At 38.3% G+C, this 144,179-nt stretch overlaps 3 protein-coding genes across 17 annotated transcripts; 2 read left to right on the top strand and 1 right to left on the bottom strand.

Annotated features, from left to right (window-relative positions):
• Window positions 1–34,297: 34,297 nt before the first annotated feature.
• CCNC (cyclin C) lies at window positions 34,298–59,581 on the top strand. Of its 2 annotated transcripts, none has more exons than XM_019929487.3 (12): window positions 34,298–34,563; window positions 39,651–39,757; window positions 40,608–40,692; window positions 40,894–40,963; window positions 43,609–43,660; window positions 50,415–50,470; window positions 51,366–51,401; window positions 52,077–52,168; window positions 52,936–53,003; window positions 55,814–55,893; window positions 56,728–56,846; window positions 57,701–58,330. In XM_019929487.3, exons 1-12 carry the CDS (start codon window positions 34,532–34,534, stop codon window positions 57,750–57,752), a joined length of 849 nt encoding a protein of 282 aa, XP_019785046.1. In that variant the 5' UTR covers window positions 34,298–34,531; the 3' UTR covers window positions 57,753–58,330. The 2 variants fall into 2 exon arrangements, with proteins under 2 accessions (XP_019785046.1, XP_019785045.1); XM_019929486.3 differs by lacking the exon at window positions 57,701–58,330 and adding an exon at window positions 58,337–59,581 and having other exon boundaries at window positions 34,322–34,563.
• An 804-nt stretch (window positions 59,582–60,385) lies between these two features.
• LOC101319263 (thiosulfate sulfurtransferase like domain containing 3) lies at window positions 60,386–67,399 on the bottom strand. The gene is made up of 4 exons (XM_004313625.4): window positions 67,269–67,399; window positions 63,776–63,949; window positions 63,520–63,679; window positions 60,386–63,217 (listed from the first exon to the last, which is right to left on the bottom strand). The coding sequence occupies exons 1-4, from the start codon at window positions 67,339–67,341 to the stop codon at window positions 63,145–63,147; spliced, it is 480 nt and encodes a 159-aa protein (XP_004313673.1). The 5' UTR covers window positions 67,342–67,399; the 3' UTR covers window positions 60,386–63,144.
• A 3,878-nt stretch (window positions 67,400–71,277) lies between these two features.
• USP45 (ubiquitin specific peptidase 45) lies at window positions 71,278–139,986 on the top strand. Of its 14 annotated transcripts, none has more exons than XM_019929474.3 (19): window positions 71,347–71,405; window positions 73,126–73,169; window positions 76,232–76,341; window positions 79,761–79,930; window positions 81,183–81,286; window positions 83,967–84,067; window positions 96,754–96,893; window positions 97,321–97,416; window positions 103,265–103,395; window positions 110,815–110,902; window positions 120,606–120,687; window positions 122,605–122,696; window positions 124,587–124,643; window positions 125,351–125,494; window positions 126,797–127,469; window positions 129,094–129,191; window positions 132,495–132,581; window positions 135,414–135,567; window positions 136,156–139,986. In XM_019929474.3, exons 3-19 carry the CDS (start codon window positions 76,242–76,244, stop codon window positions 136,284–136,286), a joined length of 2,448 nt encoding a protein of 815 aa, XP_019785033.2. In that variant the 5' UTR covers window positions 71,347–71,405; window positions 73,126–73,169; window positions 76,232–76,241; the 3' UTR covers window positions 136,287–139,986. The 14 variants fall into 14 exon arrangements, with proteins under 14 accessions (XP_073645560.1, XP_073645559.1, XP_019785032.2 ...); XM_019929472.3 differs by having other exon boundaries at window positions 71,349–71,405; window positions 79,758–79,930; XM_073789458.1 differs by lacking the exon at window positions 73,126–73,169 and having other exon boundaries at window positions 71,279–71,405.
• The last annotated feature ends 4,193 nt before the right edge of the window (window positions 139,987–144,179 follow it).

Genomic DNA, 144,179 nt, shown 5'->3' with positions numbered 1-144,179 from the left:
AAGAGAATGGGGGTCATTCAGTCTGTGCTCCGTCACTCAAGCCTCGAGGAATTACTTCAGAGCCTCAGTCTCCTAATCCGTAAAATGGGAACGATGATGCAGACTCCTGGCTTCCATTCTGCGATTCACTAGCGTTTGTGCGAAGGTCAACAGCAATGATCTGTAGAGTGAATGAATTTAGGGCGCTCCAAAACTCGCGGTTTGCCTAATAGGGGAATCCAAGCCAGGTCAAGGGTCTCAAGTCTAAGCATCACAAGTCAGGCGGGGTGGTGACACATGGATGGCCGCTAGGTGGTAACTCCAAGGCCTGTGTAGGCGCGGCAGCTGGAGCAGAAAAGAGCCGCTCGGCGGGTCTGGGCGATCATACGCTGCGGTCCCTCTATCCGTGCATCCACACCGTGCCCAGGGCCACTTTCTGAGTGAGCTACCACTGATTTTTTTCCTTCTTAACCCTCCAATTGCCTCTCTTCGGGCCGCGAAGGCTGCCTGATACGGAGAGGAGGGAGCCTTTGATCCAGCTGCCCATGAATGGCAAAAGCCGGGGGAGGGGAGGAGAGGAAGCCGCTCCGAAGAGTTGGAGGGCAATAAATTTAAGCCATGAACATGTCCCTCTAACCTCTGGCCTGGCGACTCCAGGATGACACCCAGTTTAAATTACCAGCACTGCGAGCGGGAAGGGGCGAGTGCGGGGCCTGGGTTCGGGGCTCCTCCCCGGCCCTCCTTAATGAGTGAAAAAGCGTGAACGACACGCGAACAATTTTATCAATAGGACCATGTAAAGGCCGACTGTGAGGAAAGTTATTTATTAATATAGCCAATTGTGGCTGGTTCCCAGCCCCACCAGAAGAAAGGGACTGCGCCAGAGGCATTCACACCAGCTCGCCCAGTTTTATTCTGTCCTGTGGCTCAGAGTTGAAGTTCCCCAAGTGAAATAAATTGTCCACAAAGGAGGAAAGGAACACATTTTCTTTTATTTTTCCTCCCCTAAAAAGCAAGGGTGAAACCAATCTAATGTGCCCAGTGGAGCAAGATGGGCCGTGAAAGGCTGGGTGTTAAAAGTAAAAGCGGACTGTGCAGCAAATGGGATGGAAAATTAAATGAAATTAAATAGCTTGAACGGCCGTATTGTCCCTTATTAAAAAGACACATTAATTACATGGTCTCAGCCTTATTCAAAGACAATGTTGAGACTCAATCAAAACATTCCACTTGGCTTTTTTATGGACTGAAAATGGACGTCCAGAGGCCCCGTTAAAGCGAAATCCCTTCTGCGCCGAGGTGCGGGGCCAGGAGGGTTTGGGGGCGGCCCACCGCGGAACCGCGCGGCCAATGCCGCCGCGCGGGTAACAGGTTGCCCCTAAACAGGCGTGGGCGCGGGAGAGCAGCGGCCCTTCCGCCACAGGGGGAGCCTGCCTGGAGTCCAGTCCCACCGCGCCGCTGCGCTCAGCGGGCCTGCGCCAGGGGGCGGCCCCCGCCCGCGCCTGCTGGCGCCGAAGCGCCGGGCTGGAAACGCTGCCGCGCCGCGCACGTGTGACCCTGCTGGGCTCCGCCTAGAGGGAAAGAGCCCCAGCAGGACTTCTCGCTGAACTGCGGGTCTCCCGGGCTCAAAGTCCTTGGGCTTCGGATCCCCAGGGCGGCGGAGCTGGCTGCTCACCCCCCTCCGTGGCGCTTGGCCTTGAGGACTCGGTTGTTGGGCAGTCACCAACCCCACCCCACTCCTTGGCCCACGCGCAGAGTCCCGAACCCCGGGTTGGAGGGAGCGGTGCGGGGTCAAGGACAGCAGGCGAGACCCGGGCGGAGGCAGAGGCCTGGGTCTCCACCGAGTTTGGGCCGGAGGTGGCCTGGCCGCGCCCCCCGATGGTGTCCGCGCCGGCCGGGCGGGCGGGTCAACGCGGACCAGCTGCGCGGCCCCCGAGGCGCGGGTGGGACATTAAGGCCGAGTCTGAATAGGGCGGCGGCGACGACGGGCTCTGGGAACGCCACCAGATGACACGCCGGCGACGGGGCCGTTTTCCCCTTAATTGCGAGGCCGGTGGGTGCGCCGCGGCCGGGAGGCTCCAAACGCGCGCCCAGGACTCAACCGGGACGCCGCTGGTGGGTTTTGTGGTGCCTTTTTTGTTGTTTTTTAAGTCCTTCATTGGAAGCGGCTCAATAAAAGTATTCAGAGTCCCTCTCAAGTTGCCTTTTAACCGGAGTTCCCCAACTTATTTCTTGGTTCTTTCGGTTGACATGGTGCAAAGAAAAGTCAGCGAGCTGTGTTGCTGAATTGCAATGTCTCGGGGCACCTTCACATTCAACGCTCCTCTGCCTGCCGCTGCCGAATGAGCCCGCACTCAATTCGATTTTCCTTGCTGTTGGGCACATTTAGGAGCGCCTCTATTTGTGAAGTTCATTTCTAGGCAAATGTATTCAAGAGCTGATGGGAATGAATAGGACCGTGTGTCAGCCGCCCCTAATTGGGATTAAAGCACTTAGGAGCATATGCAGAGAGTGACAGAAATTCTCAGGTTGCATTGTGTTCAGACTTCCACCCGCTTGGACACTCCTCCTCCAAAGGAGATTTATAAAGCTTGCAGGGAGAAACTGAGGAAAGCAAAGCGAAATGGAAAAGAACCGGGCTAATGGCTCAGGATGGGGCTGTGGTTCAGCAAGTGGTGGTGACAGCTTCTGAGAAAAGATGCTGGGGGATAATTGAACGCGGGCGGGGGAGCGGGTCTGAACTCTTTAATCAGAAAGGCGGAGAGTTAAAAGGCAAAATAAAGATGTTCTTGAGATTCCCAGACGGTTTTCCCCCCTTCCCCCCGCCCTTGAAGAGCTCTGCTTTCTTTCTCTTTATCTCTGCCTCCCATCCCCATCCCCAAAGAACATACCCTCTCTTGGGGCAATAATAAGAACAATTTGGTATTTGAATGGGGGGGAAGAGTCAAAAGAAACAAAAGTATCTTCTTTTGTATGTTAAAGAGAACTTCACACCCAAATAAGTCAATGAAAATATTTGCTGATGTATGTGTAAAATATACACACACTATGTTAAAACACAGGCATAATGATAAGTATTCTTGTACATTCAGATGTGTATACAGATGTATATTCTCTTGTAAATCTCCACTCCAAGGTGGCCGCTGGGTTTCTGAGCTGAAGGAGACAAGGTCTTTTAAACGCTGAAAATCAGCCTGAGTTGAGGCTGGGACAGTTGTCTAAGAAGAGAGCAGTGACAGCCTCTTTTAGCCCCTGAGGAGCAGGGAAGCCAGAAATGACAGATGAACACTACACAAAAGAATAGTGAAGGGGAATACAGATTATCTGAATTTCCTTGTTTCTAAGCTCAGGGACAGATGGGGACCTCTCACTTTAGGTGTCATTTTGGTACCATAAGAATGTATCTCCCACCCCACCCCACCCCCAAAAAGAATGTGTTTCCAATTAAAAATTATTTTGAGATTTAATTTTTTAAAAATCTGCATGGGGCAAGAGAAAAAAGAGGGAGAAAAGAAAAACAGTTGATGTGTGGACCTCAAGAAGGAATAATAACCAGTGGTTTCTGTAATAAATTTCTACTCAAAATTATGTTCCCAAACTCAATATCTCTAGGAACACTTCCCCCTCCCTGCCTCCTGCCTGGTGGGAACGTGAGTTCTCCAGTTACAAGGAGGCTGTCTGGGCCGAGAAGATGACCATGTGACAGATGAACAATCCCCATTGGTGAGCCGTAAGTCAAACATTTTTTCTCTCTTCAGTTCCTCCACAGGCCTAAAACCCCTTCTCCCCAGGCGAGCCCACCTCCTGAAGAAAGAACACGTAAATCTATGTTCAGGAGACACAGAATTTTCCTTTAACCCATGACCCAGTGGTGCGTAATGGGAGGAAACTATCCTAGCAGATACCTGTGTAATCCCTAGGACAACCTGTGAGTGATGGAAGTTCATCAAATGGTCATTATGATAGCAATAGGAACAGAACAATAAAAATACCCAGCTCAATGTCACAACTGAAAATCAAACTCAGGTTCATAACCAGCATCTCTGAATAACAATTAGTAGGTTCACTAGTAGGATCCTGTGTACTATCCTAATGTCACCACGAATTATGTGTTTGATTGAAAATGCGACGCCATCGCTTGTGTTATTCGTGCTCACATTATTGTGTCCATGACCAAATGGTGATACATTTTAGTTTCCTGAAAGCATGTTTGAATTTTATAGTAGGGACTTCATTTTATGGTAGGGATTCACATTCAGAAAAGCTTTCAAATATATATATGATCACAACATAAAAATTAAGTAAGGTTATGAAAGGTACGTTTTTATACATATATACAAAACATTTTTCTTAAACAGTTTTATTGAGATATAATTCACTTACCGTACAATTAACCAAATTAATTCAATTGTACAATTCAATGTTGGTGGGTTTTTCTTTTTTTAGTATATACACAGCATTGTGCAACTATCACCACAATCTGATTTTCGAACATTCTCATCTCCCCTCCCCAAAAGAAAGCCCATACCCATTTCCTATCACTCCCCATACGTTCCCAAATTTCCTAGGTATAGGCAACCACCAGTGCATTTTCCATCTCCAAAGGTTTGCTTATGCTGTAAGCATAAGCATTTTATATAGATGGAACCATATGACATGTGGTCTTTTGCAACTGAATTCTTTCACTTAGCATAATTTATCAAGGTTCATCTATGTTGTAGCATGCATCAGTATGTCATTCCTTATGTATGGATAATATTTTATTGTATAGATATATATTTTATTTATCTATTTATCAGCTGATAGACCTTAGGATTGTTTCTAATTTGCTATTATGTATAATGCCACTATGAACATTTGCACACAGCTTTCTGTGCGCATATATGTTTTCATTTCTTTTGGATATGTACCTATGAGTGAAATTGCTGGGTCTATGTTAAACTCTTTGAACAACAGTTTAACTGTTTTCCAAAGTGCTGCACCATTTTACATTCCTACCAGTGGTGTATGAGGGTTCAAGTTTCTTCATATCCTCCAACATTTCCTATTATCTACCTTTTTTTACTATACCCATCTTAGCGGGGGTGAAGTGAAATCTCATTGTAGTTTTGGTTTGCATTTCCCTAGTGACTAATGCCCAATCATCTTTTCATGTCCTTCTTGCAATTTGTTTATCTTCTTTGGAGAAATGTTTATGCAAATCCTTTTCCCATTTTACCTGTGTTGTCTTTTTATTATTGAGCACACATACATTTTTATAACTTTTAAAATGCCCAACACAAAACAGGCTGTTAGGTTTAACCATCATAACAACACTATGAGATAGATATTCTTGTGAGGTAGATTTTTTTTTTTTTTGCGGTACGCAGGCCTCTCACTGTTGTGGCCTCTCCCTTGCGGAGCACAGGCTCCGGATGCGCAGGCTCAGCGGCCATGGCTCACGGGCCCAGCCGCTCCCCTGCATGTGGGATCTTCCCGGACGGGGCCACCGGCAGGCGGACTCTCAACCACTGCGCCACCAAGGAAGCCCTGTGAGGTAGATTTTATTATTTATCTTTTACCAATGAGAAAAGTTCAGGCGTTAAGCAGCTTGCTTAGAGTCACATAACAAATAATAGACAGAACTCCTCCCACACCTTCTGAGTTCAAAGCCCAGTCTATTTTCACTTGACCACATTATATTCAGAAGTTTTAACTGACTTCACATATCTGCTCTTCTCCATGAGGATCATTAAATTATCATGGGATGTCCTAGTGATTGAGAGAGTGGGCTCTAGAGTCAGACTGCCTGGATTCAAATCCTGCCTCTGACACTTACTAACCGTGTGACCTTTAGCAAAAGGAAACTTTCTATTCTTCAGTTTCTTCATCTGTATAATATGAGTAATAAGGAGACCTACTTCACAGCGTTGTTGAGAAGATTATGAGATGTTGATGGAAAGTGCTTAGCATAGAGCTCAGGACAGAGGATGTACTCAAGAATGTTAGTTAGTAATATTTTTTAATGATACTTATGGTACTGTACTGCTAGGCTGGGAATTGTACATGATAAATTAAATGGAGCAGGACTTCTGACACCAGAGGCCACTTAGGCAGGCAGTCACATAAGATATAGATATGCATATCTCAGAGCAACAAATAATGCTTGAGGGGAAACCTCACTTTATAGACATATTCCAGCTAATAAATGAAGAGTTCAGGAACTCAAATATAATTGTTCTGCAACCCTTCATGGAATAATGGATGCAGGCAATGATCTCCAATGATGACTAGCATCGCAAAGAGCAAGGCTCCAAATGGAAATATGCAACACTGCCTATGAAACAGACTTGTCAGTACAAGCAAGCAAGCAAACGAAATGAAACCTGTATCTGATTTCTCTGATAATAGGAAATAGAGAAGACAGATGAACTTGATCAACAAATCCTCGGGGATACGGTCAGAAAAACAGGCTGTGGAACGCTCTACTGGACAAATGACCTGTTTTTATTTTTCACAAATAGGTTGCAAGGGGAAATAAGAAAGAGAGGGGGAATAAAAAGATTTAAAGAGACTCAAAGGATATAATGGTTTTAAAATATGTCCACAGATTCTTTGACAGTCCTCCCTTCTAAAGGTGGAGCCTCGAATGTGAGTCAGATTTAGTAACTCGTTTGTAATGAAGTGACAGTGTGTGATTTTCAAGACTAGGCCATAAAAGGCATTGCAGATTCCACCCTGATAATCCTAGAACTGACTAAATATTTAATGATATGAGAGAGTAATGTTAATTACAAGTGGAGTAATTATAGTATGTTTAATTTTTTAGTCCTTATTTTTCAGAAATACACACTGAAATATTTAAAGATTAAATATGATGTCTAGGATTTGCTTCAGGTAATTCTAAGGTTGGGGGCAGCGGGTACAGGTATAGATAAGGATTTTTCAATCTCAGCACTCTTGACATTCTGGACTGATAATTCTTTGTTGTGGCAGCTGTCCTGTGCATTGTAGGATGTTTAGCAGCGTCCCTGGCCTCTACCTACTAGATGACAATAGAATCCTTCCCCTAATTATGACACCAGACATTGCCAAAATGTCTGGCAATGTCTGAGGGTCAAAATTACCCCAGGGAGAACCACTGGGTATGGATGAAACAAAATTGGCCTTAAATTGATAACTGTTGGATTTGAGTGATGGTAACGTGGGGTTCATTACCCTATTCTCTCTACTTTTGTATGTGCTGGAAATATTCCAAAATAAAATGTTATTTTAAAGTAAGATTTAATTAAAAGAAAAAACAGTAAGGCAGAAGAGATCAGAGGCAAGCAATGGGTACGTATATGTTGCTAATAGCCCACTGAAATCCGTGGGGAAAAAAATAGGTTCTTTGGTTCTATGATCTTTTAAGAAGCTGTACGAGGGATGAGCCAGAGGGAATGTGTTGAGTTGCAGAGTCTGTGATCTAAATGGCCATCTGGAATCTTCACAGCTACAGTGGTGCCCCACCAGGCTTAAGGAACCCACAGGCACAGTGTCCAAAGCTCTCACAGTCAAAAATGTTAATCCCGTGGCACTAAATAAAACTCTTACTCCTACTCTCAGTTGAAACAGAAACCACCAAATGTGTTCCGCACTTAAGACAATTATAAATGGCCTACATTCATTCTATTGGTACAAATACCTTCTCTTAAAAGAAATCAGGGGCTTCCCTGGTGGTGCAGTGGTTAAGAATCCGCCTGCCAATGCAGAGCACACAGGTTCAAGCTCTGGTCCAGGAAGATCCCACATGCCACGGAGCAACTAAGCCCATGTGCCACAACTACTGAGCCTGCGCTCTAGAGCCCACGAGCCACAGCTACCGAAGCCCACGTGCCTAGAGCCTGTGCTCTGCAACAAGAGAAACCACCGCAATGAGAAGCCTGCGCACCGCAACAAAGACACACACAGCCAGAAAAAATTTTAAAATATAAAATAAATCAGTGACGTTATTTTACATCCATCCTTGACCTTTGAAGTCTTGCAGTTCTGTTTTGGAGAGCAGTAGAAGGAAAGAAGGCAGCGGGGAGGAGGAGAGTCTTCTGTATTACTACTGAGTTTGGGGGTACTGTGCCCCTAACGTGATGTCCTAAGGCATACCTTCATCAGTGAGGGTTATGTATTGTCATGGGTTGAATTGCTCCCGTCAAAATTCATACGTACCACAGAATGTGACATTATTTGGAGATAGGGAATTCACAGAAGTAATCGAGTTAAAATGAGGCCATCAGTGTGGGCCCTAACACAGTATGACTGGTGTCCTTATAAGACAGGGAAATTTGCACAGAGACATGAATATAGGGAGAACATCATATGAACAACCATCTACAAGCCAAAGTGTAAGGCCTGAAACAGATCCTTCCCTCACGCCCAGGGTTGTTCAGAAGAAACCAACTCTGCCAACGCTTTGATTTTGGCCTTCTGGTCTCCAGAACTGTGAGACAATAAAGTTCTGTCGCTTAAGCCACCCTGCTTATGGCGCTTTGTTACAACCACTCTAGCAAACCAATCCAGGTACAAACATCAGAAAGCGTGTCTTAGTGGTTGAAGCAGAAAAGGATATGTGGTGGTTTCATTTCTAAGCAATACCAGAAGTCTAGCTTGGAGGCTACTTCCCCAGGAAAACTACCCAAATTAGGCCACTGGATGGCTCCATTGGAGATACAACAGCCCATACACAGGACACAGGCCCCACAAACTGTGCTGTCAGCTCTTGGTGTGAACCTCTGCCACCGCTGCCTCAGGAAGTGTGCTCTCTGCTGCTACCCTCACAAATGGATTCCACATAGGCATTGGCTTTTACACATTATTTACTTCCAAATTAAAGTCCTGGGTGGTGGTGTCTGACTTAGATTCTAAGCTGCATTGCTATGCCCTATAGATTCTAAGCTGCATTGCTATGCCCTAGATGCAAAAAGAAGGCTGAGAAAGTGAGTTTTGACTTACAAACAGGGAAAGGATGGAGCCACAAAGTAGGATATTCCTGGTCACAGTTTCTCGTAGAAAAAATAATGGTAATAATAATAATATGCAATTTCACTACATTGCCTTATTCATTGTAGCAAAGTCTTCTATTTGTCTCCCAAGTATTCATTCTCCCCATCTTCTAAGAGAACTCTGATTACATTACATTCCAGCTGGTTACAGTGCTGTGGCACAAAGGCTGTGTGTCCCAGCCTCTTTGTAGCTAGATGTGGTTATGTAAAGTTCTGGTTAATGTGATGTAAGCAGAGTGTTATCTGAGACTAAGAAGACAACTCAGCCCCCTTTTTCCTTTCCTCATGCCTGAATGCAGATGCAATGGCTGGCACTACAGCAGCCATTCTTGTTTATGAAATGACCTTGTGTATGGAAGCCATGTGCTGAGCGAGCCCAAACAAAACATAGAAGAAGCAGGATCCCAGATGACTTAATGGAACCACCACACCAAACCTGGATTACCTATGTCTGGACTTCATTTAGGTGAAAATTAACACTGATGTCTTTAAACCATTACTTTGGATGTGTGTGGAGGAGGAGGAGAAGGGAAGAGGGTCTTATTACTCACAGCTGAAAGCAATTCCTCAGTGGTACTACGGACAACTGGAAGATGTTGGTTTGTCTCCTTTGGGGTTTTGGCTGTGTGTGTGTGTGTGTGTGTGTGTGTGTGTGTGTGTGCTATCAATGAATTGCCTTTTTAGATTTACTTGTAATTTGGGTCAATTTTTTTTTTGCAGAGGGACTGCCTTTTTAAAATTTATTTATTTATTTTTGCTGTGTTGGGTCTTTGTTTCTGTGCGAGGGCTTTCTCTAGTTGTGGCAAGTGGGGGCCACTCTTCATCACGGTGCGCAGGCCTCTCACTATCGCAGCCTCTCTTGTTGCGAGCACAGGCTCCAGATGCACAGGCTCAGTAGTTGTGGCTCACGGGCCCAGTTGCTCCGCGGCATGTGGGATCCTCCCAGACCAGGGCTCGAACCCGTGTCCCCTGCATTAGCAGGCAGATTCTCAACCACTGCGCCACCAGGGAAGCCCCTGGCTCAATTTTTATATTCAAGAGATATATAAATAAATAACCCTTTTAAACTGAAACACCATTGATTTTATTTTACTCAAAATACCTGGACAATAAAAACAAAACTTCGAATTATTTTAAAACAGGAACCATTCTCCTGAAAACTGCCACTTAATAGTTTTAAATTAAGACATCCTTTGAATCCAGTACCACACTGCCATGCATTCATGGATTTGTGGTCTGTGGTATAAATTATGCACATTGTCAGCTGAGCCAAAGTTTAAATATATTTTAGTAGCTGTTTAATAAAAGACATCTGACTATTTGCACAGCATCTATCTTCCTCGGTTTCTTATTTTTCAAATTTTACTTATTTATTCCTAACATCAAACAGTTGTGTGACAAATTTTAGGCTTCTCAGGGAAAAGCAACAAATGCAAAACTGTGTTAAGTGCAGGACGTAAAAACAGGTTCCCATCAATGAACAATGAAGGAGATACTCTTACTGGTTTCCAAGATCAACCCAAAGGACATAACAGTATAATTTACCACTGATGGTGACAACAGAGGACTTTATTTAATTTCAGCTGCTTCACTTTAAATCATGTGAAGAATTGAGTTGATTTGAGAGAGAGGAATAATAACAAAGAGAAACTAGGAGAGAGAAGTAGATGATAAAGGGGCAGGAGAAAGGAAAAGGAAGAGAAGGGAGGGAGGGATGGAGAGAGAAATGCTGTTAGAAAGAATTCTTTACATTTGAACAACAGAGACAGATGAAATGATGTGCTGATTACCAGGACTGAAAACATGGGGAGAGATGGATTCTGCCAAGACAGCATCTGGATTTAGTACTTCATAAGGAAAATATAATTCAGCAAATATTTTTCTCTTCTGTGGTGACTTAGACATTTCAGTGGCCACAAAAAGAGTGGTTTAACAAAAGAACAGCAATCAGAAGCTACTTACTCCCTCATAATTATACCAGAGCAGAAAGGACATGTCTTTTCAGGAAATGTAGCCAGGTTATTAATGAAGTTGACAAATTGAAGACAACTTTCTGGTTCTTGTTTTAATAATGACTTGACTTTCGTTTTCACAACCCAATGATTCTGGGTAAAATAAAACGAATAGACAGAGAATAAATTAGGACAAAGCTTGGTTGCTTTTGTACATGTAAAAGATCTAGGAAGATGCTTCATTTTTATCCTGTCCCTGATTCTATTGCCTTCATCCATATTTGAATTCAGTTTTAGATAATTAAATCTTATTAATTTAAAAAATATATAATAAAGCATACATAGCAAAAGTTTTATTCTGCAGACTTGGCCCTCTCATTTCACTCAGTCAGAGCTGAGAGAAGTTGTATAGCAGACCCAAAAGTATGGCTCTTGGATTTTCACAATTCCTCCAGTGATGTTTCTTTTCTCTTCAGTGGTTCATCTCCTGTGCTAAACTGTTACATCATCATCCCCAATGAACCAAACCTCCTGGTATCCATACTCCTGAATAGCGTCCTCTCACAAAAACTCTGGGTTTGCCCATGTGACTTGCCCTGCTCAATGGGACATCAGCAAATGTGACACGATCAGAAACTTGGTAAGTATTTGCACACTGGAGCTTGCCCTTTTGGTGCACTGTTGATTACCATGTGAAGAAGCTGATCTAGTCTCCTTAAAAATGAAAGATCACGTGGAGAGAGAGACCCAGCCCCTAGCTGCCCACCAACGATTACAGCCACTTGAATAAGCCTAGGTGACACCAGCAAAGGATCCATTCAGATAAGTCCAGCTCAAATTCTGCAGAACTGAGAGCAAAAAAACAGTTGTTCTATGCCACTAAGTTTCAAGGTTGTTAGCTATTCAGCAACAGATAATAGACAAACATCCTGTAAGTGAATACAATTAAATACAACAGAGACAAATGGGGGGAACTGCCTTGAGTCAAATGGTCAGCTGCCTAGAAATGTGAGAGCACAACCTATAAGAGATGGCCAAGAAAACGGGAGTTTCGGTGGATCACAAGGGTGGAAAACACTATTAAGACGTCCACCCGACAGCCGTTGTCTCTACTTCTTTTTTGCTAATAGAAAAAAGTGGTCAAATACTTTTGAGTATAAAAATGGTCAAGTACTTTTTTTTAATGTATTCTTTCAGTCTTTTTTTTTAAATTGAAGTATAGTTGATTTACAATGTTGTGTTAGTTTCTGGTGTACAGCAAAGTGATTCAGTTATACATATATGTGTGTGTGTGTGTGTGTGTGTGTATATTATATATTCTTTTCCATTATGGTTTACTCCAGGATATTGAGTATAGTTCCCGGTGCTATACAGTAGGATCTTGTTGTTTGTCTATTATATATATATATTAGTTTGTATCTGCTAATCTCAAACTCCTAATTTATCCCTCCCCCACCCCCTTTTCCCTTTGGTGACCATAAGTTTGTTTTGTATGTCCGTGAATCTGTTTCTGTTTCATAAATAAGTTCATTTGTGTCATATTTTAGATTCCACATATAAGTGATATCATATGGTATTTGTCTTTCTCTTTCTGACTTACTTCACTTGGTATGATCATCTCTAGGTCCATCCATGTTGCTGCAAATGACATTATTTCATTCTTTTTTATGGCTGAGTAGTATTCCATTTTATATATATACCACATCTTCTTTATGCATTTATCTGTCGATGAACATTTACAATGCTCCCATGTCTTGGCTATTGTAAATAGTACTATGTTCAATTATGAACATAGGGTTCATGTATCTTTTCAAATTATAGTTTTGTCTGGATATATGCCCAGGAGTGGGATTGCTGGATCATATGTCAATTCTATTTTTAGTTTTTTGAGGAACCTCCATACTGTTCTCCACAGCGGCTGCACCAATTTACATTTCCTCCAGCACTGTAGGAGGGTTCCTTTTTCTCCACACCCTCTCCAGCCCTTGTTATTTGTAGACTTTTTAATGATGGTCATTCTGATCAGTGTAAGGTGGTACCTCACTGTAGTTTTGCATTTCTCTAACAATTAGCTATGTTTGTCTCCCAGTCCATAGACTGTTTTCTTGTTTTGTTTACAGTTTCCTTTGCTGTGCAAATGCTTATAAATTTGATTAGGTCCCATTTGTTTATTTTTGCTTTTATTTCTAATGCCTTGGGAGACTGAGTGGTCAAGTTCTTTAGAGAATGCTAAGTCCCTCCAAATCCCAGGAACTAGGATTAGTTTACGTCAGATCTTGGAGTGAGTCAAGATTAGTTTACATCAAATATGGCAGTTCCTTTTCTCTTGCTTGTGATTGGTTTAGAAATGTGCATGTGAAACAATTCTGGCCAAAAGGACATGAGGGTAAGTTTTCTAGAGATACATAGGAAAGGTGTATCTTGATCTTTAAAAGGGTGTTCAAAAGGTAAGGGCCCCATTAGTTCTGTCTTTGAATGTGTGAGAATGAGATTCCTAGAATAGTTACAATCAATCATGAGGGAACAAACCTGAGGACAGAAACCAACATGGTAAGGAGGCCAGAGACTTATCATTAAGCCATTCTGAGACACTGAGTTAACCAATCTTAGAGCAGTTCTGCCTTTAGATAAATAAATAATATCTGAGATGATAAGTGCTATAAAAAAAATAAAGCAAAGCAAATGGTGAAAGACTAATGGAGGAAGGTGTTATTTTATATGGGATGGCTAGGAAAGGTCTGTCTGATAAGATGAAGTTTGAGACTCAAAGGAAGTGAGGGAGAAGGCTATGTGAGGTATCTGGGGGATATGCAAAGGCCCCAAGGTAGAGGTGTACCTAGTAACCTCCAGGTATAGCAAGGCCGGTGTGACTGGAACAGAGTGTGTGAGGGGAAGAGTGGTAAGAGATGAGATTAGAGAGAAAATAATGGGGCCAATTCATATAGGGCCTTTTGAGTCATGTTAGGGACTGTGGATTTTTCTCTGGTGATATGGGGAATCATTATAGGATTTTGAACAGGGGTGTGACACAACTGGAATTTTACTTTAGAAGTATCACACTGGCTGCAATATGGACAATAAGCTAAAGGGGACAAAGGTGGAAGCAGAGACCAATTATGAGACTCTAACAATATCCAGGGGAGATGATGGTGACTTGGACCAGGGTGGTGGTGATGATGAGAAGAGGCAAACTTCTGGAGATGTTTCTAAGGCGGAACCACCAAGATTGGGTTAGGATGTGAAAGAAGGGTATGTCCTAGGTTTTTGGCATAAGCAAATGGTTAGGATGGATTTGCCATTTACTAAGATGAAAAAGACTGAAGGAGCAGAAACTTGGGGAGAAACATGAGTTTTTATCAAATTTGAGATGTCCAGTAGCATCCAAGTGGAGGAGAAGTTAAGAAGAAAGTTGGAATATACAAATTTAGAAAAGCAGTCAGGCTAGAGATGTCGTCAGTGTAGATACTGGGAAGTCAATGGGGAAGTCATCAGTGTACAGTATGCATTTAAAGTCATGATAATGATAATGGATGAGCTTGTTAAAGGAATGAGTACATATAGAGATGAAAAATCCAAGGACTGGGCAATGGGGCACTTCAACTTTTAGAAGTCAGAGAGGTGAGCACCGAAGACAGAAGGAACAACTAGTGAAGTAGGAGAACTAAAAGAGTAGTGTCCTGGAAGGCAAGTGAAGTTTCTAGAAAAAAGAATTATGATCTCTTCCAAATGCTGCTGAGAGATCAGGTAAGTTAAGGATTTAAGAGTTGACCATTAGATGTGGCAACATGGTGGTCACTACTGACTTTGGCAGAAGTTTCCATTGGACTGGTGGGGGTGAAAGTCTGATAGAGTGGGGTTCAAAAAAGAATGGGAGAAGAGGAAGCAGGGACAGTGACTATAAACTACTCTTAGAATGATTTTTGCTATAAAGGGAATCAGAAATACGGTAGTAACTGGAGGAGGATATGGGATCAAAGACTTTTTAACAGTTGGAACAGTTGGTAGATACTACAGTAGGCTTGTACAATGATGGTGATAATTCACAAAAGAGGAAAATATTAATGGTGCAAGAAAAAGGAGAGGACAACTGCTGAGTTAATTAAGAGCTAGATCAGGATGGTTGACAATATATCCCTGAAAACTTGTAGCATACTGGGAGACAGGCTCAACAATTCAATCCCTAATACTATTCCTCCTCATCTCTCATCAAATCACAAAACTGGAGGCTTTAACCATCATCTAGTCCAACCTCTTTTATTTTATAAAGGGAAACCGCGGCATAGGAGGTAGCCACACTTGCTCAAAGCCATATAACCAGTGAGAGGTGCAGTCTGCCCTTTCCATCTCACCAAGCTTCTTCTAGTGTAATTTAAAAGGGAGGAGATGAGAGAAGCAACGTCCCCTTTTCATCTTGGTCCTCTCATGCCTCCTCTTGGAAGTCAGAGGGATTGACCCTATCCCTTGCAGTCCCCTGCTGCAGGGACGGAGGCTGACTGCATGGCCCATCAGCTCTCCTGCAAGCAGCACTGGGGCCCCAGTCAATTTGGGTGACCAGGATCTAAATGAGCTTTTAGATGCATTCATATAAAAACTTTTGATTCTGGGGTCTGAAACCAAGATAGTTTATGGTCTAGTTTGAACTGATCATTTCTTCTGAGCAATCATTAATTTTTCTCCCAAGACTTGCTGAACTCGCAACCATTAACACAGCCTTACCAAAACACTGACAAAACGTAGTTACTAGGCAACTCCTAAAAGCCATTTGTATTGTGTTTCATGAAGCCAAGGATCTCCGAACCTTGGGAGATCTAGAGATTCCAGGTCCCAACCTTCATATACTTTTATGAAATAAAACATATATATATAGAAACAAATACATCTCTTCTAGGTTTTAGGTTGCTGAATTAAATAAAAGTCCACAGGACGTCTTGAATTTATACTTACTGATACTGGAACAGGTGACCATCTCAGAGATACAGGTTCTTACTTCTGTTCCCCTCTTCATTCCTCTTCTCTAGGCACATTTGATCTTCCTTGATCTCGATATTTTATGGTCCAAGAAAAGAGAGATACTTCCTTTCTCAGTACAACATATAAGTTATACCAAAAATGGGGGGAATCCCATGCAAAATCACTTTAAAGGCATCAAAGCACAGGCATAAATTCAGGACAGGTTATTATTTCCAATAATATCCCTCTATACAAACACCTCAAGATCCTGGTGTGTTTTAGAGAAAAACAATTTAAAGGCTTAACTTGAAAACAACTGAAATATTTAAAGAGTTATAAAATGTGACAAAATGTTTACAAATGAGAATACTGAAGATATAAGGTACATTTTCTTGAATTTTATTCAATTTTAAGGAACCATAGCTACTCAGTCAAGGCTAAATTGACCAGCTATCCAAAAAAATTTTTTTAATTATTGATATTGTTTAAATGTTGGATAGCATTACCCTCAAAATTCTAATTTTGATTATTTTACATGATGTAGATGATGAGAGTAAATAAAGTAAATTCAGTATGTGTGTTGACCACTGAAACCATTCCTACTTCTTTCATACTGTCTATATAATGGAGAATGAATTTTCAAGGCTTCCCATTATTACAATGGAAGGCCAAGGAGATAACATATGGAAAAGAAGAGTAAATATTGCTTAATCTCAGGAAGAAAGTTACACCCTCTTCCAAGTTGGAAAGAATCTGTGAACTAAAGATGGTTGTGATTTATTCAAAGCCCTAACCTATTCTCGGCACCCAAGACAATAAACATGGGAGAAAATGAAAAATAAGAATATACAAAATTGGGACTTCCCTGGTGGTCCAGTGGTTAAGACTCTGAGCTCCCAATGCAGGGCGCCTGGTTAGATCCCCGGTCAGGGAACTAGATCCGCATGCTGCAACTAAAATATCCTGCCTGCTGTAACTAAGACCTGGTGCAGCCAAATAAATAAATATTTTTTAAAAGAATATAATCAAATTTATTAATAAATTTACTTATTACCAAATAAAGACTAAAGATATTTAGATCTGACCAACTGAAATATTCATTTTAAAAGAAGATATTTGCATAAAATGGTGTTACCTTGAAGAGGAAAGAACACCTTTTGCTCTCAGCATCATAAACTTATTCCTTCCAAAACATATTCCGAATTAGGCTTGGTAGATTTGTTTTATTTTGCTTGGTATATTTGTTCCATCTGAGAAAATCAAGGAAGGTTTAGCTTAGATATATAAATTTTAACGAACCGGGGTTTCTACTGTTGAAAAGTCCTGTCCTAAGGAAGGTTTCTGCCAAACTATTTAAGCCTAGGCAATTAGACCTCCACATCAAAGAAAAAAGAAATGGGTGTTTGAGTAACTTGGCAACAATATCTGTAATCTATCGAAAAAAATTTAAATTAATTAATTTATTTTTGGCTGCGTTGGGTCGAGCAGGCTTTCTCTAGTTGCAGAGAGCAGGGGCTACTCTTCTTGCCGTGCCCGGACTTCTCATTGCGGTGGCTTTTCTTGTTACGCAGCATGGGCTCAAGGCATGCGGGGTTCGGTAGTTGTGGTTCGTGGGCCCTAGAGGGCAGGCTCAGTAGTTGTGGCGCACGGGCTTAGTTGCCTCCGCGACCAGGACTCGAGCCCATGTCCCCTGTATCGGCAGGCGGATTCTTAACCACTGCGCCACCAGGGAAGTCCCAATATCTGTAATCTAAGTGTGAGATGTGGGTATTTCGCTTTTCTTCTTCCTCTTGCAAACTGGGGATTGAAATAAAAAAGAAAATTGCTGGGAGAATATTTTTAAAGGGGGACCAGTTTTCATTTGCTGTTTTAACTAATTTTTCTAATAGTTTCCCTCCTGCGCTAGCAACTAATTTACCTTTCGTCATTGTTTGGTCTTTCAAAGACTAACTAGAAATTTGTAACAACATTGCAACTCTTAGAAAATATATTCAAACAATCGATTCTACATTCTGGCTATACCAAATGTTACAGTGAATGCTGGAATCTCAAAAAGATTTTTCTTTCTGGAGCAGTGCATTTAGCCGGATTTCTAATGACTAAATGGGTCAACTCCGACAAGGAATGATTGATTGCTCAAGGCATGAGATTTTACTTTATTCCGTCAAAGTGACGCTCAGGTTCAGAAAGCTCTATACATGCGCCCTTTGACAAACACAGACGTGAGAGTGGAATGAAACGTGAGACTCCATCAATTCCCCCATGTGGTCCTTCAGCCCCCTGGAAAAACTGTCTGACCTCGGGCATCAGCAGAAAGGCAGAGGGATTTTTGGAGGAGGAACGCTGGGGATTTCTGCGGGTCCGGCCGAGGCCCGCTCCCCGGCCGCCGAAGAGGGACGCCCCAATCCCTGGTGACCCGAAGGGCTCCACCCGACAGCCGGACTCAGGCGCAGAAGAACGGGAGGTCTGGCTTCTGCCCCACGTCCGGCGCCCCGGGGAGGAGGAGAGCCCTGGTCTCCTCCGGGGCTTGGAAAGGACCCGGCGCCGAAGTCCTTCGGCTCTCCTCCTGGGATTGGACCCGCCAGCTAGCCAGGCTCTTTTCCGGCGCAGGCGAAGAGGAAAGGCTCACCCCAGACCTCCGCGCTGGACCTTTGCCTCTTCCCGTGGACGTCTCTCGCCGCCCTAACGCCTTCTTAGTGGTCCGCGTGCGTCGCGGTAGCCCTGGGACTACGCGCTCCTGGAAAGTCGCGCGCGACAACAGAAGCAGTGGCGGAAGCGCGCGTACCCGCGCGCCTCAGGGCGGATTCCTGGAGCTGCAGGCTGAGGGCAGGCGGAGCTGGGCGGCAGGTCTGCGGACCCCGCCCGCTCCTTGAGCGGAATCACCCTCGCGCCCCGCATCCTGCTCTGCGCCTGCGCTCCGCACGCTGCCCAGCCCCGAGCGCGCTAACCTGTACAGCGCAGGGCGCAGCAAGCCGGACCTCCGGGTCCGGCGGCCGCACAGCTCCATGAAGGTTAGAGCGGGTTTGGGGGACTTGGGTACCAAAATCGGAGCGAGGCAGGTGCCACCATGACTGTACCGGGCTAGCGAGGGACTTCCAAGGTAGGAAGCCTTTTATAATAATTCCTTTAAATGCTTTTTACTGATACAGACATAAATGATAATCAAAGAGAAGCAGGAGCTCAGACTTGTCTGTAAAAGTTGGAGTAACCGTCCTCTTGGTGTGAGCACCCTAGGTTAATTCACGCACCACTCATGCTGTAATGAGCACGTACCGTGGGGCAGCTCTACTTGTGCTTGACAAGCATCCTGCTAAGCCCTCCCAGGCCCGTCAAATATCATCTTTCCCCACGTTTTCAGGAGCACTGCAAGGTAATTGTTACAGAGACAGTTTTCACGATGTCTGGAGAGCTTCGTGACCATTACAAAGGAACGCAGGAAACGCAGGAAACGTTGTCCAATTCACTTGCAGGGTCCCAGGCTCATGTCTGTCTGGCCCAGGGTTTTGGTTTTTTTTTTTTTTTTGGTACGCGGGCCTCTCACTGTTGGTGGCCTCTCCTGTTGCGGAGCACAGGCTCAGCGGCCATGGCTCACGGGCCCAGCCGCTCCGCGGCATGTGGGATCTTCCCGGACCGGGGCACGAACCCGTGTCCCCTGTATCAGCAGGCGGACTCTCAAGCACTGCGCCACCAGGGAAGCCCTGGCCCAGGTTTTGATACTTCGAAAAAAATGGACCAAAGTCAAGGGCTTGGTGCTGCCTGGAGGAAGACCAGGAATCTAAATCAAAAATGACTATTTTTGTCATGATTGTTGTTTACTTAAAAAAGTTTGAATGTAAAATTAAGTCCATTTAGTCAAAGAATTACAACTACAGCTGAATAAACCTGTAGTCGATATAAATATTCATATCCTAAGGAAAAATACAGAAAATTGATGAAACTCTGATTGTAAAAGGTAGTGATTCGTTTCCTGTGCCCATAGTGGGCAGGTAGTATGATTCTGTATATTATGAAACACAAGAAAGAGTGCTTACCAAGACGGAAGATTTTTCTTTTGGAAAATGTTGTAGGTGAAAATGTTGAAATTGTCAGGTGATGTCCAACATTATCTTTAAGTAAGACACAAGTGGCAGGAGGGTACAGATGCAGTATTCCCGGTGGGAGTTTAACTCTTCTGGTAGTCCTCCCTCCCATTCCCCTCCTCCACCCGAATTCACTACACAACAGTGGCAGAGCTGGCAGTGTTTGGGGCTATCAGGCAGAAGTAACAGGGCTTCAGAGCTCTTTGCTTAATTAAAAGATGGTTAGTACGTTCCCGAGTGTCCGAGGACGGGCAGGTTGGAGACACACACACCGCCCAGCTTTTGGCTGCTGCTACTGCCGTTGCTGTCCCCCTGCCAGCTCCGACGCGGCAGCCGCGCTCCCTCCTCCAGATCTCTTGCAGCTGTTGAGGGTTTAAGACACAAGGGGAATTTCAAGTTCTCTCTGGAATTCCACCCGTGAGACTGGCCCCTGAACACTGAGGGTTCCTTTGGCTCCAGCTAACCCTGGCCGGAAAAGGAAGCCGCGAGTTGACCCTGCCCGGACCGAAGTGAAAGCACCTCTCGGAAACACCATCGCCCCCTCCCCCCCGCCCCCTTGCACCTGGCGCGGGCCGGCGGGAAGAAGCGCGGTGCGGTGCAGCGCCGCCGCTGCCCTCTAGGCTGCGTCCCACGCACTTCCCCGGGCTTGGAACCCGCAAAGCGGAGCAGGTGAGGTCGCAGTGAAGAATTTGGGGGGTTGTTGGGGACTCCGCCGCTGTTCTGGTTCGCAGCCTGGGGATGGGGGGAGCATCACTCCCTGGAGTCCCGCAGGCCTGAGACGCAGCTGAGACGACAGGTGTGTGCTGCCGAATCCCGGAGCACCGGGAAGCTCTGGGAGCGAGAGAGGAACGTCCGGGCGCTAGTCCGTCGGGAGGAATCATCTGGCATTCAAGCAGCTCCCGGGTCCGTTGCTGGCGCTGCAGATCGGTCCGCGCCGCTGGAGCCAGAGGAGCGCCAGGCCAGACCCTTGCAGACGCGCACGCCACCCAGCGCCGCCTTGCGCTGGTCTCAGCCCAGAGATCTTTCCCTCCGTTAGGCAGAACACTTAGCGCGTCTGTTTTTGTTCTCCAGTGCCCGCCTCCACAGGAACCGCAGTGTAGTCGTCACCTCCCTGTTCGTAGCTCCTAGAGTGGTACCGGCACACAGAAGCTCAATAAAATGAATGGTTCATTCATTTAACAAGTATTTGTTGAGCGCCCACTATGTGCCCATGTGCCAGGTACCGATACAGAAGTGAACAACACAAACGAGGCATCTGGCCTCAGCAAGCTTTTATTTCCAGTTGGCTGAATGAATGAAAAAAAAATCAGGTATCAAGAGCAGCGCCTCTGAACAACCTTCCCATTGACCATCTGAAAAAAGACAGGAAAGGAAAACAGGACCAGGGAGATAAAACCAGAACTATCCCCTCCCCCTTGTGTCTCTAGGGATGATTGAAGGGATCTTCTTTAATGTGTTCAATGGGCAAATTACCTACTTTCTCATGGTATTCAGTGCTATGGTCTGAATGTTTGCATCCTTCCAAAATTAGTATGTTGAAACTTAACGTCCAATGTTATGGTATTAGGAGGTGGGCCTTAAGGAAGTGCTTAGGTCATGAGGGTGGAGCCCTCATGAACGGGATTGGTGCTCTCATAAAAGATACCCCAGAGAGACCCCTTCCTCTTCTGCCATGTGAAGAGACACACAGGGAATAACTGCTGTCTATGAACCAGGAAACGGTTTCTCAACATACATCAATCTGTCCCCAGTCTTGATCTTGGACTTCTCAGGCTCCAGAACTGTGAGAAATAAATGTTTGTTGTTTTTAGGCCATGCAGCTTATGGTATTTTGTTACAGCAGCCTAAGTGAACTAAGATGTTCAGTATATTTTCCATACTGAGGAGAGAGCTTTGTCTTTTAAGTTCTAAACATAATCTGTCATTCTAGTCTCATGGAAGAACACCCAAAGAAGACAAAGTCTTAATAAATAAGGTGAATAAAAGGGGGGTGAGTACCCAAGCAGTTCAATGATTAGAAACAAACAAAAAGAATATTGGGATTAATTAACATCAAGTCCTATTTTCCCTTCTCACAAAGAAGCATTGTGAGTTTAAGTCACGTGAACTCTGCACTGTTTTTTTTTCTTTTAACATAGATCAAAATCTGCCAAGTAAAGGAATTAGAATCATAAAATAAATATATCCTGATAACCTTGCCTTGAAGTGGAAGTCATTATTTGATAATACTAAGTACTCTTCTTCCTCTTAAGGTACTTTAGCTTCTGGCTTTGAAAAGACCTGCTGGCCTGTGTTCTGTCTCTAGGTCTTATTTATAAAGGGGACTGAGTAACACCACAGAGAGGTCAGTGCCACTGAAAGAAAAGTTTAATGTTACTCACGATTTCCCTAGAAACAAGAGGGACAGCTCACCACACAGGGCCACAGAAGCAACACCAGATCTTGATCATGAAGCAAAGGCAGGAGTGAGCGATATGTTTAGGGCAGACTTTTTATTAGGGTTCCTGTGAGAAAGGTAAGGCAGGGCAGGGTGAACAATTTAGGTTTGGCTAGTTTGAATAGTTTCCTTGAGTTTTAGGCTATAGCTGAAACCACAGAATGCATTTCTGGACTCACTTGAGCGTAGGTTCTTCTGTGTCGGTGCAGAAAGAATTCGGCGAGAGGCAGAGTGACAGGTAAGGAAAGAGTTTATTAGTATAGGACACGTGTGAGAGTTACAAGCAGGCAGGCAATGGAGTGCTGCCCTGAGAACCAAAGGAAAAGTGGGGAGGGGAAGAAGACCACCTTCCTCCTCATTCTTTTTTTTTTTTTTTTTTGAGGTATGCGGGCCTCTCACTGTTGTGGCCTCTCCCGTTGCGGAGCACAGGCTCTGGACGCGCAGGCTCAGCGGCCGTGGCTCACGGGCCCAGCCGCTTCGCGGCATGTGGGAGCCGGGCACGAACCCATGTCCCCTGCCTCGGCAGGCAGACTCTCAACCACTGCGCCACCAGGGAAGCCCCTTCCTCCTCATTCTTGAGTAGACATCAAGCTTCCATCATCAGTTCCTCCTCCACATCGGGCAGGGGAGTCTTCTTGTCCCTACATGGTCAAACTGGGACTGTCATGGCACAATGGAAATGACCAAAAATGTGGTAACATATACTAAAATATGGTAAATCATCTCAAATTTCAGTATAACGTCACCTTTCCCTTATATTTTTGTTTTTAGTGTGTGCAGAGGAGCATGTCCTAGGAATCATTAACTTACTGATCTCGCTGGGCAGGATAGGGGTCTCATTCCACCACTGTTTTATTGTTTTGGGGCATGTCTCATGCTTCTGCTGCACAGGTTTTGTTGCTAAGCAGGCCTGCTTGGTTTTGTTGTTAAGCAAACCTGCTTTCTTGAGTGATCATTAACTTACAGGGGGTCTTCCATACTTTTTTCTTTACTTATGATTCCCTAGGGGGATTAACTGTTTAATCGCTACTTTGTCCTTTACTCTGCCCCTATCATAGGGGTGGTCCCTAGTTGCCTGGCACCTAGCCCTGTGAGGATTAAGGCAGAGGAATATTGCCTCCTGGGGTGTACGGGCCAGATTGCATAGGTAAGATGGCTCTGTATTCGTTAGTTTACATATCAGAGGCATGCGTCTCCTTGGACCCTTTGCATTCTCTAAGAATTGGCTAGCCCTGATAGGGGCAGTCTCTCTCCAGCCAGAAAGATTTTTTAAGATGTCAAAATGCCATAATATACTTTCTTCTCTTCAGCTCCAGAAAATGACTTTGGAAAAGAAGCTGATGAGTTTGTGTGGAGGGGTGATAGAATCAAATGAAAAATTCGGAGAAATAGGTTCAGAGAAGTAGAATCCAATGAAGGGATGAAGTTATTAGCTAGGCTTATGGTGGGCTGTTGAGCTTGGTTTACACCATGATCAAGTCTGTGTAGCAGTGGTTGAGCTGACTTTTCCAAAGGAGTGGGTTCGCTATCAAATGGGCCTGTTTGAACTTAGAATTTGAGACTGTAAAGACTTTCTTTATTTGTTCAACAAATCACGTTTTCCAAAGACCGCCTCCATATGTGGTCCCAACATTGGAAAGTAGGCCCAGCAGGTATTGTTATTCTGGTTTGTTCCTTCTTGGCACTGTTGGTATAATACAGAAGTCATACCCACTCTAGACTCACAGACCGGTATTGCATCCTGCCTGGCTCCACCATACCACACTTGTAGATCTGGGCTCATTGTTTAACCTTTCAGCCCAAGTTTTCCCATCCATAAAAAGAGCATAATAATACCTACTTAATAGGCATGTTAATAGGATTAAGTAAAATATGTACATGTGACTATTATTAACTATGATTTCAGGTGGCTGAATTTGATTTTATGGAGATAGAAGATCAAGAATTGATTACCCAGCAGCTGAATAAGGATTTCTGTATTCAAAAATGTGCATTTAAAAGCCTGCTCATATTAAGTGTTTCTAATCATTATTAAGTGTACAATGTGTACGGAGAGAGAGCAATAGAGCATGAGCTCACCAAATTCAAGTATTTTACGATACTGTGTTAATTTCTGCTGTACAGCAAAATGATTTAGATATAAATATATATCTTTTTTATATTCTTTTCCATTATGGTTTATCACAAGGAAAACTTTTTTGGCTGCGTTGGGTCTTTGTTGCTGCATGTGGGCTTTCTCTAGTTGTGGCGAGTGGGGGCTACTCTTCATTGCGGTGCGCAGGCTTCTCATTGTGGTGGCTTCTCTTGTTGCGGAGCATGGGCTCTAGGCGCGAGGGCTTCAATAGTTGCAACACGTGGGCTCAGTAGTTGAGGCACGCAGGCGCTAGAGCACACGGGCTTCAGTAGTTGTGGCACATGGGCTCAGTAGTTGTGGCTCGTGGGCTCTAGAGCGCAGGCTCAGTATTTGTGGAACACGGCTTAGTTGCTCGGTGGCATGTGGGATCTTCCTGGACCAGGGATCGAACCCGTGTCCCCTGCATTGGCAGGCGGATTCTCAACTGCTACGCCACCAGGGAAGTCCCACAAGGAAAACTTTTAAATCAGCTTACGCAAGGCATTTCTCTTACTGGCCATGGATGCCTGAATCTCTTGCCTCCAGTGTTGCCACTAATCTCTTATTAAATAGATACTTTCCATAAGATCATTTAAAGCTTTTCACTATGCTTTGTATTCCTTGATTTCCTCCCTCCTATCACATTAGAAAGAGAAAAAGGAAAAGAAAAATATGGTAATGTTTTTCTTTCTCCATTTTTTCCTGCTCCCATTGTTTTAATAATTAACATAAAAAATTATTTTCCAAGTTCAGTTCCTACAATTTTTCTAAGTTGCAAATTTAAAGAGATCATGCTGTTTTTTCCCCTTTTCAGCATTTTCAGTGTCTTTGAACAGAAAAGTTTCCTCAAAGAATATATAAAAAGTATAATCCATGCTTCCTAATTTCAAGTCACAAATAAGTTTTATTCTATTTTCTGAGAAGTAGAACAAATAAAATCAGTGCAGTTTAATGTGATGGAAGTGCCCAACTGAGCATCTGAACGACAGTTGGAACTTGTTTTGGAGGTCTTCCCAGAGCAAATAAGATTTCAGAGTCAGTACAAGATTGGCCATTTCCTCCTGCCCTGGGAAACTCTGCTTACAGCCACACCACATTTTTTGTCCTAATCCTTCTCTCTTCTTCAGTGTCAACTAGGATAATCTTGTCTGTGGATATCAGAAATAGCAACTGAAAGTTGTTTAAACAATGAAGGGAGTTATTATTTCCACATAACAGGAAGTCTGGAGGCAGGTTCTTGAGCGTGGGTTAATTCCACAATGAACCAATTTTTTCCCGTCTTTTAGTTTTGTCATTCTCAGTCTGACAGCCTTGTCCTCATAAGCATAACACACCTGCCACACATTCTTCACTAAGGAAGACATCTCTTTTTACCCATTTACTTATTGAAGTAAACATTTGTATCAGTATGGATTCAGGATATTTACTTTATTCTTTGGGTTACAATAGTACATGATTTTGTTGTTGTTATTGCTCAAATATTTCCACCTTAGGCTATCGGGGTCTTTTTCAGGTTGACTCCTGTATCCTTTTGATATATTTCCATCCTTCTGTATTTTTGAGCACTTCCTTCCTTACTGGTAGTGTGACTCAGGATCATCTTGTATTTCCCCTGCTCAGCCTTAGAATTAGCCATTTCTCCAAGGATCCTGCATTCCTTTTATTGGAGAATAGTATTTAGAAACCAAGATTTGGTGTGAGTGAGCTCTTTGCAATTGGGAGTGTCACTGCTTCTAGCTTCTCTCAGTAGGCAGACTAGGAAATATATATTATGCGTACTAATCCATGTGTACAAATGTATATATGTCTGTGTATATAATAAGCTAAACAGAGTTAATTCTGTGATCTCTGACTCTCATTCATTACCATAGAGTTCAGTCTAGCCTTCCTCCCTTGATTGTGTGTAACTTCTTTCTCTGACAGTAAGAAACCTGGCTCCCATTATCTACTATCCATTTACTTATTTGTTCAACCTCAGCATACATGTAAAGCAGGTTCAGAATTGTTAACCTATATTCTTATGAGAAACCATAGTACAATGTTTCTACAGTTCTTTTTGTTTTTAACCTTACAGTTTCCAGTGGAGAACATCTTTTAATCAGAATGTTAATACAGAAAGAGGCCCCACAAAAAATTTTGCCCAAGACCCCATATCTTAGCAGTGGCCCTGTTTTAACTATCCCACTAATCCCATTATCATTTTAATGTCAAAGCATATTCTTCCACGTTTTTCTCCTTGCTCAAACAGGCATATAAATACATGTATGTGTACATTCGTTCTACAGAAGGTTTTTGTCTGGAAGTAAAGTTTGAGAAATACAATGTTTTAGAAACCCCCCAAGTAACTCTAAAATACAGTCAAGATTAAGGACCATCCTCCAAGGCAATCATGGTAATTCTAATCAGGACTGCCCCTAGCTGTGTAGAGTCCCAGAAAAATATTTTGTGTGTGTGACCTCTATGTATATAAATAAACAAAAGAAATAGAGAATGAAGTAGAGTGGAAGTGAAGCTCAAACTTCATGATGTAGAGAAAAGCTGAAGGGCACAAAAATTAAAGTTACAGTGAGCAGAGACTAGGAAGTAGACACAGAATGGGGAGATAATACAGGCTAGCTGGGAACAAGGAAACAGAGAAAACATACAGAAAGAAGTATGCCTCCATGAAAATATGTTCAACATTGCTATTATTAGAGAAATGCAAATCAAAACTGCAATGAGGTACCACCTAACACCAGTCAGAATGGCCATCATTAAAAAGTCTATAAATAACAAATGCTGGAGAGGGTGTGAAGAAAAGGGAACCCTCCTACACTGGTGGTGGGAATGTAAGTTGGTGCAGCCACTATGGAGAACAGCATGGAGGTTCCTCAGAAAACTAAAAATAGAACTACCGTATGATCCAGCAATCCCAGTCCTGGGTATATATCCAGGCAAAACTATAATTCAAAAAGATACATGCACCCCTATGTTCATAGCTGCACTACTCACAACAGCCAAGACATGGAAACAATCTAAATGTCCATCAACAGATGAATGGATAAATAAGGTGTGGTACATATATACAGTGGAATACTACTCAGTCATAAAAAAGAACGAAATAATGCCATTTGCAGCAACATGGATGCAACTAGAGATTATTATACTAAGTGAAATAAGTCAGAAAAAGACAGATACCATATGATATCACTTATATGTGGAATCTAAAATATGACACAAATGAACCTATCTATGAAACAGAAACAGATTCATGGACATAGAGAACAGATTTGTGGTTGCCAAGGAGAAGGGGGTTGGGGGAGGGATGGAGTGGGAGGTTGGGGTCAGCAGATGTAAGCTATTATATACAGAATGGATAAACAACAAGGTCCTACTGTATAGCACAGGGAACTATATTCAATATCCTATGGTAAACCATAATGGAAAAAGTATTTTTTTAAAAAAAGAATGTGCATATATATATGTGTGTGTGTATATATATATGTATATATAACCGAATCACTTTGCTGTACAGCAGAAATTAACACAACATTGTAAATCAACTATACTTCAATTTAAGAAAAGTATAAAATGAAACTTAGCTCAAAAAGACAATTAAAAATTACCTCAATCCTGTTTAGTTTTCTAGTTACAATTCTGGTGTAAATACGTATTTATTTTTATATTGAACTGTAAATTTCTGGAAGTAACATTAGCAATCAAAAGCATCTAATTAAAATGTACAGCTTTGAAATAAGAATGACTGAAAAGATGGAAGGAAATTGGTCAGTGTTCCAGGGATAAAGGATGTGATGGGAGCAATTAGGAGAGCATTCAGTCCACAGCCAGATAATGAGATCCATTTTGAGTATCAGTTTGAAGCGAAAAGTATATTAAAGTCAGATTTCAATCATTTGGGAAGACCACTGAGACAGATGGATTTCCTCAGGGTCTGAGGATCTGCCTTTTATTCTTGCAGATTCAGAAACCTGAGCTGCCAGCTTACCAAGTCTAGACCGTCTCTTAGGTTTGGACACACACTAATCAAGCGCACAGAAATTCATATTTTAAAAGGCCAATATAAATTTATTAATGTGTGAGGATAATAATAATTACCAAATTGACCAGATACTTTTGTTCACTGCTCAGAGTATTATATTTCTATAGGCAAATCCATGTGAAAAGCCAAATTATTATTGGAAGATTGCTTGGTAAGTATACAATCAGATCAATAGGAGTTGCTATCAAGCTATATCACTCTGAGGCATTCACTTCTATTCTAAGCACATACCTCTTGAAGAGCCTAGATATTTAACTCTGTGAGCCAGAGCCTTTGAACAATCTGAAGGCACTGCAGAAGTCAGAATAATGCACCCCCTCCAAAGACGTCCACATCCTAATCCCCAGAACCTGTGACTAGGTTAGGTTACATGGCGAAAGGAAGTTAAGGTTGCAGATAGAGTTAAGGTAGTTAGTCAACTGGATTTAAAATAAAGAGATTGGGACTTCCCTGGTGGCACAGTGGTTAAGAATCCGTCTGCCAGCGCAGGAGACACGGGTTCAAGCCCTGGTCCAGGAAGATCCCACATGCTGCGGAGCAACTAAGCCCGTGCGCCGCAACTACTGAAGCCTGCGCACCTACAGCCCACGCTCGGCAACAAGAGAAGCCACCGCAATGAGAAACCCATGCACTGCAACGAACTGTAGCCCCCGCTTGCCACAACTAGAGAAAGCCTGAGTGCAGCAACAAAGACCCAACACAGCCAAAAATAAATAAATTTATTAAAAAAATAAATAAATTTATTAAAAAAATAAATAAAATAGATTATTCTAGTTTATCCAGGTGGGCCCAATGTAGTAATCACAAGGTACCTTAAATGTAGAAAAGGGAGGCAGAAGAGTCAGTGTCAGAGTGATGCTATGTGAGAGTCAACTGGCCGTTGTTGGCTTTGAAAATGAAAGGGGACCATGAGCCGAGGACTGTGGACAACCTCTAGAAGCTGGAAAAGACAAGAAAAACAGATTCTCCTCTAGAGCTTTTAGGAAGGAACACAGCGCTAGTGACACCTTGATTTCAACCCAGTGGGACCCGTGAATTTAGGACTTCTGACCACTGGAACTAAGATAATAAATCTGTGTTGTTATTTACATCACTAAGTTTATGGTAATAAACAAACAGAAACCTTGCCAAATTTGATCTTCCTGACCTCCAGTTATATATTCCACAAATTTCCCTTTCTTAAATACCTTCTTTTTTAAGCAAAATGATACAATAACTTGATGTAAACTTTTGGTTACAATCACAATCCAGACAAGCTTCCCTAGTTGGTTCACCTTGACTGGGCTTAAAATGTTTATTAATTATTTGGACATTTTTTGTTCTGGACAATCTTCTTGGAAATGTTCCATTTCCTGGTCCTGGGAATTTTCAGACAATAGGGATATTTGGGCTCTGACTCTAACATTTGTAACTGATACATTGTGTTCTCTCAAAAGTCATTCCAGACTAACTGAAACCAGACTAACTGAATTCCAGAATCCCCCAAATTGTTTGGGTATTCCAAACCTAGGAGTGTACAGGGCAGAACAAATGACTAATGATATGAGTAAACTGGCACATTGTAAATCAGCACATTTGGTTCTTTTCCCTGTGGAGTACAAATGCATTAAAATGTTAAGGGTTAGTGTTAAGAGAGTACATCTTTCTTTGCATCAAAGTAGCACTATTTTCCTTAACTCTGAAAACAAAGTTCTTTATAGTCCAGCTTGTAGAATCTAAACTCTTTTTAAATAATAAAAACTGAGTTTAAAAAAAAGGTAAAGGGCTTCCCTGGTGGCGCAGTCGTTGAGAGTCCGCCTGCCGATGCAGGGGACATGGGTTCGTGCCCCGGTCCGGGAAGATCCCACATGCCACAGAGCGGCTGGGCCCGTGAGCCATGGCCGCTGAGCCTGCGCGTCTGGAGCCTGTGCTCCACAACGGGAGAGGCCGCAACAGTGAGAGGCCCGCGTACCGCAAAAAAAAAAAAAGGTAAAGGATAAGAGTTATTGAGCTCTTACCATGTACCAGGCACTATTCTAGTTTCATTTAAGGTTCATTTAAACTTCATCAGAACCCTATGACTTAGGAACTACAATTAAACCTGTTTTTACAGATGACGAAACTGAGGTTAGAGTGGCTAAGTAGTTTGACCAGTAATAGTTACTTTTATAGACTGAACATATGTGTTGCCCCCAAATTCACATGTTAAATCCCTAATCTTCAGTGTGATGGTGTTTGGTGGAAGGGCTTTGTGGAGTTAATTAGGTTGAGATGAGGTCATGAGGGAGGGGCCCCCTTGATGGGATCAGTGTTCTTTCTCTGCTATGGGAGGACTAAGAAGGTGGCCACCTGCAAGCCAGAAAGGTGGTTCTCACCAGAAACTGAATCTATTGGCAGTTTGATCTTGGACTTCACAGCCTCCAGAATTATAAGGAATAAATGTCTGTTTAAGCCATCCAATCTATGGTATCTGTTATAGCAGTCAAAGCTAAGACAGTTACACAACTAGTTTGTGGCAGAGTTATTACTTGAAGGTTCAAGTAATCAGTCTACTTTAGAGACTGAGTTCTTAACTAGTATGTTTACCATAAGTTAGAGGTTTAGCCATTGTCTACAAATACAGATATCCATGAATTAAAATAAAGGGAGGCACAGTGAATGACTAGATAGAGGACATTTTCACAATAAAGACTGTTAGTACCAAAGCAAATTACAATAGTAATTTGATTAAAAGTGAGCGGATAGTCTCCAATAATAGTGTTTGGGAAGAGAAACCTCTACTAAGAACCTGGAATAATGTGGGTTTTTTAAAATATAAATTTATTTATTTTATTTATTTATTTATTTTTGGCTGCTTTGGGTCTTCGTTGCTGCGCATGGGCTTTCTCTAGTTGCAGCAAGTGGGGGCTTCTCTTGTTGCGGAGCACCTGCTCTAGGCACGTGGGCTTCAGTAGTTGTGGCACGTGGGCTCCGTAGCTGTGGCTCGTGGGTTGTAGAGTGCAGGCTCAGCAGTTGTGGCGCACAGGCTTAGTTGCTCCGCGGCATGTGGGATCTTCCTGGACCAGGGCTCGAACCCGTGTCCCCTGCCTTGGCAGGTGGATTCTTAACCACTGCGCCACCAGGGAAGCTCCTAGAATAATGTGTTTACAGTACTGTTGGTCATTACAGTTTTATTGACGCTGTACAGTTGGGTGAAAAGCTCATTGCATTGGGAATCAGAACTGTATTCTAGCTGTTCTTGACACTAACTAGCTAAGTAAGCTTGATACAGATGCCAAATTTCTAGGCTCTAGTTTCCAAGAAATAGTATTCATGCTGCTGGAGAAAGCACTACAAGATAAATGATAAATACTTTCTTGTCACAAGATAATCAGTATTAGTACCAAGAATTTACTGTTCACATCCCTATGTGAAAAGCACAAAGCATAAATTAGAAGGGACAAGATTGATTGATTTCAGTGAGTTTAAATTATATGGGTAGTGAGGACTGAGAAATAATACTCCTAAAATCATAAAGAAAAGTTTTTTTAAAAGTATCAGAAAACAAAAAAGCAAACTAACATGGCTCATCATCTTTTGCATCCAGGTAAGCTGAGGTATCTAGGCATTCTAACAGCCTTTGTAAATTGCTCTATTCCACCAGAGATATCCTAAAATGAATTTGCTTTTGGTTCAAGTCAATTCAATTCAACCTACATTTACAGGGTCCCTCAGAGATACTTTGAAACTAATGAAGCCTAAGCTTCGTGCCCCTGACTTGCACAGCCATTCTGTGCACTGCAGGCTGCTGGTCATTTGGAGTTCTGGGTAGGAAGCAGACACCAAGTTGCACACAGGAAGCATTTCTATGTAGCATTTCTGGTAAATTGCCTATAAGTTCACAGAAGGAAGCGACCTGAATCTCCAAGGCTCTAGTACTTTGTTGTGATTTCTTTTTCTTTCATTCTTTTGCACTCACTTTTCAACGTAATTTTGTCCATAATATTATATTCTTTTTTCTTTAAGCACACAGTACCCTACCCCCCATTGTATAAGTCAGGTTCAAATACCAGTATCTGCTGTGCCTAATAAGTGTTATGCCCAGAACTAATGAAGATACAAAAATGAAGGGGCTCACAGTTTTGTGGGAAGAAGAGTGCAGAATTAGGTATGAAACAGAATGCTAGTCTAGTGGTAGAAACAAAGTGTTACAGGGGCACACAGGAAAAAAACATTGAACAATGCTATTTTGTTGCAGTATCCTTATCTTCTGAAAGATATCAGGCTGACCAAAAATTACGAGAGTTGAAGAAATTCTGAACTTCTGTAAGTAGCCTGTGGCCTGGCGTTTCTTCAGCTATTGCCTTTCAAACTTTCTTGACTATGATTTGCAGTGTAGCAGACAGTAGTGTTAGCCATGCTTCACGCTCCCTACATCTCTCAGCCTACTTTGAAGTTAAGTTAGAGGCATGTGCCTATTCAGGTCAACAGGTCATAAGAGAAGGGAACTGCGTTGTTTCAGGTTCAAGTCTCTTATCATTGATTAAAAGCCCCAGTGAGAGTCCTCTGCACTCTCTCTAGAAAGATTTTAAACCTGGAATCAAAGATTCAAGATGGAGTATTGTTGACCCTTGAACAACTCAGGGGTTAGGGGCCCAGAGCTCTCCCACCCCCAGCCCAGCAGTTGAAAATCAGCATATGACTTTACAGGAGGCCCTCTGTATCCTCGGTTCTGCAACTGAGGATTCAACCAACCTCAAACAGGTTCTGCATCAGAAGCTTCAACAAACCGCAGATCATGTAGTACTGTAGTTTGTATTTTTTTTAAAAATCCACCTATAAGCAGACCCCTGAAATTCAAAGCCCTGTTGCTCAAAGATTAACTGTAGTTGAAAGATGGAAATATACTAGATTCTTGAAGATCTGGAGGAGAACCAACAATGAGAGCAGTCTAATCCACATCAGACTTTATGGGAATGACATGTGACATAAAATACTTTTATGTTAAACTACTAAAATGCATTTCACATCTTGACCTAATACCCATATACATATATAACTGAATCAAAATTTTCAAATAATACCCTTGCTATTTCTGACATACCTGATATTTCATTTCATTTAGTAAAATGCGTATCATACTCAATTTCACAACCTAATTGGTTCCCCCCCCCCCCAGTGTGGAAAATACTCTTAAGCTACCTCAGAACACTGATCGTCTGTGAAAAACTTTCAGGTGTGTCAACTTATTAGATTAGCAGCTTTACAATAAATGCAATGTTACGATAATAGAAATGTGAAATACAGATTACATCGCGTAAAATTAAATTACTGCATTTTTGGCTCTATGTTTCTCCATTTGGTACACATATGTGAACATACACACATACATATATATGTAATAAAGGAAAAATGTTTTAGGCTGTTCTGCAAAACTGTTAGTCTCTAACATTAAAAGAAAACATTGCTGCTCTAAAAGTTTGCGCTTCATTCCAAAAGAACTCCATTAAGAACGTATTTGGCTTGGTGCCGGTAGGTTTTGGTAGGTCTTTGAGGCCAAAATAATCTTTATGTCTCTTTCCAAACACAGGAGGAAGAAATGAAGTCGGGAAATCGTATAGCTGCAGCAGAAGACCGAGCAGCGCGGGGTCCCGGCCGAAATCCACGCGAAACTCTCGCGAGAGCCTTCCGACAGCCGCGAGCCTTCGTGGGAGCTAGTTCCCGTCTCCTTTCTCAGGGCTCCCAAGGGCTGTCTCCTCCCCGCCGGCTTCCTCCGCTACCGCGGGGCGGGCCGGAACTTTTATGCATAGGAACTGATTTACACAGTAGAGTGTTGCCGGCCGGCGTCAAGGAGAATAGGGTGCCCTCCTCTTCCTCTCACCGTCGCCGCCGCGGAGCGGAGCCGTGCAGATCAGATCGAGGAGCGCGGTTACCGGGAGCGCTGGGTCTATGGTCGCTCCGCGGGCCGCTCCGCCGGCTGGTGCTTTTTTATCAGGGCAAGCTGTGTTCCATGGCAGGGAACTTTTGGCAGAGCTCCCACTAGTAAGTGATCTTCGGTCTTCTTGTCCGGGGCTGGCTCTTGGGGGTGCTGTGTGGACGGGGCCTGCGACTCCCCTTGGCCTGGATCCCGGCCCATGTCCCGAGCGCCGCGGAGTCTCCCGGGAAGCAGCGGCGGCCGGAAGCGTGATGAGCTTTTTTCGGACGACTCCCCTCACCCCGCCCCCTGGCCGGGTTTCGTTGGGGGGAAAATCTGTTGCGGGGAGGGAAGGGGGTTCAGTCTCCGGAGAAGGAAGGTTCGGGAGTTGAACTTCTGATTCTTGGTTTAGCTAGGCCGGGGGGTGGTGGGGGGAAGGAGGAGCGGAGCCGGTGAGGGTTGGGATGGGATGGGCACAGGTATGGGAAATGTGACACAGTGTAGAACTGTGAGACTGGCTCTTCAGGACAGTTGTGGTTCGCTTTTGCCTGCTCTTTCTAAAGTTGGTCGGCATCGTAATCTTTTGTCATTCATCTTCTGTCTTGTGCGGATTTAATATTACTCCGAGGAGAGGAGGGAGTCAGGCTTGTTTCTGCTCATGAACCGCTTTCTGCCACTACCTTAAACCTAGATAGAGTTTTATGTTTGTAAGGTGTAGGACAACTGCTCTCAACATTTGTCCATTTCGTTAGTCTGTGTCTCATATTTTGTTTTAAAAGTGTATTTTCCAGGGACATTGCCAATATCTTTAACGTTTTTTCATGAATTTTTGTTTCTGTCAGTACCATGGAAGAGCTAGAGTAATATTGAAAACATTTCTCCCTAAATACATCTGTTTAAGCAGGTAGGAAGGTGGGTGATAGGACTAGTTGAACTTTGGGTAGGCTGTACACTGTATACTTGAAAGATGAACAGAACCTTATAAAGATGATATCTTAGTGTAAATAATTTTTAATGTTAAGAGAGCATTAGTAATTAAATTTTGAGTGCGAAGAAGATGGATTCCTATATTGTTCATTCGGTTTTTTAGCCTTTTGCACTAGAAAAAAGAAACAATGGACTTTGAAACCTGTTTTCAGAAAAGCAGGTTTTCTTCTTGCTATAAGTGATCCTGTGGAGATGTGATGCTATAGAAGCTTCACTTCTGATCATATTTTTATTTTGCACTGTGTTCATTCACTGAAATATTTGCTTGGGCAAAATTAAAATATGGAAAATTTCGGTAGTGAAGAAGAGGTATTCTGGAAAACTTTGAAAGAAGCTGAGAGAATTGACAGGTAGCTAGCTGTTGATTATCAGAAGTTACAGCCCTTTTTCAACTTAAAAAAAGAAGAGATCCTGCCCCCTTTTGATAAGCATTTTCATTATGCTTTCATTTACTGTCGGCTTATCAAAAGGGGGCCAGGATCTATTTTATAAAACCAACTGTTTTTTCACTTTTCAAATATAAAATACTATAATATTAAATGTGCTTTTTTGGAAAACTGTCCTTGCCTCCCAATTCAAATAGCCCTGGAGGAAGGAGCCACTTTGTCTTACTCAGATCCCTTGAGAATCATGGAGTCCCTCATCTGCAAAAGGTGACAAATGTGAAAGACAAGACAATCAATTCAGTAAAAACAAAAAGATTATGAAAGCCATTATTTTAGGTGATTTTGGTGAAAGAGGAAAATTGACATGAAATATGCTGTTTTCATGGCTTTAAATTGCCCATTTTAACATTTCTGCTATGAGCATGACAATTTTTTTTCTTAGTAACATATGAAATAATGGTGAGTCTTACAATCAGTGTAATCTTTTTTTTTTTTAATAAATTCTTTTACTTACTTATTTTTGGCTGCATTGGGTCTCTGTTGCTGAGCGAGGGCTTTCTCTAGTTGTGGCGAGCGGGGGCTGCTCTTCATTGTAGTCCATGGGCTTCTCATTGTGGTGGCTTCTCTTGTTGCGGAGCACGGGCTCTATGTGCGCGGGCTTCAGTAGTTGTGGCGCACGGGCTCTAGAGTGCAGGCTCAGTAGTTGTGGTGCACGGGCTTAGCTGCTCCATGGCAAGTGGGATCTCCCTAGACTAGGGCTTGAACCTGTGTCCCCTGCATTGGCAGGCAGATTCTTAACCACTGTGCCACCAGGGAAACCCAATCAGTGTAATCTTAAATTTGGTGATATGTGGTGTTAATTGGTTTATCTTCCATACTGCATGCTGTGAGGAAAAATTTTAAATATTTGTGAAATTTATCTTTTTAAAAACATAAAATGACTGTGGAGAAGAAATTGATAATTCTGGAACAGAGAGAATCCTAGTATTTTCCAGAAAGTTAAAGTAGAACACAACACATTCTTTGATCGTGATGCAGTAAAGCTAGAAGGACACTAAACATTTGCTGGTCGACTGACGACTGACGTAATGAACAGGTAACAAATTAAAACTACAAAAGCAACTCTGGATACTTTATTGTATCAAAGGAAATTGAAAACAGTTACATATTATCTAGGAAATAACATAATGAGATCAATATATATTCATGTCTATGGGAGGTGGTAAAGCCAAATTTATAAGAAAACATCTTGAATAACTGAAAAAGAATAAAAATTAAATATTTTACTTAAGAGTATTAAAAGGAAACAGTGAAATAAACCTATGGAAAGCAGACTTAATAAAGTTAACACTGATATTAATATATTAAAAGGGAAAAAATAGTCAGAAATTATAAGAGCTGGTTCTTTGGAAGGGAAAACCAAAACGGTAGACTAAACTATGCTAGCTGAATAAAGGAAAAAAGGGACGATACTGAAATACAAAATTAGGAATGAGAAAAGTAAATAATCGCAGATATACCTTTGGGTTATCTCCATTTTCAAAATAAATTTGAAAGCCAAAACAAAGTTACCAGAGAGTTACTTCTTTGTTTTTTCGTTTTTTTTTTTTGCGGTACGCGGGCCTCTCCCTGCTGTGGCCTCTCCCGTTGCGGAGCACAGGCTCCGGATGCTCAGGCTCCGGATGCGCAGGCTCAGCGGCCATGGCTCACGGGCCCAGACGCTCCGCGGCATGTGGGATCCTCCCGGACCAGGGCACGAACCCGCGACCCCTGCATCGGCAGGCGGACCCTCAACCACTGCGCCACCAGGGAAGCCCCCATACCAGTTTTTAATTACTCAATTTTATGTTTTAAAATAGCATCTCAGGGACTTCCCTGGTGGTCCAGTGTTTAAGACTCCACGCTCCCAATGGAGAGGGCCTGGGTTCGATCCCTGGTCAGGGAACTAGATCCTGCATGCCACAACTAAAAAGATCCCACATGCTGCAATGAAGATCTCGCATGCTGCAACAAAGATCCCGTGTGCGGCAGCTGAGACCTGGTGCAGCCAAATAAAAATTAAAAAAAAAAAAAAAAAAGGATGGCATAGGAACAAGAAAAACAAATTAAAAATAGGAAATTATGAAGAAGATCCAAATATAATGATAGAATTATATTTCTTGAAATTCTTTGGTGAGGTTTGGATAACCATTTAACAAAACATTTCGCTGGATCCCTACTCTACCCTGTATTAAATTCCAGATTGATCACAAATTGAAAGAAAAAAGCCTTAAGGTTATTAGAAAATATGAGGGAATTTTGTTTTTAAATCATTTTGTGTCAGGGAAGGCCTTCCCATGTGTGACAAACACAAAATCAAAGTAAAATATAGATTTGAATAAATACGTGATTCAGATTTCTGCATTGCAAATCATTAAATACTGAGAGATCATGCTAAACTTGGGGAATGTCTAGAGCATATTTGACAAAGAAATGATTCTTTTATCCATAATGCACAAATTTTAGATCATAAGATTATCTTAATCATAAAATGATGACCATCCCATTAGAAAAATGGTCATGTTAGAGTTACGATGTACCAAAGAACTATATTTGACCAATAAAGGCATGGAGAAATGTTTAACCTTAGAAGTAAATTAAAAAATAACAGTGAGATACTAATTTGCCTTTAAGTTGTAAAGTATTTAAAAGATTGGCAGTGACCTGTAGGGTTAAGTATTTTAAGACACCCTTATGTGTCACTCCTCTGAATGGAAATTGGTGTGGAAGGCAAGCTGACAATGCATATCAAAATTACCAGCAAAACTGACCCATTAGTTCTAGGAAATGATTCCAAATATTAATCAAATACACAAGGGTGAATTACAAAGATGTTCATTAAAGCATTACTTGTAATAGTGAAAAAGATAACTTACATGCCCATCAACAGGAATTAACTAAATAAATAATGATCCATCCATAATGCTGTGCAGCAATTTAAAAGGATGCTGAATAACAAATTCATTGATGTAAAACTTCCAATACATACTGAGTGACAAAAGCAGGATGCAGAATATTTTGGGGATCACGTCAATTACATGTCTGTTTAAAAATAGACTAGACTAGGCAGGAGGTGGAGGCTATTGGTAAAATAAATTTTGAAGCAGCTTTTTTTTTTTTTTCCGGACGCGGGCCTCTCACTGTTATGGTCTCTCCTGTTGCGGAGCACAGGCTCCGGATGCGCAGGCTCAGCAGCCATGGCTCACGGGCCTAGTTGCTCCGCGGCATGTGGGATCTTCCCAGACCGGGGCACGAACCCATGTCTCCTGCATCGGCAGGTGGACTCTCAACCACTACGCCACCAGGGAAGCCCTGAAGCAGCTTTTAACATGATTAGAACTTGTGAAGTAGGAATATTACTCTAGTTACTCATGAACATCTGAGAGAAGATATACTTCAAATCTAAGGCATCGTCAGTCAGTGTCAATTTCACCATTATTTATCACTAAGAAAGTGTAAACATTACTGCCCATTAAAATGCTAGGCATCACTGAAGATGCATCTTGATTTCAGTCTTAAAGTCAATGAAATACACTATAATAGTGACAGAGGTCGGGTGCGGAGAGATAGACTGAGAAGGAAGAGAGAAAAGATTAGAGCAGATTTTTTTCAGGGCATATTTACATTTATTAGTTAGGTAATTCTCAGTGTCAGAGTTTCAAGAAATGTGAAAAATACTGTCTTTCAAGGTTACTTGCATTTTGTACTTCTCAGAATATTAACAACCTCTTCAATCTTAGAATATTTCCTGTAACTTTGTTAGTTGATTTTCTGTAGGATGTCTGAATCTTTGCTTTTTTTAGTTTGCAGTGGATTTTGGATAAACAAGATCTGTTGAAGGAACGCCAGAAGGACTTAAAGTTTCTCTCAGAAGAAGAGTATTGGAAATTACAGATATTTTTTACAAATGGTAAAGTTTTTCTTTAATTGGTTGAATTGGTACAGTTGGTTACCTGTGAATTAAAATGTTTTTCTGTAGTAATTTGTGATGAGCTGTTTTAATCCCTACCTTACATTTTTATTTACATGTGTATTCTTTTTACAACTTATATATCTTTTTTTAAAGTGATTTAAAAGTTTTTTGTGAATCTTACGTGTCAGAGACACTCAAGATGGTCTAAAAATATTAATCTCCCTAAGCTTTATAATGCATCATTAAACCTAATTTAAGATTGGCTAAAGCAAAGTACTTTGAGGATAAATGATTCTTTGGATTGACATCCTGTATTGGTCACTTCTATCTTACAAGTTTGCTTTGGACGGAAGAGTTTTAGAGTTAAAAGATCCTTGCTCTGCCACATGGTAACTTTGTCACAGGATCTTTCTCACCCTCAGTTCACTTCTATGCAAGCCTACCTCTCTGTTGTTTTGAGGATTCATTTTGGGTTTTTAATAAACTTTATTAAGCAGTAGTTATAACGCTAATAGGGGTTTAATAATAGTAATAATATGAAGAGCATTGAAAATACTTGGAAGATAGAGGGGAAATACCTATCATTCAACCTCCTTGATTCAAGAATAGATTTTACTATGAGGCAGTTTCTGTTTTTTTGTTATTGTTTATGCATACCTATATATTTTTTAACAAATTTGCAATCCTAGTACTAGACCACTGTGATCCAAGTAGAGCTTTATAGCATGTGTAGGTTTTTCTCTTTGTTAAAAATGAATATAGTCATGATTTAACTGCATTGAAGTTATTGTTAAATGTTAATATAATGATTTCAGAAATACATTTAACTTTATTATTTTTCTTTTAGTTATCCAAGCATTAGGTGAACATCTTAAATTAAGACAACAAGTTATTGCCACTGCTACGGTCTATTTCAAGAGATTCTATGCCAGGTAGGGCTGTGTTATTTTGGGAATATGTTAATGCTTATTTGAAACTCTTATCTAATGTTGATGAACCTTATATAAGTGAATCATGTGTTTGCCATAGAGTTGTCCTGATTTTTTTCCATATAAATGTTTTCTATATGAATTCTATTTTCATATGTGTTTTTCTATATGAATGACATTTAACTTTGTTTAATCATATTTTAGGTATTCTCTGAAAAGTATAGATCCTGTATTAATGGCTCCTACATGTGTGTTTTTGGCATCCAAAGTAGAGGTATGAAATAATTTTCTTTTTTTAAAAAAATTAATTAATTAATTTATTTTTGGCTCTGTTGGGTCTTCGTTGCTGCGCACGGACTTTCTCTAGTTGCGGCGAGCAGGGGCTACTCTTCATTGTGGTGCGTGGGCTTCTCACTGCGGTGGCTTCTCTTCTTGTGGAGCACGGGCTCTAGGCGTGCAGACTTCAGTAGTTGTGGCTCGTGGGCTCCAGAGTGCAGGCTCACTCATTGTGGCACATGGGCTTAGTTGCTCCACAGCATATGGGATCTTCCTGGACCAGGGCTCGAACCCATGTCCCCAGCATTGGCAGGCTGATTCTTAACCACTGCGCCACCAGGGAAGTCATAGTTTTCTGTTCTTTATCAAAGTATAGTCAACGTGTATTGGTTAATCTGCCCCAGTTTCCACATTAACTGTGTAAACATAATAACGGTGATTTATATAAAATATTGAAATTTATACAAAATCAAAGAAATACAAATACTTATGCAGCATTTTACTATGTACCATGTGCTATTCTGACTCCTCTTACAAATTATGACTTAATCCTCATAACAAACTATGGGCTACATAGTTGTAATCTCATTTTATAAGTGAGGAAACTTAGACACAAAGAAATTAAGTTCACATAGCTGATAATTGACAGAGCCAGTATTTAAACCCTGGGAGTCTAGTTCCTAATCCCATGCTCTTAACTGCTTTGCTCTTCTGCCTCTGAGACATTTATTGTTTGGCACTGAGAAGTATTCCATGAATGCCACAGCTTGTCTACTATAACCTGAGAATGTTCTTCCGTCTCCTTCATATGTTTCCTGTGTTCTGCTGTCTTCCCTTCCTGCCTCCTGATGATTGGCTGCCTAGCAAGCCATAGGGAAAGCAAGAGGGAAAGCAAGGATTGGGGTGGCTATAGCAATATATGTTCTAACGAGGAATGGTTTGGGTAGTGAGGATTGAGAAATTAGGTGAGGGAGAGAAGAGAGATGGGAACTTGCAGCTGAGACCAAATCTCTGCTCACCTTATTTACCTTTTTAGTATTTTTGAGAGAGCTCAGCTAAATCCAGATAATAATAGCCGATATTATTAACTGGTCTTCATAATAATCCGTGTAATCTTCAGTAATATGAATCCTTTGTATTATATTTCTATTTTTAGATGATGTCTTTAGGTTAGTAATTGTATTCCTGAATATTAATTGTAATTTAATTGTAAGTGGTAATTTAAGGAGGCAGAACCAGCTCTGTTGTTTTTAAGTTCTTTAATGGAAAAGAAGGTGTTTATAAAAGGCCCGTATTATGGGGTGGCCTTTCCAAATATTACCATGTAATTTTATGTATCTGAAGGACAACCAGTATGAGAAACCAAGACAAAATCTTTATAAACTTCTTCTCTTGTAGATTAACTTGGAGTTTTAATTTGTCTTGTGTGCTAAATATCTTTTGTTACATGATTTACTGAATAGAAACCTATTTTATGATTTATTAGGTGAAAGTTTTTCCTTTAAGAATTTGGGGTAAAGAATTATTCCTGGAAAGAGATGTATCCTTTCATATTTGGTTATACCATTTTTTAAAATCTTTAACTATGACCAAATCTTTCTGTGTTTTGTCCAGTTGTGTGAGAATTGTATTGAAATGGCATTTAAGAAGATGTCTCAGGCATTTAATTTTCAGTATCAGTTATTATGGTGTGAGGTTTAAATGTAAATATAAATACATACACAGGCATACATATCCCCCACCCCCCACAAACACACACAGTTAGATAAGGATTCAGGTTGAAGGTTTTTGAACAGACTGTATTCAGTTTGGTTTCTTCTGTTGGCTAAGGAACCAATTATTGATTTTTCAGCTTTAAAAATTAAGGCTTTGGAGAAATCCCTAGTGGTTCAGTGGTTGGGACTCCACACTCTCACTGCCAAGGACCTGGGTTTGATCCCTGGTCAGGGAACTAAGATCCTACAGGCCACACCACACCGCACGGCCAAAAAAAAAAAAAGAAGCCTTTAATAACTTTATAAGGTTAATCAAATTAAACGAGACTATATGTAAGGTGGATCACCTCATAAATTTTTGTTATTTTTACAGTGGCAGTATATTAAGTTCAAAGAGGAAATGGGAACTGACATCCGAAGTCTTAATGCTAATCATTCTTGTCTTCCTGTTTCAAAAAGAAAAATAATTGTTTGTACGGTCTTTTGAGTTCTTTTGGTGATATTAAAGTTTATTTTCTTCAGAGATTCAACTGTTTTATTATTAAATTCCCTGAAGTACCTGTTTGTTAGTCCAGGTTCAACTGAAAGGAAGCATACTTAATACTTATTCTGGCAACTAAGTGTAGAATCTAAAAACTCTTGGAAACTAATTTAAGTGCAGAAAACTGGCACTGTCACTTTAGGGTCTGGTTTCTAATTTGGTACCTTCCAACAATATTAAATTATAAAATTATTTAAGCATTTGTGTTAAAGTGTAGTAATTTTAAGGAAAGGTCATAAATTTAGAGATTTAAGTACATCATTCCTCAGGTAGATAACTGCAAACATCGGAGGAACATAGGTAATGCTCTGTTTTGAATAGACCTCAGATATACTTAGGTTCATTGGGTTACTATGTACCTAATCTCGTTTACTTTTCTTTTTCTAGGAATTTGGAGTAGTCTCAAATACAAGATTGATTTCTGCTGCTACTTCTGTATGTAAGTGCAAAAAATATATCCTGCTTTAAGATTGTAATTCTAAAGAAAGCTCCATAGGACATAGATGTTTTTCAGTTTATGAGACCTATGAGAGATTAGTTGGGTCTATTCAGTCTCCTGAGGTGAGATCACCTTTATGCCTAATGTATTTGGCTAAAAATTTTAAAATACAAAAAATTTTAAAACCACTTAAAGTATTATCTCTAAGACATTACTTTTTTTTTTTTTTTTTTTTTTTTGTGGTATGCGGGCCTCTCACTGTTGTGGCCTCTCCCGTTGCGGAGCGCAGGCTCAGCAGCCGTGGCTCACGGGCCCAGCTGCTCCGCGGCATGTGGGATCTTCCCGGACTGGGGCACGAACCTGTGTCCCCTGCATCAGCAGGCGACTCTCAACCACTGCGCCACCAGGGAAGCCCTAAGACATTACTTTTAATGCTAAAAACGGGTAGTAACTATTGAGCCAAAAACATCAACTCTGTGGCTCTTAATTTTATAATAAGGTTAAGAAAGAATTTTTATTTTTCAATTTTATTGTACTTTTATTGCTTCATAATAACTAGCTATTGTGTCATTCTTGTGGGTGAAATAAACTATTTCTTTAGCAATTGTAATTATGTCTTTGATGGGGATTGTGTTTTTTCCCTCTTTGTGGAAAACTATGGCACAGAAAAATATTCTGACTCTTTAGTCCATAGAGCTGATTCTAAGCACCAGTTCTGTCTCTAAGCAGCAGCTGTATAACCTTGAACAAGTTGCTTTACCTGTTGGCCTTAGTTCTTTACCTACAAACATGGGGTTTACGTGCCTATGAATCATGGCATTAAAGGAAATAACATTGTAAAGTAGCAATCGTAAAGTATTGTACACAAGGTAATAATATTATGCTGTGTTCCATCTTCATAGCTTAAGCAAAAAGATATCACCTAACAAAAGATAATTAAAATTATTATTTTTTACTTCTGTGATCTTACACAGAAGAGGCAGAGGCATTTTGTATTAAGTTTCTGAGCCAGAATTTCATGTTTTGGGGGTCATTTCCCTTTCTGAAAGGAGTGTAATAATCTAATTCAATCTTTTTCATGTCATATCTTATTTTGAGGATAGAAGAGTAATAATCAGTTTTGCCATAGAATTTAATATGTCAAATATATCCCATTGGTGAAGTATTGAATTGCCCTCTGGAAAATCAAAATTATTAAAAAAATTGAAAAATGACTGCAAGGAAATGTACCAGAATGTTAGCAGTGCTCATCTCTGAGTAGATTATAGGTGCCTTATTTTCTTCTTACTTCAGTCTCTGTTTTCCAGATTTTTTAGAAGGTGTATATTTTTGAAAATGTAAAATACCTATTACTAAGGTTTGTTTTTTATTTCTCATGCAAAGGCTAAAAGGCACACTCATATTCATTTTACCAATGAATAGGGAACTTTATAGTAGACTATTTTACTTATTTCATAAATTTTACAGTGTATTATATTGCCCAGGGAGCTTAGTTTTCAAATTTCAGCCCCAGTGCTTTTGACATGACAAATTAAGCAAAATATAATCTTTCTGCTATATGAGGATGTTAATAACATCTACGTCATACGGTTGTTGTGAGGATCAAATAAATTAATATCAATAAAGCTCTTAGAACCGTGCTTTGTTCGGTGTGTTAGTTTGCTAGGGCAGCCATAACAAAATGCCAGAGCCTGCGTGGTTTAAACAACAACAGTTTATTTTCTCATGGTTTTGGAAGCTGGAAGTCCAAGATCAGGGTGTCAACAAGTTAAGTTTCCTGAGGCCTCTCTCCCTGGCTTGCAGATGGCTGCCTTACTGCTGTGTCCTCTTATGGCCCTTTCTCTGTGTGTGTGCATCCTTAGTGTTTCTTCCCTTTGTAAGGATACCAGTCCTGTAGAATTAAGGCCCCATGCTTATGACCTCATTTAACCTTAATTGCTTCCTTAAAGGCCCTGTCTCAAAATAACAGCCACATTGGGGGTTAGGGCTTCAACATGTAAATTTGGCGGGTGTGTGGGGGGATAATTCAATTCATAATACTAGTAAACTGTAGCGGTTACTATCATTGTCATCAACAACAGCATCATCATCACTGGAAAACACCATACTGGATGCAGTGGTGGATATAAAAATAAAAACAAAGAATTTAAGGACAAGAAAATAAGACATCAATATACAAATATTAATACAGAAGAAACTAAGTGGCATAAGAGAGTAACAGAGGATGTAATGAATATTTTGAGTGGGAAAAGTTGATTTGTTAGATGAATCCAAAAAGGCTTAAATAGAATTTGGTGAAGAAAGAATTTGAACCTGGGGAAATGCAGGGGAAAGATAGTCTAGGAGCATTGAACAGTTTGATCAATATAAGGAAAAGCTACTGAGTTACATTCAGTGAATGGTGAGTAAGGAAATAGTGGGAAATAGCCCCCCTACCTGGCTAAGGCCAGATAACAGATGGCCTTCAGTGAGGAGTCTGCAGCTTGTTTTGTTGTCAGTGGCAGTACCTATGAAAGCTTTATTTTTCAACATGAGGGTGATGCCAGAGTTGTGTATTAGGAAGATGATTCTGGCAGAATTACGTAAGATGAATTGGAGGAGACTGTGAGTCGAAGTAGACAGACAAAGTTTGAAGTTTTTCATGTGATACAGCATGGATGAACCTTGAGGATATTATGATAAGTGAAATAAGCCAGTCACAGAAAGGTAAATACTGTGTGATTCTACTTATATGAGGTACTTAGAGTAATCAAATTACTAGGCATAGAAAGTAGAATGGTGGCTGTCAGGGGCTGGAGGGAGTGGGAAATGGGGAGTTGTTGCCTAATGAATATAGGGTTTCAGTTTTGCAAGAGGAAAAGAGTTCTGGAGATGGATGGTGGTGATAGTTACATAACAGTGTGAATGTAATTAATACTACTAAACTGTATATTTAAAAACGGTTAACAGCAGAAACTAACACACCATTGTAAAGCAGTTACTCCAATAAAGATGTTAAAAGAAAAAAATAACGGTTAAAGATGGTAAATTATATGTAATGTATATTTTACCACAATTTAAAAACCACTGGGAGTTTCCTGGTGGTCCAGTGGTTAGGACTTGGTGCTTTCATTGCCGTGGCCCTTGGTTCAACCCCTGGTCGGGGAATTAAGATCTCGCAAGCGCGTGGCATGGCCAAAAAAAACCCCAAAAAAACAAACAAAAAAACTCACCGAAAAAAACCCTTTCCGACATAGTTTTATATATACGGCAAACTGTAGTGAGTACTGTCACCACTGGGTGCTGTAAGAAGTAAAGCTAACTATTTTAAGGTAGGAGAAAACTTTTAAGTTATTGAAATAATAAGGTAAACACTAATGAAACCTTAAAAATAATGTTTTGGTAGCCAGCAAGGAGAATAAGCAAGCTAGGTTTGAATGATAGAGTCAGCAGGACTTTTGAAAAGAAAAGATTTAAGAAGAGTCAGAAATGATATTTGAGGCTTCATACCTGGGCATTGGGAGGTGAAGGTGGTACTGGAAGAGGAGAATGAGTTGGTTCTGAAAAGAATTAGATTTACTCTTCAACATTCTGAGTGTAAATGTATCAGTAGAACATCCTCTTAGAAATGTGAAGCCAGTGATAGAAATTTGAGACTTGATACCTTTTAAGAAAGAGAGCTGCATAGTGTCTTCCGCTGCATAGAAGATGTATACCAAATAAAAAAACCAGACCTTTGGGTTTGTGATCAGGCAGGAAACATACAAGGTGGACCTAGAGCATCTTACAGTGCCAATAAATAAGTAAGTACTCAAAAAAAACAAAACAAAACAGGGCTTCCCTGGTGGTGCAGTGGTTTAGAGTCCACCTGCAGATGCAGGGGATACAGGTTCGTGCCCCGGTCCGGGAAGATCCCACATGCCATGGAGCAGCTAGGCCCGTGAGCCATGGCCGCTGAGCCTGCGCGTCCGGAGCCTGTGCTCTGCAACGGGAGAGGCCACAACAGTGAGAGGCCCGCGTACTGCAAAAAACAAACAAACAAAACAAAAAGAAAACCAAAACCAAACCCCTCATTAATGGGCGTATGTCGAAGACATATAGGAGCCAACTGAAAGAGCTTTCAATGGCCAAAGCTGGAAGAATTTGAGCAACAAAATAAAAAAGAATAATACTGCATTATAACCCGAAGTATAACCCAAGTATAAAATAAATATTCATGCATCCATACTGGTATAAATAAATGATAGTGTAAATAAATAAAAGGGGGGGGAGACAAATCTCCCATACAGAAGAATTTCAAATAATTTATATAGCTAACTCCCCCCTCAAGTAGAGGAAGCATAAATTCCTACTCCTTAGGTGTTGGCTATGCATAGTGACTTTTCTTCTAATGTGTATATTATTGAAAGAAGGTGGGAGTATAATTTTACAGTGGAGAAACCTGACAAGCACTGTCTCAGCCAGGTGATCAAAGTCAGTATCAACAATGATAAATGACATTAATAGTATGTACTTTTGCTGTAATATAATGAAATGGCACTTCACCTCTGTGGTCTTCTTTCTGAAAACCCCAAACCCTGGTCCAGTCATTAAACATCAGATTCCAATAGGGAATCAACCTACGGAATACTTGACTGGTTCTCCTAAAAACTGTTAAAGTCATCAAAGATAAGTTATGTCTGAAAAACTGTCACAGCATACAGAACCTAAGGAGACATGACAAGTAAATGTAATGTGGCGTCCTGAAAGAGAGCCTAAAACAGAAAAAGGACATTAGGTTAAAAACTAAGGAGATCAGAATAAATTATGGATTTTAGTTAGTAACAATGTATCTATCTTTGTTCATTAATTATAATAAATGTACCATACTAATGTAACATGTTAATAACAGGATTCTGGGTGAGGGGGCGTCTTGGTCTGCTTCAGCTGCTATAGCAAAACACCAAAGTCTGGGTGGCTTAAACAAGACATTTATTTCTCACAGTTCTGGAGGCTGGGAAGTCCAAGATCAAAGTGCCTGCCTTGATCAGTTCCTTGATTGGCCATGATTAGCTTCCTGGCCTCCAGACAGCCTCCCTCTCAGTGAGTTCTTACATGGCAGCCTACTCAAGAGTCTTACTTTTAAAAAGTAGAGGCATATAATTTGGTAGAGGTTTCATTTGTTTTGCTTTTAAGGGAAATTTGAGCATATTAGTAAGTGATAGGACAGATTTATTGGAGGAGGAATGGTTAAAGGTGCAAAGGAAAAATGTTGACTGTCAGTTGAGTAGATGAAAGCAAATGTACAAGTGGTAGGGGTAGCAATAGAGAGGAGAGATGCATTTTCCTCCAGGTCAGAAGAAAAGGATTAGGAAGTAGAAAATCAAAACGCAGAGCAATTTTATCATGGAATAGGAGAGAAGTTGACAGCATCAGGTAGAATCTAATTCAGTAAGTTAGGTGTCAAGGTCCAGGGGTTAGGGATGTAGATTTGCTTTATATACAGAGATAATTTTACCTTGTTAATTGGTTAACATGATGTAAGTACCTGTTTTGCTTGTACACTTCATATCTTGCTTACATTAAATGGATTTGTGGGGACTTCCCTGGTGGTCCAGTGGTTAAGACTCTGTGCTTCCACTGCAGGGGTGCAGGTTCCCTGGTTGGGGAACTAAGATCCTGCTGCCATGCAGCATGGCCAAAAAATAAAAAAATTATAAAGGGGGGGGATTTGTAAAACTCAGTAACCTTGATGGGTACATTTTTAAATTAACTAAAAGGAGAGGAAAGGAAAGGTTAAGTAGACATTTCCTAATGTCAAGTTTAAATGGCTTAGGTTTCAAATCTTGGCAAATGTTACCTATCTAAATTAGCTGTTAGAATAGTTAATTCCTACCATTTTTGAGGAGATAGAGGATTAATTAACAGTTTTTTCGTTTGTACTTTCTTAGTGACTAAGAGTGTGTGTATATATATTTGTGTGTGGTATGAAGAAAGTCCTAGAGACCTTTGCACATATATTCATGATTTTATTAAAATATGTCTTTTGGTAAAGAAATACCTATTATAAAAAGCTTAGAAAGTTCAGATTAGTAAAAATCCTTAAATCTCAAGAGATAACTACTGTTAACATTTTTTGGTCCATTTTTTGGTCCAATATTGGTCCTTCCAATATTTATATATATAGTTGACCCTTGAACAACACAGGGGTTCGAGGTGCTGACCCTCTGACCCTCTGCAAAGTTGGAAAATCTACATATACAACCTTGGTTCATGTAGTACCTATTTATTGGAAAAATCTGTGTATGCGTGGACATGCATAGTTCAAACCTGTGTTGTTCAAGGGTCAACTGTATATATTTACAAATATAAACATATATATATATATATATACTTGTGAACACATATATAACCCATGTTCCTTTTAAGCTAAATTACTAAATAGAGCAATACCATTCTAGAGCTGGAAAGATTTTAGAAATGATAAAAGCCAGTGGGTTTTTTTCCATTTCCTTTAGTTTTTAAGCAGCAGAACTCTTTCTTAATATATTAAATATATCATTGAAACTCTCTAATTGTAATATAGATGGGGGCCTAGGGCTTTCTGCCACTCAGTCTTTCCCCTTGCCTGAAAACAAAAAAATCTGCATCCCTAATCATATTCAAGAGCTCCTACTAAAAATTAAAAATGATTTAGCTCTACCTCTAATATTTTACATTGTATTAAAGAAGTTTTGTGTTTATTCACTCCCCATTTTCTCAGTTTAAGTTTTTTTTTTCTTTTTTTTTTCTGCAGTGAAAACTAGATTTTCATATGCCTTTCCAAAGGAATTTCCTTATAGGATGAATCATGTAAGTATATTGTAAAAAATAAAACTACTTGTTAAAGCTGTATGTAAACTGGCAACATTTTATATTAAAATAAACTGAATAGTCTCCTAGAAATGGCAGTTTCAGATTCTACGAGAATATGGATTTTATTTCTAAATTAAAGCTAAAGTGCTTCTACCATTTAAAAAAATACTTTGTTGCAGTGGTTATCAACCCTGGGTGCCCATTAAATCACGTTGGGAGCTTTTTTAATAATACTGATGTCAGGGCCTCTCTGGATCAACTAAATCAGAATTTTCAGGCTTGAAACCTGGACACTGGTATTTTCTAAAGCTCCCAGGTGGCTACTAATGTGCAGCTGGGGTTGAGAATCACTATAATGGAACAGAATGAAAAACATACTTGAAATTTTACATTATTTTAGAAGATGCATTTCTATTGCTATTTTAATAGGCATGTTTTTCTTTTTCCACCTTGCAAGGGATTTTTTCATTCTATTTATATTGTATTTTTGTTTCATTTTCAGTATTCTCTTCTATTATTAATTTGTAATATAACAAAAATAACAGTTAAGTAGAGATAATTACATTTTTGCATTTGTTGAGTGGGAAGTATATTGGAAAATCTGAAGCTTATACAGGATTATTTTAAATAAAAATAAGTAATAAGAACACTTATATGAGGCTGGCTTTTCCTTACAAGGATTAAAATGTTTCATAATCACAGTTGCATGCATTGTATAACAAGTAATTGTTTATAGCATATGTTCATTCTGATATAAGCTATTGTGTTTTCTTGATTTAAAAAAATTTTAGTAAAAATTTTTGATAAATCCTAATTACATTCTTATGTTAGACTAAGTAGACTCATCTAATTTGGTTTCATGTTGATATTTATAATCTTTTTTTTTTAACAGATATTAGAATGTGAATTCTATCTTTTAGAATTAATGGTAAGTATATTTCTTCCTTATGATTAATAGAGTAAAACTTACTTTCAAATTTAGTGAAGTCATAAATTTAAAGAAATAATTGTAGGGAGGTGCATTTTAAAACCATCCAAGTGATATGTGATGGTAAATCATAGTACCTAGTGGCATCATCACCTATATGCTCTTGGAAGCCTGTAAAATAGTTTGTATATACTACTTAGGATGGGAAATTTATTCTGTTCTATAGTAACTATAATAAGAGGATTACAAGCAAACCAGTCAGGACATTAAACCACTGTAAATTATTTGCACAATTTGTGTATGTGTGTGGTGTTATTTAAAGATAGATTATGTCTTTGGCAGAATTCTGCTCCTCCAGTTGGGAATTACGGATTTATAGGCTAATAAGAGGTTTCAGTGTGTTGCAGATGTGACACTTTGAGTCTCTAAGGGAATGGATGCTGACTGACTGCCAACCGATTTACCAAGGTATATTTCAGAGAGAGCACTGCCTTCACTATTACAGTAGAGTTTAGGGCTGCCATACTGCTTGCTTAAGACAATAAGAGGGAAGCAAGCATGAGTTAGAAAAATACATTTTGAAATACACAATTAAAAATCAGTTGGGTAATGGTAAGGTTTTTGTGTTATAATAAATCTGTTTTTATACATACACATTTTTTAAACTGTTTCTAGGATTGTTGCTTGATAGTGTATCATCCTTATAGACCTTTGCTCCAGTATGTGCAGGACATGGGCCAAGAAGACATGTTGCTTCCCCTTGCATGGTAATTAGAACAGAAGTTATTCATAGTGTAACATGTTATTAGCTAGGAAGGTTGACAATTAAATATGAAGTTTAGTATTTTTAAAGTAATTAAACTAGTGCCCCAAGATATTTTATGTTGAGTGAAATATCTGCTTGTTGAATTCTAATAACTATACTGGTATAAATGCTAAAATGATAGATCTTTAAATTATCTATTTGATGAATATTTCCAATAAAATTTGATTCTTATGAAAAACAGACTGTTTACATGAAAATTAAGATTGTTATCTTTAAATTATAATGGAAAAGAATATGAAAAAGAATGTAAATATATGTATAACTGAATCACTGTGTTGTACAGTAGAAATTAACACATTGATTTCAACTATATTTCCGTAAAATAAATTAAATGTTATCTTTAAAATAATCAGAATATTTTTGGTGGTATTCAACATATATATTAATTCGTTGTATAATTTCTGGTTTCCTATCTTTCTAATTTTTGGAAAATTAGAAAAATGTTTATCTTATATTAAAATTTATTGTGAGGTTTTAAAATTTTAAATATATTTAGCTGTAATTTTATTCATTAAAATATGCTTATTCATTGTCACATTCATGTATCCATCTTTTTCCTTTGTTGTTCACCTTTGTATCTGTGTTACGGTAATATAAAAGAGATATAAATATATACAGATATGGGAAATCTGGCCCTCTCTGGAGGGTAATGTACAGTCATATGAGGTAGTTCTGCTTTCAGTAATAATATGATTTACATTTCTATAGGAGGATAGTGAATGATACCTACAGAACGGATCTTTGCCTACTGTATCCTCCTTTCATGATAGCTTTAGGTATGTAAATGTGGTGTACCTTTAGCAGCTAAATTGTTGTATACCTATTTAGGTCATCCTAAAAGAAATTTCACCCTATTGTACTTTATGTTTTTATGTTCCTTGAAGTAATAGACTGTTCCTTGAAGTAATAGACTATTCCTTGCATGTGAACTTTCAATAATATGAACTGCAACTATCACAAATCAGGATTATTGTCCCCCCACCCCCCTTTTTTGGTAAGTTTTTTTTTGAAATCATTTAAAATAATTTTAACCAGTGTCTGAATAGAACATTTTTGTTTGTTTAGCGGGAGAAGTTTGGAATTAAGCCTTCTAATACTAGTTGTAACTTATATAAAATAACTAGGTCTTTTATTTCCTGAGCCCAATTAGGTCCTCAGCAGTCAAGTAAAGGAGCCTTTTGTGGTCCTTAATGCCTTGCTAGAGGGAAAGTTATCACCATTCTATTAGCTGTGGAAGGCAGTACTGTCATGAGTTAGAACAGATGGTCCTAGGTTTAAACTTTTCTTTCTTTACAATCGTGGGAAAATTATCTAACCTTTCTGAGTTTGTTTCCTTAATTGTAAAATTGGGGGAGGGTACTAAAAACTCAGTATAGAGTTGTTACAAGAATTAAATGAGTTATCTTTTAAATATTGCTTGCCATATGTTAGGCACTTGTTAGTTTCTGTTCCCTTTCTGTCTTGTATTCATTTCTATGACTCTGTCTTCTTGATTTTCCCCCTATTCTTTTACCAGTCCAGACTAATTTTTGTTGGTTTCCCTTTATTCAGTTACCCCTTAAATGTTAGTGTTTCTCCACCTTCTTACATGAGGGGTGGTAAATAGGTTATACTTCTGTAGTACTGGAGGCTCCCTGGAAGGATTCTGAAGTGTCATCTGGGTTCAGTGGGAAGGAATACTGGGATCTACATGGGTAGGAAGGCCATGTGCCACATCTTTGTCATCCTTGCTGTTTTTGTTCTTCCCAGGCAGTCTCACTGAGGCCCATGGGTTCTGCTATCTCTTACGTGTTGAAACATTTAAATTTCTTTATTTAACCAAGACCTTGCTCCTGAACTGGCCTTTATATCAATCTCTGCCTTTTGGATAGCTTCCTTTGGCATCTCACTGGCCTTCAGACTCATGATTAGGACTGAACTCATCAGTTTGCCCCCAAATATACTCTTTTTAATGTCTTTGCTATGTTGGTGAATAGCACTAGTTGCCTTAGTTGGAAACCCAGTAGTTAGGCTCTTTCATCTTCCTCGATACCTACATCTAGTTGGTAACCAACACCTGTTGTGCCGCACTCTTTAGTAATCTCATAGCCACCTTCTCATTTTTATCCAGGTTATCACAGCAGTCTCCTTCCTGGCTAGTTGGCCTCCAGCATCCCTGTTCTCAGAGAGCCAGTCTATCCTCCACACTTGAGCAAGGCTAGCAGTTCTCAACCAGGGATAATTTTGTTCCCCACAAGATTTTTGGCAATGTCGGGAGATGGTTTTGGTTGTAACAACGGGGGTGGGATGCTACTGGCATCTAGTGAGTAGAAGCCAGGGATACTGCTAAGCATCCTGCAGTGCACAGGGCAGTCTCAAACAATTGTCCAGTTCATGATGTCAGTAGTGCTAAGGTTGAGAAACTCTGAGCTAGAAAGAGCTTTTTAAAATGCAGAATTTGTGCTTCAGTTAAAATCTTTCAGTGCTCCACCCAATTTCTGGATAAAATCCATAGCTTCTTTTTACCATTTATGTATATATCATTCTCTGCTCCCACTCTCACCTTTATTAAAGACTTGGCTCAGATATCATCTCTTTAGTGACACCGTCCCCAACTCCGCACTCTCTGCATCACCTCAGTCTGGGTTTAGGATGTCTCTTTCCCTAATTTACTCTATGTATGCCCTGTCGTGGCATTTTCCACTGTATTTTTATTACCTGTTTTTATAGTTTGTCCTTTAGTCCTCAATCCTTCCTGAACCTAAGCCCTACTTTATAGCTTTCTTTAACTTGGGGCAACCAGAATGTTCATGCACGTTTGAGTTGCTGTTTGCCTAGAATGTCATTCTTAGCAAAGTCATATGGGTAACCAGACCAGAGAACATAACATTTAACAAGCTTGTGTGGGATCAAGGTAGGCAGGCTGCTTGGGAGGAATTATATTAGGCAAACTTATGATGTAGACTGTTGTCTTTGGGCTCTTTCGCTATCTTTGTTAGTTTATGTTGTAAGTAATGTATATAACTACATTGTATGCAGTGCATTACATTTTTTTTTCTCTCAGCTCTGTTTGATTACAACACTAAACTCTGTACTAGGGTGCCCAGTTTTCACCTAACTTCATCATTCGCTAATAACTTTAAAAAGCAGAGGCAACACTGCTTTTAATTGAAATGCCAAAACACAGTAGTGTTGAAATTTATCAGTATATTGATTGGCTGGTTTTTTGGTTTGTTTGTTTTGTCACTCTGACTTTTGGGTGCATTTTGACCACTACTGTGTACTGCTATGCAGGGATCCTTTCCCTGCTCTGATTTCCTCAGTGGACTTGTTCCTCTCTGACGTGTCCTCTCAAGGCACCTGCATCATGACTAGCTCACAGTGAGAGCAGATGTAAGGACCTTAATATATATATAGCCCAGTAACTTTTCCTCCCTGTGAGATTAAGTTGATGGGGTGGTCAGTGGTAACTATTATATGAATCTATATAATTTTAAAAAAGAATATAAGAAAATACACATAAAATTTAAGTGAATATCCTGTTCTGAGTCCATACATTCCATGTTTGCAGTTAAACATGGACCTTTGTGTCTCATTTTCTCTCCAGCTTGCCTGCATGTAGCCTGTGTTGTACAGCAGAAAGATGCCAGACAGTGGTTTGCTGAGCTTTCTGTGGATATGGAGAAGGTAATCTTTAAGATTCCCTTAACTGAATATAACTTGAACATTTTAAAGTTAATGTCATATTTACTTACCATGAGCCTACAATTCTTAGCCAGGCTAAGAATATTTTTGGTAAAGAAATGTTAAGAAATGTGTTGGCAAGAAGAACTGATGTTGACCATTTAGGTTATATTTTTCTTCAGTTTAGGATTAAACAGAATGGTAAATATATGTTTGATTGGTTGCAAAGTCACCTCTAATTGCCAGGGTTATTTTAAAAGCTACCTAGTGACTACTGTAAACTTCTGTAACACAGACTGTCTCCTGACAAAGTGATTTTTGTCCTTCTACCTTTTCTGCTGAAATGTTCTAGAATCAATCCAAGGTTAGGTCTACTCAGATGCAGAAGAAGGGCTAATTTGGAAACTGGATTTGAGAGATTTGTATAGCTGCCGGTTTTTGAGCACCTTAACTCATGTGCAAAGTAGTTAGTAGAGAATCAAAACAGTCTTTTGTGCACTACCTCCCATTAAATTGTTTGAAACAATTGGTATTAGAGGAGTGTACTCTATAGTGACATACTCTTTCATGATTTAGACCTCTATTTCTAGTACCTCACTATTTTGTTTTGGTTTAAGGTATCAGTAGGTAGAAGGAAACCAACTACAGAGATGGATGAGGATAGACTGAGCATACATATGCTTTCACATTTATCAGGATTGTCTAACCTAATCTGAAGGATAGAGACTATCTTTTCACTGTTTTCTAAGGGATGTCTAGGATATGATGTGTGTTCCTTGTATGCTAAATGTTGCTTGATAATTTGCCATTGAGAACTTTTCAAATATTTTCTTCTAGATTTTGGAAATAATCAGGGTTATTTTAAAACTGTATGAGCAGTGGAAGAATTTTGATGAGAGAAAAGAGATGGCAACTATTCTTAGTAAGATGCCGAAACCAAAACCTCCTCCAAACAGGTACTTTGTAGACTTTAGTTATTGATTTTATTTAATTATATATTTCATATGCATTATCATAATTTTTCATAGATTATGTTGTTTTGTTTTTGTAAAATTTCTTCCAAAACTTCATGACATATTTTTTCTTAATTTGTGACTTCATAGATTGAGAACGTCTCATTTAAAAAAATACATTAATCTGATCATCTGTTAAGTAACTTTTCCTAATGCAATGGCAGGTCTATTACAGGTATCCCTCAACATATGATTATATACTGTACATAAATTTAAACAGAACAGAGAGAGGCAAGTTCATCTAAAATTCAGGGATAAAGAATTCTGTAGTAGTTCCATGTCAGTTTGACTTCTTCCCCCCACTACTGGCTGTTATTCTATTTATAAATTTCAGTAGCATTTTTCAAAAACATAGATGATTGATCTGATATTGTAAAGGTAAATAAATAATTTTGGCTTTTGAGTGACTCAAAGATCCATTGCAAACAGTAACATAATTTTGCTAAGTATGAGTCACTTGTCCTAAAAAGGTTTTTTTGTTGTGGTGGGTTTTTTTTTGTGTTTTTCTGTTTGTTTTGTTTTTTTTAATAGGATCTGTTCATTTAAGTTCAGTGGTTCTCAGCTCTCACTGTACATCAGATCGTTTGGGGTAGGGAAAAAAGGTCAGAAGGGAAACAAAGAAATGCTACCCATCTTAATCATTTATTAAGAAAAATAAATAAGTTATATAACATTAAGATAGATTTGTAGATCTGATATGTTAATGTTACCATTTGGAAAAAATTAATACTTGACTTATACAAGGAGCTGTTTAAGGCAGTCATTCAAACAGCTGCCTTTGGATGCATTTTTTGCAGAAATTCCCTGAGTGATTCTTCACTAGTGGCAGGGCCTGAAGCTGCAAGATGATGATGGACAAGATAAGGCAATAATCCTATTGCCACAGTTACTGGTATCTTCAGTTTTAGTTTTTATTTTAAATATTCAGCGTTTTCCAGGAAATTACCATATTTCTTTCTGACTTTTAATTATAAAGGTTTGCTGTACTTACGTATGATTTTATTACGCCTTTGGACAATAATTTTTTTTGGAAGAACACTTCTTGATTTTCATAATTAGTAGGAATAAGATTTTCTATGTACGATTTAATTTTATAGGAAATTTGTCTAGAAGAAGCTCTAATCTCTATGTTGAGTGATACCTGTAATGACAACAAAATCCCATACCCTAATTTAAATTTTGGAGTGTAATGGACACTAACTTCCAGAATGCTTGTTATGTGTGAGGGCACTAAGTTACATAAGAATAAAAACATAAAACCAAATGTTAGTCTTCTGGATTTTAATTTTTCCACATCTGTGTCTTATAATTGGGAACGTCTTTGTTTTGTAGAGTTGTAGCGTGGAATAACTTTAAAAATTAGTAGGTTTATCAGGGTGTTGAAAACGAGTCTTTTAATTGGTGTAAAATCTCTTTCTTCCCCACTTGAACAGTGAAGGAGAGCAGGGTCCAAATGGAAGTCAGAACTCTAGCTACAGCCAATCTTAAAACATTCCGAAGAATTCTGTAGTGGACCAGTTGGAAATAAACCATTGGACAGATTTCAATAATGTCTTCAATGGAACACAAATGAAAATGAATAGCTTGTTTCTGTCAAGCATGTTGGGAAGTGATTTTATTTTTGCAAAATAAGTTTTTCCTTACCGAATTTGATTCTAGTACATGATTGATTAAAATCTATTGTTTATGAAAGTTTGGAAAGGTTCTAAGGGGACCTACAGACAGACATACATAGACATTTGAAAGTTAATAGCTTTTGATTAGTATAATTTTTCTTAATTTGGATAATAGAAATTGTTGCTTTTTATTAAGCCAGAAAAGATGAAGCATAATTTGTTTAAAATTCTCTTTGGTCATTGAGCGACCAAAAAAGGAAATAAAAAGTCAAATATATGAGGGGTTTTTTTTCCCTCCTTAAGTTAAACTTTGAAACTGTATTTAAGGAATCAAATCTTACAAAATCCTGGAAGGTTTTGATAATGATGATGATAATTTCAGGGAAATTAATCAAGTACCTATTGATTTTAAAGCGTATTTTATTCAGTAGTTTTGGTATCTTGCCATGGAGGATACTAGCCCAGCCTAGCAGAAAAGTGCAATATGTATAGCATATTTTGACATTTTAAAAGTTATATTCCATAACCATTTTGAAATGCTGGGCAAACATAAAAAAAAATCCTATACAAAGTTATTTGCATTTAATTCAGTTAATCAGGCATTTTGAAAGCGAATTGGATAAAACACCGTAATATGATTGAAATTTGGTAACATTTTAATGTTATTTTTACTCTACTGTGAAAAGTTTTTTATATGACATACACACCCTAGTTTATTTTTGTGTCTTAGTGTGGACTTACAAATTTACTACAGGTATCCTGAGCCAGGAACACAATCAGGTTGCAGGCCAGTTTGATACTGGCTATTCTTAATTCTCATATGAGTGTAGGACTTCAGACTAAATGTTATGTCAGTGGGACTGTGCTGTCTGTGGAAGTTAATAAATTACGTGATCATTTTCTTCAGACTTGAAGGAGAGTGATAAATAAGATTTGGAATCATAGGATATTGATGTACAATTTAAGGATTAAAATTTTTTATAAATCAATTGTGAACAATGGATTATTAAATGTTGACTTCCTAGTATAAAACTGCAAGAATAAAAGTAAATTCTCCAGCTATATTGACTAATGTCTTGAATTTATCTTTTTGAATCTGCCTTATGTTGTCTTCTGAGTCTTTCTTCCTTTGGATAAGTATTAAAGCCTTCATAGTTTATCAAGTGGGTAATTAATTTCAAATGGTTTATAACCAGACTTTTACAGTTCTGCTTCCTTGTGGATAGTATCACATAAGCTGGAAAGAGAGATTATAAAGTCAGTACCAATGACAGAAGTAGGTCTCCTAGGCTTATGAAATAAGAAAAAAAAGCTCTCCTCAGGTCTGAAGGAATTAAGATTGGGCTTGGGTTGGAAGGGCAAAGTGATTATATATTATAATCATTGACTTAACCCTAATTTTTCCTTTAAGCTTACCTATATTTCTAAAAAAATTTTATTTTGAAAATACATATGCCTAGTAGTTTTATTTTCAACCTCTTATTTAAGTAGAAAATTTAACACAACATATACAAGAGTAGATAAAATATTGTAATGAACCTCCATATACCTGTCACTCAACTTTAACAATTATCGACACATGGCCAATTTCATCTAAACTCCCACCACTTCCTCCAACATGCATATTATTTTGAAGCAAATACAAGATATCATTTTGTCCATAATTATTTCAGTATGTAATCCTAAGAGATAATGGCTCTTTAAAAAACAAAACCCCCAAAAAACCCAATAGAAGTCTTACTGTACCCAAAAGTTAGTCAAAATAATTTTGTAATATCAAAATTTACATTTTCAGTTATCTCAATATCATAAATGTTATTAAATAATTCTACTTAGGATATAAATAAAGACCACACATGCAATTCATTGATAAATCTTTTAAAATTCATGGATTTCTCCTTTATTTCATTTAAAAAATTCCCCATTTTGGTTTGCTTGTCCACTAAGAATTTCCCACCATATGTATTTTGCTGAGTGTATCCTTGAGGTGCTACTTAACATGTTCTTTTCTTCTCTGTATTTCTATAAATTGGTAATTGAATGCAAAAGCTTGATCAGGTTCAGGCTCAAATTTTTTTTTTTCCATTATAGACTACTGTATAAAGTATCTCCTATCAGGAGGCATATAATGGCTGGTTGTCTCTTCCTGTGATTTAGCAGCCATTGATGATGTGTGTTCTTTCTAAACATCAAATATTACCACAGGCTGCACTGTCCAGTGAGATAGCCACTAGCCACACGTGGCTATGGAACACTAAAAATGTGGCTAGTCTGAATTGAAATGTGCTATAAATGTAAAAACACACACTGGATTTCAATACTTGGTACAAAACAAAAGAATGTAAAATATCTAATTTGTTTATATTGATTACATGTTTTAAATGATGATTTTTTAGATACATAGGACTAAATAAAACAGTATTCAAATTAATTTCACCTATTTTACTTAAGTGTAAGAAACCTAAAAATCACATAACGGCTTGCATCATAATTCTTTTGGACAGTGTTGCTATAAGACATAAGGGACATGTTAGGTCCCAGTCCCATTTTCCCTGCTTCTTATTCCTGCTCCCCAGAGCAACTATTAAGTCATTTCTCTGCTGTTGTGTTACTTCCACACTTCCAAGTAACAAGCTTATAATTATAGCATTTATTGAGCACTTATTATGTGACAAGTATATTCCAAGCTCTCTACATTATGAAGTCATTTAATTCTCAGAACAATCATTTCAGAGATGAGGAAACTCAGGAACAGAAGGTTAAGTAACTTACCCAGTCACAAGTAAGTGACAAGAGCTTGGATTAGAATCTTATTAAAACCTGGGCATCTGGGCTGCAGGTCCCAGGCTCTTAAACACTTTACTGTACTCTTCTTCTGCTTACCCTCCAGTTTCCTTTTTTTTGCTTTTGCTTTTTTTTTTTTTTTTTTACTTGTAAATATTATCTCTTAACTTCCTACTCTGGAAGATGAAGATTTTACTTTCTCACACACCTGCTCTCCACTTCCAGCTCCCACCCCTCCCCACCCCCAACCTTGTTCTACCCTGGGACTTATACTCCCATCATCCTCCCAATTTAATTGCATAATTTTTGTTAAACTCATATTCAGTATATATTACATATACATAGATAATGTTGTGTTCTTTAGTATTTCCTTTCTTTTAGAATATTTTTTGTCTTTCTGGAAAAGCCTGGTGTGTTTCCCCAGACTCTATACCCTGGTGTATTTACCTGTTCCTGGTTGGGCCCAGTACGTCAATGGTGGTTCACTGTCTATAGCTTTTCTTCTCTGTGAGCTTGTGGCTCTTCAGATCCTCACTTCCTTAATATATATGCCCTAGTAATATTTGTTTATATAAATAAAATTTGTTTAAAGGCATGAAAGAATTACAAAGACAGCGAGGATTTGAAGAGTCATGATCCTGGGAGAAGGAAAGCTGTAGAGGATGGACCAACATTGAAAAGTGTGTGTGTGTGTGTCTGTGTCTGTGTCTGTGTCTGTGTCTGTATTATGTGTATTTTCCAGCTTTTCTAGTTCTTGTAGGGAGTTTGCTAGAAACTAGACTGACATATCAGAAATAGAAGTTCAAGGTGATAATATCACATACCTACCACAGATTCTCCAATGGCTTAAGTCAGTTAGGACAAAACCAAGTCCTTATAGTTTACTTGCCAGGCCTTACATGTTCTGAATGACTGTATAAATGAGAGTAAAAACAGATGGGTCTGAAGAGACATGGATGGAAGAAAGCACAAATTTGTTTTACCACTCACCAGTGCACTAGTGTACTAACAAGTGTAGGACTTAACATTCCAAAGAAATATACTTATGCTAGTGGGAGTCATTTGCATTTAAACTTTTTTTCTATTTTCATTATTTTTAATTGAGATGTAATTACAGATAATGTATAGTTTTAAAGTGTTCAATGAGTTTTGGTAAATGTATATACCTAAGTACCAACACCTCAATCAAGATATAGAGCACTTCCATCACCCTAGAAATTTTCCTCCTTGATTTTCCTGTTAATTTCCTTCCTTCAACAGAAGCAACCACTGTTCTGATTACTTTCCCCATAGATCATATTACTTTTTTAAACTGCAAATTATATCACTACCATGCTGGTCACAGTGCCATAAGTCTTTGGATATTGCTAATGTTGTATTTTCATTGTTCATATTTCACCTACTCTTCTGCACCCCAGATTCTTGGTGTTTTAATGTTAAGTCTTAATTGACTGGTCTAGTTCATAGCCTCTTTGAAGAGTATAGGCACTATATTAACAGAAGTGGTCACACATTATGATTAGGTAGTACAAGTAACCAGGTCTTTTGGAATACTATTGAACTATACTAAACTATTTAAAAATTAATTTTTAGAATCCCAACCCTTATGTTTCCATGGCAAGTCACATACATTATAGCAAGCCTCATTAGCCTTTGGAAGTAGGCAGGGGGAAGTGGTATTCCCAATTTATAGGTGAGAAAAAGATTCAACAAATAATTGACTTACACAAAGTCCCCTTCCCATTAACCAGTGATTCCAGGGCTACATTTTGATTCTTTTGCTTATTCCACTATCCTAGGCTGCCCGTACACAAGGAAAGGGCCTGCTTGTATGCCAAAATTCAATTTCCTTGTTTCTTCTCCGAAAATTCATAGGTTGCCCATTCCTTCCATCCTCCAGCATAGTGTTGAGCACTAAAAACATACATCAAATAATTAGTTCTCCTGCTTTACAGCACAAGGTTCATAGGAACTTTAGAGATAAGAAATTTAGAGATTTAGAGATGCAATGGCTTCTCACCATACTATTTAGACTTTGAGCCTATTTGAAAGATTGTAGGATGAAAAGTAGAGACTCAGTCTATAAGAGTCTATAGTCTATCCTGCCATTGCTAACATAGTAATTATAAGAAATTCTTCAGTAGGCCAATAAAAATATACTCATGAAATACTGCAATACATACTCTTAAACCCATTTTTATCCTTCATCTACACACCTGTTAAAGCCCAGAGATATTGCTGTGTCCATAGCTTTCTTGCTTCTCACTCCAGCTAAACAAGAAAACACTAGACTGTCAGATTTGGATGGCTTTACTTCATTGTACTTCTCTTTGAAGTCTTTTGGATTCATCTGTAGAGCTTCATCTACGTTATCCACTGAAAGAAAATGTTAAGAATTTCGATTAAATTTTAGATACAGTCAGTTACTGGATATATATTTCTAATGAATCAGTTAAGACACATGTCACTTACATGGTATATTGACAGACCCGGGGATTTTTCCATACTCAAGAATTTCCCATGGTTCTCTAACATCAATTAACATAATTTTTTTGGACTTCAAGAGGTTTTTAAGTTCCATATAAGTGACATCTTTACAAATAGCAGTACAAAAATTGTTGCAGCTTCCTTTTAGTGACTTCAAACCTGGAAAGAATAAAATAATTTAGGTACTTTCAAAATGACATCTCTATTAATATCTGGAAAGAGTAGGTCAAAGGAATTTTCCCCATTGTTCCGGTCAGCTAACCATATTGATCTTTTGACTTTACTAAACTGTATAATCAATGTATATATTTTGCATACAGCCTGACTGAACAGTATAAGATGCAGCCCTATCCTCCTGCCCTGCATACTTATGGCTGGTCTTGGGCCACCTCCAATATTCTACTCTCTCCAAGCCCTTTAATTGGAGGGAGAGTTTATAAATACACATTCAACATTTGGTAACTGAATTTTGCAAATAGTTTGTAAATCTTACCCTAATCTAAGTTTTTCTTGTATAGTAGAGTCATATTAAACCGACGTATAACTTTCTCTAATTCAGCAAGGAGTGGGGTGGGGGGGAGGTGTGGAGAACAGGAAGAGTAATCAGTAAGACTGGATTTCCTGCCTTTCCACTTGGTAAGCAAAAGCCTGAAGCAAGCATGGTCCCTTTAAAAAAAAATTTATTTATTTATTTATTTGGCTGCACTGGGTCTTAGTTGTGGCAGGCGGGATCTTCATTGCCGCCTGCGGGATCTTCACTGCGGCATGCAGAATCTTTTTTTAGTTGTGGCACGTGGGATCTTCGTTACAGCATGCGGGATCTTTAGTTGCGGTATGTGGGATCTAGTTCCCTGACCAGGGATCAAACCCAGGCCCCCTGCGTTGGGAGCGCGGAGTCTTAGCCACTGGACCACCAGGGAAGTCCCAAGCATGGTCCCTTGATGAGTCTCAGTTCCCCCAAGCCTCTCACGGTATGAGTCTGTACTCCACACTAATTATTTAAAGCTATAGTGTGTGTGTGTTTTTGTACAACATGGCTTCCACTTGTAAATTAACCACTTCATCTGATGCTCAACCAAAGAAACAGTGGACTGCTCCTACAGTGAGAAAAACTGGCTGTTTGGGAAACACTGAGAGATGATGTGTGGTTCTCTTGAGGGGTTTTCAAGAGTAATACACGCTATACCTAATTTTCACTTTTTGAGCTTAAACTTTGAATAAACTCCAATTTTGCTGTTTCCACACTGGTAGATCCAACCTCACCTGGTTACTCCCTACAGCCTACATTACAGGATTCACAGTCCAAGCTTCTTAGTATGTTCTATAATGTCCTTCAACCCCCCCCCCCCCTTACCAACATAACTTACCAAACCTCCTCCTCATTCCTTCTCTGCCCCAATTATCCTACCCTCCAGCAACATAAAAAGTATACATGTGCTCTAATCTCATTTTTATAGTGGAAAGAGCAGGAATTTTAGAGTCAGATAAACCTAGGTTCAAATCCTGGCTTGCCCACTTGGCTCTGTGACCCTGGGCAGATTACTTAAACTCTCTGGTACTTTGCTTCTTATTTGTAAAATCGAATAATATTATTTAACCTTTTAGAGTTGCTGTGGTTTAGGTTTAAATACTCTATACAGTGCACTGTATAGGTTTAAATACTCTATACAGTGCACAATAAATATCTATTTTCACATTTCCTTCGTGATTTATGGACATTGTTCCCTCTGAAGGGAATACCTTTCTCTCTCTAAGTCTCATACTCTAAGTCTCTTTTATGACCCTGTTAAATGTCACTTGTCACCTCCCCTTTGATACAACAATTCCACTTCTAGGTATCTATTTTTGTAAAATACTTGTACATATGCACAAAGAAGCATGTACAATGATAATTATTGAGAACTTTTTATAATAGCAAAAAACTTGGAAACCAAAATATCCATCAATAAGGGACTAGTTAAATAAACTGTGGTAATTCATAGTAGGGGATATATGCAGTGGTTAAAAGAGTTATATGTGCTGCCGTAGAAAGCTTCTGAATACCTAGGTGAGAAAAAAATTACAGAAAAGCAAGCACAGTGTAGATCACATTATATATAGGTATCTATAGTATATAGTATATATATATATCTATGGTGTATAGTATATATACAGAGAGATAGATACTATAGATATCCATATATATACTAATCTATTATATATATTAACACACATAGTATTTTCATGTGTACATATATTTATGTATACTCATATCTGGGGAGAGTGCATAAAGGGGACTCATGCTGTGCTTTATTGTTTGTTTTAATATAATGAGAATATAATCATGTATTACAAGTAGAATTTTTTAAATGAAACAGGCACCTTTTCTCTAACACCGTCTCCAACTCAGTCCTTTCCATTGCAGTCTCATTCGACTGGGCTGTGTGTGGTGATGGTTTGTGTGTGTCTAACCCCAAAATGGTGACGTAAACTGTATCCCCAGCAGGACGTCTGGCAGATTAGGAGCTCAATAAATGATTGCTGATTAAAGGTAAAACCAAATAACAGAATTTGCAGGAATGACACCTCTTCAACTACAGAGGCTGTACCAAGAGTTAAAATGGAATAACTGGGGCGGGGCGGGGAGAAAGTGTTACGCTGGGGCCCCTGTATCTTTATCCACAAAGGTTGTTGCTAAAGGAGAGGCAGCACGTAAAGCAAAGAGAAGGGACTGGAGGCCTGCTCTGGGTTCTAGACCCACCTCCTCCACTGACCACCTTCGCTTCTCTGGCTTCTGTTTCGCCAGCTGTAAAATTAGGGGTGGTACTATTACAGCCCTAACGTGGCAACTGTAGGTTTCATAAGCCCATGAGTGCTGCCCTCTAGTGGGTCACAAGTATAACTCGCAAGACTGGGCTCCTCATTGCAACTCTCCCCGGCAGGAACTGGCCACTGAGCTCACTTCTCTGAGTCGCGAACTGACCTTCATTGCTCAGTCAAGCACCCATACATTTATAACTGCCTTCCCACGCGAGCTCCCTGGAGCAACGTTTGCCCCCTCCCTCTCCGTGCGTACCCCGAGAGCAACCCCAGTAGCCCGGAATCTGAAGGAACAAGAACTGCAAGTGGGTGTTACATTCCCAGGTGCCAAGTGTACTGGGTCTGACTTTTTTTTTTTTTTTTTTTTTTGCGGTACGCCGGCCTCTCACTGCTGTGGCCTCTCCCGCTGCGGAGCACAGGCTCCGGACGCGCAGGCTCAGCGGCCATGGCTCACGGGCCCAGCCGCTCCGCGGCATGTGGGATCTTCCCAGACCGGGGCACAAACCCGTGTCCCCTGAATCGGCAGGCGCACTCTCAACCACTGCGCCACCAGGGAAGCCCTGGGTCTGACTTTTAACTGGAAGCCTTTAAAAAAGAAGCGATCACCCTCACCAACGCCATCCCTTCTCAGGGGCCCGAGGTTAGGCGTTCTCCCTTTCCCCGGGAACCCCGAGCTCACCCCAGAGCGCAGTCTCTGCGGACCCGAGGATCGCCAGGCGCCCACTCAAGTGCAATAGTTGCAGCAGCCTCATCTCCGGATCGAGCCTCGGGGCTACTAACCACTTCCTCCTCCTGGTCCTCCTCCTCCTCCCCCCGCCGCCCGGCGAACCGCGCCGGGCTCTCGAGCGCCCTCCAGCCAGGCTCCGGCCGAACCGGGTAGTGCCACTAGGAGTAATCGCGGACGGAAACGTGCCCTGCTGTAAAACTGCCTGGTAAGAAATTAAGGGTTGGGTTTGCTTTTTTGTTTATGATTATTATTTTTTTAAGGAGAGACAAAGTTTAAAAGTGACAAGAGAATATAACAAAGATAGTATTTAAATATATAAAGTAAATAAATTTCTCCAATTTACTTCATAACAGGATTCTCATGCATTGAATTAAAGCAAAGCACATGTGCACTTTTCTAAGAATTGCTCTTCACTCCCATAGCTGGTTCAACTGATGTCAGTATTAATCTCATGCTGTCATCTTTTCCCCCCAACATGATGATATTTGACTATATTTGATGATAACTCAGAGTCAGGTCCAACTAATTTATAAAATGTGTTAGTTTCCAATTGCTACTATACCACAAACTTATTGACTTAAAACAACACAAATTTATTATGTACAGTTTTGAAGGTCAGAAGTCACTAGGCTAAAATTAAGGTGTCAGCAAGCCTGTGTTCCTTCTGAAGGCTGTAGGGGAGAATTTCTGTACTTAAACTTTTCCATCTAGGAGAGGCTGCCTGCATTCCTTGGCTATTGGTCCATTTCCCCATCTTCAAAGCCAACAGTTTGGCATCTTCAGATCTCTAATTCCGACCTCTGCTTGTGCTGTCACATCCTCTTCTCTTCCTCTCACCCTTCTGCCTCCCTTTCATAAGGACCTTTGTGATTACACTGGGACCACTGGGATAATCCTGATTTAATCATATGCACAAAATCCTTTTGCCATGTAAGGTAACATATTCATAGGTTCCAGGAATTAGAACACCTTGGTGTGTGTTTGTGGAGGGAGCATATTCAGCCTACAGCATATAAAGTTTCTTATTACCTTGTTTTTACTTTATTCTCAACTGGGTTCATTACCTTATTTTTAATTTATTCTCAATTTGGTTCCCAAGGATAATGAAAGCCATATTTAACTGCAAATGGATTCACAGTGAAATTTTTTAAAATTAGTTTCCAAATGGCATTATTAAAGTATGTGTTCAAGGAATAATTTCATTAAGCATGCACTTTTAAATTATTCAGCTTTCAATAATTTAATAAAAAAATGACTTCAGATTTCTATACCAATGAAAACATTTACAGTTATGTTTTCCAAGTCATTTGACGTTTAACCATAGTCTCTGTGTAATCTACTTTGTGGATTGACTTTGAACTAAGATGTCATTAAATATTGTAGATTCATGTACTCTCTGTGGCATCCACATCATAAACCACAGGTAGTATGGACACAGATATGGAAACAATGTACTTGGCCTCAATGAATCACATTTAATCTAATTTACACTTTTGCAAGAGCACATATTACTAAACAATTCTTTTCAAGTGTTCATGACTGATTATTTGAGAAATATTTTTCTGTAGGATTTCTTTTTCTGAAAAGATGAATGTGTCCTCCTATAACTAGCACAGTGCCAAACTTGGTTTATTAAAGAGGGCTTAGAGCAAAAAGATCTTGTCAAACAGGAGTACTGATCATTGCTCCTTGGACAAATGTCCAAGTTCTTCCTTCAGAGTAAGTGTGACCAAGGGAAGTAAGGCTTGAAGTGGAATGAAAGGCAGAGAAATAATGTAATGTTTTCTGGGAAAGGTCTACTAGTGATGAGTTGATATGAGTCATTAATTATCAAACAACTCATTTTATTTTTCACCACAATGCAAGTGAAAGACAATTGGAAAGGAGAGGATTTTTAAGAGACTTGGGATTTTTCCCATTTCTTTCTAAATCCACATCAAGCCTGCAGATTTTAGACAAATCAAATGAAGAATTAGGAAATGTATTGCCTTTCATGCAACGTTTTTTCCAAAAGTTTATTAAAACTTGAACATCTTTTTTTAAAAATTTATTTATTTAAGTTATTTATTTTTGGCTATGTTGGGTCTTTGTTGCTGCGCGCGGGCTTTCTCTAGTTGTAGCGAGTGGGGGCTACTGTTTGTTGCGGTGCGTGGGCTTCTCATTGCGTTGGCTTCTCTTGTTGCGGAGCACGGGCTCTAGGCACGCGGGCTTAGTAGTTGTGGCTCGCGGGCTCTAGAGCGCAGGCTCAGTAGTTGTGGCGCACGGGCTTAGTTGCTCCGCGGCATGTGGGATCTTCCCGGACCAGGGCTCGAACCCGTGTTCCCTGCATTGGCAGGCGGATTCTTAACCACTGTGCAACCAGGGAAGCCCTTGAGCATCCGTTGACTCAGCATTTTCACCGCCAATAGTTTATCTACTGAAAATATCTGCACAAGTAGGCAAAGATAAATGTACATTAACAGGGGACTGATTGGGAAAAAATGATACATCCATTCACTGGAGTTCTAAGCAACAAGTAAAAAGAATGAGGCTGGTGTGGAGATATGTCCAAGATATACGATCAAGTGAAAAAAAATCAAGTTGTAGAATAGAAAATAGACCGTAATTTAACCTGACTGTGTTCTCTTGTAACAAATGGTAATCATATAAAAATGTAGTACAAAGGCATATTGTACGTGCAAAGACAATTCCTGAAACTATACACAAGAAACAGAAAATAGAGAAGAGGAAATGTTACCTCTGAGGAAAGCAAATGGGAATGAGGGAAGGAGGAAAAGGTGAGGAACTTTATGTGAAACTTTCATGTATTACTTTTATAATAAAGAATGTATCTTTTAAAATACACGATAAAACTTAATATATGTATAGCCTATAGCTTAGCAAAGTATTCCATACATTTTCAGACAGAACAATGACGGTAAAATTAAGATACTTAACATTATTTGAAATGTATACAGAGCTGACCTTAAGCACATTTATATTTCTATTTGATGTTTTGTCATAATGTCTTTGCAATAGCACTAAAAATATACTTACTAGGTACCATTTAAAAATAATTTCCTTCCTTTGAAGAATCTATCAAATAGGAATCCAAGGCTCTTTCCGTAAGGCCACACCTGTCCCCTGGCTGAAGAATTGTGAAAGATTACAAGAATCGTAGAGTTTATCTGTAACTAGTGTTGATGTCTGCAATATCATTCAAACAAAGTATTTTTCAACCAATTACTTTTACTAAACATATGCAAAGTGCAAACCAGTTTAACGGGTAATCGAGCTTCGAAGAGGTCTAGGTATAGGTCAGGAAATTTTCTAATAAAGAAGTGAAGGAATTCCCTGGGGTTGCAGTGGTTAAGAATCCACCTGCCAATGCAGGGGACACAGGCTCAAGCCCTGGTCCGGGAAGATCCCACATGACGGGGAACAACTAAGCCCGTGTGCCACAACTACTGAGCCTGTGCTCTAGAGCCCGAGCTCCGCAACAAGAGAAGCCACCGCAATGAGAAGCCCGTGCACCACAAGGAAGAGTAGTCCCCACTCGCCACAACTAGAGAAAGCCGGAGCGCAGCAATGAAGACCCAATGCAGCCAAAAATAAATAAATAAAAATAAATTTTAAAAAAATTTTTAAAAAGTGAGAACGACAGGTAAGACAACAATAATGAGAAAAAACAAGAAAATATATGATGTCTGATGTGATTTTATTGCACAGAAGAATGTGACGGCGAGAAGTCGGAGGCTGTCCGGGCACGCTGTCCAGCAACAAGTGGGACTTAATCCTGACTCCAAGAACACCTCAGCTGCGCGAACTCCAGGCCACTATCAGGATCCAATTAACAGTCCACTTAACATTTTTCTAAGATTAGCCGGGGCCTACCTAGACCTGCAAACTTACAGGACGCAGGCGCGACGCGAGCCGGCCCCTCCCCGTCCACGCCCAACTCCGGGCGCGCGGCCACGCGAGGGGCGGCCCCAACCGCCCACCCACTGAACGTGGGGGCGGGCACACGAGGCCCCGCCCCTACCAGCGGGAGGGGCGGACGCGCAGGCGCAGTCTCTTCCGATTGTAGAGGCGGCCGCCGGGCCTGGCAGGGTGAGTTGGGGCTCGGTGCTGGGGTCGCCGCAGTTTCTCCGTCTTCGTTTCCACAACCCCGGGCCCTTGTGGCTTGACTGGCCTGGGAAAGAACGCCCCCCGCCCCTCCCACGCTCCCTCGCCTTCCCGATCCTTGGGGGCTCCAGGCGATCACCGAGGGCCGCGTGAGCGTGGCCGGGCTGGCCGGGTGTCCGGGCTGCGGCGGGAGGAGCCGGCGAGGTGGGGCGGGAGAGGAGCCGCCTCACCTTGACCAGGGTCGCGACGACCCAGCACCCTTCTGGCCTCCTTTCCGCGCTCATCCTCACGGCGCATTTTCTCTTCAGAAACTTGGGATGTTTTTGTTAGAGACCCGAGGACGAGTCTTACCGCGGGTGTCTGGCAGCATCGTGTAGTATTAGGAACCCTGGAGATGGACTGCCTGGGTCCAAATCTCCATCCACAGCTTACTGGCTCCTGGCTTCTGCAAGTCACCTAACTACTGTGTGTCTCAGTTTCAAGTATAAAATGGGAGAAATAATAGTAACCTATCTCATAAGGTGGTTGGTGGTTGGGAGGATGAAGTGGGTTAGTATCTCTTCAGTGCTGAGAACCGAGTGCGATGCACAAAAAAGTATGTAAGTGCTGGTCATGTTTCTGAGCTTCTAAAAAGAGAGTTTTGTCTCTTTCTTCCCTCCCCCGGCATCCACGCCGAAAATAATCGCCCAAGAGTAGGGAAAAAAAGATTTTTTTCTTTTTTGAGAATATGGGCTTTTGTGTGCACGGCCTTTTAAAAAAATTAAACATTTGTAAACAGTTGCACATCCTACATTAAAGAAAAGACAGGTGTAGGTAAACGCGGAAGTTGAAAACGAAAGTTTTGTTTGGGAAACCACGTGAGAAAAATGGCCAGAATTTATTTGTGCTGAAAACACTTAACATAGCGTGCCTGAGACTGCTGTCCTTAGAAAGGTTAGCGCTTGCTTGGCATCTGGGAACAACATGTTTTATGTTGTAGGGTACGGTTTATGCAGAAGTTTCTAGCCCCCTAAAAATCTGCACCAGTGAGTCTGTAATGGGCTTCCATGAGCAGAAACGTTTCATAGACATTACTGGATTTTACTTATTGGGGGAAGAGTGTGGTGACCCCTCTTGGGAGGGAGAGAACGATAAGGAAGCCTGCACTTGGATTCCTCTAGACTTCACCTGTGTCTTTTTCATTATGATCAAGCTGTACGTCCATACTACATTGCTGTAATAAGTGTTAGCCATGAATACAACTATATGCTGGGTTTTGTGAGTCCTTATAGTAAATCTCCAAATGAGAGGGTGGTCTCGGAACTCCCCAAACACAATATTGATGATAGACAGTATTTGAAGCTCCAATAATCGGACTTTAATTTTGTCTCTTTTTGCCTGAATGGGGAATTGAAGAAGAAAGCTATACAGATAAGTGACTGCTAAATAGTGGGTTACCATCCAAAATGGCTCTGTATGTTTAGACATGTACATGTGTCAGAAAATCACTGGAAATTGACTCTACATTGCCAAGTTAAGTATGAGTCAGTGTTTTTGAAAAAAGGCATAGGTGTTTTATAGATTCTAGGTCAGCTACCTTGTTCTTTTGGTTATTCTGCCAGTATTAGCTATGTGTTAATGCTCATCTTTATCAAGAGTTTACCTGTGCAGGGGGTGTAAAAATATGACCAATTTCTCATGGGCCATTTTTCTTGGATTTTCTTAGTTACGCCTATCTCTTTCCAAGACATCAAGTTAAAAGAGTTGGAGGTAAGTTTGTAAATTGGGGGGTAGAAAGATCCGATTTGCTATTTGATTACATCTCTTTTCTCTCAATCAAGTAGAAGACCAGATGATAATTTGGAGGAGTAGGGAGAGGAGGAGTTGGAGGTTTGGGAGAGTGAAAAAGATTTCAGAAGGCTGTGTGAGGAGTATGTAAGTGAGTTGGCCAGAAGGTGTAGTAGATAACGGGGTGTCTTGATCCATTTGTGGTCATGATTATGAATTTAGTGGACCCAATCTCCTTTCTTACAAGACTTTCTCCAGCCTGATTGGATGCATTCATGGAGAAGGTGGTTAATTGGATTTGTCTAGGATTGGGGTTCCGTTAGAGGGGTGATGTGGTAAGTCATTAAGGCTGTGCACACATATTCTATTCTTTCTGGGTACATGTTAAGGTTGTACTCTTTGTACACTACCCCCCGTGCCCCTCCCCCTTTTGTCTGTTTGAAGCTAAGTGTGGCCATATGACTTGCTTTGGCCAGTAAAATACACTTGCAAGTGAAACTTTAAGAACCAGCACTCGATTTGCCACTTCCCTTTCTCCCTTCCCTGCTACAGTGATCATGGAAGCACTTGTTGAGATGCAGCCTCTTGTCAGCCTGGGCACTAAAGGAGTATTGGAGTGGCTGATGGAAGCAAGCCGGCAAAACTTGAAGTTGTGATCAGAGAACAGAATACTTGAATTAGTGATTTTGCAAGGTGGAACTGTAGGGATAAGTGGATGTGGCAGTCTGGAGGGTGAAGGCAGTCAGAAATGAAGTGGTCAAGGAACTTGGAGACCTTCTGCATCTCTGTAACCCCTAAGGCCTTAATTTATTGCAGCCTTGTTCAATAGTGATGATCCTTGGACTTAAGGAAATGGCTCTTAAAATGGTAAACTCAAAAGCTTCCTTATGTGGAACATAGTATGACTAAATCAGGATTCAGAATTTGTTATTGAATTGAAAGATTCTTCCACCTTGATCAATGAAAGCAAATAAACAACCACAAAAATTACAGTATAGCTTAGCCATGGAGTAGCATGGTATTAGGTAGGATTTAGGATATAGTGGTTTAAAAAAATGCATTAACTTGTATCTAAAATCTTTAGAATTAACTTTGAGTTTTTAAGAAATAGAAGGGATTTCTTAAAAATATATTTAGAGGAGCTTCCCTGGTGTCACGTGGTTAAGAATCCGCCTGCCAATGCAGGGGACACGGGTTTGAGCCCTGATCCGGGAAGATCCCACATGCCGCGGAGCATGGAGCAACTAAGCCCATGCGCCACAACTACTGAACCTGCACTCTAGAGCCAGTGTGCCACAAATACTGAGTCCGTGTGCCACAACTACTGAAGCCCATATGCTTAGAGCCCGTGCTCCACAAGAGAAGCCACCACACTGCTTCCCCACACTGCAGTGAGAAACCCGCACACTGCAACAAAGAGTAGCCCCCACTCACCACAACTAGAGAAAGCCTGCGCGCAGCAACAAAGACCCATCGCAGCCAAAAAAAAAGTTTTCCTTGTGATAAACCGTAATGGAAAAGATATATATATACACACACACACATATATATATATATGTCTCTGAGTCACTTTGCTATCCACATTTTAACAAGATCTCCAGTTTGACTCACGTACTGGCCTGATCTCTTTAAAAAAGCCAGTGTCTTAGGAAAGTAAGACAGTATTAGTTCTCCATTTCTTATGGGAAGAACAGTTGTAGATTAAAAGATACTAACTGACATAACCAGTACAAAGTGCAAACCTTGATTAAATCCTTATTCAAAAAACCAGTACAGATGATACTTTGGGTCAGCTGAAGAAATTAGAATATGATAGGATATGAGATGATATTAAGGAATTACTGTTAATTTTCTTAGAAGTGATAATGATAGGACGGTATAGGAGAATCTCCTTAAGGCAGTGGTCCCCAGCCTTTTTGGCAGGAGGGACCGGTTTCGTGGAAGACAGTTTTTCTATGGGAAGAGGGGGATGGCTTAGGCGGTAATGCGAGCGAAGGGGAGCAGCAGATGAAGCTCCGTTCGTTCGCCCACCACTCACCTCCTGCTCTGTGGCCCGATTCCTAAAGGTCGTGGACAGTTAGCAGCCCAGGGGGTGGGGACCCCTGCCTTAAGGGATGTGTGCTCTCTGCAACTTACTTTTAAATAGTTCAGCAAAAACAAACAAACATACATACATGTATAGATATGTCTATATACACATTGATATTTAGATAAAACCAATAGGGCAAGATATTTGAGATGTGGAATCTAGATAGTATATGGGTGTTCATTATCGTGTTCTTGTAACTTTCTTGGAAGTCTAAAATTTTTCATAATAAAAAAGTGGGGGAAAAACTCACAAAAAATGCAAGAGCTGGGCTTCCCTGGTGGCGCAGTGGTTGAGAGTCCGCCTGACGATGCAGGGGACACGGGTTCGTGCCCCAGTCCGGGAGGATCCCACATGCCGCGGAGCGGCTGGGCCCGTGAGCCATGGCCGCTGAGCCTGCGCGTCCGGAGCCTGTGCTCTGCGGCGGAATAGGCCACAGCAGTGAGAGGCCCGCGTACCGCAAAAAAAAAAAAAAAAAAGCAAGAGCTTAAAAAGGTAGAAATGTATTTCTCTTTAAGTAGTCCAGTGCTGGGCCGCCCAGTGCAGGGCCGCTCAGTGCAGGAAGGGCGGCCCTGCTATGCTTGGCACTAGGCCTCCACCCCTGGCCCGTTACGGCTCTTGCAGCTCTGCCTGTCTTCTACCTGGTGAAACGAGAGAAAGGGCAAGGGAAGCACAGGAACCAGAAGCAGCGTACACTTCAGGTTTTTTTAATTCACCTGGACATCATACATGTAGGGAACCGTTGGTAAAAGTCAAATGTAGTTTGACTTTTTGTATAAAAAAAGTTTATTGGTTTAATAAAGATTTCTTTGGTTTCAGCTGGTGCTCCCTTCTTCCTCCTCTGTTAATTTACTCGGCCCGTTAAACATGAAGTCATTTCCATTTTAACATGCGTTAAGTAAAATACATAGTTTTAATTTTGAGGATTAATGTGTATTTTTACCCCCAACCTTTTCAGTAAGTAACAGATGCGGGTGAAAGAGCCATCCAAAGCTTTACCTGAGAAAGCCAAAAGAAGTAGAAGGCCTACCATAGCTCATGATGAAGACTCTTCAGATGACATTGCTGGTAAATTATGATGTCTGGCATCCTGAATAGTGTTGCAGAAGAGAAATAATAATATATGTTTTAATGACTGTTTTCTGCATGAACTTTAAAATCAGCTTGTCTAGATCCTGTGGGCATTTTTATTGAGATTTTGTTTATTTTATATTTGACTTAGAACTGGCATCTTGTTGTTTGTTTCTCCTGGCTGTGAAAACCAAGCCCTCAAGCCAGTGAGGTTGGCAGATGACCCTGGGGAGCTGCTAGCTTCCTGGCTTGCTTTTCTTTTTAGCCTCACGTCTTGGGTTTTAGCTTCTGAGGATTTTCCTTACTGACTTACCAGTTCAGTTCTCCATTTAAAAAGAGGTTTTTAATATATTATTTCCATTTTTAAGTGTTTTTAACTTGGATAATGTTTCAGGATAGATTGCTGTATTGAAGGAAGTCTGAATTATGTCTTTAAATATTTGTTCTATTCTGTTAATAAGGTTTCTTCAGGGATTCTTATTATTCTTATGTTAACTCTCTTTTGCCTATCTTCCATAGTTATCATTTTTTCTCAAATCCTCTAAAACTCCTATTCCCTTTCCCTTTGCGTGCTGTTTTCATTTTTATATTTTACTGTGTGTTCAGCAGTGTTGCTTTCACCTTACACTCTTTTTAATTTTGCATTCGTTTTTGTGGTGTTATTTATTTATTTTTTGATCCTAAACCCTGCTAGTCACTTCCTGTTGCTCTGCCACCTGAGCCTAAAGTGTTTGCTTCTTTTTTGTGGTTTTATTGCGTGGCAGCGATTGCTCTGCCATTTTTCCTTTTCCTTCCTTCCTTTTTCTTATATTATCTCAGCAAAGAATTTGTGGCTTTGATTTTCTTTGACGTAGGGTTGCTTTTCTTGGGCTAGTTCGTTTTAGAATATTTGTGTAAGAAGGAGGGCCAGAGCACTGTTGAGACCTAACTGTTGAATTTGAGCTCATATAGGCTTTACTTCTTTCCAGCCACCAGGATTATGCAGCCCTGGGTTTTTTTTCAGAATCCAAATTATCTCTTCTTTCCAACTGCCATAGAGATAAGGCTGTTCCCTGCAATTATGGCTTGCTTTTTTCTTTTCACTTAGTGAATGAGAAATCCCCTTCTTTCGATTCTTCTCAAAACAAAATTGGATATAGGGGTGCTCCTGCCGCTGTTGTTGCAGCACAGAGATTTAGGTTTTGTTCTGTGTCTGCAAAGCATGCCTTGTTCTCTGTGAAATCTACTGCTGCAGTGTTCTCTCTGCTTCCTTCTGTGCGCACCCCTGTTTGATCTCTGCTGCTTTGAGGTGGGAGGCTTTCCACTTAATTTGTGACTTGGGGCTTCAGCTGTCTCCTGGTTTCTCTGAAAATGAACTCTGTATTTTTGTTTTCTGTTCTTTTTCCCCTTGGGTAATTTTGGGGAGGAGAAAGGGGAAGTGTTAATTTTATGCCACCATTTGCAAACTGGAAGACGCCTTGTAAAATTTTTATTAATATTTAAAGTAAAAAATATAGAGATTTTGATTATTGTTTTTGATTTGTTAATGTGAAACAACTCTAGACTTTAATACATTTTAATATTTTTATTTAGGAATCTCTAGAGGACCTATTTGCCAAATGAAATTTAGACAATTGTATGATTAAATGAATTGCAGAAAACTGAGGAAATTTACTTATTAACGTAGAGGATATTTTTCACATTTTCCCCCCACAAAAGATAGTGAATACTGTTTAAACACTGGTTAGCTTTTGTAGGAAAACCTCAGACTTTTGAATTTACTTATAAAAAGTATATATGGTTGAGATATTTAAAAGCTAATAGATTTAATTTAGGGGTCTAGAAGCTTTTTTATCTTGAATTCACTTATCTCTGAATTTATTAAGTTTCAGTTTCATAAGTCTAAATTGTAGAATCAGAGAATGGTTAAGTTTTACTCTGGCCAGATCCCACGCCAGAGATGATATAGAAGGTGTGTGGAATGATTTTTCCCTTAGAATTTTAAAATATAAAAACTCAAAGCAATGACATTTGGTAAACCATTTCTAGGTCCTGTACTTGTGTGGTCAGTTTTGTCGGTCTTGCCCTGAGCAGCCCTTTCTTTAATGGCATGCATCCTTGCTTTTCAAACATAGGACTTCAGAATTACTCCTTTTATGTCTATTCTTATAACTTACTCTTGGCGTAAAATTAGAAGTTTTAATCTTTTATCAGATTTACATATTATTTTTGTTGAAACTATTTATTATAAGTAATTTGTCAGGAATCACATTCTTTATCTTCAGAATGAAGTGGAACTAATGCCTAGTCCCTAGTTAACCAGTAGGTGAAAAGGAATGCTTTGCATTCAGAAAGGGAAGTGGAGAAAGTTGAAATGTACATACTCCTTTTGTTTCCCTCTTCAAGGTATTCAGCCTCTGCTTTTGTTGTTTGGTTTTGGCAGATAGCTGTAGATTTGGTGTTTGGGATATTTGAGGGTTAGAAATTGAAGTGTTCAGGTATTTGGGAGGAATGGAAGTGTTATTGAACCCTTGAGAGAAGAATATGGTTATTTGATAAATTAAAAACATATTTGCTCATTTGGGCCATTTGTCTCCACACAGTGCACACAGTAAGAATCTGTTATAAAGGATAATGAAGGACCATGCAAAATCATTTGTTATTTGGAAATAGTCATTAAGGAGAATTCTGAGAATTCTTGTTCCTGCAAATTATGCCTTTGTTTGTTCTTCTCTTTTCTTTCTCGCAACAATGGTGAAAATAGTATCATAGCAGAGCTAGCCCATGAGAAGATTTTACTTGTGTATCTTAGTGAAAGAAAATACATTCAAAATGCTTGATACATAGTAGCTGCTCAATAAATAATCTTATTTATTAAACTTTTAATTTTTGAATTAATCTTAGATTTACAGGAAGGTACAACATGTATACAAGGAGGTCCCATTCAACCTTCATCCAGTCTCTCCTGATGTAACATCTTGTATTTCTGTAGCACAGTATCAAAACCAGGAAACTGACATCGGTACAATCCTTAGAGCTTATTCAGGTTTCACCAGATATACATGCACTTGTGTGTGTGTGTGTGTGTGTGTGTGTGTGTATGTATGCGGTTTAATTACATATGTAGCTTTCTATAACCACCAGTCAAGATACTTGATTACAGTATCACCACCTTGAGTGCTAGTTATTCATAGCCCCACCACTGCTCCCCATCTAAAGCCCCTGGCAACTGCTAATCTGTTCTCCAACTCTATAATTTTGTTATTTCACAAATGTTTTGTAAATGGAATCATGCAGTATGTATCCTTTTGAGTTATTTTGTTTTTTGAATCTCTGAGCTTTTTAGTTATAGCATTTTAATATTGTTGACTTTTGCTTGCTAATGGTATCACTTTGGTTTAGCAAAGAAATGTTCAAATTTTTGTCTTATTCAGTAGGTTTCACTTGCCAACATGTGAGTCATGCTATCAGTGTGAATCATGTGAAAAAAGCAATAGTTGAGAATCTGTGGTCAGTTTGCTTGGAATGTTTAAAAGAAAGAAAATTCTATGATGGACAGCCAGTACTTCCTTCTGATATTTGGTTGTGCCTCAAGTGTGGTTTTCAGGTGAGAAAAGTCTCTTTTATGTGAGAGTTTGTCTCAAATATTTTCCTTAAATCTTACTGTGAACTCTGACTGTTGGTCATGCTTAGAACTTAAGATTAATTTATTCTGTGTTTAGATGTAACTCTCCAAGGCCGAGCTTAGAAATGTTTAAGGTAAAGTAAAATGTGTGTATGTTCAGAAATTAATCATGTGTGGTTTATAAATACTTTGAAAGGGAATCCAGCCCACTTGCAGTAGTTCTCATATGTGGTCCTGCCTTTACTTATTTGTATTTACTTAGGAAATGGATCCAAGTTTTGGGGTTTTTAAAAAATCTTTTTGGATTCATTTTTTTCTCTATGAAAAGTGATTATTCTGTCTTTTCTTTTTTTTTTTTTTGCAAAGTAATTTCTCTTAAGAGCTTAGAAGCTATTGGTATCTTTTTTTTTTTAACTGGAGTATAGTTGGTTTACAATGTTGTAGAACCTATTGATATCTTTAATAAAGGAATTTTTAAATAAAATTAAAAGTATATATGTATTTTTTAGAATAAGAAGCATCTTTATTATCTCACATAGAAAGCCAGAAGTAGGGCCACTTAAAGTTACTTGCTTCAATGGAAAGAACATTAAAAACTGAGATTTCTTCCATTTTTCTGCTGTGCCATCCTCAGTTTCATGGTTTCAGGATGGTAAAAGACGTTTCATGCACAGTGTATCACACAGCAATCCCCAAAGGCCAGAAAGAAGGCAAAAAGTACATCCCTTCCCTGTGTTCTTTTTTAAAATACATAAAACTTTTCCAGAAACATCCATTAGACTGCCCCTCATGGGACGTTGACTGGAATTGAATCTCATTTCTTTACTTACCTGGTGATGGAAGTCACTGTGATTGGTCTGAGTCTCACTAGTTTTCAGTGGAGTTGGGTGGATGTGTGTAGGGTGTTAGGAAATGTGTGTATAGGGGAGGGGCACCACTGGCCTGTGAGGATGCTCCGTGTCCCACCATGCATCAGACAGAGAGCATGTACACTTTTAAATGGTATGGAAATTAACTTGGCTCATGACTGTTTTTCTATGTAACAGAAGCAAGTTAGCCTCTTTGCAAGAAATTGAATTTAATGAGAATCCTATTGTTTTCTGAAGCTTTTCCCTCCTGCTTGAAACTAAAAACAAAACAAAACTTCTAGTGTGTTTGAGTATGATTTAAGTTTTGATTAATTTGAAATAAACGTGTATGTAAATCATACAAAGGGTGTTCTGTTCATCTTTAGGGATGTGGTAAAAACTCAGAAAGCCAGCATTCATTGAAGCACTTCAAGAGCTGGAGAGCAGAGTTACACTGTATTATAATTAGTCTGAGCACATGGATCATTTGGTAAGTTAGATTTTCTTAGTACTTGTGTTCACTATAAAAACTGTCTTTGAGTTTTATAAGGTATGATATTTAAAGATGATATACCAGCTTATACTTTTTAGCCTAAACACAACCTATGGAATCATTTAAGAAAATTAACAGTATCCATGAATATAAAATTTAAGTAAAAAATTTAGTCATCCCTGTAGTTTTCTTTAACACTTTCTTTGTACAGTAAAGAAAAATTGTTGCTAGTTGACTTTTTGGTAATGAACTTGCTAAATTAGAATGTCAGAGTTCTAGTGGAGGAAGGTACTTCAATCAGTCAAGCCAGTTGGCCATTCTCTGCAGGGGACAAGGAAAGCCTAGGCATAGATAGTTTGTAAAAACTTCTCAGGGGATTCTACTACTTAAGCCTGGTTGGGTACTAAGTCCAGTTCCCTCATTTAATATGTAAGGACACTGAGTATCATTTATTTACCTTTTTGTGGTTACAAAGTAAAGATCCAGGCACTAAAACAAGTCTTTTTGATTCTTTAGTCCCTTACCAGCATACCACACTGCTTCAGTGGTTTAACTGGACACTGTATTGAAAAGCTTTTCCTATATTTTACAGCAAAAATTTTCTCATGAATTTATAGACTCCTAGGGTTATTCAGATGAACTTTCAGGCGTTTTCAAGTTTTAAGACAAAAATATTTTAACTTTGTGCTTCATTTCAGGGTTCTAAAATTAATATAAGGATATTTTGGTTTGTAGGAGAGACCATCATCATATAATTTAATTCAGCCACAGGGTTGGATGCCTGCTTAATTTGTGTTTTTGTTGCTGGCCCCAAGTAATAAAATTGGGGTGAATGAGGAAAGAATTGCTAGAACTTAATATGTAAATGAAGCATTGGAGCCAAGGGAGAAGGGTATGATCCCACAGTGTGGCAGGTCAATAAACATTTCTCTGTAGTCTGAATAGAGCAGTGGTCTGCAGCGATAGGGTGTATCAGAATCACTGGGAGGCTTGTTGGAATAGATTGCTGGGTCTCAGGCTTAGAGATTCTGATTTACTAGTTCTGGGGTGGGGCCTGAGAAATTGCATTTCTAACAAGTTCCCAGGTGTTGCCAGTGCTGCTGGCCTGGGACCATAGTTTGAGGACCACTGAAGTAGAAAAAAATGGTGGGAGAATTGAGTGGCACCTGGTAAAATAGGTTCATCTCAAGTGAATCTGAATTGGAACGTCTGTTGTAGCTCTTAGGACCCCGATTATGGTATGAATCATGATTTAATTTCAGCAAAAAAGCCTTACCTAGCGTAATCAATTAGGGTTGTTTTAATTTAATTGTTTTTTAAATTTTATTTAAATTTATTTTAAAATTTTATTTTATATTTAATTGTAATTTTGCTTTCATAGTTATATAGAGTTACAAGGATGGTGAATTTATTGAGTTTTGTAAGATGGATTTGTGAGATTTATATTATACTGAAAATAATTTTAAGTCACATTTGGGGGTCCATAGAACTACTTCTCTTTCAAAGAAAGAAATTCAGGTTTGTCACATGCATTTATAGAAATTTAAAGATTGTGAATATGTAAGGTCATGTTGGTATAATGCATTACATTTACAAAACACTTTCAATATGGTCAAACACTGTTCTTATTTGATCATTGGATCTCATTAAGATGAGAATAGATAGAAGAAACCTTTATTAACTATATGCACTAATGAGTAAACTTAGTGGAGGGTAGTTTTCTGAAAAGGAATGTGCTTTTCAAAATCTCTTCTCTAACCCCCTCTTCGCAAATAAACTCCAAACAAAATAAAACACCTCATCCAGTCTTCCCTGTCTCTGTAAGTGGAACCTCCATCGCTTGAATATTTAAGCCAGGAGCCTGGCAGTTGTTTTCTTCCCCTTTTTATCTTACTTTATTTTTCAACCTTTTAACAGAAGTAAACATATGGTATAATGAATTCCTCTATATCCACCACCCAGCTTTAAACACTATCTGCTCACAGGATATCTTGTTTCATCTAGACCAGGATTTCTCAGTCTCAATACTGTTGTCATTTGGGTTGATAGTTCTTTGTTGTGAGGGGGACTGTCCTGTGAGGGGACAGGATTAGCTCTGGCCTCTAACCACTGGGTGCCAGTAGCAGCTTTCCCAGTTGTGACAACCAAAAATGTTTCGCAATTCTGCCAAATGTCCCCTGGGGGACAAAATTGCTCCTGTTTGAGAATCACTGACATACCCACATCAGCTTCTCCCTTTCCTCTTCCTTATCTTTTATATCCAATTCGTTAACTGCTTCTACCTGAAAATATACGTCTGTTCATTTCTCTCCAGATCCACTGCATCTGCCCTGATCTCTCTCTATTCCTGATGCCATCCAATCTGACATGAGTCAGAGTGATGTTTTCAAAATGTAAATTGGATCTTATCACTCGCCTGCTTATTAAGCCTCTCGTGGCACTCCGTTCCACTTAGGATAAACTACCAAAACTCTAATTTGAATGCTAAGGCTCTGTATGAACCGTCCCCTGCTTATTTCTGTAGACTTATTTACCTCATTTCTCTTGCCTCACCCTATGTATCCCCCTTACCCCATGACTTAAAGACAAAAGTAGATAAATACCAACTTTATTACCTGATGTGCAAAATTATTGAAGATGCTTTCATAATATTTGCTTACATTGTATATTTTTTCAGGTGTTATGAGTGCGATGAAAAATTATCAACACATTGTAATAAGAAGGTTTTGGCTCAGATAGTTGATTTTCTCCAGAAACATGTTTCTAAAACACAAACAAGTAAGTTAATAGCAGTTGCTAAAGAAATTTGTATTGAAGTATGATATTTTATAATTCTTATAAAGAGATAATAAATTCATAAAGAGTACTTTGGATTTTACTGTGACCTCTCAGTACGAGTGCCATGAATTCTTAGGTAGCAGTTTTGTGATGTTATCTTGTGTTGTATTTACATAACTAATAATGAGAAGCTGGAGAGGATAGTGACTGGATTGTGGGCTTTTGAATCAAACAATGCTGAATTTGAATTTAGTTTCCACCTAAATTACCTACTGTCTGTGTGCCTTTGACTCCTTAGTTTCCTTATGTAAAAAATTAGTACGATAATTCTATCAAGTGGGAATGTTGTGAAGCTTAGGGATGTTTTCTAAAGATTTAGAAATAATGTGTGTAAAAATACTTGCATAGTCCCTGACACATTTATGAAATGATATCTGTTATATCATTGGAATACTGTTCTGACGCTAACTACCTGGAATTAGGCTAACCTTGCATATTAAGGGCTCAGTTCCCCCAAAAGATTGCCCTTACTTCAGACACCATTCTCAAGCTAGGTGTTCTCAGGACGCCCCCCCCCCCATTTCCGACCAACTGGCTACAGGGGTTCCCACTGTCCTCTTAATTCAATAATTTGCTAGAATGACTCAGAAAACACTGGAAAGTGCTATACTTACAATTACAGTTTCATTATAGCAACAACAACAAAAAGAAATAGAAATCAGGACTGGCCAAAAGAAAAGACATGTAAGGCGAGGTCTGGGAAGGTACCAAACATGAAACTTTTCTGTCTTCTTCCTGTGGGGTCAGGATGCCTCACCTTCTCAGCACATTGATGTGTAACAATACACACAGACTGTTGTTAACCAGGGAAGCTCACTGGAGTTTTGGTGTCTAGCGTTTTTATTAGGGTTTCATTGCATAGGCATGGCTGATTGAATCATTGGCCACATGATGTAACTCAGTCTCCAGGATCCCAACCCTCTAATCACACGTTTGGTCTTTCTGGCATGGCTGGCTCCCATCCTGAGTCATCTCATTCGCATACATTGTCTAAGGTCCCACAATGAATAAAAAAATACTTCGTTAACATAAACTACCAAGTGTGGTCTGAGGGGCCCACCATGAGTAAAACAGACACTCCTGTCACTCTGGAAATCCGAGGATTTAGAGGGGGCTTCTCAGGAACCTGGGACAAAAGACAGCCAAATCCTTTATTATACAATAGTAACGTATTATATATTGTACTTTGTTGTCTAACATATAAGCAGTATATAATACACATTAATATAAATTACGAATATATAGGGAAGGAGTTTCTTCATTCAAAAATATTAAGTACCTACCACATGCCATGCTTTATGCTTTATTTGATATGTAGTGGTAAAGCAAAAATAGTTTTTATGTTGCCCTCATGAAGTTTAGAGCATAGTGGGAGAGACAGACAGAAACATAACACATATGTAACTTTGATAAGTGCTACAAAGGAAAAGAACAGATTGCAGTGATAAGTAATAATCTCAAGGTCATAGTGATCAAGAAAGGCCAATATGGCTGGAGTGTGGTTTGCTGGGAGAAAGCAGAATGTGGTAAAGTTAAGATGTAGGTGGGCAGGTCATGAAGGATACTGTAAGGAATTCCATGGTAAAGAATTTTTATTTTATTGGAAGTGTAATGGAAGCTATTAAAGTGTTTTAAGCAGAAGAGTAATAGTCATTTCATCTTTTTAAAAATAAAGATAACTCTACCAAATGGAGAATAGACTGTTGTGGGTTAAGATTGGAGGTGGGGAGATCCTTAAGGAGGTAAAAGGAGGTTATTGTGGTAGGGCGGGTGAGAGATGAGTAGGGGTTCTGGTGGAGAGTGGGTGGACTCTCTGGTGTCCACTCTCTGGTGGAGAGTGGTGTAATGAGTGAGGGAAAGTAGGAGGAATCAAGTACATACCTCAGGATTTTGATTAACTAGGTGAATGGGAATAAATGGCCATGGTAATTTGGAAATGCTTTTAGAGCAGGAATTGAACTGCTTAGTAGGTGGCATCAGAAACTGAAAAATTATATAGAAATATAGTTTTCAGCTGTATTTTCTGTAGCTCAATATAGAATGATTTTTGGTAGCTGTTGCTCTGAGACAGTAATGATGAAGACATTGGAGGAGGAACTAGAGGAGGTAAACTCAGGTTCTTTGACAGCAGAAGAAATGATTCATTTTATCACTCATTCATTGGAAAATATGGTGGTTATAGGCATTTAATACTTATAGAACAGAGGTTGGTCTTAATGCTGTCTCCTGAAAGCTGCCCATTAGTTTTTTTGGCCATAAGAAGAAATGTAGGGGGCTTCCCTTGTGGCGCAGTGGTTAAGAATCCGCCTGCCAATGCAGGGGACACGGGTTCGAGCCCTGGTCCAGGAAGATCCCACATGCCGCAGGGGCAACTAAGCCTGTGTGCCACAACTACTGAGCCTGCGCTCTAGAGCCCGTGAGCCACAACTACTGAGCCCATGTGCCACAACTACTGAAGCCCACACGCCTAGAGCCCATGCTCTGCAACAAGAGAAGCCACTGCAATGAGAAGCCGACACACTGCAACGAAGAGCAGCCCCCGCTCGCCGCAACTAGAGAAAGCCCGCGTGCAGCAACAAAGACCCAACACAGCCAAAAATAAAATTAAAATAAATTTTTAAAAAAAAGAAGAAGAAATGTAGGGATATGATGGCAAGGGTGGCAAAAGTACAACTGTAGAAGTTATTTTCTCTGGATTTTTTACGTTAGAGGTTCCTTGAGGTTAAGAACAAAGCCAGTCTGATTCCATTCAGTTTTACAGATTTCTTGAATATTTATTATCACAAAGGATGTAAGGTAGGGAGTGTGGAATGGTATGGGAGAAAAACCACGGGCTTTGAGTCAGGGGAGTCTGGCATTCAAATTTGACTCTTTCAATCACTAGCTCTGTGACCTGGGGCATATTACAGTTTGTCTGATCCTCATTTTCCTCAGCACTTTCTCCCTCTTTCCCATGGGAAGAGAGATTGATAAGACCTTTCCTAAAGAAGTTTAAAAAAGGTGTGAGATTTAAAAAATGATGTAAGTCGAAAAGAATTTGTATTTTGAGTGATGTTCAGAGTCCTTCAAATATTCAAAGAGGGATGCAGTGTTCAATTGAAAGGAACTCAAAAGGAATCGTGGAGGAGCTGGCTTCCAAACCGACCCTTAAAGGATGAACTTGAGTAGGTAGAGAGGAGAGAAGAAATCATTTCAGGTTCCGGGAAGGAAACACCAATGGAAGCTTTAATTGTGTTTATGCAACCATGGGTAGCACCTGGAATGGGGGAAACAGGTTCTTGAAGGAGTTTGAGAGTGTGTAGAGCCTTTAAAGTTAGGGTGAGACAGGGCTTACCTGGTGGCGCAGTGGTTGGGAGTCCGCCTACTGACGCAGGGGACGCGGGTTCATGCCCCGGTCCGGGAGAATCCCGCGTGCCGCGGAGCGGCTGGGCCCGTGAGCCATGGCCGCTGAGCCTGCGCGTCTGGAGCTTGTGCTCCGCAGCGGGAGAGGCCACAGCGGTGAGAAGCCCACGTACTGCAAGAAAAAAAAGTTAGGGTGAGACATAGTTCTGAATCCAGGGTTTCCAGAAGTTCTAGGGCAAAATGTTAGTATCTTTGTGTTCCAAGTTACAGCAGCTCTCAGGCAAGTTTGACTTAAAATAATATCCCTTGGTATTTTAGAAGTAAGTTTTTTGGGATAGTAATATTTTTATAAGATACTTTACAAATCAAATATGAAAGTTGCTATTGAGGTTTGTAAGAATGCTGGATATGATTATATAGCTATTTTAAATGATAATCGAGAAGATTGTAGAAATGTAAAAATGTCTGTATATGGTAATTCAGAAAGACTATGAAACTGTATATATTGTTTTCAAATCGCAGGATGAGAGTGATTTAAATGGAGCCTTTTTATATTTTGCATTAAGTAAAAATAACTACTGAGAGGAAAGCCTGTACCTGTACCTTAAACATGTTTTTAAGTTGTACGATGCCTGGGCTAATTTCACGTCTGATATATCTAATTCAGCTTCTCTGCTCAGTGAATCTCAACTTTTGTTCCCAGTAGCCCTTTAGACTCTTAAAAAATTATTGAGGACTTAAAGAGCTTTGGTTAGGTAGGGTATATCTATTAATATTTATCATATTAGAAATTAAATATAAAAAATTAGAATATTTATTAATTTACTGAAAAATAGCTGTAATTCCATTACATGTTAACACAAATAACATATTTTTAGAAAAGATAACGGTTTCCAAAACAACACAAACCTAATGAGTGGCATTGTTTTACATTTTTCCAAATCTCTTGAACGTCTGGCTTAATAGAAACAGCTGGATTCTCATATCTACTTCTGCATTCAGTCTGTTCTGATATCACATGGCCTGTAGCCTCTGTAAAACTGCTTTGTATAATTGAGAATGAACAAAAGTAAGAAAACCAAATAACATCTTGGGCTTATTATGAAAATATCTTGGAGCTTAAGGACACCCAAAAGGGGGGGCTTGTCTTCAGATACACTTTGAGAACTGCTAAACTAGCACATTTCTGTCTTTATAGTTTCTGTCTTCAGTCTTTCTTGCCCTAAGGCTCAGCTCAGATCCTACTTCAGTGACACTTTCCCAATCCTTTGTTTTATCTCTTCTTCTATGTAGCATACTTTAGAATCTTAACACTTGATTTTGTGGCGTTCAGCTTTCATATGTATCTGTATCTTGTTTATAAAACTGTACATGCCTTGAGGATTGTACCCTGGCCTATATTCTTTTTGATTCTCATATGACTAGGTAGTAAATACTGCTGAATTGAACTGAACTAGCATGTGAGCAGTTTTTACTGAGGAAGTAGATACGCTTTGCATTTTCACCAAAACACCCCTGAATATTATCAAATTATTTTATTTATTCATTCAGTCTATGAATATACTTGAGTTTCTACCTTGTGCCAGACACTGTGCTAGATATTGGAGATACGGTGGTGAATGAGACAGATCTATTTCTCAGTTCCTGCCATTATTGATCTTTTGGTTAGTGAGGGATATTGACAAATCACAATTATAATTGCTGTTTAAATAGTGCTGTGAGGAGCAAGAACAGGGGCCTGTGAGAGCACTTTGGAGTAGTATCTGATCTGGACTAGAGGATCCAGGAAGGTTTTATTGAGAGGAAGAGATTTCTAAGCTGGAATCTGAAGGATAGCTAGATGTTAGGTAGGCAGAGAGGGAAGGGGTGTGTGCTCCAGGCAGAGGAGATAGCCCATAGATGAGGGAGCCTGATACGTTCAGGGGATTGTATAGAGCTGCAGGGTTGAGTTTTGTGATGATGGCGGGGTGGTGAGAGGTGAGACTCTGGAGGTAAGTAGAAGCAGCTATTGAAGGGCCTTGTAAGTTTCGAGTTTATCCTGGAGGCAATGAAGAGCCACTTATAGGTTCTAAGAGGAGAAGTGGATGATCAGTTTTGTATTTCAGAAAGATCACTTACTGTACTATGGAGGTACACAGGAATGCCTTAATATGTATACCTGCCCATTCATATGTCAATATCAATTTATTATATGACCAAATAAAGATTTCTAAGGCTAATGGTTAACTAAGAGTTAGTGGAATTTTGAGAACAAACATTTGAGGTAATTCTTAGTTGGTTCCAAAGTAGACAAGTAGTGGAATAGCAAGTTTTTCCTTTTTACTCTTTAAAGATTAAACTTCTTTTCAGCTGTAGAAATGGGCAAATTACATTAATACTACATGACTGGTTTAGGTAATTGCATTAAGCAGTTGAGGGAATCCCAGTGCTGGTTCCCAGAAGAATGCTTACAGCTGTGTAGATGCCACATCTGATGCTAGGATTTGCTTTAAAAAAAATAATCTCTCCACACTCTCCCCCTCAAACATATACAAGAAAACTAAAAACAACAAATAAAATCCCCGTATAACGAAAAGGTCATATAACACAAGATTGAAAAAGAGCAAGAAAACTTTCTTGTGAGACCCACCCAGAAATATGTGTTGTTAAAAGTGGGCCAATATTCTCTGAAGGGCTTATTTCTCACTTTGGTAGTCTAGTAAATGTCATGCAAGTGTTCTACAAACACTTATAGAATACGGGAATTCCTGTTGAAATTATATCATTGAATATTGGTTTGCTATGTGTGAACTAGACAGATGATAGATAATCCCACATTCTTTTCTAAACCAATAAATTTGGCCCATAATTTTAATACTGGTGGGATGCCATTTTCAAAGAACTTAAAGAGAGCATAAAATATTATATTCTGTTAAATTCATCAAGCTTATGCTCTTGGTATAAAAAGCCATGTTATGTTGGTTCTTTTGGTTTTATTAAGTATAAGTTTGCTGTATCTTTTTTTTTTTTTTTTTTTTTTTCCGGTACGCGGGCCTCTCACTGTTGTGGCCTCTCCCGTTGCGGAACACAGGCTCCGGACGCGCAGGCTCAGCGGCCATGGCTCACGGGCCTAGGCGCTCCGCGGCACGTGGGATCTTCCCGGACCGGGGCACGAACCCATGTCCCCTGCATCGGCAGGCGGACTCTCAACCACTGCACCACCAGGGAAGCCCTGCTGTATCTTTTTGAAATAAGAAAGTATGGTACATTTGGGATCTGAAATAATGTATCTGAGAATAAATAATATTGTACCCTTTTACAGTAACAGTTTGTAATGTAATACTTTGACTTTTCTTTATAAAGTAATACATTTTGTTATTTCCATATATAAAAGGGGTTAGGGACAAAAAATGTTGAACACTTCAAAAACAATTTGTTTTACCTGTAGGGATGTAAATCTATGGTTCCTCATCCGAACTACAGAACACAGAGTTACTTGAATGACTGTTTTCTCAGTTCCCCCCCAAAATGGCACTAACTTGTGGATATATATAGGGAGAAGTTAATTGGGTACAGTGGGTACCTATGGCATTAGGGCTTAATTTTTTTTGACGAACCCTTTGAGAAGGGCTACTATAAACTTTAATAAAACTGTAAATTCGGGCTTCCCTGGTGGCGCAGTGGTTGAGAGTCTGCCTGCCGATGCAGGGGACGCGTGTCCGTGACCCGGTCCGGGAAGATCCCACATGCAGCGGAGCGGCTGGGCCCGTGAGCCATGGCCGCTGAGCCTGCGCGTCCGGAGCCTGTTGCTCCGCAACGGGAGAGGCCACAACAGTGAGAGGCCCGCGTACCGCAAAGAAAACAAAAACAAACTGTAAATTCACACACCAAAAGCATCCAGCAATTGATTACATCCAGCTTTTGCTTAAAAGAAGTGGTCTTTTCTTTCATATCACTACTAGCATTTCATTAGTGTCTTAACTTGTCACACGTATTAACCTTATCATCCATTGTTATACAGACAGATAGCAGATTATAAGGGTTAAGTGTGTGGATTCCGAACCCAGACTACCTGGGTTTAAATCTACTCCCTACACATAGCTGTGTGCCTTCGTTTGATCATCATCTTTACAGTGGGGAAAGTTATCGGAGGAGATGATGCTCTCAGACTTTTTCTTTAAATAAGCAAACTGCAAAATAGGTTTGCTTTCCCCGTGCCTATGAGAAACTTGGGATGTACCAGTGTTCCGTTTCCGGTTTAACCAAGGCAATTCACAAATACTTATACCTTTGAGAAAAGAGAGACATTTAATATTACTTGGCAACAAATCCACTATTGGTTGTTTTCAGTTTTCTCCAAGATGAGCAAAGCTGCATCTCTGTGCACTTATTCTTCTGTTTCTGTAGGTTAAATTTTTTGGAATTTCTGGCCAATTTATAAACATCTTAAATTTTGATTACTGTTGTTTAGCTGCCCTCCAGAAAGATTATACAAAGGGTATAGTTGACAAGAATACTTGTTTTTCCATGTTTAACTTTGTTTATAGTTTTTAGGTTTTTTGGTTTGGTTTTGGGGGGGCAGTAATGAAGTTTTTAGTGTCATTGTTGCCAAGTCCATCAGTCTTTTCTGTAATGGTTTTTTAGCCGTTGGGGTCATGCTTTGAAAGTCTTTTGTACTCCACGTTTATAAAGATATTCACCCATAGTTTTCTGGTACATTCAGGGGTTTTTAAATTTATAACTTAATATCTTTAAACTTGGTTTAAAAAAATAATTAGAGGATCTTTGTGTTGGAGTCGTTTTTATGGTAGAAAAATTTGAGGTACTTAAGGTTACTTTTTAGATATTAGATAGACTTAGTCTTAGCCAAGTGTGGAAACAGTGTTTTTCTTCTCTTTATTTTGGCTTTGCTGGTGCTTCAGCCAGTTTTCTGTCTTGTAAGACTTGAGTTATGTACAAAGCCCATCAGGTCTGCTCAATTAACCAGCTACTCTTTGAGTACTCAGATTATAGGCTTAAAGATATATATAAGACCTATAAAAGACCTATAAAAAGATAGGGATATAAAAGACCTATAAAAAATTTATCTAGAATGCCTGAAGTTTCCTCTTAATCTTCTTTGCATTCTGGGGTCTATGTTATTTTATTACATAAGTGCAATACTTGATGACAGTGTTGGTAATATAAAGGAGATAAGTAAGGTGAGATAATGATATATATATTTATATATTTTATTATAAATATATCTTACATATATTATATTTATATATGTGATATATATTATTAATAACCTTCTAACCCCGAAATTCTGTGAAGATTCTTTTTAATTACAGGCATTTCATGGGTTCAGGTAAAACTTGAGGAAAACAAAACAAATGATCAAAATTTTGTATAGTTTATCTTTTTTGTTATTGCTGTAGCAGCTTTGTCCTTTTAATTATATCATACTTCAAAACATCTTGAAGTTCAGTCCTTAGTGCATTCATTCTGTGTTTGTAAAGGAAGAGTTCTTAAAGTGAATATGATCTAAAATCACTGCCATATTAAGAAAGCTTTGCTGTCTCTAAAGACAAAATGATCAATAATTATTCTTCATTGGAAGTAATAAATTGCATTTTATTAAAACGCATACCTGTTTGTAGGTCAGATAATTGAGAGACTGATTCAAACATGCTTGTTTTAAACTAGAATCTTAAACTCTCAGCTGACAGTTTCTTAGTGAGCAAATGTACATAAATACTTAGCTTCTAAAAGTTTTACCAAGGTGTTATCATGAATGTAAGGCTTAATATCTCTATGCTGTTCTATATGTCCTTATACTCTAGTCATAAATCATAGGCAATTAGTTATAAATAATTACAGATAGTGGTTCATATAGTACCTGGTACACAGTGGACATTTGATAAATCAATTTTATTTGAGTTGTTACATTTTATAAACATGCTACTTAGTATTAAGAAAATGAAAAAATTGCACTTTAAGATACATATAAATAGTTCTTAGAAAATGTCATTCTATTTTCTAGTTATATTATCTGATTTATTTAATGTTCAAGTCTAATAGCATAATTAATTTTGAGCATATTCTCACAGACTTAATAAATGTAAAAGTCAACAAACAGACCCTTGCCACTTGTGTGAAGTGGCTATTTAACCATGAAATAAACTATTTTTATTGCCATTGCCCCGTGGATATGTTCTTTCTGGCAGTGCTGTCCATATTTGGTGGCTATATGCATGGAGAGCCAGGTGGTGCTGAAAAGCATCGCACAGTGAAGCGTGGATATATCTAGGTTTGACATTTGTCATCCCTTACTGCTGCAGGGAAGGGTAAAATCTGTTTTTCCATATGCTTACACTTTTTTTGCCTGCAGTTTTGACCAGATGGTCTTATGAACATTGTTTACTTTAGGATGCTATCCCAGATGTTTTGAAAACTGATGGGTAAATGTGGTACACAGATACATAAATCATTTGCATATTATGGTTTAAAAAATGCTATTTGGTCTTATAAGACTAAAATATAATTTATTTCTGGAAGTATTTTTCCAAGTGAATAATAAATATATATTTATGATATATATTTATATATAGTTAATATAATCTATATAATTTATTTTCCCCAACGACTGTTTTCATATTAATAAGCTAAAAAATATTATGGCAACATTTATTAAGGATGTTAACGAAAGGAAATACTTTTGAGAAGGCATGTTTGTTTGTGGTTGCATATACTCAAATCTGTAAGAATCTTTCCTGCTAGTTTTTGTAATTCTTCTCATTGTGCATAAATCACTGAAGAGAAATTGCCTGGCAAAATGACAACGGATTTATAATCAAAAGATTATCATTATAACCTTGGGCAAATCACTTAACCTGTTGGAAACTGAGTTTTGTTAGCATAATATCAGAGTAACAGCCTTGCCCCAAAAGATGGAGCACTGCTTGGATTTAATTACTCTTTCATCTTAAATCTCTTAAAAATCACTGTGAAACCATCTAGTGGCAACAGCTATAATGTGAGCCCGAAACCGGCTAATTCTGGGCTTTAGTTAGAATCTCAGATATAATTAAGAGGTGGATTGCTCTCGTTTGCAAACCCAGCCAGGATCTGTATGGAGCTTCCTCTTGTTTGTGTAGTGCTTCTCACGCACTGGCTGGCTTTTTTCATTTGCTTTTACATTCCCTTGTAGGTTTGAAGACTGTCTGGCCTTTTCCTGCTTTTCCTTTTTTCTGTGCCTGGACTCTGCACCTCAGTGACCTTCTCCATTGATTGTACCACCCTTTGTCCCCAAGCTCTGTAATGGGGTTTAATTTTTATCACTTATTTTATTATCTGGAGGACAGGAGAAGAGATCTATTTTGCTAGTGCTTTTCTCTGTTAACTCAGAATTCTAGGGTTGGGCGTTAAAAACAGCTCTTCATTATCTAGACAACAGATATCCAGTAACAACCAATAATGTTTAAAGAATAAACAAACAGGAATAAAGGAGAAAAACAGGTAATAGAGTTTATGATAAAATATTGCATCACAGGATAAAAGTTAAGAGTTGAAAGAAAATTTTTTTCCTTGTAATAGATTTGCTTAATGAAAGAAACATCTGAGAAACCACCAATTTATTTCTCTCAATGAGAGGTTTCCACGTGTCAGAAAGAAAAGCCAGGATCATGAAAACCACAAAGTCAATGTAAAAGGCAAAACTCATATTAGCAATTCAGAAAATCCAGTTAGAAATGAGATAAACTTGAGGGGAACACCTCCAGAAAATATAGGAAATGATAAAAGAGAGAAAAGTGAGAGCAGATAAACAGGGGACATGAAGGATAGTTCTTGAAGATACGGATTTTGGCACAAATAATTTCGGGGGCCTCTCTGGGCTGTTTTTCACGCTCTTAAATAGTGCTTAGCATGCCAGGTGCTTTGCAAAGCAAATTTAACTCATTTGGGCCTTCCCTGGTGGCACAGTGGTTAAGAATCCACCTGCCAATGCAGGGGACACAGGTTTGAGCCCTGGTCTGGGAAGATCCCACATGCCTCAGAGCAGTTAAGCCCGTGCACCACAACTACTGAGCCTGTGCTCTAGAGCCTGTGAGCCACAACTACTGAGCCCACGTGCCGAAACTACTGAAGCCTGTGCGCCTAGAGCCCATGCTCCGCAAGAAGAGAAGCCACTGCAATGAGAAGCCCACGCACTGCAGCGAAGAGTAGCCCCCGCTCGCCGCAACTAGAGAAAGCCCGCATGCAGCAACGAAGGCCCAATGCAGCCAAAAATTTAAAAATAAATAAATAAATTTATTTTAAAAACATTTAGCTCATTTAATCCTTATGAAAACCGTGTGAGGGCTTCCCTGGTGGCGCAGTGGTTAAGAATCCACCTGCCAATGCAGGGGACATGGGTTCGAGCCCCGGTCTGGGAAGATCTTCTTTTTATTAGTTGGCATTCTCTTGTAAGGAAAAGTTTTTTCTTTTATCCTCATTTTAAAAATCTATTATCAGGGCAGACTCATTCTCATTTTGTTCAGTGAATAATAATTTATCAGTACCCTTCTTTATTTTGATATTCAAATTGTTCCAGATTGGACCACTGGGAACCTGTTTAAAATGACGCCTGTGTGTTTTGATGTACCGTTTTTTTTTTTTTGGAGCACTTCCTTATTTTCTGGCATAACAAAAATGTTATAGGCTCATTTGCCTCTTTTGCTGCCCCAGGTTTAGAATCAGCCTTTCCTTCAAGGGGTCTTCATTCCTTTTAGTGGGAATGGTGTTTAGAAACCAAGATCTGGTCCTTCCTACTTTTTTTTAACTTCATTTTAAAATATTTTATTTTATTTTATTTATATTTTTTTTGCGGTACACGGGCCTCTCACCGTTGTGGCCTCTCCCGCTGTGGAGCACAGGCTCCGGACGCACAGGCTCAGCGGCCATGGCTCACGGGCCCAGCCACTCCGCTGCATGTGGGATCCTCCCGGACCGGGGCACGAACCCGTGTCCCCCGCATCGACAGGCGGACTCCCAACCACTGCGCCACCAGGGAAGCCCCTAAAATATTTTATTTTTAAATTCATCTGGAATTTATTCTACAGTGTGGTCTGAGGTACGGATGTGTATATTAAGATGAATTAAAATTAACTGCTTTAGCAGTAGGATACAAAACAGGAGATACTTCTTTGCGTTTGTATTCTTGCCCTTCAGGAACATTGATTCAGAGGAAAATCTTATTTAATTTTAAATAATACATTTAAATTATGTCAAATGATATGTATTTAATTTTAAATCTCATGTCCATTATGTTTTCTCTAACTTAGATGCATTTTCTAGAATCATAAAACTTTATGAAGAAAAATGTGAAACAGGTGATAAAAAGGGAAGAAAAGACAGCAATGTAACATCTGTAAAAGGAATTACAAATTTAGGAAATACTTGCTTTTTTAATGCAGTCATGCAGGTAAGAGCCATGAGAAAACTTTGTAAAATGTAATTATATTAAAATTAAAATAATATAATATGTTAAAATTATATTAATTAATTTGTGTTTATTGGCACACCTGTGGACTGTCACATGACTGCTAAATGTTCGTCTAGAAGTCTGTCTGTTTTCTTTTTGATTGGTTAGGCTATCTTTAGCCATTGTCATACACATACATACTCCTTCTTTTTCCACAGTGCTTCTGAAAGATCTCTGTATTTTACCATGGCTCTGTCAGTAGTAGTGACACTTATTAAATGTAAAATGCATTCAATTAAATTTTCTAAAACTTAAAAATATTTTTGCTAGGCCAGATGACATTTGAAGCTTTGGGAGAGTATTTATTCTGTAAAATCAGAGGCATATTATAACTGAATCAGAAGATGTTGCTTTTGTTTTCTTTCAGAATTTGGCACAGTCTTACATTCTTACTGAACTGATGAATGAGATCAAAGAACACGGTACAAAACTCAAGATTGTTCCTTCCTCAGACTCTCCACTGGTGAGAAATATAATTAGCTGGATAATAGCTCTGTTTAGATAAGCCAGTGATGTTGCCAAAACCTATCTTTCTTATTTGTCACAACTATCAATTGAGATGGTAGTCAGAGAATTTGAAAAAATAATTCAGAAGCATTTTGTGAAAATAAACGATAAGATTTAAAACTTCTAAAGTCATAGCTTTAAGGTATGTTATAGTTCAAACATATCATGGGTCAGACAGCACAAAAAATGTTGAGGCAGCTTTCAAACAGACATACTAGAAAAGACAAACGGTTTTGCCTTTTGTTGAATGAAATGTCTAGGATTCCTGTTTTGTAGTTACTGGTGACAACTACTTAAATACAGCATTTTTGCTCTTTAAAGGTAGATTTAATTTTAATAGTGATCATCTAAAGGTTTTTTGGAGCCTAATTTGACATTGGGTTTTTAAACTAATGAGAAAGGGGAAAAAAGGCAGCCTTTGACATTCAGAAGCTAGCCTGACACCCACAGTTAGGCCATGTTATTCAAACAATCTCACAGAATACCAGACTCGAGCTAGGTTACCCCAAGACTGTTACAATGAGACAGAGCAAGGCCACTTCATAATTTTCTCTAAACACAAACTCTACCACTTAGAAAATCCCAAACACCCTCTTTTGGCCTAAATGAGTCACTGCAACTTTTTTTTTAACTAGTTACAGCTTTACGCTCATTTTAGCCTCCTTTTATTGAGATATCCAATTGTAGAAATACCCTCACTTTCGGACAGCATCCAATTGAGAGCAGACCTCTGCTTCCTTAGATTATTTTCCTTAGATTAACTTCTTCCCTGAATAACGCAACTAAAGCCCAAATTCTACATCAGTTCTCTTGAATACCCTCTGAGAGACTCTCCATGGTTCCCCAGTGTGTGTGTTCTCCCTCAGTAGAACAAGTATAAACCCACCTTGTTCAACTACAGATGTGTTCCTGGTGGTCTTGGGCTGGAGGGCATTTACACTAATAGTTATGATTTCAGTTAGAAATTGATTTGTGTGTGTGTGTTTTAGAAGAACAGAGAGTGAATGTATAGCTCATGATCTGGCTTTTGAAATACTTAAGAAAGAGGAGTTCTAAAAGTTCTTAGCCCAGTGTAGTAATCTTAGATTTTTCTTCCAAGGAGGCAATTTTTAAAGACAATATTGTTGTATTTTTTTTGTTGAAAGGGCAGTCTGTAAACTCATTGCCTGTTCAGCCTCTTAAAATTTTTATGTTAGAGCCCAGTGCCCTCTTCTAGATTGTAGTGAGATAGTGAAGACTACTTTACTAAATGGAAGTTAATGCTAGTCATTTGAAAAGATTTCTTATTAACTGTGATTGGATGTTAGGTTTAAGTATTTCACATGTGGAGCTGTGAAATTACTATATATGGCAATCATATTATAGCTGATCACTGTAGGTTTGTGTCATTCTAAGAGGGGAATTTTCAATCTTAGGTCTTAGTTTTTTAGGACATACAGCAGACCTGGGCTGTGGGACTATCAGTGTAGATCACTACTTTTTCAGTCACCAGTTTTATTTGGTCCTTCGTAACCTGTATGCCTTTTCTTTCTTTTCCTTACTTTATTGTGCTGGCTCGAGCCACCAGTAACATGTTGAATAGAAGTGATGAGAGCAGACATCCTTGCTTTAATCCCAAAATTAAGGGAAAAACACTCAGTCCTTCATTATAAAGAGTAGGTACAGGGACTTTCCTGGCAGTCCAATGGTTAAAACTCTGCACTCCCAATGCAGGGGGCATGGGTTCTATCCTTGGTTGGGGAACTAAGATCCTGCATGGTGAGGCCATAAAAAAAAGAAAAGAGTAGGTACAAAATAAGCTACAAGTTATATTGTACAACACGGGGAATAGCCAATATTTTATAATAACTATAAATGGTGTATAACTTTTAAAAATTATGAATAATAATATTGTACACCTGTAACTTATGTAATATTGTACACCAATATACTTCAATTTAAAAAAAAAAAAAGAGGATTTAAGGCTAGACACTGCAGGGGCTTCCCTGGTGGTGCAGTGGTTGAGAGTCTGCCTGCTAATGCAGGGCACACAGGTTTGAGCCCTGGTCTGGGAGGATCCCACATGCCGCGGAGCAACTAAGGCCCGTGAGCCACAACTACTGAGCCTGCGCGTCTGGAGCCTGTGCTCTGCAACAAGAGAGGCCGCGACAGCGAGAGGCCCGCGCACAGCGATGAAGAGTGGCCCCCGCTCGCCACAACCAGAGAAAGCCCTCGCACAGAAACTAAGACCCAACACAGCAAAAATAAATAAAATAATTAATAAACTCCTACCCCCAACATCTTCTTAAAAAAAAAAAAAAACAGACTAGACACTACACCGAAAAAAAAAAGAATGAACTTTTTAATTAATTGATTTATTTATTTTTGATGTTGGGGGTAGGAGTTTTTATTAATTAATTAATTTATTTTTGCTGTGTTGCGTCTTCGTTTCTGTGCGAGGGCTTTCTCTGGTTGTGGCGAGTGGGGGCCACTCTTCATCACGGTGTGCAGGCCTCTCACTATCGCGGCCTCTCTTGTTGCGGAGCACAGGCTCCAGACGCGCAGGCTCAGTAGTTGCGGCTCATGGGCCTAGTTGCTCCGCGGCATGCGGGATCCTCCCAGACCAGGGCTTGAACCCGTGTCCCCTGCATTAGCAGGCAGATTCTCAACCACTGCGCCACCAGGGAAGCCCAAAAAGAATGAACTTAACTGTAGGTTTTTCACAGGCGTTCTTTATAAGGTTGAGGACATTCCCTTCTATTCCTAGTTTTCTGAGCATTTCATCATGAATGGATGTTGAATTTTGTCAAGTGCTTTTCCAGCATCTACTGAGATTATCATAGTTTTTCTTCTTTATTCTCTGTTAATGTGGTAAGTTACATTGATTGATTTTCAAATGTTAAACCTATCTTGTATTCCTGGGACAAACCCCTGTTAGTTATGATGTATTCTTCTTCTTCTATGTTGCTGGATTCAATTTGTTAATATTTATATGAATATCAGCAGTGTGCTTACTTTTTTTTTTAACATCTTTATTGGTATAATTGCTGTACAATGTTGTGTTAGTTTCTGCTGTATAACAAAGTGAATCAGCTATACGTATACATATGTCCCCATATCCCCTCCCTCTTGCGCCTCCCTCCTACCCTCCCTATCCCACCCCTCTAGGTGGACACAAAGCACCGAGCTGATCTCCCTGTGCTATGCGGCTGCTTCCCACTAGCTATCTATTTTACATCTGGTAGTGTATATATGCCAATGCTACTCTCTCACTTGGTGAGCTTCCCCTTCCCCCTCCCCGTGTCCTCAAGTCCATTCTCTACGTCTGCATCTTTATTCCTGTCCTGTCCCTAGGTTCCTCAGAACCTTTTTTTTTTTTTTTTTACATTCCATATATATGTGTTAGCATACGGTATTTGTTTTTCTCTTTCTGACTTACTTCACTCTGTATGACAGACTCTAGGTCCATCCAGCTTACTACAAATAGCTCAATTTCGTTTCTTTTTATGGCTGAGTAATATTCCATTGTATATATGTGCCACATCTTCTTTATCCATTCATCTGTCTATGGACACTTAGGTTGCTTCCATGTCCTGGCTATGGTAAATAGTGCTGCAATGAACATTGTGATACATGTCTCTTTTTGAATTATGGTTTTCTCAGGGTATATGCCCGGTAGTGGGATTGCTGGGTCATATGGTAGTTCTAATTTTAGTTTTTTAAGAAACTTCCATCCTGTTCTCCATAGTGGCTGTATCAATTTACATTCCTACCCACAGTACAAGAGGGTTCCCTTTTCTCCACACCCTCTCCAGCATTTATTGTTTGTAGATTTTTTGATGATGGCCATTCTGACCAGTGTGAGGTGATACCTCCTTGCAGTTTTGATTTGCATTTCTCTGATGATTAGTGATGTTGAGTGTCCTTTCATGTGTTTGTTGGCAATCTGTATATCTTCTTTGGAGAAATGTCTGTTTAGGTCTTCTGCCCATTTTTGGATTGGGTTGGTTATTTTTTTGTTATTGAGCTGCATGAGCTGCTTGTAAATTTTGGAGATTAATCCTCTGTCAGTTGCTTCATTTGCAAATATTTTCTCCCATTCTAAGGGTTGTCTTTTCATCTTGTTTATGGTTTCCTTTGCTGTGCAAAAGCTTTTAAGTTTCATTAGGTCCCATTTTATTTTTGTTTTTATTTCCATTTCTCTAGGAGGTGGGTCAGAAAGGATCTTGCTGTGATTTATATCATAGAGTGTTCTATGTTTTACTCTAAGAGTTTGATAGTGTCTGGCCTTACATTTAGGTCTTTAATCCATTTTGAGTTTATTTTTGTGTATGGAGTTAGCGAGTGATCTAATCTCACACTTTTACATGTCGCTGTCCAGTTTTCCCAGCACCACTTATTGAAGAGGCTGTCTTCTCTCCACTGTATATTCTTGTCTCCTTTACCAAAAATAAGGTGACAATGTGTGCATGGGTTTATCTCTGCGCAGTAGTGTGCTTACTTTTAAAAAACTTTTTATTAAAGTATTCACACAGAGGAGTGTACATCATAAATGTAGAGTTGATGAATTTTCACAAACTGAATACACTGAACTGAAACTAACCAACATTTTTCTCAAGAAACAGAGCTTTACTAGCAGCTAGAAGCCCCCTTCAGGTTGCCTTCCGTTCCCTGCCTTCCTGCCTCACAAGGATAGCCACTAACCTGGTTTCTAAAGGGCAGATTAGTTTTGCCTGTTTTAATATTATATATAAATGAAGTTATACAATATGGACTCTTTTACATTTGGCTTCTGTCAACATGTTAGTGAGATTCACCCATATTTCATTCTCATCAATAAACTTGCTTTTGTTTTCAAAATTTAAATATACTTTTAAAAACAGGTTATTTACTCGCTCAGTTCTGAAGTTTTTAAACTGTCTCAAAATACTTAAGTTGGGAGCAGGGGATACTGCCCCTTAGTGCTTGAGCTTTGAAACTGCCTTAGCTTTTACTTTTGACCCTTGAGGTAGCTTTCAATTTACTGAACATTGCAGAAATCACTTATGATATTCAAAAGCTATAGAAAATTATAGCCTGTCTTTTCTGTGGTTTTAGCCAGATGGCTGATTTTTAACGATAGTTGGTATGAAATATATATGTAATTTGTATTTCATGAGTTTATGAATGAGACAACATATGTGATAGTTGTCTTAAAAGATAACATTCTATAGAGTCTGAGGATTATATTTGGGATCTGCTTTTTATTCATTGTCTGTAAGGAGAGGGGTTACTAGCAAGGATAACATTTTAGAAGATAAAACTTGACGGGGAAAAAATTCTAGAATAAAGAGTGTTGCTCCTTCACACAGTTGTAGCTGCTTTTGTCAAACTGTATGTCTCTCTCCTTTAAAAGAGGGAGATAGTGTACCAATTTGTGACATAATTTCTCATTCCTTATTTTGTTAGTAAAATATTTGGGGAAAAGAAGAGTATGGGGTTTTGCTCATAAATGTAATTTGTGATTATTTGTGAATTTGTACAAATTTGTGAATTTGTACAAATATCAAGTCGATGAGTAATTTTATTTTAGGAGAGCACATTAAGGGACAGTTACAAGCTGGTTTTTCACTCTTAAGCTAATAGTTTTATTAAGTAAAGGGCAGAGGATATGAAAATACCTGTATTTTTCAAGGTAAGGCATTTAATTTCATTTTTTATATATTCATCTTATATACACTTGAGGTGATTTAGTCATCATTTAAACAGAGTGTAACTTAGATTTTAAAAAATATTTTATTTAAAAATTGTGTATTTCTGATATAGAGTTGATCATGTTTTTAAAGGACCCATTAGTGGTGGAACTTTCAAGCCCTGGACCATTGACCTCAGCCTTGTTCCTGTTTCTTCACAGCATGAAGGAGACTGAAAGAGGACCGCTTTCTCCCAGAGTTCTTTTTAATCAGCTTTGTCAGAAGTGGGTACATCTACATTCTTAATATAAGTAATCATGAGTTACAAAACACTAACGTGTTTATCACTTAATATGAGTAGTTTGACTCTGTGACATGGCTGTTATTGCCTAGACTACCAAGAGAAAGAACTAACATTCGTTTAGTTGCAGCTGTGTGCCTTATCTAAATTATATCTCATAATACTCTGAAGAAGTGATTGTTTATCCCCATTTTATATATAAGGAAACTGAGACCCCCCAGAAGTTGAGTAGCTTACCTTGTTTCATGGTGACAAAAATAGGGTTTAAGTAGATATCTGTCCTGACTCAGAAGCCCATGATGTAATACCATAAAGTGAGAAAATTATAGAATTATAAAATCTAAGAGTGCTATAATAGATCATCTAACCTAGTTTTCTTATTTTTAAAGATGAGCTTTGAGGCATGCAGAATTTAAGTAAATTTCCCAAGATATCACAGTATATTTAAAAACAAAATACTTGTGTGCCTAGAAATAAACACATGTCATAAGGGACCTGACATTCATTTATTCCTTTATAGAAATTTGAGATCAACTACAAGTAGTTGCTAGAATCCAGGGGTACACAGCTTATGATTTATTAAAAACAGACCCTTTCAGGAGCTCATAAACTAGTCCAGTCCACAATTAGTAAAATATGTAGAAACAAAATTCTTTAAATGTGAACTTGCGTTTTTGTATATCTCCAGGTTTTAAAATTTCATTTTAATTTAAGCTAGTTACCTAAGCCATGGTATTGTATTATATTTTATTGCATTTTATTTTATCTCATAGTATTGTACCAATGTTAACTTTCTTTTTAAAAAAAGTTTATTGTGGGGCTTTCCTGGTGGCGCAGTGGTTGAGAGTCTGCCTGCCGATGCAGGGGACACGGGTTCGTGCCCCGGTCTGGGAGGATCCCACATGCCGCGGAGCGGCTGGGCCCGTGAGCCATGGCCGCTGGGCCTGCGCGTCTAGAGCCTGTGTTCCGCGGCGGGAGAGGCCACAACAGTGAGAGGCCCGTGTACCGCAAAAAAAGAAAAAAAAAAAAAAGTTTATTGTGGAAAGAACACAACATGAGATCTACCCTCTTAAAAAAATTTCAAGTGTACAATGTGTTATTGTTGACTGTAGGTACAGTGTTGCACAGCAGATCTCTAGAGCTTATTCATCTTGCTTGACTAAAACTTGTTCATTAATTAGTAACTCCACTTTTCCCCTCCCCCCTTTCTAGGTACCTCATATAATTGGAATCATGCACTATTTGTCTTATTGTAACTGACTTATTTCACTTAGCATAATGTGCCATGGTATTTTAAATGTAGTCCAAAATATGGAGGGTTTATTATATGTTTCATTTGGTTGCCAGGTGCTGTTTTTTCAAAGCCTAAAGAACAAAAAAGGCCTTTAAAAGTCTCAGAGACCTCGGTGCCTCATAGAGTTAAAAAGTTTTTAGGACATTATGTACTTTAGAAATCTGTTTTCGACTCTCCCCAAAATAACTTTATTTTGTGTCTTTTTTATTTTCTGGTTTTATAGAGATTTGTAAACATTTTCTAATTATTATTAAAATGATAGGTGCTCATAGATAAAAATTCAGACTACTGTTATCTGTTTTCTTTATTCTATCCAAAAGTGATTATGTATACATAGACATAAAAATAAATTGTTTGCAACTTGCTTGTTTTGCTTAATGTGTTTTATACATCTCTCTATATTAGTACATGTGGCTATAACTTATTTGATTTTACATATAGATATGTGTGTATATGTGTGTGTGTGTGTGTGTGTGTGTGTATATCATTGCACTTACGAGAGTATGTCTGTGGGATAAATAGAATTACTGGATCAAACGTTATTTGAAAATATTTTTAAATTGCATTTTCTTTTGCTTTATTGTATTTATTTTAAAAAGAGATATGTATATATTAACAAAAGTGATTAAAAAGAAAAAGTCAGGTGAAGATTTAAGCCATATATGTTGGGTCTATTTTTGGACTTTGTTCTGTTCCATTGATCTATATGTCTGTTCTTACCCCAATACTGTACTGTCTTGATTACCATAGCTTCATACTAAGTCTTGGAATTGGATGGTGTGAGTCCTCAAATTTTCTTTTTTTGGGGGGGTGGGTTACTGCTCTAGGTCCTTCACTTTTTTATGTGACTTTTAAATTAGTTTGTCAGTTGGGATTACATTGAATGTGTAGATCAGTTTGGAGAGAAATGACATCTTAACAATGTTGAGTCTTCCAATGCATGATTATCAGATACCTTTTCATTTATTTAGGTCCTTAATTTTTCCTCATCAAAATTTTATGTCTTTCATCCTATGAATCCTGCACCCATTTTGTTAGATTTACCTTAAGAATTTCATGTTTTTTTTTAATGGTAGTTATTGTAATTTGGTACTTAAATTTTTTTTCAATTTCTAGTTGCTCATTGCTAATATAGAGAAATACAATTGATTTTTGTGTATTGACCTTTTTTCTTGCTTCCTTGCTCAGTTCACTTACTGGTTAGAGTAGCTTTATGTAGATTCTTTGGGATTTCTTATGTAGACAATAATGTCATTGGTAAACACAGACCATTTTATTTCTTCTTTTCCAAGCTGTATCCTTTTATATATTTTTCTTATATTGCTGGCAAGGATCTCTAGTGTGGTGATGGAGTGATATAATAGACATCCTTGCTTTGTTCCTGATATAAGGGGCAGAGCATTCAGGCTTTCACACGTAAGAATGACAAGAGCTGTAGGTTTTTCATAGATGCCTTTTATCAGGATGAGGAAATTCTCATCCCTAGTTTTTTCTGAGAGATCTTATCAAGAATGAGTATTGGTATACCTTGATTCCTGGCCCAGAGAAAATGAGATAATAAATGTTTGTTGTTTTATAAGAAAAAAGAATGGGTATTAAATTTTACGGAGTGCTTTTTCTGCATCTATTAAAATAATCATATATTTTTTAACCTGTTGAAATAGTGAATTGTATTAATGGATATTCTGAATAGCTTTAGTGAACATACTTGATTTACAATAAACTGTATGTATGTAAAGTGTAATATCAGTTAAGTTTTAACATACGTATACACTTGTAACATCATTGCCACAGTCAATATGATGAATGTATCTGTCACCCCTAAAAGTTTTCTTGGGCCCCTTTGTAATCCCTCTCTGGACTCCTTCCCCAAGCCCCGCCCCAGGGCTACCCCTTACCTATTTTTTGCCACTATAGATTAGTTTGCATTTTTTTAGAATTCTGTATACAGTTGACCCTTGAACAACACAGGGTTTTGGGGCACCAACCCTCCCTGAAGTCAAAAATCTGCATATAACTTTACAGTCAGTCGGCCCTCCAGATCCCAGGTTCCACATTTGTTGATTCAGCCAACTGAGGATTGTGTAGTACTCTAGCACGTATTTACTGAAAAAAATCTGCATGTGAGTGGACCCGTACTGTTCAAACTTGTGTTGTTCAAGGGTCAACTATAAATAGAATCATACAACATGTACTCTTTTTTTGGTTTGGCTTCTTTCACTTGGCATAATTATTTTGAGATTCTTCCATGTTGTTTGCATACATTGATTGATTTTTGAAAGTTGAGCCAATCTCTTGAAGATTCTGTTATAATGGTGATTGTCAGACACTTTGACCACTTGTGATGAACTGTTGGGAGCAAATTCTTCAGCTTTCCTCTGGCTTTTTTTTCCCCTTCAGTATCTTATTTTGCAATAGTTTTGAGACTCACAAAAAGTTACAAGAAGAGTACAGAGTTCTGTGTACCCTGCATCCAGCTTCCATCAGTGATAATATCTTATATGATAGTAGTGCATTGTCAAAACCAGGGAATTGACATTAACATAGTACTATCAACTCCGGTATAGATCTTATTTGGGTGTCACTAGTTTTTACATGAACTCTTCCCTGAAAGGTTCAGAGATGCTAGAGTGATTCTATGTCTCCATTCTCATTCATGCCCATTTTTTAAAAATATTTATTTATTTCGTTGCATCGGGTCTTAGTGGCTGCAGGTAGGCTCCTTAGTTGAGGCTCGAGGGCTCCTTAGTTGTGGCATGCAAACTCTTAGTTGTGGCATGCATGTGGGATCTAGTTCCTGGACCAGGGGTCGAACCCAGGCCCACTGCATTGGGAACTCGGAGTCTTAACCACTGTGCCACCAGGGAAGTCCCTCATTCATGCCCACCTTTTTGCTTCCTTTATTCCTTCATGTTGCTAACTAGTATTGATGTGCTGAGCTTTCTTTGGGTTTTGTCCATGAAGAAATTACACACACACACACACACATATATATTCCTAGTTTTGTGATATTCTGTGGTGTGTCACGTACCTTAAGGATGCCATCAAAGTCTCAAAATAAGTTGAAAGTTCAGGGACTTGCCTGGCAGTCCAGTGGTTAAGACTCCTTGCTTCCACTGCAGGGGGCATGGGTTCAGTCCCTGGTTGGCCTGGTCGGGAAACTAAGATCCTGATTGCATGGCGGCCCAGCCGAAAAAAAAGATGAAAGTTCAGTATGCTATCTAGTATTCTGGGTATGTTCTTCAGTACTATCTTCTAATTTACTAATTTACCCTTCAACTGTGTATAGTTTAGAGTTTATCCTATTTTTTGTATTTTTATATCTGTAGTTTTATTTTCTTCTAATATTTTAATTTGCTATCTTATATCTACATGTTCTTATTTAAATTTTTTTCTATATTTTGTAGTATCTGGGCTTTTATTGGCAGTTATGCCTTTATTTTATGCTTTTGGACATTCTCAACATATTTATGGCAACACCTTTGGGACGGTTCTATACAATTTATTTGGAGTGAAGTAAATTCATTTCAGTTGTTTTTAACATTAGATTTCTTTATGTGTTTTATAATACTGGATTGTAGTCTTCTTTGGAGTGAATTTTTTGTTCTTCTGCTCCTGTCTTCAACTCCTTTGCTTTCTCCCATCCTCTCCCTTCCTCATATCCACCTCCTCTTTCTGCCTAAAAATTTTGAATTTTATGATAGCCTCACCCCTTCCCTCCAGGCTGGCCTTGGAGATCCAGCTCTCTTAATGATTCAATTACCATGCTACCCTGGTTAGCAGATGGGAGAAGAGTCTGTAGAAGGTTTGGCTCAGGTTCAGGTCCCTAGGCTGTGCCTGTGTTCTGTTGTAGCCTTAGGTAACACTTGCCTAAGGGCTTCCTTTCAGGCTCTTGGTAAGATCAACCATCCTTAAACAATGATCCTGGCTCTGGTCTCTGTCTGAAGTACTTTTAGTTTTCTTTACCCTTCAGGGCTGAGCTCTTTCAGGCTTAGAGCCTGTCAAGTCTGTTTTTTAGTCTGCCTACAATTTCATGTTCTAATATTTTTGTTCTGTGAGATTTTTTTGTATTGAATCCCACTTAAGCCTTTTTCGTTTGTTTGTTTTCTCTTTTTATATTTTGTTATGTTTGGAGCAGAGAGAGTTTTTGGATTATTCTGCACCCAGAAGACATCTCCATGAAGTCTCTCTTGTTTTAAATTTCTTTGTCTTGGCAGTCTGTTCCTGTTTTATGAGTGTGTATACATTTTCCTCTTAGAATTTGAGATTTCTGAAAGTTCTCAACTCTTTCCCACAGTAACGCTTTCACTAAGGCACAGTTCCTGTCAATGTTTAGAGTTTCCCTTGTTTTGAATAGGGTGAATTTTTTCATATATTTAGTGATTTTTCTATGTTTATCCTTTAAGTTTGAAGGTCTCTTTTGGTATTTATTGGTAGAGATTCTATAAGTCATATGATTTGTTCCCCAGCCCTAAGTAAAAGAAGAAAGAAAAAAATCTAGGTTTATTAAATGTTCTTCAGCGGTTTAGAAGGCAGTAAGTGCTTTGTGCGTGGTTGAGATGGAGCTATAGGTAGAGACCTGGTGAAGACAGTTTCTCCTTTGTTTGGGAACTATTTCTTCCTGTGTGTCTGCTTCGAAAGCCATAAACTATCTCCTCCTGCCTGCCGCCTGGCTGTGAGGCTCTCTGAAGGATCCCCATTTCCCCTCCCAGTCTTCTTCTACTTCCCAGACCTTTCCTGATACCTACAGCCTAAGTGTAGTGTCATGCAATTTCTGCCTTTATGAATTCCAACTGGGGAGGCCCTAAGGGGGTTGGAATTTGTATCCATCTTGGTTTCTGTCCTCATCTCTGATCTAGGAGGTGGGCACTATCCACCACACGCAGAAAGGGAAGCCCACCAAGGGAGTAAGTGAAAGTGTTCTCTACATCATGCTGCTATTTGCTACTTCTTAGCAAGAGTGAGTAACTGAAATGATGGTTCCTGTTGCAGGCTAGATTCGCCAGTAGTTCAGAGAGTGTTTTAGCACCAGGGACTCATACTAGTACATTACTAGGATGAATATTCATTATGAGATGATGAGGAATAATGCTTAAAGTACTGGACTCAAGAATCAGAAGACCTGGATTTATGTCAGTGGCACTCAACTTGTTCTTCAGTTTTCTCAAGCGTAAAGCGGAGTTCGTATTACAGTTGTCCCTTGGTATCCACAGGGGATTGGTCCCAGGACCCCCGAGGATACCAAAATCCATGGGTGCTCAAGTCACTTATATAAAATGGCGGAGTATGTATTTATGAATTCCGTAACAGCACTGTTGTGTACATCAAATGAAATATGTGGTATATATCATAATAAGACCATTGTAAACTTGTACTACCATGAGATAGTCTTACTATTTTGTATTATTTTGACAAAATTCTTTCTTCATCTTAGCTCAGAGCACTTTTTAAATTTAGTAATTGTTTGCATTTAAGGGAAAAATATTCATTTTAGCATTGAGTTAATTGCAGTAAATATTACTTTTTAAAGTTACTGAAATCAGCTAAACATTTGCTGTGCTGATTTCTCCATGAATAACCCCTTATCCTTTTATTTAATTAATACACAGGAAATCTGGTTGTCAAATTCATAAAATGAAAACCTTCATAGAGATAACAGTTTATAGTTCTTTATATTAATATAAATAATCTCTTGCTTTTCTTTTGGTTATATAAGGTAGGAAGATAATAGATCACAGTAGCTTGGGTTTGAATACTGCTTTTTTACCTGCTGTGTGACCTTGCAAATTAAATAGTCCCTCTGAACCCTTATATATAAGCTAAAGAAAATAGTACATTCCAAGCTTGTTTCAGGATTATGTGAAGCTTAACATATGTACTATACTTGGCATGTAGTAGTTGCTTAATAAGTGTTTAGCCATATTATTCTCAGTGTACTGAAGATCTCATCCTAATTGGAACAGTAATCACATTTTGTCTTTCTATTTATAGAAAAAGGAGTAAATTGAATCTTTGAATATATGTTATTTCAAGGTGATTTTAAATAATAATAATATATCATTGATAAAATGTTCTTTTTTTCTTTCCTGTTTTGTTTTTAAATCATAGGGCCCCTGGATTTAAAAGTTTTCAACAACAGGACAGTCAGGAACTTCTTCATTATCTGCTCGATGCAGTGAGGACAGAAGAAACAAAGGTCAGGTTTCTTTGTGTTTATCACATATTCTCTTTAAGAAGAGGGTACAAAACTGAAGGAATTTTTACCAAAATTTTAATGTATGTTTGAGAGTAATTTGATTTTTTTTAAACTTCTATTTACTCTTCTCTTCCCCCCACTTTTTTGCCCCTTCTACCAGAAGATTATTTTTTCACTCTTTCACAGCTCTGTTACCCTTTATTAGTTAATGCCCTTTGGCTATAAATTACAGAAATTAATTAATACTAGCTTAAATAAAGAAAAGGGAATCTAGTAATCCAAATAAAGGGGGATATAGGAGAGGAAGGTTCTCAGGAATCCAGAAAGTATTCTCCTTTTCCCCCCAGTTTCTATGGCTCTATAGATTTTCTTTACCCATCTCTCTGTGGACAGAGTAGTTTCTTTGTTTCCCTGTCTGAATGGTAGCACCTGACCACCATGGCTTGCTGCTTGTGAATCCCAATTCTAAATTCCCAAAAGAGAGACGTCCCATTATCCCATGTTGGATTGCAGTCCACTCAGGAACCAGGAAATTGGGGTCCCAGCCTCCTGGATCAGGGACTGTTTCTGAGTAAAAAAGGACGGGTTAGATTTCCCAAACAGGGTTTATTGTAATCCTGTCCCTTAATTGATTGGCTGTTGGTTGACTTTAATATTAAATTATATTCGCCTTTTTTGGTGGGGTCGTATGCAAATAGTATACAATTTTTCAGAGAAAATACAAGATAGTAAAGATGCAAGATATCAAATACACAGCACATATCCTCCACTTCCTCCCTTTCTCTCTCATAGCAGACCCTGCTCATCATTCATAACAGTTCCACTGAGTCAGTGTTCAGTCTGAGAATCATTCTCAACACAGCACTCTGGGCAGCCCCTGCCAATCATAATTGTTAATAACAGGTGAAATCCTGTTTTCTGTTCAAGATGAATACCCTTCTTAATCTAAATATTAATATGGTAGTAGAGCAACCAGGTGAAAATGAAGTGCTGATATGTTTGTGGTAGGTGTTTACTATGTTACTAGGCAGGGTGGACCCTCCTTTTTTTTTTTAAATTCTACTTTGTTTGAATTGTACATAACATTGTAGTGTTTCTTTACTCCTAATGGCCAGTTTTCAGTGAAGAGAGAGTTATGGTTCTAATATTTTTTCGTAAATTATCTTAAAGAATGAGTTAAGGGCTTCCCTGGTGGCGCAGTGGTTGAGAGTCCGCCTGCCGATGCAGGGGACACGGGTTCGTGCCCTGGTCTGGGAAGATCCCACATGCCGCGGACGGCTAGGCCCGTGAGCCATGGCCGCTGAGCCTGCGCATCCGGAGCCTGTGCTCCGTAACGGGAGAGGCCACAACAGTGAGAGGCCTGCGTACAGCAAAAAAAAAAAAAAAAAAAAAAAAAAGAATGAGTTAATTACACCCTCCTGCTACCAAACAGTGTATATTACAATCCTATCCTTAATTGGCTGTTGTTAGACTTTCATATTAAATTAGTTGAATTCAGCTTCTGAAGGTGTCATTCCTTTTCTGCCATCTATTTTATATATTTTGATTATGAACCCTACTACCTTCTATTTAGATTTACGTCTATCATCTCTCTTAGATTGTGGTCTCCTCAAGGAATGGTATCCCATGTGCCTTGCACACAGTAGTGCTCAGTGAATGTTGAATATGTTGTCTGTGCTTACCCCCCGCCCCACGCCCTTTTTTTTTTGTTGGCCACGCCTCATGGCTTGTTGGATCTTCGTTCCCAGACCAGGGATCAAACCTGTGCCCCTGGCAGTGAAAGCACCGAGTCCTAACCACTGGACCACCAGGGAATTCCCTGTGCTTACCCTTTAAATGGACAGTATTTCTTGAGAATTTGAATTGGGAAGAAAACAGTCTCTTAAATGATTTATACTAGCTAGTTACTTGGGGATTTGCAGTTATTTTGAATATGTTATAATTTGAATAAACTGTTAAATTGACAGGGTAATTCTGCGTTATGTTTTACCTGTAATTTGTTTTGAAAAAAATCAGTAAAGAGATTTGTAATTAGTTAAGTTTTGGGACATTAACACAATCTCCCTGAGCTAATATTTGATCACATTTTCTTAGATCTAGAAACTGATATCAAGAATGGAGATTCAAACTTAAGTCTTTCTGACCTCGAAACTAATTATCTAATTTTATCCAATACTGCTTATTAAAGTTTAATTTTAATTCTTGGTCATCAGTGACTAGTATAAATAACCCATTTTTTAAGCTTGCTATTTAAAATTTAACCATAATTATTTCACTATTTGAAAAAAGTATTAACTCTGATTTAATAATTATGATATATTGATACTCTTATTGAAGGGGTCGATGCAAGGTAGTAAGTTGGAAAGAGATGCTCTGTCTTTGTGTTATGAGTAGTAAATGCATTTTGGCCTTCTGAGCCTACAGACGACATAGTAGTTACTTTAGGATTAATTCAAACCATCAGTTGCTAGAATAATATTTTTTCCCCTATGATTTGCAGGATACATTTGCTACATGGTGGTCACGTATCATTGTAAATGGAATTAAAAGTCACTCTTTGCAATGTTTTTCTCTGCTGATATTACAAATAAAACAATAAAATCTATCCCTATAATTTTTTTCTGTTTTACTTGTATTACTTGATGGCATTCTTTGTTACAATTAAATTATTCTTTTGTCATAATGATACATTATGATGATTCACAGTATCTTGAAAACTCAGGCAGTACAGCAGGAAACATTGGTTTTTGAAAGCTCTTATCTTTCTTCCTTTATTTGAGGGTTTTAGATGGTGTGGCAGAATTAAAATGTCAAGTCTGTGGATCTATTCAGTCTCGTAAGCAAGGACAGTCGTGCCAGTCAGTTACAGTGAGTACCCAAGCAGGAGCTGCATTGTCTGGCCTGGGAACTCCGCAGCTGTTAATCGGGCTGCTGTTGTAGTTTGTCTCTGCCATGTGTTTTTTGCTTGAAGGAAGGTTACAGCGGTATGTCTGCCACCAGACTCTTCTAGTGATGATTAAAAACTACTGACCTCTTTTCATATTGTTTCACTAGGGTCTTTTTCTTATGACTCTGAAGTCGAGGAATATAACTCGCTGAGTAGAGAGGTAAAGAAAGGGATCATTTGTGCAAAAATTCTAAATTTTTTATGTGTGAAATAAACAAAATAAAATTCACAATAAGAACTTCTTTTATAGGCAGCCTTTTTACCTTAGAAATATATGCTTCTTTACTTTTTTCCTTTTAATTTGAGCTATCTCTAAATGAATGATAATTGCATTTGCATTATCAAAGATATATCGCTTTAATACATTACTGGGTAAGATTATTTTAAAGGTAGAATATCTCAGCTAACTTAAATTACGAGTGTTTGCATTATTTTTGAAAGAAGTTTAACATGGAGATTTGAACTAGTCGAACATGGGTACTGCTAAATGATTTACGTGCCGTGGTTGTTAGTCACTCCCTAACCAAAGTCTTTTTTTTTTTAAACCTAAATGGTTCAAAGCACAACAATGAAAGGTTGGAGATGGACCTAAGCCTATTTATTTTATTCAGCTTGATGAACTACCTATTAACTCTTCAACAGTTTAGGGCAGAGAATATAAATTTGTGGCTAGGATAAAATAAAAAATCAAAAGTCTAATAGTTTAAAAGTCAATAATTTAAGCAGCTTAATTGTTTTTACTCTTTTTTAAAAGTGTGATATCATAGCTTACATTTTAGAGTATGGTAAAGGCTCATTCAATTCTATTGAAAGTCGTCTGAATGTTCAAAATTGTAGAATAAATTTACAGACTTCTAAGTTGAATTAGAGGCTTTATCTTTAGTGGCTGGAGAGGCCTTTTACAGTTATATTAAATATTTATAGGTGAACATGGGTATTTATTGGCATCTTTCATTTAAGTCCATTAAAAGTTTCTCTTACATGGAATTCGCATCATTCTAATTTTCATATTTTAGTTTAATAAGTTCTCTGTTCAAGGTATAAAAGTCAAGTTTAGCTTGGACAATATCCAAATTATATAAACTTTCAAGTTTATTGAGTCTGAACTGGAGATTATTTCAATACTTAATAGCTTCTGGGCCACATTATTTCAGTTGCTTTCACATATATTTCAGGAGAGCGTGACATGGTATGGATTGCTGTACGTTCACTTTTATACCCTACTTTGTATATATGTAAGGTATACATTGCATTAACTTTCAAAACAACACTTGAAGAGAATAGTGAGCAGTTCTAGGAAATAAAATGTGCTGATCATAGGCTAGTTAATAAACAAAACTCACTTTCATAATTATTGGGGGAGGGTGTTAAAAACTTATTGTAAAACATCACACGTACAGAAGAATGTGTACCAATATACATATACTTTAAAGCATAATATTATTATAAATGTTATTAGCACTTCTCCCTACCACCACCCCCAGAGTTAAAAAGAAAAAGAAAGTTATTAGTACCATAAAAACTACCTCTTTTTTTCAAATACTTCTTCCTTATCAGAGGCAACTGCTCTTTTGACTTTTACAGAAATAATTCCATTGCTTTTTCTTATAGTTTTTGAGAGCTACCTCTGTATGCTTAAATAATATATTGTTTAGTTTTATAAAACTGGGGGCGCTTCCCTGGTGGCGCAGTGGTTGAGAGTCCGCCTGCCAATGCAGGGGACACGGGTTCGTGCCCCGGTCTGGGAAGATCCCACGTGCCGCGGAGCGGCTGGGCCCGTGAGCCATGGTCGCTGAGCTGGCGCGTCCAGAGCCTGTGCTTTGCAACGGGAGAGGCCACAGCAGTGAGAGGCCCGCGTACTGCAAAAAAGAAAAAAGAAAAAAAAAAACAACAACTGGGTAGCAAGCACAAACCTATTGCCATTATTGGATGAAGCTTCCCCCCAGAAAGATGAGAGAATCTCTGGAACATAGTCTGGCTTTGGCTTCCCAGAGTTTACAAGAACTCTTTCTGGGGAAGTCAGTAGGCAAGATCATGAATGTGTTCTGAGCCACGCCTGTCAATGTCAATTGGCAGAGGTGTAGAAGAGACCAGGTACTAGCTCTCTGATCCCCAAAGGTTGGAGACTGCTCTGTATTTTATTTTCTGCTTCTGAGTTCATCATGGCCCACCTCATGGCTGTCAGGCATAGGCCTGAGCAGAACAATTCTGAGGGGTAATGTGTATCCTCTGCTGATCCAGGCAGCAGGGCATGGAGGGGAGAATAACATTAGCAGCTCATTCCCTGTATGTTCTGTTCTCAGATTAAAAACATGGTAAGCTGGCAGAAGAGATCTTGGTGTCAACAATACATCCATATCCTAAGTGTCACTGCTCTGTTCTGGAGTGGTTGCCTCCCACATTAGATGTGTAGGCATCATTCTGGAATTCTTCCTCACTGTGCTCCTGAATATTCCCTTTGCCTCTCTTATGTGTTGGCCCTGCTGTTGCCTGTAAACCACATTATTGTCTTTCTTAGTTTATGCTCTCATTTGGTGGTGTGTATATATATATATGTACATATATGCATATTTTTTCCTTTCTTTTTTCAAAAAGTGGCATTTACTATATATGCCCCTGCCTTTTTATCAGGTAGGATATTGTAGCAATCTTTCCATATCAGAAAATAGGAAGTGTCCTTTTTTTTTTTAACCAATTCTAACCATTTCCTTATCGATTATCGCTTATATGTTGTTTCCAGTGTTTTTGCTTTTATGAACAATGCTATGATGAATAATTGTATATATGTTATTTTGCATGTGTGTAAGTATATCTGTATAAATATAGAAACGAGATTGCATGTATGTGGAATTTGGTAGCTATTACCAAATTGTCCTCCATAGGCATACAGTTTTCACTCTAGCCACAACATAACATATATGGGGAGTGTTTTCCAATAACCTCACCAAAATACTGTTGTATCAAACTTTAAAATTTTTGCCAATCTGGTAGGTAGAAAATGGTATCTCAGGGTAATTTTAGTGTACATGTCTCTCTTTTTGAATAAAGCTGAATATCTTTCCATCTCTTTTTTTTTTGCCCATTTTTCTACTGGGTTTTGATCCTCTTCTGATTTCTAAAAGCTTTTTGTGTACTAGGGAGGCAATATGTTTCCAAGTTTGTCACTTGTGTTTTGATTTTGCTTATAATGTGGCAGTAGCTTTTTTTTTAAATGTAAAGCTTAAAATTTTTTTTGAATTTAAGAATCTTTTTCAAATTTTTTATCTTTCTATGGCTTCTGGCTATTGAGTCATAGTTAAAAAGGCATTCCCACTCCAAGATTATAAAGGAATTTTCCCATGTTTTCTTCTTTATGATTAATTTTTAGATCTAAATCTTGATCCATTGAAATTTATCCTTTTCCATGATATTTCCTTTTTTCCCATTTGGCTATCCTATCCAAACAGTATAGTATGCTTTTCCTACTAAATTGGTATCACCCTAATTACACTAATTTTTCATATGTCTTTGGGTTTATTTCTCAACTTCCCCTTGTTTCTGTTTGCCTGTATGTTTGAATATTAGAGTCATACTTTCAATTATGAAGATTTTAATGCATTTAGTAAATCTAGTAGGACCAGTCAACTCTTACAACATTTTCCCCTCCTCCCCAGAGTTTTCATTGCTATTCTTATTTATTTTTCCATATCTAGTTTAGAACCGATCTCTCCCTTCAACCTCTCACATTAAAACAAAACAAAACAAAACCCTAAACCTCATACATACTATTGCCATTTTCGCTGGAATTGTGTTAAATGAATAAATTGGGCGGGGGTGGGGGAGGTGGGGAAATTGAAATGTTAGTAATGGTAGGACCTGTCCAGGAACAGGGTATGTCTTTCAATTTGATCAAGTTTTCTTTTGTCTCTTTCAGAAGTGTTTTGAAGTTTTCCTCATTCAGATCTTACACATTAGTTTATTCCTAGTTATTTTCTTTTTAGTTGCTATTATATATGGGTTGTTTTCTTCTGTATCTTCTTTTTTGTTGTTTTTTTGTTTGTTTTTTTACAATTTTATTTATTTTTATACAGCATGTTCTTATTAGTTATCTGTTTTATACACATCAGTGTATACATGTCAGTCCCAATCGCCCAATTCATCCCACCCCCACCCCCCACCCCGCTTTCTCCCCTTGGTGTCCATATGTTTGTTCTCTACGTCTGTGTCTCTATTTCTGCCTTGCAAACCAGTTCATCTGTACCATTTTTCTAGATTCCACACATATGCATTAATATACGATATTTGTTTTTCTTTCTGACTTACTTCACTCCGTATGACAGTCTCTAGGTCCATCTTCTATATCTTCTAACTGGCTTTTGTTTGTGTGTGTGAAGGCAATTTACTTCATTATATTTATATACTCCATATTAAATTCTCTTATTATTATTATAGTAGTTTTTTATTTCATTTGGTTCTTTTGGCTTTTCCAAGTAAAAAGTCATATCATCTGCAAGTAATTTTATCTCCTTTATATTTTATACCTCTGACATTTATTTTTCTATCAAATGCATCAACTAAAGCATTAGTGGTAAATAATAGTAGTGAATAGGGAATATCAAGGGATTTGATCTTATAATTTTTTTCTCAGTGTATATGATGGCTTATATTAATAGATTTCCCTAATATCCCTGCATTACTAGAATAAAAGCCTCTTGGTCATACTGTACTGTTCTTTTAATGTGCTACTGTCTTCTGTTGCTGATATTTTATTTAGAATTTTTTCATGAGTGATATTGATATGTGTGTGTACACCCTGTCAGCTCTGGTACCAATATTATGCTTCATGAAGATAATTTGGAAGTTTCCCTTTCTCTGTGCCCTGGAACATGGGTTTAGTGACATTCCTCTGTGAAATTGTTAGGACCTGGAGCTTTTTGTAGGGAGTACTTAATTCAGTGACTTTAACAGTATTCTTTTTTTCCCCTCCCTTTGAAAGCTGGAAAATTTTCTGTCTCTTCCAGGTTTAATTTCTTGGAAAATTATCTATCTTTTTCCCTGAATTTTCACACGTAATTGCGTGAGAGTTGAGCAAAGTGGTCTCTCACGATTACTTACAAAGTCTTTAATTTTGTTATTGATTTCCCTTTTTTGTGATGTGTGATGTTGGGCTCTTCATCCTTATCTTGATTTAGATTAGTTGGTAGGTTTATTTATCCCTGCTACTCAAAGAGTCAGCTTTCGGGGCTTCCCTGGTGGCACAGTGGTTGAGAGTCCGCCTGCCGATGCAGGGGACACGGGTTCGTGCCCTGGTCCGGGAAGATCCCATATGCCGCGGAGCGGCTGCGCCCGTGAGCCATGGCCGCTGGGCCTGCGCGTCCGGAGCCTGTTGCTCCACAACAGGAGAGGCCACAGCAGTGAGAGGCCCGCGTACCGCAAAATAAAAAAAAAGAGTCAGCTTTCGATTCATTTATTCTCTTCAATTTCTACTTTTATCTTCATTAACTCTTTCCTTATACTTTTGTTTGGTTTGATGTCCTTTTCTAAATTTATAAGTTGGCTGCTTAATTCATTTGTTTTTATTCTTTTCAACTGATTTAAATATATAAAGCTGTGAATTTTCTTCTGAACGGTGGGAAGTATCTTGGATTCTGATATGCAAAGTTTTATTATTCTCTGGGAAGTCTGCAGTTGGGTTTAATTTCTCTGACATAATAATTTTTTAACAGCAGATTTATGTATCATTTTCACACCAAGAAGTCCAGGTCTAACAGTGGTTTCACATATATGAAAACCTGTGATTAAGACTTTACTTAAAAAATATATTTTGAAGAATAATTAATAAGCTTTCCCCTCACCCCACTGTTAAAGTGTGAATTAAAGAAGATTAAATTCATCCACTAAGTAGGACCATAATTAGTGTAAAAGATGATAATTTGTTAGCTTAAATGTCTTTATTTTTGCAATATATATAGTTTTATTCTGAGAGTTTTTTGTGAGGTTGGATCTTTCCTAAAACACATGCAAGAGATGTGGAACCATAAACCTTATCATTTACTAAGAGTTGCTAATGACTTTACCACATGATTGTTATTGACAACTAAATTCAAATAAAACAACAGTTAAGATTTGGGCTCTTGCTGTGGAGAATATTCTGGACTTTAGTCATCTATGTATATAAGTAAAATAATCTACATGGAGGTCATAGTGACCAGTTTAATAGCTTCTTATATATTTATATTAAGATTTTCTTCATAGGTAAGAAATTTCCTATGGTCTATTTGTTACTTTTTGTCCTAATTAAGGAGTAAATTATTTTAGGGACAGAGTGGGGGAGAGGAAGAGAGGGGACAGGAGACGGGGAGAGATAGGGGAGAGAAGGGAAAAGGAGAACTTACTCTAAACCTATAAGCAAAATGAAACTAGGCTGCTTGCTTTTTGTCGACTGAGAATGCTTTAAACCCAAGAGAGAACCTAAACTTGGGAATCTTGACTTCTGTTTGTGGGAGGATTTGGCATTAGAGCATTATTCATTAATGGAATTTTAGAACTAGAAGAAAGGACATATTTGATTTTTTTAAAAATTCAGTCATTTTATTTTACTAGGGAACTGAGATCCACTGTACCTTGCTGTTTGAAAGTCCTCCTCTTATTAAGAGGATGAGGCTCGAGTTGATTGGCACTAAAACCAGATTCTATTTACAGGAACACAAAATAATGCTTTGAAAGAATATATTCTAGTATAGATTCTTAATAAATTCTTATTACTTTGTTTTATAGCGAATACAAGCTGGCATTCTCAAAGCATTTAACAACCCAACTACTAAAACTGCTGATGATGAAACTAGAAAAAAAGTCAAAGGTATGTTGACTCTTTCACTATTAAAACTTTTTTCTAGAAGAAAATATTGTAAGTTTCTTTTTGGGGCAGGGAAAGGAACTGAGCATTATGTGAACTAATGGCCTTAAAAGGAGGGTGTACTTACTCCTGTGGCTGCAAGATAGTCTAATGAGTCATCGAAAGAAAATGTTAGAATCCATGTGAATTTTAAAAAATAAAAATAATATCAAATATACAGATTGACACTGATGCCCTTAAGTGAAGTATCTTATGGGAGACTTGAAAGGTTGTTGAAAGTAGCAACCTCGCTTAGAAGTTCACTTTTATCACATTGTATCATTTTGCAGTTGAAGTGTACTTAGATAGGTGGATTTTTGGATATTGTCTAGTCTTAACTAGACAAATGCTTCAGTGCTCCAAAAATGCTCCAAAAATTCTCCAAAAATTGCTCCAAATGCAAGGAAACCATTATTTATGAGAGTACTATTAAATCAAGCATACATGTCTACTCCTAATGTTGAGTCTTCATCAGCCAAAATATGAGGCAGAAACAGTGATTAACTAATCAAAGATGATCATTTACAGTGATCATTATTTAAGTGTGGATTTATATCCCATGTTATTAACGATTTACCTTGTCTGGAAAGTATATTCTGCCTTGAGATAGTAACTAGTGGTAATGTGTAGTCATCATTTATAGAAAATGTTTAAAAATATTATTTGTATTTTACTCTCTTTTTTAACATCTGGGTTTTTTTGGTAGCATTATGTGTACATACTACACGTCTGTAATTTATAAACAAATATACATACATTATGATTGTATATGACAAACTTTATGTGCAGTTAAAGGTTCAAGATTTTGAAAAATACACTCTCAAGTATACTTGTTCTCTTGTTTTCAGATAGTGCCATCTAGTGCATGTTTAGAATAACTGCTCATTTATTCCTTCACTTCTTTCCAGTTTTGTAATCTTAACCTATTTTCAATCCCTTGTACAATTTTTGTTAATGAAACATCTTAGTTTAACATAACTTCTAAATAGTTATCATCATAATTAATAAATATTTATTGATATATCCAGATAAAAGTCTGCTCTGTCATTCAGTGCTTCAAGTAATGTTCTAAAATGATTTAAAATGTTTGCATGAAATTTGAAGGTAGAGATCAAAAAACGATAGAAGAAAAGTTTGAAAGAGGAGTGAATACGTTTTTTTAATATGTTTTTCCCCATGGTTTACTATGGAAAATTTCAAACTTCCATTAGAGAGACTAGTATAATGATGACCATGTACCTGTGTGCCCATCACCCCGCTTAAATTACATTCAATTCATGGTGTATTATGTTTCATCTGTTCTCCCCCAACTACATATTATTTTGAAGCAAATCATAAGTACAATTTTCTTTTATTTATAAATATTTCCCAAAGAGAATAATTTTAACATTTTTATGTAACACGAGTTACATATATAACTGAGTTATTAATTGCCATGTTAGTTCTTTATCCTATGCAGTGTTTACTTGTCTTTTACTACTCTGTTGTTTCCATAGTTATGGTCCTGGCATCTGTAGTCCTAAATCATAATCTCTTTTCCCATCCCTCTATCTACCTCTAGGGTAGGCACAGAGGCTTTAAAGGGTTTAGTTGGAGCAGTTGAGTGTGGTATGAATATGGTTAATACTCTAATTATTTTACTTCTTAAGTTTAAGAACAGTTTGCTATTTCTTTGAGACTACAGTAGTTGATAGTCACATTTTCTCTGTGGAATTGTAAAGGAGAAAGACACTATAACATCATATAGTGAAATATATTATTAAATATGGTCCTGGATATCTGCCTTATTCAGATTTCTTTTGATTCAATGGAAAAAAAGCCTATTACATTGTTAGGTTAACGGTTGACATGTTTTTTGCATTAAAAGTATTATTTTTACAGCATATGGAAGAGAAGGTGTGAAAATGAACTTCATAGATCGTATCTTTATTGGTGAATTAACTAGCACAGTCATGTGTGAAGAATGTGCAAATGTAGGTACTTTGGAATTCACTTCAACATGGAATAGATTATGGTCACATTGTTTTTATTGTTTTCTTTCACATGTTATCATCAGCAGTCATTTATTTTTATTTGTCACACATGACTACATAGTAGTTTTTAAAAGTATTTTAAAAATATATCCTTCACTCCTAGAAAATAAACATAATGTATAGTTTTTTTAAGTAAACGTGTTATCTAACTTTTCCTCTTGGCACACCTGTGAAGTTCATTAGCCTATTTTAATGTGCTCCAACGTGTTAGCTACTCATTTGGATTGAAAATGAAAGAGAAACTTCTGCGAAGAGAGTAACTATGTTAATATAATTATGTATTGCCCTAAATTGTAATCCCAATAGAAATAATTTAATGTCATAACACAATTTAGGCTGATCTACTTTTTTTTTTTTTTTTTGCGGTACGCGGGCCTCTCACCGCTGTGGCCTGTCCCGTTGCGGAGCACAGGCTCCGGACGCGCAGGCTCAGTGGCCATGGCTCACGGGGGCAGCCGCTCCGCGGCATGTGGGATCCTCCCGGACCCGGGCATGAACCCGTGTCCCCTGCATCGGCAGGCGGACTCTCAACCACTGCGCCACCAGGGAAGCCCCTGGCTGATCTACTTTTAAAGTTTACATTTATTTGACTTGTTGGAGTTGTTTTTAAGCAGACTTGACTCATCTTTGAATTTAGTGATAATTTTCATTTTGAATGCCATCTGTACTTTAATAACTTCTTAAAGAATGTATAAATTTTTAGAGGTTTCCAGTTGCTTGGTAAGGAATATTTCTGAAAGCGTGTGACGTATGATAGGTTTCAACTTCTGTCAGATTTTAATCATAAAAAAGTCTTTATGTCCATCTTCCTGTCCCAGATTATGGAGTACATTTCCCCTCTAGTTTTATAAAGTCAGGATTATATATAATATCTCCTTCTAGCCTGTCATACTGAAGCACAGAATGTATCATCATGATATTACGGTTGACCCTTGAACAACATGGGTTTAAACTGCAAGGGCCCACTTATACGCAAATTTTTTTCAATAAATGCTATCAGTACTGCAGTACCACACAATGTGCATTTGGTTGAATCTGCAGATGCGGAACCCTGGATACTGAGCACCAACTGTAAAGTTATACTGTGATTTTTGACAGTTGGGTGGGATGGGGATCAGCATCCCTAAGCCCCGCCTTGTTCAATGGTCAAACCCCACTTAAATTTTTAGTATATTCAATGTAGAAGTTAATTTCTTTTTCACAAGCTAGAGAGTATCTTTTTTTTTTTTTTTTTTTTGCTGTACACGGGTCTCTCACTGTTGTGGCCTCTCCCGTTGCGGAGCACAGGCTCCGGACACGCAGGCTCCGCGGCCATGGCTCCCCGGACCGGGGCACGAACCCGTGTCCCCAGCATCGGCAGGCGGACTCTCAACCACTGCGCCACCAGGGAAGCCCAAGTATCTTTTAAAGTAGAATTATCCTGAAGAATCTACAAAACACAGTCAAGCTCTCTGGCTTTTTTCATGGCTTTTTCTTAACATTTCATATTTTATTTATGTTATGGCCATAATTTCACCAAAAATATGTTTATATCTTCAGTTAATCACTTTTATTAAACACAGTTTATTTTAGTTACTTTATGTATTACAGGTTAGTCATATTAACAGTATTATAAAATTCAGTTGGGTTGCATTTATTGACGTTTTGGGATATCTTGTTTTGATTAACAATATGTGTTGCTATACCCAATTAAATTACTGTTGGTTCCAGGAACGTTTTTTAACTTAAGATTTTAGTTGCCTGGGAAGTTTGATTTCTTTAAGACTTTACAAAGCTACATTGTCTATGTTAGAATTCTAACTGAAGTTCTCAATATGTTTTCTTTTTAAGATCTCCACAGTAAAAGATCCTTTTATTGATATTTCACTTCCTATAATAGAAGAAAGGGTAAGGAGAAAAAAACTTAAGTCTTTTTGTGAAGGGCATTTATAAATTCATATATTTAGGCATTTGTTGAGTATATTATTAGACATCTGAGCATCATTACTTTTTATATACAGTAATTGAGTTTGTACAGTGTATGTGATATTGGAGTTTGTATATGTATGCGTAAAGTATGATATAGTTCTTCTTTTATATATATATAAATTTATTTATTTATTTTTGGCTGTGTTGGGTCTTCGTTGCTGTGTGCAGGCTTTCTCTAGTTGCGGCAAGCGGGGGCTACTTTTCATTGCAGTGCGCAGGCTTCTCATTGCGGTGGCTTCTCTTGTGGCAGAGCACGGGCTCTAGGTGTGCGGGCTTCAGTAGTTGTGGCACATGGGCTCAGTAGTTGTGGCTCGCGGGCTCTAGAGCACAGGCTCAGTAGTTGTGGCGCACAGGCTTAGTTGCTCCGCGGCATGTGGGATCTTCCTGGATCGGAGCTCGAACCCGTGTCCCCTGCATTGGTAGGCGGATTCTCAACCACTGTGCCACCAGGGAAGCCCCTATGATATAGTTCTTATTCTCAAGGAAGTTAAACCTTTATGCTTCATATTTTGAGAATTAATGTTTAGGAAATTACATTTCAGATGAATTAGAAATTTTAAAAAGTAGATGATATCCAGAATTTATTTCCTAAAGAAGTTTTGTGTTATATATACGGTATCTAATAGGTTTCAAAACCTGTACTTTTGGGAAGAATGAGTAAATATAGAAGTTTACAGGACACAGATAATGGTGAATACAGTGGCACTATCACTATAGAAAATACTCATCAACCTAGAGCCACCAAGAAGCATTCTTCATCTAAAGATAAGGTAAGATTATATGCATTTGTGAGACATCTGTTTTTTAAAACTTTTTATTAAAAAAAATTTCAAAAGTACACAAAAGTAAGGAAGTATGATAAACTCCCATGTACCCATTTCTCAGCGTCATAGTTATCATCTCACAGCTAACCATGTTTTACCTGTATCTATCCCACATTTTCCTCCTCACCATCCTGGATTATTTTGAAATAAATCCCATATCATATACTTAAATGTATATCTCTAAAAGATGCTTTTTAAAGACATAACTATTGTATCATTACTGTACCTAAAATATTTAAAACTTCTTAATAGCATAAATATCTAGTCATAATTAAAATTTCTGCAGTTGTCTCATAAAATACTTGTTTTTGCTTTTGAAAGCATATTTGAATTTAGGATCTAAAAAAGATCTATAGATTGCCATGTCTTTTAAATGTCTTTTAATCCACAGATTCCACCTTGTTTTTTTCTTTGCAATTTATTTGTTGAAGTGATCATATCATTTTTTTCAGCAGTCTCTCACATTCCCACATCAATAGTGTTTCATTTTGCATGTTATAGTAATTCAGTTTGTATGTTGTGGTAAGTCATTTTGCATGCAGTAATTCATCTGCATGTTGTTAAGAGGTGCCTCTGTTCCTTTTGTTTCCTCTCTAAGGCAGTTAGGGACTTATTAGGTTTAAGTTTGATTATTTATTTAATTTTTGGCAAGAAAACTTTTAAGTGGTGGTGTATATTTCCATCATGAGGTGCACATCATGTTTGATGTTTCTCTTTCTGTAATGTTATCAGTCATTGATGACCATTGTCTAGACCCATTATTTCTCTAGGGACATACCTGGTTGATGAATTATGCCGTATACATTTAAAGACATCAATCTGAATTTGCACCTCATTAAAAAAAAACTTTTTTACATGATATGATTTGTACTAACTTGGCAAATTGATGTATTACCAGATTTAACTTACTCTGTTAGAAGGTCCTTTAAGGGGCAAGACAACAGAGATTATGCAAAGGTTTACACTTGAAAAGCCTCCTTCATAGCACTGTTCTACAAAAGTCCTGTTCCCTCTCCATGAATAGGTAACCATTATTGTCGGTTTCTTGTGTAAAAGTTTATTTTCAAATTAGAACTCTTTGTTAGCATATCTTCTATTGATTGTACTTTGGGTAGATTTAGGAAATGGATTTCAGAGGTACTAGAAATAGTATTTTAGAAATTGTCGAATGTTTAAATAAGACTTACTGGCATTTATTTTCAGTAAGGTCACAAGATTCTTTTCTCTGAAAACACTATCAACTTACAGAATCAACTAATTCATGGCAGAAAATGTACAAGAAAATTGTCACCTGGAGAAGATAAAACTGTTGTCATATACCAGAAAAATGAAAACCTTGAAATGAATAGAGACTCCTCATCGTTTGCAAGCATCGTGAACACTGAGTCGACTCTGACTGAAAGCCCTACCGACGGCAGTGAAAAAGAAGCCAGCCTTTCTGAAAGTAGTGTTGGTGCTGACAGTGAGGCTTCAGAGTCTGAAAGTGCTCCTAAGCAGCCTTTGTTGTTGAGATCCAGCAGTGGATACTTTGTGCACACAAATGGACACCTTCGCCATCCGTCAGAGAGTGAACCACTCACCAAGGAGGGTGACGGTGGTGATGAGGGAGTGGCGGGAGCTATTTCTGAACTTCATCTGAGCAGCACTGTAACTGGAGATAGGGATTTTGACAGAGAAAATCAGCCACTAAACGTTTCAAATAATTTGTGTTTTTCAGAGGGCAAGCATATGGTGTCTTACAGCCCCCAAAATGCTTTTCAGACCCTTTCTCAGAGCTATATAACCACTTCTAAAGAATGTTCAATTCAGTCCTGTCTCTATCAGTTTACATCTATGGAATTACTAATGGGGAACAACAAGCTTCTGTGTGAGAACTGTACTGAAAAGAAACAGAAGTACCCAAAGGAAACCAGTTCTGCAGGTAAATATTTAGCTTAATTTTTTAAAAGTATTCATGGATTATCTGATAAACAGTGATAGTGGGTTATAGATCCCACAAAGAGGAGCCTAAGAACCTGGTCTGCATACTTTAGCTGCTTGGAGGCAGGGGTTGTCTTATCGTATTTGTACCTCAACACTGAAGACACTGACTGGGCAGAGTAACTTGTCAGTAGATTTTTGTTGAAATAAATTGAAAGACAGGAAGTATCCATCTCTGCCTCGAAAATGCACACCCACATAATCTTATTTCAGGGAACTAGCTATCTGAAATCTTTCCAGAAAAAAATTCTGTAAAACTTAAAATTACAACACTAGTGAGATTAATGTTCTTCATAAATCCCATCAATCTAGTATAAAGTCATATCATAAGATAGAAATTTGAAGATTTTAAGTAACTGTATGTTATAAAGCTAGCAATATAATAACTGTGTTTTGTTGACCAGAGAAAAGTAGAAAAGGGGGATTTGTCAAGTAAGAAATTTCTGGTGTACCTCTAGCCTTGATTAAATGGAGAGAACACTCTGATTACTTAGTGACTAGTTGTTTCAAAATGCAGGTTTTATTATTCAGGTATGATGAGTCTAACAGATAAGGAGACGATTGCTACTGAAAAGATCATTTATTACTTATAGTTCCCAAGAGGAGGGGGCATGCTAAGCCACGCCACACAGGGCCACAAGGGGAAGCACCAGGGTTGGTCAGGAGACAGAGGGAGCAAGGGGGAAAATGCAGGCAGGAGCCTTTATTGTGGTTTCTAAGGGAAGGAATGGATGCGGCAGGATAGACAGGCTTAGGATTGACTAGTTTTGAAAATTTCAGTGGACTCTGCAGTATAGGGGCTGTCCCTAGCTGTCTGGTACCTGGCTCTGGTGTGATTAGGGCAGGTGAATAGTGGCCTAGAGTTATTAGAGCTCAATAAAGGAGGTGGTTGGGATATGGGTTTTGGATTGGTTGTTTTGCGTATGAAAGGCACACTTAAGTTGTTTAGTATCTAGGAATTAGCTAGATCTGGGAAAGGCCCTTTCCAGTGTCAGCAAGGCTCCAGATGTCAAAGCATCAGAAAAAAGACATGATTAATATATTAGTAATTAAAGAAATGTCTATATGGGAGAGGAAGAAATGCCAGCTTACATTAATCCAAGTTAAATATGCAATTAGCCATATTCAAATCCTATCACAAGTCTTTTCTAACAACCTCTTATTGAAATGACCCATCATTCCCATGATACATGATCTCCTTTCACTGCAATGAGTAATGACCCAGTTTTTTCAACTACAGGTGTGTTTCTGTTGTTCTTTGACTGGCGGGCATTGACATAAGTCACTACTGGTCTATTTGCCTTCCAGTTTCCAAAGTTATATTGCAAGTGTCACCTCCCCTATTCTTTCTCCTTATAAGTGTGTGCCTTAAAAAATACTCCCTTTCATATTAGTGGAGTTTTGGGAACGAGTAGAGGCTCCCTGTAATCAGAAGTCTAATTTCTTTTTTAACATTTTTGAAAATGTAGTATGATGCTTCTATTTAAATGTTTACTGTATTATAGGGTAGATAATGTATAAGATGGAAATTTACAAGTAACTTTGTTATCTTGTATTTTATGCAGAAAAGAAAGCAGGAGGGGTTTATACTAATGCCAGGAAGCAATTGCTCATTTCTGCTGTTCCAGCTATCCTAATTCTCCATCTTAAAAGATTTCATCAGGTAAATTCCCTTTAGTAACACTCTACAAATTTTCATCATATGTTTTGCAGAGCCCTAAGTCTTGTTAATTACTGTCAAGGATTAGACAGTAATTTATTGAATTTAAAAATTTGTCATATGAGGGACTTCCCTGGTGGTCCAGTGGTTAAGACTCCGTGCTCCCAAGGCAGGGGGCCTGGGTTCCATCCCCGGTCAGGGAACTAAGGGCCCACATACCGCAACTAAAGATTGCACATGCCGCCGCAACAGAGACTTGGTGCAGCCAAATAAATAAATATTAAAAAAAAAATTTGTCATATAAGATTTATTGCTTTTTCATCCATAATAGCTTACAAGACTTTTCTAAATAAGATTGCTTAATTCACAATATTTGAAGATTTAGGTGGTCGGAACCTCAGTGGCATGCGTGCGTGTGCACGCACATGTGTGTGTGAATGGAAAATAAGATATATTAAGAACGCTTAGAAGCAGAGAAATAACAAGGTGCACATAACTTTCTGAGCTTTCATTCCAATGAGAGTTGTACGTGGGCTGGGTGTGGTTGGCTGGGACCAATTGCAAAAAGGGCTGCAAGGCAGGCCCCACTCTTGTAGGACTAATGGGAGAGAAGCTAAATATAATGTATCCAGTTTTTATCTAATTGTTTATAGTTTTAATTCAATGCCTTGTCTCTCTCTCTGTTTTTTTTTTTTTTTTTTGCATTTGATAAAACGATTTTAAAGTTTCTCGGGAAGAAATTTTAATAATTAAAACAGTATGGTCAGAATTGTCAATAAATAAAATTTGAGTATAATTTAAAGCTCTTTTGTTATGATACAGGATGAATCTCAAATCAGTTGGGGAAGAGGCTAGATTACTCAGTAAAGGGCTTAGGAAAGATGGGTGTTTGAAGAAATAAAAATTTAGAGCTTCCTTCCAGACCATATATATCAATACTATTTTCAGATAAATGTTTTTTAATTGTATGAAACAAATTATCAAAAGACTAGAAGAAAACTTGATGAAAATTATTAACCTGACCTCTGTGTGAAAGATTCTCTAAGTATAAAACCCTTGAAAGAAATCTCAAGGGAAGAGATTGAAAGCTTTGAGTATATATTTGCAACATTTCAGGTGGGCCACAGATGGGCAGGAAGAGATTTTTCTCTATACCCCCATCCCTATCCATGGAAATTTGATTAAGTTCTTGAGTTTCTATAGCCAACATTACAGAAACCCAGTGGAAATGAAATGGCCATGGAGAGCAGAAGCAGATGCATTGAGTCTCATTACATCAGAATGTGAAATAGAAGGTGTATATCTGCAGTGACTCTGTGTGAATGAGATAGGGTCATGCCAGATCTGAGAATGATGTAGCAGTTATTTTATATTTGGTACTTGCATCCCTTTTAAGAACAACTTACAGAAAGAATTCATGCCCTTAAATGGAGATTTTTATAGATATCTCGGTCCCTTCTTGTTCTCAGGCTAAATGTAATGTCTGCAAAGCCACGTTCTCATTCTCTGGGACTGTGAATTTTACGGATCAGATTCTCTAAGCAATGTCTTTGCTTCTAGTTTTTCAGTGTCCCTGAAAACCTGTTTCCCCGTAGTAACTTTAGAGTTGTATATCAGAAACATCCACAACACTGAAAGGCAAATCTCAACAAGATAGAGCTCTTTGTCATAAATATGGCAAATGATTAATATTGTAAGTATGTAAAGAGCTCTTAAAGATCAATAAGAAAAATATCAAGACTCTAATATGTAAAATGGTAAAGAACATGAATTGACAGTTCATAGAAGAAGTAAAAATTCCAAGAAAGTATGAAAGGTCCACTCTTTCCAGCAAAACAAATGCAAAATAAAATGGCAGTGAGATTCCTTTTTTAGCCTGTCCAAATTGGCGAAGATTATAATAGTGTTGATAGAAGTCTCTTCTAATAAGGGCTAATTTCTCAATAGCAAAGTACCGTCTGGGGAGGACACATTAGCCTGAAATCATCTCAGACAATGCTGGTACCAGCTGCTTATAGAGGTCACCTGATGAGAAGAAAGGAGGCAAACAAATTAAATACATATTAAATAATTATTCCAGACATATGACTTCATAATTTCATGTCTGATATCATGTTAAGACTTCTAAAGATTACTTGAAAATACAAATCACTATGTGGCTATATTTTGGTCAAAAAATAAGTTTTGTTTTGTTTTTTTTCTTTAAAGGTAAGAAATAGGCAACAGAACTGTAGTAAAAGTTATGTGATTAGTATGCAAATAAAATGACTAGTCGTTGAAGTAAGTCATGAAAGCTTTGCATAAAAGGTTGCATCTGTTAATTTTGTCTACCCAAACAACTCAGATTTAAGTATCTTTTTATTCCAAGAGAGTCTGTTTCTATTTGTGGGTTTCTTATCCAATATCTTCGGTGGTCTATCAGCAAATTTTTATCATTACTTAAATGCAAAGTGTACATTTTTCAAGGCCTGCCTTTGGAAACTAAAAGTAGGAAAGAAATAGAGCTTGCTTAACAACATGAATATTCATTTTGATTTATATAATATGTAATGTTTACTTTTACTGTTAAAATGATTTGAGTGTTCAGATTTTTCTCTTTTTAATGAATGAATGTCACTGAATTTTAGAACTGAAGGGACCTAATATAATCCATTTATACCCGTTTTCTGCCTTGATCTAGATGAGGTTGTCTAGAGTCAAGACAACGGTTAACCAGTCGTTGAGTTAGGCCTAGAACACCAGACTCCTGACTCTTCAGTTGAGTACATTTTTATGATAGCATATGTATCAGTAGCTGAGCTTTTATCACATTGAATTTATTTTCCCGTAAGTGTTGAAAGGCACAGTGAAAGCGATTATTTTCATATTGTTTGTGGTAAAAAATACCCATGTAAATGAATGATCTTTGCAATAACAGTTTATGAAACCTAATTGAGAACTTAGTCATATATCAGTTTTGGACTGTTCATTAGTCATATTTTTATATCTATGAAAAAAGGTCAAGGATTCCTCTTTTTTTTTTTCTTTGCGGTACGCGGGCCTCTCACTGTTGTGGCCTCTCCCGCTGCGGAGCACAGGCTCCGGACGCGCAGGCTCCGCGGCCATGGCTCACGGGCCCAGCCGCTCCGCGGCACGTGGGATCTTCCCGGACCGGGGCACGAACCCATGTCCCCTGCATCGGCAGGCGGACTCTCAACCACTGCGCCACCAGGGAAGCCCTAGGATTCCTCTTTTGGTTTTAATTAACAAACGCAATGATCTAGATTAAGTTTGTTACATTAAGAAAATTTGTTGTTTTTTTTTGAGGCTGGCCTGAGTCTTCGCAAAGTAAACAGACATGTAGATTTCCCACTGACGCTTGACTTAGCACCATTCTGTTCTGCTACTTGTAAGGTATAGTATATTATTAAGATATTTAATTGTCATGCAAATAATATGCTTCAAAATATCCTATGTATTGTTTATTAGGCCATGTCTTCCTCTCTCCCTCCCACCTTCTCTCTCTCTCCCCCTCCTTCCCTCCCTTTCTTCCTTCCATCCAACATTTAACACACTATCACTTTTGTCTTTTGGGAGATAGAATAAGTTGAAAAGATGCATAAAGCACAAGTGAGGCACGATGTTCATGAAGATCAGAGCTGCTTGTAAATGCTACTAGAATCAGATAGCTGCTGAGAGAAGTAAGCAGATTTTGTGCCCTCTCCTGTTCCTTGTGAATGTTGTGCTTAATTGACAGTAGTTTTAGCAGTTGAAGAGTTCTTTATCTTTTGTAAATCGATATACTAGTGCATTGTTTTTCATGCCATTTCATGTACACTACTGAGAATAGTATACTTGTGAACTGAGTATGATACTTTACAATTACTAATACTTTAATACTTAGATATAGAAGGCAAATTGGTTTATAATTGCTCGTACTTGTATGTAAGAACTCTGTAGGTGAAATTGATGACTTTGCTTTCCGTGAGGGAACTACACAGTTCTAGGGTAACTAACATGTTGTCCGGCTCACAATTACTGGTTAGCAGTCTAGGATTTGTGGTACATAAACTTACTGAACTTAATACTTTCAATACATTGATCAATCAAAGTGAAATATCTTAAATGCAATTTTTCAGTGAATCCAGTTCATCTGCTATGGAATACTAGCACTATCTGTCAATTATTCACATTCAGTATTCACAGAATTTGATAGTATGGTAAACAAAATATCTAGCAAGCCCTGTATTAAACTTACAAAAGCATATTTTTTAGAAGTACCTATTATGGAGAATTTCCAGCGTACATCAAAGTAGACAGAACAGTACAATGAACCTCAAGCACACATCACACAAACCTTAGATATATGGCCAGTCCTGCCCCATGCACATGCTCATCTACTTCCTCCTCTTATATTATTTTTTTTCTCTTATGTTATTTTGAAGCAGGTATCAGACATCATTTCATTCATAAATCTTTTCCTATACGTGTCTCTAAACGATAAGAATCACCCCCACCTTTTTAAATGTAACCACAATACCACTTTCACACTAAAAAAATTAACAATTTTTTTCATATCATCTAGTGTATATATTTCCAGTTGTCTAATAAATGAAATTTTCAAAATGAATTAGTATCAAAGTAAGGACTACACATCATGATTGAAAAATATCTTTTAGTCCCTTTTAATATACAGTGTCCCTTTCCCATCTCTGCCCCTTGCAATTTATTTGTTGAAGAAACTGGATCATTTTTCTGGTAGTTTCCTATAGTTTAGATTTTGATGATTATTCCTCTATCCTCTTTATTTCCTACAGATAGGTAGTTGGATCAAGAGAGGCTTGAACAGATTCAGGTTTGATATTCCTCCCACTCCCGGTAAGGCTATTTCATAGGGAGTGTTCTGTTCTTTCATCAGGTGGCACATAAATGCCAGTTACCTTTCTGTGATATTAGCAACCAGCGTTGCTCAATGAGTTCATTAAGAATTACAGAATGGTAATCCTGTTATTCTTTCTTCGTTTATTTGCTAGAATACTTCTATATAAAGAGAAATTCCTTTCATCTATTTAGTTATCTTATGGTATAGTTCTTATAGAAAAGACAGGGTAAATGCTCAGTTCTCTCCCCGTCCCCCTTTTAAACCAGTTTTCAGAATAATGAATTAATTCACTGTCATCCTCAAACTGTGATCAGTTAATTTATCATTATGAATTCATGGATTTAAACACATTAATAATATTTCAATTTACTGCACTTTTCTTTTAATTCGTGGTCTAATGGATCTGTTGTTGGCTACTGAGAGCCACTTCAAGTTGGCTTCTGGGTTCTTTTGACATGACCCTTGTGGTTGCTCTCTGAGTGATTATGCCACCAACTGGATATTCATTTGCTTAATTTTTAAATTTTCATTTTTAGGGATTGTTACTTAAATTTAAAAATTTTGTTTAATAATTACATAAAATATTTACGTAGTTCCAAAGTCAAATGTATAAAACAAGGTAAATTCAAACAAGTGTAGTTTTTCTCCATGTCTGTTCTACTTGTTTCTTTCCTCCCTTTATAGATAACCATTTTTTCAAATTATTGTTTATTCATCTATTATTTTTTTAAAATGTAAACAAATAGGTATATATATCTGCATCTCGCCTCTTTAATAATAATAGCTTACAGTATGTATCCTTTTTTCTACCTTATTCTTAACATTGTATCCTGGAGATTATTTCATAGCAATATTTAGAGATAGTCTGCCCTCCATTTTTCAAATAGCATAGTACTCTATTGTATGGATGCATTATAGTTTATTCAACCAGTCCCCAATTTATGGACATTTGAGTCTACTCCAGTTTTTTGATATTACAGATAATCCTGCAATCACTAGTATGGTACATGTCTTTTTACATATTGCTCATGTTCCTGTGAGATAGAATCCTAGAAAAAGGATCGATAAATCCAAGAGTAATACCTGTGTAACTTAGCTAGATAACGTGAAATATCCCTGAATAGGGGTGTACCCCTTTGCGTTCCCATATGACAGCATTCTTTTCCCTACAGCCCAGCCAATAGAGAATGTTGTCAAGCTTTTTCATTTTGCTGGTCTAATACAGGTGGGAACGTATGCCAGTGTAGTTTTAATATGCATTGCTCTTATTTTAAGTAGGACTTGGCATTTGGCTTAATTTTCCTTATAATAAGAGTTCACTAAATATTACTAATTAATTTGAGGTTTTTTTCTTTGTCTAAAAGAATGTAAGTGTGGGAGATAAAGTTCTCTATGGTCTCTATGGCGTGGTGGAACATAGTGGCTCAATGAGAGGAGGCCACTACACCGCTTACGTGAAAGTGAGAACACCCTCCAGGAAATTACTGGAACATATCACTGGAAAGAAAAATGTACCTGGTATGCCATCCTAAGTTTATTTTATTCTTAAAAACAAATGAATTCATTCTTCCTTTTCTGGGAGAGGTAAGTTCTTTCATGGATACTTCAAGTGGATTCACTTTAAGTGAGGAAAACCTTTAAGAGTACCTAGATAATCTTAAATATCATAAAACTGTACCCTTCAGGTCATGTGAAGTGACACCCAGTTTTTCAAGGTGTTAAGTCATTGTGTATTGCAGTGGAATAGCATTTTATTTAACAATACCAATAGTTTTTAAAGACATACCAGGTCCTCAGACTAGAGTTGGAGTTGAAAATTTACTTCAGCAAACTAACTGTGTATTTTCTTCCTTCTCTTTTAGTGCAGATGCCCTTTTCCTTGAATAAATAAATATTCATAAGACTATCTAATATTTCACTAGATATTTAAAGTAAATGATACTAATATTAACGCTTTGAAAGAGTTCATTTTGGAAGATGTTTAGCCCAAGAAGAAACAGCCTTATGCAATAAAGTCTAGCATTAGAGTTTGTGATAAATGTGTTGTCTTTAATGTAAAGTCAGAACATACTTATTGTAAAATTATATTTCTTTTTGTTTTGTTAGGTTTGAAAGAACCTGATAGTGAATCAGCAGGCCAGTGGGTCCATGTTAGTGACACTTACGTGCAGGTGGTTCCAGAATCGAGAGCACTTAGCGCACAAGCGTACCTTCTTTTTTATGAAAGAATATTATAATTATTTGTTAATTGTTAATGGTAATGATTATTTAGATCACTTTTATTTAAATGCTGCAGCGACAACCATTATATGCAATGTGTCTTTGTAGTCTTTTCTGTAGGAATGGCATGTCCCTCAAATGCTCCTGGACATGTTTACCATTTTGGTGAATCGTTTTAAAGTAAATTAAATTTACTAAAGCTTTCAAAATTATATTCTTAAAATAAATGTAAGCACATGTTTTTAAAAACATATTTGTCCTGGCAAAAAAAACCCACAGAATTTACAGTAGTAGAGGAAACTCCTTTATAATGTGGCTTATTACTACAAGCATTCAGAAATGATGCTGGCTAAGTCAAATCATTCCTTTAAAACAGTGTTTCCCAAATGTGAGTCAATACCACCTTTCTGTTTTCATATATATATGTATATATATCTCGTATGCCATTGTTTACTTATTATTTTTTAAGCTTTTTAAGGCTTTTTAAGCCTATTTTTAGCCTTTTTAAGCCATAGTCTTATTTTGAGCATATTCTACATTTTATGTGCTAGTTACATTTTTTTCTAATAAACATTAAAATAAATATATAACTAAAGAAAAATTGCTCATTCATGTAGCACTTCACTAAAAATCATCTCAGGGCTATCCAGTGGTATATTACACTGCTGTGTGGGACACATTGCTATAACATATACTTACACAATTGGCATAGTGACCTTGTCATATTTTGTATGATTCAACCATATAAAAAGGTACCACTGTAGCTTCAGTAATATGGATTTACAAATAATATACTGGTTAGCTTATTGCTTTGAGGTTTTGAGAACTGGAAAAATACTGAAATATTTTATCAACATATTATTTGCAGCCTATTCATGATGGAGTTGAGAATAATTTGCAAGAGATTAGCCAGTCAAAATATATTTATAGATAATTGTTACATGCAGAATTGGTAAATAGAAGTTGTTAATCCATATGGGACCATAGGATACCTTTGAAATGTAAATTACCAAATCATATTTGTAAATGATAGAGAATTATATTCTTATTATGCTTAATAGGAAAATGTAATACATTTTCTAGTTCTGTAGATCAGTAAATATTAATCATAGTTTTGGGGTTTTGAGATCACCTTTTATCTTCAGCAAGCATCATCAGTAAGTTCAAATAGGTTTAGTTTTTATTTTAATGGAGCATAAAGTTGGCATTTTGGATTTTCTTTTAAAATAATTAATAGCAAACATATGGTAGTTTTTCCCCCCTAGAAAACAAATTATTAAGCTGTCAAAACTTGGCATGAAAATGTTACCATTACTTAGGCTTAAATTTTTAAAAAATGACTACTTTGGTGTTACATTATTAAATCAAAACACATAACTGCATGCTTCAAGCATCCTAATCATTAGGGCTAACGAATGATAGTACAGGCAGATGCTGGGTAAGTGCCTGGTCCTAGTTCATTGTCCTCTTGTTAAGGAAGGATAAGAATAATGGCTGTAGTTAATGTGTGGAAATATTTCATGAAGACTCTCACCCTTCTTAATATTTAAGTATATGTAATATTATCAAGGTTACCAGTGCCGCCTTTTGATATATGGATGAATGGAATTGTGATTAGTGTTAAAGATGGTAATAATATATGAAATTCAGAGCTTAAAAATGTCATTGCATAAATTGTATTTTCAAGCTGTTGAAATTTCAATAATAGTGGTTTTCTTGATTTTTAACAGTGAAATGATGGAGAAATGTATCTTTATAAGTTAAGCTGTAAACTCAGGTTGTGTCATGTAAAAGGTAAACAGTGTTTAAATGTTTTCTGTTTAATTGTAATGCGTTAACATTGAAGACTTCAGTACCAGAGCCGTGAAATTTTTTGAAAACTATTAGTTAATCCTCTTTATTCAAGTCAACCGTCTTGGTAATGACAATTACCATCCCCTCCCCCAAATGTAAATATTAAATTGTCTCATTTTTCTCCTAGAAAAGATACCATTAAGAGGCATGCACTTTTCATTGGATGGTCACCTGCTTCTTATTTCATTGATAGATGGATAGATGAAAGAGAGAGAGAGAGAGAGAGAGAAAGAAAGAAAGAAAGAAAGAGGGAAAGGAAGAAAGAGGGAAAGGAAGCAAGAAAGGAGGGAAACAAACAAGACCATTCTTTTCTGTTGCCTCTTGGCTTATCCCTTACAGAGTTAAGTAGAGATGGTAAGTGATAAGTGAGGGCAAGAATCAAGGAAAGTGCCTAGTTCCTCTTTTCATTGGATGCCAGGAAATGAACTAGTGCTAAATTTATCAAATTAGGAGTTCTTTTAAGCTTTATTCTGAATACCAGTTAAGACTGATTTTTCATTAAGTGAGTGATACATTGTAGCTTCAGAACATTACCTCAGTACTCAAATACCACAGTAGTTTTTAATGCTTAACTTCACATTTATTCATTAAGTATATATTTATTGAACATCTACTAAGGGTCAGGCCCTGGGCTGACACTGGTTTAACATGTTTTAAAATGAAAAGGCCTATGTAAGTTTTAGACATTATTCTAGAAGTAATAAGATACTTTTATTTTCATTTCCACAGTGTTAAATGAGTTAATTCTGAAATCTGTTTTTTTATGGCCTAAAGTTTATGAATGCTTTGCTTGTCCAGGTCTGCTGGTAATGGAATGAATTTGATTTTGAGATCTAAGACTTTCCTAAAGATAGCTTTTGTAATAGAGTATGTTAAGTTACACATGGATCTACATTTAAATTTTTGTTTTTATTTTGAATATTTCCAAAGCACATTTGCAGGGGTACTAAATTGTGAGCTACTTTAGTAACAGTGGCTTCCAGATGACCTCAGGAAACAGTACAAATCAGTGAGAATGTTTACAGATCCTCAAAAAAACTACTCTAGTGTTTGGCGAAATGAATTTAAGAAGTAAAACAGGAGTTTAACTAGCTTTATTTAGAAACTGGTTTATATCTAACCTCGGGTTCCCCTAGTTTTTCCATGTTTAAAATGATACATTTTTGACTATATGCCAATTATGTGAATATTTTTGACATAACCAAATGTATGTTTATATTTAAGATTTTGTCATTTAATGTTTTTAAAACTGATGTGAAGGCCACCTTTTTGAGTGGCCAGGGAGAGTGGTTTCAGTTCTAAGAGCAGTTGATACCTGTTTTCTTATTGTAAATGTGCCAACAAAACTATTTTACTATGATACGTATTTAAGAGCTCTTAGTTCGCATGTTTGACTTTAGTCAATGATCTTATATGATATCTGAATAAAATTTCCTGAGGATTAAGCTGTGAAATATATCACCTTCATCTAATTTTTGAGGTATAAAATAGTATCTTGCCTACTTTTATTAAATTCATACTCATAATTTGTCTGCGTGCTACCTGAAAAAATAAGCCTAAACCAGATATGTTATGTGCAATAAAAGTGATTCTTTATATATTATCTGCTGCATTAAGAAAGACTATTTTTAGATATTTAAAATGTTCTGGTTCATGTAGAAATCCATCAATTCAAATCTATTTAAAAGATAGATGACTATATTTTTAAATTTTGAGTAATAATTGATTATATATCATTCCTACCATTTTATCTTTTTTTTGCAGTGTTTTTGGAAAATAGCTATGTAACTTATGGAGTATTATTTTGATGTTACTGTATAAACATGCATAAAATATTAAATTCATATTTACTTTATGTTTCAAGATTGGTCCTGGAGTTTTTTTCAATGCACATTATTGACAGAATATTTTGTGTACAAACACTGTATTTGCTTTCAAAATATCCTTCCTATTTCAGAAGTTTATGATTTCCAAATAAAATATCTCATGGGCCTCTTTCATTCAGATTTCAGTGTCTGCCAAGGGTGAGTCTTCATCCTTTCAGATGTTTCTTTGAGTTTTTTAGGCAGGATAATTCATTAGGAAACATTTGGTCTACCTTTTTGTATTTAACCTTTTTTAAGTCATGAAGCTCTTTGAGATTATAATGAATGTTATAGACCATCTTTCATATTTATTGAATATCTGCTGTGTGGTAGGCATTGGGGATACAGCATTGACCATGGGAGATAGAAATCTCTCCAAGAAGTGAGGAAATAGACATTCTAAGATGTGAAGATTAAAGAAAAGATATTTCAAATGGTAAATGATATGGAGAAAAATCAAGCAACATTACCCACAGAGCCATATGGGAATTAAGGTCCATGGGATGAAGGGTGTTCTAGGGATAAAAGGTGTATGATATTAGTCCTGATAGTCCCAAAGAGAAGCTATGAGTGTTGGAGGAAGTGGAGGGTTTTAATTCTGGGGCCCTCTCCTCACTCCTGCTGATGGCAATAGAGAGGCTGGGAAGGGAAATCTTGGCACTTACATCTTCTTAGAAAAATATATGCCCCAGATTTTTGTATGTAATTTCAGAGGCTCACAGACCCCCTGAAGCCATTTTCATACATTTTTTTTAAGTTGCACTCAGGCAGAAATATCTAAAATGTTTGCATTCCCATATGTATTAGAATAGGCTGGGTTATGCTGCAGTAACAAATAACTTCACATCCCAGTGGCTTAGCACAACAAAAGTTTATTTCTTCCTCACCCAAAATCACTGTGAGTCTGGTCAATCTGCAAAAGCAACTGTTTTCCGACTGGTGACTCTGTAATCCTCTGGCTGATTGTCTTCTGGCTCTATCATTTTAATGCCAGGCCTCTTCACTGGCAGGGGAGGAGAACACCAAAGGTCTTGCATCAGCAATGAAATCCTTCATCTTGGATGCGTTGCGCACAACCCAGTGGCCAGAAGTAGTCACATTGGCCCTGCCTAATTGCAAGGAAGGATGGGTAGGAAAGAGTAAGTCTCCCAGGGCTCAGAAGAAAAGGAGAATGGACTAGAAGTCTCTCACAGTCTACCCTCTGGTCACCAAATACTCAGCTCTTCTTTCTACACGTGGAACACAGTGACTCCCTTTTCAAGAGAAACAGCCTCAAAGGACCATCCACCATTCCAGAACCAGGCTCTTTGGAAGTGCTATGTCAGGTCTGGGTGTTGCTCCCACTGGTCTGGAGACCCAGGAGCCAAAAGAATATGTTCTGTTTTCCACACACTTACTGTACAGTGGTGAAACCAGTGGAACTATAACCACAATCAACATTCTAATTCAGAAAGGGGAAGACGAATGGAGATATTGTCAATCTCTTACCCTGGGCATGGGGAATGTTCATTGTTAGACCTTTCCTCTATTCCCTAAGAATTCCCTTCTCCACTGTTCTCTGTGACTCCAGACTTCACCCCTTGGAAGAATCTTTTTTTTTTTTATTATCCTCCTTGGCTACATCTGAATGGCTGTTGAGGAATATGCCATCCTTGAAAGTTGCACAGCTTTGTTTCAATCTGTTTCCTCGATAATTGGGGGCTGAAGTTGTTTGTTTGTTTAAAGTTTGGAATAGTCACAATTTCTGTTAGCCAAGGCTTATGGTTTCTTTTCCAGTACCACTCTTAAAAGCTTAGTAGCCCTCTTCGTTGACGGTCAGATTTATATGCCAGTAACCATACCATTTTTTTTGAGACAACTAGTTCTTGGGTTGATTGTATTTCTTTGATTTCCTACCTCCCTACCTCTCTCCTGACCTTATGGCAGGTACCTTCTGTCTATAAGCTTTGATGGGAGAGCCATCCTCTTAACCACATTTCCGTCCTTAGGTTTATTTTTTTTTCCAAGTGAGAAAAAAATTAAGGTTACCTTAATTACATCCTTAATTAACCCACTGAAAATTTCCAAAATAACTATGATGTTTACACCCTTCGTTACGATCTTTGCTGCAAGGCTGAGTTTTAATGATCCTTTGTCATTTAAAGGCTTTCTCAAGTTTATCTCCTACTGCTTATCTCCTACTGCTTGGAGTTGAAAAACACAAACGTGAGGGTCAAATTCTGGTTGCCTCTTCCCTCGCGTCAGCTTCTACAAATCAACCATTCCTCTCTGAGCTCCACTCTTTCCCAAAATACCGTGCCAAATACATCCAATAGTACCCAACACACACTTATTTTTCAACTTCTTCCCCTAGCTCAAAAGTCAGTAGGTACATTTTCTGCCTCTCAGGTTATTGGGGATGACAATTATATTAAATTTTTTACCATTGCATAATGTGATGTCCCTGTATCTAGCCTCCAATATTAGTTTCCTATGTATACCAACCAACCTCTAAGCTAATGCCACATATTTTCAGTTCTTTGAGCAGCACCCAACTCCTGTTACCAATATCTATATGTGTCAGGCTAAGTTAGGCTTGTGCTTTATTAACAAATGTCTCCAGAATCTCAGCAACTTATTTTGTGGTCATTGCAAAGTCTTTCGCTGATTTGGGGCTCTTTCTGGCCACTGTTTCCCATAAGGCAACTCAGTGATCGTGGCTGACAGAGAATATACCAACCTGTAGCTGCCCCTTTATCTGCCTGTAGACTTCTTGGTTGATGTGACAATGCTTACAGTTCTTGTAAGCTTAGGTCCAGAAATAACTGTCATCACTTAACCCACAGTCCATTGGCCAGAAGTAATTCACTGAGTACTACCTAAACTTTAAGGAGGCTTAAACCTTCTGTGTGCTGTAAGTCAGTGGAGAATCAGATATTGGTGAATACTAATAATGTCTACTACATCATACAAGTGACTTAAGTATAGAAACAGTAGTTTGAATCACAAAAGATTTTTAAGTAAGAATATGCCAGTCAGTGAACATAGGGGTACCTTACTTTCTCCAATCTGGTCTAAATGGTCATTACATGCATAAAGCCCAGTTTGGTCCATTGTTTTTTCGGGTTTTTTTCTTAATTTATTTTACTGAAGTATAGTTGATTTACAGTGTTGTCTTATTTTCTGCTGTACAGCAAAGTGATTCAGTTATATATTTGTGTAAATTCTTTTTCATTATGGTTTATTACAGGATATTGAATATAGGTTCCCTGTGCTATACAGTAGGATCTTGTTTATCCATTCTATGTATAATAGTTTACATGGTCCATTGTTAAATAACTGAATTATTATTGTATGTTCTCATATTTCATTATGACACATATTCTCACTACTTTCTAGGAGATGCTTAAGTAAGAATTAAAACAGTTGTAATTTTTAATAATTTGCTTGTAGCATATTAGCTTTATATACTTTTTAATCCTCCATTGTAGTTCTACTGTGGTAAAGTAGATGTAACATAAAATTTACTGTTTTAACCACTTTTAGGTGTACAATTCAGTGGCACTAAGTACGTTCACAATGTTGTTCAAATATCACCATTTCTAGAACCCTGTCCTCATCCCCAACAGAAATTCTGTGCCCATTAAATAATAACTCCCTATTCCTCTCTTCCTCCAACCCCCAGCAACTGCTCTCTGTCTCTATGAATTTGCCTATTCTAGGGACCTCATATAAGTGAAATTATACAACACTTGTCCTTTTGTGTCTGTCTTGTTTCACTTAGCGTAATCTTTTCAAGGTTCATCCATGTTGTAGCATGTATCAGAATTTCATTCCTTTTCAAGGCTGAATAATATTTGATTGTATGTATATACCACAGCTTTAAATAACTTTTTATTATATAAGTTTCATATATACAGCATTATAATTCAACATCTGTATACACTACAAAGTGATCACTACCACAAGTCTAGTTACCATTAAATAATTTTTATTCTTAAATTTTAAGATGGATGTGATATGGAACATAATAACACCTTAAAGGTTCAGATCTCAAGAAGTAGGAATATTTAATTGTTTCTTTTCCACATCTCATTTAACCTTTTTCCACTTTACCTTAAGGATAACTTGTTTTCATAATAATGCAAAGTACTAACTTGAATATATCCTCCCCTTCAAACACTCTGCAACGAGGGCAAGTTAATAAAAAAT

This window comes from Tursiops truncatus, chromosome 12 (assembly GCF_011762595.2).
Source record: "Tursiops truncatus isolate mTurTru1 chromosome 12, mTurTru1.mat.Y, whole genome shotgun sequence".
NCBI lineage: Eukaryota > Metazoa > Chordata > Mammalia > Artiodactyla > Delphinidae > Tursiops > Tursiops truncatus.
The sequence above is the reverse complement of the archived record's forward strand: the minus strand, read 5'-3'. Positions and strand labels throughout refer to the sequence as shown.

Coding starts and splice junctions, on each gene's coding strand:
- LOC101319263 (XM_004313625.4), bottom strand. CDS start 67,341: ATGAGGCTGCTGCAACTATTGCACTTGAGTGGGCGCCTGGCGATCCTC. Junction 63,950..67,268: donor CGCAGAGACTGCGCTCTGGG/GTGAGCTCGGGG, acceptor TATTCTTTCCAG/GTTTGAAGTCACTAAAAGGA. Junction 63,218..63,519: donor ATATCTCTGGGCTTTAACAG/GTGTGTAGATGA, acceptor GTATGTTTTTAG/TGCTCAACACTATGCTGGAG.
- USP45 (XM_019929473.3), top strand. CDS start 76,242: ATGCGGGTGAAAGAGCCATCCAAAGCTTTACCTGAGAAAGCCAAAAGA. Junction 129,192..132,494: donor ATCTTAAAAGATTTCATCAG/GTAAATTCCCTT, acceptor TTTTTTTTTGAG/GCTGGCCTGAGTCTTCGCAA. Junction 132,582..135,413: donor TCTGTTCTGCTACTTGTAAG/GTATAGTATATT, acceptor TTTGTCTAAAAG/AATGTAAGTGTGGGAGATAA.
- CCNC (XM_019929486.3), top strand. CDS start 34,532: ATGGCAGGGAACTTTTGGCAGAGCTCCCACTA. Junction 51,402..52,076: donor TCTATCTTTTAGAATTAATG/GTAAGTATATTT, acceptor AACTGTTTCTAG/GATTGTTGCTTGATAGTGTA. Junction 53,004..55,813: donor TCCTTTCATGATAGCTTTAG/GTATGTAAATGT, acceptor TTTTCTCTCCAG/CTTGCCTGCATGTAGCCTGT.